Consider the following 144,179-nt stretch of genomic DNA (forward strand, 5'->3'; position numbering starts at 1 on the left):
TATATTGCAAATAATGTCTCACCTCTCATGTCAATTTCAGTAGAGAATATTGTATATGGCAACCAATGTTTGAGGCCCGAACCCAGCAGAGACTGTAGCATTATTTCCAGAAACTTTGGCTTGGTCAGATACCGGAAAAGAAGGATGCTTGGAATGTCTCTCTCTGATAGATTCACAGCTAGGGTTTGGTGTGGCTTGCTTACTCAGTATTTTGTCCTGAGGTTTTTCTCTGTTGTTTTATGATGTGGAATTCACATTCTGAAGTAATGTCCAGGATGATGACAAGGGATGTTAAAGTAATGGTAAATCACCCATTCGGTGTCCATCTACAGATTAGTTTCAAGGATAGACTTCTTGAAACCCATTTATATATTAGTTTATTTGGTAGGGTAGAGTGCTTCATCTCACCTTTTGGTTACTGCAGAATCTTAAAGAGCATGAAAAAGGGTGCATTGATCATGGAGGATGCAGTTAGCGTCTGATCAGCTGAGATGTAAACATTGTTCGATGATCTGTGTTCACTGTCTGTAGTAAGCACAAAGTTCAAATGAGCTCAGTTTTGAAAAGTAAAATTTTCAGGACTTTTCTGAACAAAAAGAAGTCTGAATTGTCTTTCAGCTTTGGGCTCCAAGTATTCCACTGTCTCAACCATGGGCTTACTGGAATCTTCCTCTGTGTTTCAGCTGCTTAAATATTTGTTCATTGATTGTGTACAGTCATTGAGGGTATATTCCTATGAGGTTGAAACTTAAAGTATTCTAAGTTATTGCCAAAGTATGCGCACTTTGAACTTGATCCTTGGGTCCACCATCAGCCCGCTGAGAGCTTAATTTATGTAGTTAAGTGGAATGCTCAGACACACCTTATCAAGTGCAAATCAACAGAGAAGACCATAGGTAGGTGGGGCCTGATCATCAGACCAGCTTCGCCAGAGGACAAATCCAAGATCTTCAGAGTACAGAAGTTAAAATATATGGATAACGTGGTAAAAAAGGAGTTCCTCACATACTACCTACAAGATGAACACCAGATGAAAGCTATGGACCTCCCTAGGAGCGTCTACCACTAAGGTGACAGAAGAGGAACAGTGCATCCAATTTGACATGGCATTTGTTACTTCTACGCCACCCCAGACATGATCACAATCTTTTATTGTCCCTACTCATACTGCTAAAGGTGCCCATTGTTGATCCCACTCCTTACCAAAGAACCATGTTTATTATGTAGCTAAGTACAGAGACTCTAGAGACAGGCACAATGCATAAGACTCACCTAGCTCTATCCTTATTAGACACTAGCAGGGCTCCCATAGAAAAGAGATATACGCTGTGGGGACATGGTATCCTGCAGGCATTGTCTCAGGAATTTACTGTAAACTGAAATTTTCAGCACAGTCACCATCCTATAGTGCAGGAGGACTGTGAGCTCCTGTCAGCAAGTTTATCTAGGTGTCAACTCTAAATTGACCAGCACACAGTCCTGCCCCTCTTATGGATGGAACTAGCCCCAATCAACCACCCATAGGGTAGATAGCCAAACTTTGTCCTAGAAAGGCTCTTCTGAGAACCCCAATCTGTGACAAATCTCCTGTGCCTTAAGCTAGTGGTAACAAAGGGGAGTGAAGAAAGTTCTGTGGATCCAGTGATTTAGTGCTACTGTGAAGTAATACTTACAAGGACATAAGTCAATGGTACGCCTTCATAATACTTGAACCCAAGACCGATGCCGGAGCAAATATTCCTGGGAGTTTTGAGTGTTTTGGATCTCTAGAAAAAAAGTAGCAACACTTAATCTGCAAGTTGGTACTTTGAAAACTATAAATTGTGGAGCAAAAGGTGAATGTACCAAACCTTCCCAAAAAAAAGATACAACCACCTTATTTACATGTTAATACATTGTTCCAAGACCATAACCACTAAAAGGAGTAGCCTACCTTGTGGAGCCCGAATTTAAACTTCCAGTATTGACCTGCTGAGGATTTTCATCTAACAGGGATTTTCTAAGTGCAAAGGTAAACTTTTGGACAAACACAAAACAGCAACCTTTCTTAAGGTATGCTTCATCTTGGTCAGCATCAAACCAAGGGATTCCACACTGACATTTGTAAACCCTGTTATGCATTCTACCAGTCAATGCATGCAACCATTTGATATTGTAGAGTGTCTTTTATCTGTATTCTTTCTAAATATAATCACCATTGGAGCCCTGCATTGTCTGCACTATGATAACTTTTTTTGTTGAGTTTACACTTGATTGGAGTTAAAGCATTACAAGATGCAAACTATATAAATCCTGTGTTTTGTCTTCTTTGTTATTAATTTTGGTCTGATTAATAATTGTGAGCAACCCTGGGTTCCTTCTAGGAAACATAAGAGGGTCTAAAGTTTGAATGAGTCCTGTGGGACGATTATTATATTAATGCACATGTGCCCCATGCATTTTTCTCTGTGAACAACGTGACTGTGTGAAGCTATTAAGAGTAAGCAAGGTATTGCTCATGGAAATCAGGTTACTTAGTCGACACTAGATTGTTTGGGGCAGATTTACAATAACTGGCGCATCCCTGCATATAAGCATGGGATGTGCCAGTTATTGTGCGCCAAGCCTCCGCCACCATGGATGGGCCGCATTTACAATGCGGCGCACCATGGGGCAAAAACGGCACAGATGCGTCATGCATCTGTGCCATAAAAGCATCCCATTACTGGAGTTGCGTCGCAAGCGCGACGCAGCTCCAGCAATGCTCTGGGGGACCCTATTGTTAGAATGCTGTGTCAATCCTTACCCCTGCTTCAAGCAGGCGCAGGGTTTTGACGCAGCATGGGCTCAAAAGTGACTGAGTGAAATCTTGTAGATTTCACTCAGCCACTTTTAGGAGGCGTTCCTGCGCCGGAATGCCGCCCCCTGCGCAGGAACGCCTCCTTCTGGCGCAGGGCTTTACATCGTGACGCATTTCCCAGATGCATCACGATGTAAGTACACCACACCATGGCGCATCTTTTGTGCCGCCACTGCGTCACTAAAGTGAAGCAACTGCAGCGTAAAACCGGCGCAAGGGGCTTGTAAAATTGCCTCTCGGTGTTTTGTGGCAGTGTAATCATGGTTGACTTCGCTTTGTATTAACTGAAAATACATTTTCTGCAAGCCATACCCACAAATATAGGCTTCTAGTACACTGTACGTCTGCAAACCATTGAATAAAGCGAAGCATTAGCACCTCACCAACTATTCCACTGCATTATATGCATGAACATATTTTAAATCATAGCTCATAAATAAAAGATTGAACATTATTTGCAATAATTCACTTCTGCTATAAAGGTTGCTTGGTGATATTTACTCCCATTATCAAAATGTATACATACTAATGTTTGGCATCCTTCTAGCCATATGCATTTTTTACTCTTTGATTTCAAATGTTATGCAGATCTGTTACTTGGATGTTTACTATATGATTCAGTCCAAAAGAATATGTAAAATGTAGGATCAGGACTCAAAGCACCTTCAAGAAGCCAACTAATTGATACCCACAACAACATTCACTGATTGCCAAGTCCCTTGGATGCCCTCTGACACTGACCTCATCCTCAAAGAACACATTGCCCAAAAAAAAGATGGCCTTGTATCAGTTCTCTCCTCTAAAGAAAGTGAAACTTTTTCTTCCAGAGAGAAACTTGCCAGAAGAGCTGTTCAAGCCCTTGTACTCTCTCATTTGTATAGTCATAACGGCTTGCTCCATTGCGTTCCAACCCACACTGGCACCCATCAAGGACATCATATACACTGCGTCCCATCTCATCGAGGGCCTGTAAAAATATGATCACATGATCCCCATCCACATGGAACTCCATTAGCCCAACTTGTATGCCTGCACCATTTTCACAATTTGCAAAAACATCTACTTCTTTTACATGGCAATCATGACCAGCGCTTCAGCATAATTTTCAAACAAGCTCACCATCTGTGGTGGTCCTCTATCACTCATTGACCTCATGCTTCTCTTTAACCCTGTACTGTGCTCCACTGCCTTTTGACTAGGTTCATACCACAGAAATACCGAATACATATATGAGTACAAATAAACATAGAAATATACATACATACACCCAAACAAATTCAAATTACTGGGTCACATGATACGTTGAATATTTGTTTTTTAGTCTATTCCCTTATCAGTAGACAACCAGGCCAGTGGCCACTAGTCTCCTCCTTTATGCTGTAAAGAAGACATACCCAGGAAGTTTCCATCATAAAACACTTTAACACAGCCAACATAGTTATTCAACACCATAAAGGTTAAAAAAAGACATCTGACTATAACATTGATCTAAAATTAATTCCTGAATTCAACATAGGAGGGCGACATACTTTTTGACCCAGAGTTATAGACCTGGGAACAAGCTTGTCAAGTCCCTGTGCTGAGTCCATGTCCCAGTTTTTGCCTTATGCTCAAAATCAGCCCTAAAGAATACTGTTCTGATTCACCTCAACCTACAATTATTTGTTTAGGGTTTCGATCCTCTTCCATTGGTCTCCCGGGTGAGGTAACTCCATTTCCTTGCTCTTCCTGCAGGATGCCATGCATGGCAATGATGGCTTACTTTAAACAGAGAATTCTACGAGCAATTGATCAGGGCCAAGTTGCAATGTGGGTGTTTCCTGTATGGCCAATGAACGAATGACAGAATTTGTGGAGTGCGTAGCTGCTCACAGCGTATCCTGGCAATGATAAAACAGGTAACATATCTAATCATAAGTACAGTGTGACCTAAACAGATGTGTTTTTAACAGTTTACAAAAACATCCTTTGTTCTGTGCGTCCCTGAGATTTAATAAATAAACAGTTCTAAGCTTTTGCAGCGAAAACCGTAAATGAGGAGCCACCTCTCTTTAATCGTTGTAAGAGAGTGGCAACTTTCAGTAGAGCATCGCTAGAGCCTAAGGCACTTGTCGGGCAGTATTGCTGCAACCTGGCAGACAAATACTGGGGACCGGTATTGTAAAATATCTGAAGGGCTAAAACTAGGGGGCATAATATCAAGAAACGCTGTTAAAATTATCGCTGCTTTAGCGGCAGAAAACTGCCGCTAAAGCCGCGATAATGGGCTTGATAATATGCAGTAGAGAATTTCAATAGAGGCCCATGTTGACATCAGAACATGGGCTTCTATTGGAATTCTCAAGGGCATATCATCAAGCCCATTATCGCCGCTTGAGCAGCAGTTTTCTGTCGCTAAAGCTGCAATAACTTTAACAGCATTTCTTGATAATATGCCCCTACGTTTTCAAACAGGATTCACTTTTTAACAAGCAACCAATGTAGCTCTATTAAATAAAAAGAAATGGTAGTCCAACATGAAAGCTTAAATAAAAGGTGACTGCTGGAATCTGCATGACTTGCAAGCGCTGAAGAAGGTAATCAGTAAGGCCCAGGTAAAGCTCATTGGTGTAAATCAGTTGCGAAATGATCAATGGTTGAACAACCAATCTCTTAGCTTCTTTAAGGCTCTCATGATCCCAAAGCAAGATCTTACCACCAAAAAGACCTGGGCCTTAAAAGAAAGATGACAGTCAAATTGAATACCAAGGTTTCTGGCCACTGCTGCTGGGGAGAGTGTGGATGAAATCACTCTTGGCCAACTTCCAAACCACCCAGGAACGGGATCGGAAGTAAATAGCAGCACTTCTGCTTTATCTGTATTACACTGAAGAGTGTTACTTTACATCCAGCTCATCACTGCCCCATATATGCTGAGAATGCCTCCTTTGCTTTATCATAGTCCCCCTTGAGTGATAATAGGAGCTGTGTGTCATCTGCGTATGATATGATCTTAATGCTGAATGATTCCACTAAAATGGCCAGCGGAGACATGCAAATATCAATCAAAATCAAACTCTTTATGGACCCTTGAGGTACTCCCTGTATACGTGTCTTAGTACTTGAGGTGTAAGGGTGCATTCCAAACTGCCTGCTCTCTATGAATGGATATCATGGGAAAAAGTGATAAATGCCCCCAAGAGATCTAATAGAATCAAGGTGCCATTGTGGCCTTGATCCAAGATCACCCCAATAGAGTCTGCTATTTCCATCAGCGCTGCCTCAGTACTGGGTTCTGGATGATAGCCAGATTGAGAAAGGTATAGCAACTTATTTGACTCCAGAAACATTAAATTGTACATGAATAATTTTCTCCATAATTTCTGCCACAGAAGGTAGAGGTGAGATAGGTTTGAAATTAGATAGCACTGACCTATCTGCTGTCTGTTTTTACAATGAAGAAACCCCTTTTGCCTGTTTCCAAATCTTGGGGACTAGACCCATCTGTAATGGAGTATTTAACAATTTGGCATATAATGGGCTTATGATACCAACAACCTGTTTCAGAATGTGAGTCAGACATGAATCTAAAAGTCAGCCTGATCTACAATTCAGGATACCTGTTTTTACTTCCTCCTGATCAATCAGCTTACATTGCAAACATTTGCATTCAGGTGCTGTCTTTGGATTTGGCCATCACTGTGGTAGACGATTCTGAACTGAATGTTATCAATTTTGTTTTTGAAAATATCTCCCAACTTAGAACATAAGTCATAGCTAACTATCAGGGCATGGGCCGCTGGTTTAGGGAGCAAAAATTAGAGACAATCTTCGATTTCTCTCTAAGCTTGTTATTGGCCCCATTCACCTTCGTGGCATAGTAGTTACTCTGAGCAGGTCCATGTGATGTTTGTTTAATGCCCCCTTATACATTGTTTTATCTACTATGGAGCAATGTCTCCTCCCCATCCTTGCCAAAGTTTACAGTATTTGCTCTTCTCTGTGAGACTGGCTGAGAACCAAGGGTAGAAGGCAATTGCCTTTGCTTAGTGCAGATGTATTCTGGGACCAGCTTATTTTCAGCCATTGGGTGCCTGCCATGGCATCCTTATTTACTTCCCCAGTCATAGTGGGAGCTGTTGTTTTAAGAGCATCCCTCAGCTTCGGGATTTTAACTTTTTCCCAGGTTTTAAGCAGATTTGGTGTCACCTGGGGTTCCTTAAAATTTGGAGGCCTTGAAAAAAAGGTCATACAATGATCTGACCATAAAACCTCCAATGGACTTTCCACTAACAAATTGGAGTTAGAAAAGATCAGGTCAATGGAATGTCCCATGATGTGAGTTGGAGAGTGGAAGCTCAAAGTCAGATTAAGAAAATCTAAGACCTCAACTAGTGATCTATTGAGAGGATCACCAGCATTTTCCCCATCAACGTTTAGATTTCCTTGCACCCTAAAATGTACATATTCCAATATCATAGAAGCCAGTGGCTCACCTAAGGAACGGATAAACTTGCCCACATAACCGGGCGGCCAATAGATTAACATGCCAGAGAAGGAAGACTGCGAAGAAGCCCAGTACTTCTGCCCCTTTAAGATTCTCCCACTGGAAGGTGGAGCAATTAAGTATCTTCTTAAAAGCAGTAGCCAGGCACCCACCCCATTTACCATCCCTATCTTAATGTAGCAGACAGAGTTCTCCAGAAACACTAGCTGTAAACTGGAGCAGAGTATGCCATCATCTTCATTTCCATCATAAATACAGTATCAAACTGAAACCCCTCTAAAAGATTTTGAATATGTAATGCATGTTTATGAAGTGAAATAATCTTTATTAAGGCCACAATAAAGTAATTCATCTGCTCCCCATCGCTGAGGCCCCCACCAGCATCACTACTTCTTTTCATCAGTGTGTCCTAAAATGACAGAACTGCCTTACACCTGCTGCAAGCTACAGGACCCAAATAATTAGGCAAAGCAGTTACACTATCACCAACAATCTGCTTCCTAATTTCAACTAACTCAACAGCAGTGCAGTCTCAAGGGATCGGCAGCATCCCTGGTGCTGCCCAGAAACCTCTACTGCACACTGCTTATTCTCCAGACTAACAAAATCAATAAAAACAAGATCCAGTTACAGATGATTCAGATGAAGGAAGAATTCATATTCGAGTTTTAAAACAATTAAAACTAACTGCTAACACAAAGGGTTTTCCCCACACTAGTTAAACCTGTTTGATTGAGCAATTTGGAGCACCCTTCTACAGTTTAGTCTATGGGCATCCACCAATGCTGAAACATGGTGGACATCCTATAACCCATTCAAAGAAGGGAGAAACTTATGCTGTTTTCAAAGGATGTATGATGTTACAACGCATACTTTTACTCCGCATACCATTACAACGCGGTATTCACAACGCATACCGTTACAACGCATAGCGCTTTGGGGTGCTGGATAGTGGTAAGTATAATTTACTATTCTAACTCCAGTCCCCGTGGACCCTAGGGAAGGTGTTGGATAGTAAATTAAACTTACCTCTTATCCTAGAGCGCCCCCCAGCGCAATGCGTTGTAATGGTATGCGTTGTAATGCCTGCGTTGTAGTGGTAGTGCGTTGTAAAAATTGCGTTGTAACAGGTGAATACCGTATTCAAAGATAGTCACAATTTAAGGTTTTCAAGAATGGATTACCAGAAGATCCTGTAAAGTAGGGATCCCAGCAGTTTGGTTTCAAATTTAGTGGGGATAGTAAGTAGGAAGGAACCAGGTAATAGCTCAGCTGGGCTCCAATTATTGCGGGAGACGCATTTCTGAATGGAAATGGTGAGCACCACAATGTCCCCTTTGGATACCAAATGTCAGGCCACTTATAGTAGAACTGGCTGGCCATGTTAAGGTTTTTGAATGGTGTGGCCATCATGGAACCCTGGACATTTATTGAACCCACAGTCCTGAACACTGAAACAATGATTTGAAATTTAGAGTCTGGGTCAAACCACAATGTAAAATGTATCTAACTAAAAAATGGTGAAATGAGACAGTAATAGTAATAGTAATAATTTTATATTGCATAGTTACTTAATACCATTGCAATACAAGAATAGGTTAAGAACAGGGAATAATAAAAGTACAATTCTAATAAAAGAGAATAAAACATTCACATTTCCTTAGTTCGAATGTGCACACAGCAACTTCGTAAGCAGTACGTTTTTTTGTTTTTTTTTAAAATTCAGCTTTATAATTATAAAATATTTCCACTTTCCTGATATCCCCATAAACTCTTTGGCATTGTCATTCGACAAAGCGGTAATAGATCAATAGTACAGGGACCATTATAGATTTATTTCAGGCATCTTTTTTCCACCGCCTTCATACATTTTATGAAGCTACAGCTCAAGCGAGAGTCATGGGGAGAAAAGCAAGCCAGAACTGACTTCCTTCGTGTGCGGATTCCTTGCCGATTGAAGTGTTGTTTCAACAAGTATTTCCGTTCATCGTGTAATTTCTCGCAAGAGCATATCAAGTGCAGCATGTCCTCAAGCCACATATCCGACAAAGGGGATCAGCTTTTATTTTGATCCAGCGCGGGAGATTTTGAATACAGGGTAGCAAGCCCAGCCTATGCTTTAAGAAACGCATTTTGATGGATTTGGAGTATCCCTCGCCAAGGTAGCTCTGTGGTGCCTTAGTAGTGTACGAGTTTAGGGTCATCCAACCATGCGTTCTTTTGGAGAGGGCTGCCTTATCTTGGACCCATGATAGCTGTTTGATCGATTTCTTGATCATTTTTTTAAAAGTTGTATGTCTTACTGGGGTATCCCAGGGCTGCTCTAGTCCCGTGTTCGTATAGCTGTCCAGTAGGAACTTAGCTGCTACTGAGGATGGATGTTGTGCTAACTCACTCCTCAAATATTCATTTAATGTTCCCTGTTTTGACTTCCTCACTTTGTCCCAGGCTATCATGTAGGCTCCCTGCCTTGCTAGGAGCTGTTGCTGGATGCCAAATTCTAGCCTGATTTGAGCTGGTGAGGTTTGTTTGGGTAGGCTGAAGATGATTCTGTAGGCGGCTGTTATTGTATTATCAAGAATCTTGGCATCCCTTCCTCTAAGTACCTCACTCCCATAGGTAATTGTTGGGAGAAGTTTAGCGTGGATTACTTGCATCAGGGGTAGAATAGAGGGGCCAGAAAGTTTGAGGTTTAGAGACTTCAGCGAAATTGCCAGAGATAGCCCTTTCCCTCGTTTACTCGTTCTCTGGGTGGAGAACTGCCCACCGTTATCAATCTTCACTCCTAAGTATTTATATGTTGGGGTATCTCCAATTCTTGTCTTGTTCCAGTACATTGATGTTGGTTTCCTTTTTTTCCTGCTGATGGTCATTGTCTGTGTTTTCTCAAGGTTTATTGTAAGCTCATTTTTATCTGAGTAGCATTGTGTTGCAGTCAGGAGGTGTTGAAGTCCTACCTTGGTATAACTTATAAGGACGATGTCATCAGCATATAGTAGACAAGGTAAATGCAGTCCCCCTAGCTTCGGAGCGTGGGAGTTGCAACCGTTTAAAATGGGGCCAGGTCGCTTAGGAACAAGTTAAATAGGGTGGGGGCCAGGACGCAGCCCTGTTTCAGGCCCTTGTTGGTCTGTATGAGCCTGGACAGAACGGAGCCATTCCCCACCTTTTTCTGTACCCAGGTCTCTGTGTGGAGGTTGATTAGCAGGTCCAAAAGTGGTCTCGAAATCCCCCAGTTGTTCAGTTTAGACCATAAGAGGTTCCGGTTTATATGGTCGAAAGCGGCCTTATAGTCAATGAAGCAGAAATGAATGGGCATTTTGTTTAATTCTGCCTTATCTATGAGCATGCCAATGCTCAAAATGTTAGTCAATGTGCCTACTGATTTGGCAAAGCCTGTCTGGTTGGCCGGGATTAAGGATCTCTCTGTTGCCCAGGCCATCAACTCTTCTAGAAGGATGCCTGAAAAATATTTTGCCTCATTGTCGATTAAACCCACCAATCGATAGTTTTGAGGGGAAGCCTTGTCTCCTGCCTTGTAAATTGGAGAGATAATTGAGCCCTTCCAGGAGCTTGGCAGGATGTTGAAATGTCTTATCTTTAAAAAAAGGGGTCCCAGGGCTGCTGCCCAGCCTGCCGCATCTTGTTTGTAAAGAATTGGCGGGATTCCATTCGGCCCTGGAGCTCCCTCTCTTCTCCCTTCTTGATTTGGTGCTGAACTATGTTTTTTAAGTTTGTCAAATTCCCTGTTTCGCTCGGAGAGTGCCATTCTGAGGAGCTTAAGCCATTGCTCGCAGTTTTTTGTAAGTAGCAAGCTCCTGGTCCTGGTTATATACCTCAGCCTGGTTGAAATGGGTACCAAGATAGTTTGCCCATGTGTCCTCTGAGATGTTAGATAAGATCCCATGGTACATTGGTCTTATGAATAAGTTTATTGATTTCCAGAACCTTGCCCCATCGTTCCGTTTAATGTCAGCATGAAGTCTCGCCCATAAGTTATCCTCAGCAGATCTGTTTGCTTCCCATTTTGTTTTTTTCAAAGTTGATTTTAATTTCCGTATTTGGTCGTGCTTTGCTTTGTCTTTGGGTTCTTGTTGGAGCTCTCTCATTGTGCGATAGATTCTAGTTTTTATGCCTCTAATTTTACTTTTATGTTCTTGAGAGAATTTGCCCAATCTTTCATTGCCTGTTTGTGACTGTGGCTTAGGTCTTGTTGCATATGTAGACATGATGTTTGTAAATTGTTCCCATTTCGTGGTTTCGCTGGATCCAGAGCAGCTCCCAAGATGGTGTTTTGCTCATTCCACTAGAGTTTCGTCTATAGCTGCTGAATATTTAATTTTTTTGAAATTGACGGTGTGGATTGACTCTTTCAGTTCTTTAGATAGCTCAAAGTTGGGCTTTTCGATCTTAAAGCTGGTTTCTTGGGGGCAGTGATCGCTGTCTCCGCTGCCGCCTATCTGGTATGATTTTAAGAACTGGAATAATGGTAATGAAATAAAGGTATAGTCTAGGATGCTGCTTGTTCTTGTTGAGTGAAAAGTTGCGGCTGGGGGGTTGTCTCCAGAGGTCCTTCCATTTAACGCCCTGATGTTGAAGTATTCCAGATCTTTTAAAGTCTTATTGCCTAGCTTTGTTTGCTTGGAGGGTTGTGGAGTCACTTGTGATGGAATGTCCCAGATTGCATTTTGAATTAGTGGTTTGTCTTCTTGCGTGGTGCCCATGAGGTTAAGGTTGAAGTCCCCAGTGAGAACGACATTTGTTATGGGTCTATCCCTTATGCAAGTCTCCATAAAGCTGCAAAGGTCATTGGCTGCTTTTCTTTTCCTTCTAGGATGGATATAGACGTTGATTAAAGTAAAGTCGGTGTCAACGGTACTTGTTTTAAGTTGTGACAGGTAAATATTTACAGCCAGCGAGGTTGTAGATGTTGGTCCGACTTCTTTAGCCGTCAAGGTACATGTGACCGATATATAAGTTACTAGGCCGCCTTGAAGGTGCCCATATTTAGCTATCCTTTTTGCAGCAGAGAAAAAGCGTAAGTAGCCATGGAGGTGCAGGGGATCTGCGAGCCATGTTTCTTGAAATGCCACGACATCAAAGTTTCTAATGTAGGTCATAAACTCTGGGTCTGTTATTTTAGGCGCCAAGCCATTAATGTTCCAAGAGCATATTCTCAATAAGTCATGAGCGCTCTCCATTGGCTTGGGGCTAATTTGTCATTCATTATTATTTAAAGTTCTGGCTGTCCATCTTGGGTCGGGCAGTCCAGGTAGTTGTGTGTATTCATCTGCAGTATGTCGGGTGATCTTGTTATGTTGCTCGGCATTATTACCCCCTGGCCCTACCGCTCCTCTCAGGACTGAGTTTCTGAGACTTTTCGTGATAGCTTGTTCTGCCTCATTTTTCGCCGGGACAAGAATATCAGGATATCTTGGCTTTGCATGTGGTTTTATTGTGATCCCCCAGTTTTTAAAGGTTTGCGCTTCGGCATATATTTTTTGTGAAATTGCCAAGGATGTCCAAGTTGCTTTTGTTTTTTCTCTGCCTGTAACCTCATCGGCTATAAATTAAATGGATACTAATTCTGAGCTTTTTACTTCTGCCAAAGAGGGAATATGGGATAGCAGCCGTAAGATGTTGCCTCTGTTCAGTGTGTCGTGTCTTCCTTGCGAGGTGTAGTCCGGATTGGAACGACACCTATTGCGTTTCTTTGTTCACTTGTCAGCCCACTCTCTATTTTGTGTTGGCTAGATCGCATTTCCTCTACTAGTCTTATGGCAGTCGTTTTCGTTTGATTGAGAGTAGGTGCAGTGACTCTTAGCTCTCGGCCAGGTATTTGTTGATTTCATGCAGGCGCTTCAACGTTTCTTTGTTCATTTGACAACCCTCCCTCTATTTTGGGAGGACTGGGTCGCAGGTCCTCTACTAGTCGTGTTGCAGTTGCTTTAGGCTGGTTTGTATTGAATGCGGTTACTCATAGATCTCGGCCGATGGTGTGCTGATTCCATGCTGGCTGCCCGGCCGGGTGATAATTATCTCCAGGCCTGGAGATAAAGCATGTAAGATCCGCTGTCCCTGTAATAGGTGGTTCTTCTTCTCTCTTTGTGGTCGATGTTCCTTGGGTAATTATAGGTAGATAGCTTTCTGGCAGCCCTTTGCCCATCTCTGCATTATCTAGTTCCGGATTATTCTCAGGCTTCGCACCCCGAGTGTGTTCTTGGTTTTTTATTTGCGGGAAGTTGGGGCCGGGCTGCCTGCTGCTTTTTTGTGCCTGTTCAGCGCTTGGTTTAAGGGTTATGTTGCTGAATTCACCGATTGGGAGGCATACATTTTGTGTTCCTGTTTTAGGCGCTTTTTGTGTACAAATCCCATATTTTTCCGAGGTTTTTGTTTCGTTTTTACTGTTGCACCCCATCCCAATAATGGTTGTTACCTCGGTAGGAGTCTTAGATATATTAATGACTTCCTCGCATTCCGATAGACATGTGGCACCCTCGAGTTGAGCTGTGCTTTGTTCTATAATTGGAATATTACCAAAGAGGTGCAAAAAGCCTTTCCGTTGAGAGTCAATTTTGTATTTCCTGCCTTTGCGTTTTTTTGCTCGTCTTTGCTTGGCGTTCATTTTTAAGTTTGCTTTATCTTCCTCCACGTTTTCAAAGAGTGGAGGATCTATAGTTCCGGTTTCGCTCACCCCTATGCTTGTTGGTATTATAGGTGGTGAGGCCTTTGATTTAGAGTTGCCTTGTCTTTTACCCACTGGCCCTTCTTTGGACCTTGAGTTGTCTGTGTCCGCCTCGAAGGAGCTATTGCAGGGATTGCTTTGTTTGCACTTAGATGGCCTTCTGAGCTGTGTACACAGGTCGCTCAATATTGTTGGTAATGTTGCCAATTTATCGATGATTGGGCCACATCCACATCCCTCTCTATACTTCCCAAAGCCTTGATTCGGCTGAGCCAGTTTGTTTTGAAGAAGCGTATTTAGCGTGCCCAACTTCCCATCAATGGCGACCACAAATACAGCCAGTGTGTCAAGTAGCGTCAGTTGAATGTCCATTTCATCCGACTGATAGTTGAGGGCTTCTACCAGGAGTTGTGTTGTTTTGAGTAAACTGCACCAGGCACTTTCGTGCTTTGTGTGCTTTGGGGTTTCGTCGTGATTTTCTGCAGTTGTAGGGCTTTTTTGGCCTGTCTCTGAAGCCCCCATATCCTTCCTTGGGTGATCATGAGTAACATCGCTTATTATAATAGGCGTATTCGGCACTTTTGTATTTGTCTCACTTTTACTGTTGTCTTGCATGTATTCAGCTAATAGATCTTCCCACTCTTCCTTACCCAGATATGAGGATATTTCTATTACCTCTGGCGGCGAGGTTGGTGATCTGTCAGTGTGGGCCGTTTCCTTCCCAGGCCTCGACGTACTATTATGGTCAATTGCTTGTTCGATATGGGTTAAAGTTTGGTTTCCCAGAATTGAGTCGTTCTGTTCCCAGCGCTCCTTTTCAATGTTTACATTTGCTTCTTTGTTATCGCTGAGATACTTTGTTTGTTCTTGGCTTGTTGCAGTGCAGTTCGATGCTCCGTGGGCTTCGCCTCCCTTGCTGGGTATGTTGCCCTCACTAGAATTTTCGTTAGCAGTAGTGCCAGGGCCTATGGAGCTTTTGTGGGGTGTGTTTATAGGCAGGTTTTTTGTATTATCATTTGCCCTGTGCACTTGAATAAGGTTTGCTTCTAAGACAAATTTAATTCCTGGCTTTATCTCTTTGGTTGTAACGGACCTTGAGATGAAGCTTTTGTCACGCTGAGGGGTTGATATCACTTGTAGTGGCCCCCTAGCCGTAGGGCTGGAGCTTCCCTTGCTGTTGGTTGCTGGCAATAAGCCAGTGTGCTGCACAGGCTGAGAGAGCTGGGATGGTTCAATGGGTTGCTGTAAGCCTGAAGATTCATTAATGTTTGAAAGTAGTGTGTCCCCTGCATTTCTTAAAAAATGAAACTTTGTATACATTTTTGGTTGAAGCATTACAAGGCTAGTTTTTGTTTTGCTGCTCTTTCCTGCTTTTGTCGGTTGTTCGCTTCTCAGGTTGTTATAGTCGGATTTGTCGCTTGTTATATCGATTAGCGAGCCTTCGCCCTGAGTTGTTTGCCTGGTTTTGGTCGGTGGCTCTTCTCTTGCGAGAGCTTTCGGCGATCTTTTGCGTTTATTTGTGCGTTTGTTTGCCCCCCCTTTATTCGTGGGGCATCCACGAACGCGTCCTGGTCTCATATCACCAGGGCAGTCTGGGCGTCTAGATCGCGTCCGTTGGCACTCAATGACCAGTGGCCTTGAAAATGTGGTTTAGAATAATGTCTTCCTGCACAGCCTCAGGGGGTCAGGCGATCTGACTGGTGCTTGGCAATTAACAGGTCTAATGAGGCTTTTAACAGCCGACGTTCCTGCTACGAGCCTCTGGCTGCTGCTGCCTGATGCCTGTCAATGGGTTCTCAGCCTGTCTCAGTCTGTCGCGACTCTTCCACCACCGAGCCTTCCACCACCGAGCCTTCTCTGCAGACCCTGCCTCAGTCCCTCAGCGCCTCCGCTCCTTTGGCGTGCGGTGGCTTTCCTTGGGACCGCGCTTCACCAACTGGCAAAAGTGCTCACATGGTACTGGGATATCCAAGCTTACTCCCAGTCCTCCACAGTAATAACGCCTTGCTGTGATCAGAGCTGCTGTCACATTTATTCTCTGCTCCTCCTGCTCTCATTCGTCACCTTCACCAATCCCTTTCATACTCCTTTTCTCACTTCATGTGTCTAAGAGCGAGAGCAAAGGAACGGGAGGGTGCAAATCAGCTGAAGCAGGTGGCGGCTTATCTCACACTTCACCGCTTTACTATTCAAATTAAAAAGATTACACTGCGCTGCCCCCTTTGCGCTCACCGTATATGCAGTTCCACTGCTATGCCTCCTCTCCGGCTCCGACACACAGTCACGGATGGGGTGCAGGGCAAAGACCCCTGGCGGAGGGGGGTGTGGAGGGAGTGCCACCGTTTAGCGGAGCGTCCCTGCTGCTGCCGAGTCTGCAATGGCTGGTAAAAATGCCTCCCTCTGCTCCCTCGCCTTACCACAGCCGCCTGCAGCTTTCACGGCCCCCAGCTCCCACGAGCAAAATGAGCTTGGAGCCGGTGCCGGTGCCGGTACCGGTGCTGATGCGGGTGCCGATGCAGGGAGCCCTCCAAAGACAGTTCCTGAAGCCCGGGGTTTGTGGCTGGGCTTGGCTTGTCTCGTACAACACGCAATTCACCGACAGCGTTCTGGCGATCGCAAGAAACTGCTAAATGGTTCTGGAATCAGGACGGACAAAGGCAGGCAACTGCCTACTACCACAAAGTTTGGGATGATGAGAGAAGATATGCCCTGCTGGGAATAGACATGAGGAGATGTGAGTGTATCTGGTTGGCTGCTTAAATACTCGCTCGTATGGTTCTTAGATAACACAAACCCTGCAAAGGTGGGAGATCTGTGGGACATTGGGCATCTTAGTTCCTGGAACACTCCTCCACATTGGCTTCAGTCAGGTGTGCATTTTTGCCAAACATTCAAGTCAGGTGTCAGTTACTTCCCACACAAGGCAGCATGTTTCCTGTTCTCTGTGTCACAAAAGAAAGATCTTTCCAAAGTACAGTTTATGCCCAACTCCAAAAGGAGCACAATAGCAGGAGGCCCCCATTCCTCGTAAATCTTTTTCTGGACTTGTGCAAAATGTCTTCCGAACCCCCAGACAAATTACAAATTACTGACTCAAGCTGGTGAACATTGTCCTGTAGCCAAGAGACAAAGTAAGAACATGTCATTAGTTATAGGCGACTGCACAGAGTTTACATGGGGGAGACCAGTAGTTTTTTTCCCCTTCAATGATATTGGTGAAAATGGTTCTATGCTTGCAAAAATAATAAGGTACCACACTGCATTTATTCCCCTTTGTTATAGCTACCCTCAACCTTTAGTTTTGGTAACCTTAGGGTGCACCCCCTGCTAGCAGAGCTTACTGACTCTAGTATCAAACCACACCAAAAGAACAAAGGACCTGGAGCAAATTTACGGATAGTTGTTCCTACTGTGAAAAACAAAAGGTATCTCAAAAATGTGTTTAAGCGGACAAAGCATCAAAGCATCTCAAAACCATGGGAGGACTTTCTTTCTTATTGTCAAATATGCACGGTCGCTAAAGGAATAGTGCTGCAATTGCATGCTAGATTGTGGACGATATACTTTTCAGGATATTTTTGTATCTCATGAAGACAGGTGAAGAGATTAGTTTGCAGGTTTGTTCTCTTTGTAATTATTCCCTGCTTTTTTTGAGCAGGTCCATGTGCTTGGTCACTTGATCGGTCATAAAAGCGTGCACACAAAACTGGTAAGTTTTCAAAAAAGATTTTTGAAGACAGGTTTTTATTACAGATTTGAGCAGATGAGAAACATTATTGTTAACCTACCTTAGTTCTCCTGAAAAATTAACTTTGTTGATACATGTAGCCTCTGGCGGAAAATACGTTGTATCCTACCTTATGATGACGTGAACAAGCCCTGATGTATTTTACAGTTTGTTCATTAGATGTTAGCCATCTCCCAAGACACATACCCTATAGAAGTGAGATATGTGCAATGAATCAATGGTTGCGCTGGCACCTAAATTCTTGAATGATGGCATTAAGTCTACCTGACCACTTATATGTTAATATCTTAAGAGCTTTAAGCCCGAACTCTACCATTTCAAATGAACTAAAAGCTAGCCATGAGCTGCGGAAGAATGTTACGTCTCACAACAAAGTAAGACTGGTCCTTGAAGCTGCAGTATGATACCCCTCAGTACCTTCTCACTAGAGGTCCCTTTAATAGTAGTGTCTCACGAACAAGTGTTATGAATAAATAGCACATCCTAAAAAATATAAAGTTATATCAGTCAGTTGAATGTTCAAAAACTACAATACATGTAATTTTAAAAATAACTTTAAAAACATATAGTTATAAAATGTAAATTGTAAATTAAAATACTTTAATGTAATATTAAAAAATATAAAATAAAATGTATTATCGTTTGAAAATCTTTTCCAAACTATATAACTATTCAACCATTGAAAATAAAATCGATTAATCAGTTAAAAAAAATAATAATAAGTTACAGTCAGAAATAGTAACATTGTGTTACTAAAGTTCAGCAAAGGGAGTGTAAACCATGAGGGAAGTTATACCTAGATATCCAAGATGGCCACCGCCATAGCCAATCTATGCTAGAGTGTATGGCCTGCTGGAAAATGTTGTTTTTTGTTGGGGCACCGGATATACAAAGCTTCAAACAGACAAAGCTGACACTCTGTGAGGACTGACAGACAGCCCTCTCCTCACTAAGATGGACTCAGAATGACCTGGCTGCTGATTTGCTCAACTGTCCTATCAAGACTTAAGGGGTACGCCATTGACATGCTTCATGACAGCCCCTTAAGACCCTTAGGACCTCCGACCCTCTGTTGAAATCCACTCTCACCCCGCAGCTCTGCTGTGTCATCTCTTGCCTCCAGACCCCGACCTCCTCCTTGGGAGGTTGGAGGCTGCTGTCTCCTCCTGTGTCTGCTGCCTGCTCCAACTGGGACCAGACTGCCTGCAACCACCGTAACTTTTCTCAGGTTTTTTTTCCCTTAATTTTTCCCTGATGTGCCACTGGTATTGTGCTCATCTGTGTCTTGCTCTAATTCCACCACTACTTTTTATTTTCTCGTGCCTGCCTATTCCTTTCGCCTTTAGCCGCTGGTCCCCCCACAATTCCTCCCAGGAATTCCCCCCCAGAATTTCCCTCCAGAATTTCCCTGCTCCCTCCTCCCAGCTTTTCCTCCCTCCCACCTACCCTACTGAATGGTGGCCACTGCACTGTTGCCCAGCAGGCGCGTGCAGCTGGTGCACCGCTGGCGCGCCGCTGGCATGCAGAAGGCTCGTCAAAGGCAAGCCCGTCAGCACCCATTCACGACCCGACCGTGGCCAGCGACAGGAACCCTAGACCCCTCACTACCCATCACTACGACACCACCACCCTCCTCGCACTCAACCCTGGAAGACTTAGAGAATGCCATCAGGCCTCGCCGAACACGACCCACGGCCAGTTCTCCTGCCTCCACTCCTGCCAGACCCTTACCACCACCCTGGCCTCCAACACTGCTGACTCCAGCACCGGTGACACCATAAAATGCATCCTCCTCAACGTACGCTCAGGACACAAACACACCATGGAAATTTGGAACCTAAGCGACTCTCTCTTGCCAACATCGCCTTCCTCACAGAGACCTGGACCAACGCATCCTCCACCCCTGACATCAGCACCGCCATCCCAGACGGATACAAGATCCAGAGGGAAGACCACCCCATCCACCCATTGCTCACAAGAGCACCCTCTGCCTCACTACATCCAGCGAAACCTCCTCCACCGAACACCTGCACTTCCCGATCCAGACCACCCCCAAAGCCACACTCTGAGGAACCTTCGTCTACAGACCCCCCTGGCCCCCAAACATCCTTCGCCACCACCGTCACCAACTTCATTGCTCCCCACGCCACTGCCTCAACAAATTACATACTCATTGGAGACCAGAACTTCCTCCTTGGTGACCCCAGTGACCCCCAACACCAATATTCTTTGTGACAACCTCACCAGCATTGGACTTTAACAACTCATCAACACACAGACCCACAGAGCATGTCACACCCTCAACCACATCTTTGCGGCAGGAAACAGCGTCATATTAAGGCACACAACGTGGCCGCCACGGACTGACCACCACTGCGTACACTTTGCCATCAACAAACGCAAAAACAACAGTTGATGGATAGAATGCAGAACAATGTCATACATTCACCCCAGTACAGAGATCTGGGCCTAAATCCATCGTTTTTTTGCACTCCACACCACCCCAGTTCAGACATAGCCATATGCAAATCAGCCTTGACCCTGTGCCTCATGGGAACAGTCCAGCCCGAACTGCCAAGCCATGTCTTTCCTGGACCAGAATCAAGCATCCTAGGACCGGTTTCTGGCTATTAGCCATCTTCAGCCAGGATAGCTTACAACAAACCCAAGGCACCCAAACCAGCGCCACACCCACCATGAAGGAACTGGAGCAAGGTTACCAACGAGCAACTTAACTCCACCCTCACCCGAGACAACCACACCTTGTCATCCGACGCAAACGACACAGCCAGTGAACTCCACACCTGGATCTCCGACTGTGCAGACGGGCTCGCTCGCTACGCAACCGCGACAGACAATGCCCCAGGAAAGCCGCCTGGTTCACCTCCGCTCTCCAAGAAGCCAGACTCACCTGCAGATACCTGGAGAAAAACTGGAGAGACACAAAGACAACCAAAAACCACACCACCTACAAGGACGCCATGATGGACTACCACAACCAGATCAGAGCCACCAAGAGGAACTTCATCCACAACAAAATCCTGGCAAACTCCACCAACTCCAAGGAACTATTCAGTGTCATTCAAAAATTCACCAACCCATGCAGCAAAGCCACAGACATCACCCCATCCCGAGACCTCTGCGACAAGTTTGGAACCTATTTCCACCTCAAGATCAAAAACCTCTATGACAACTCCATCGACCATCCACCAGGCGCCACAGACGGCCCCCGCCCCCCAGAAACACCAGCCAGCCCACCATCTCCAACTGGACAGCAATTACGGCAGAAGACACTGCCTCGACCATGAAAAGCATGCATTCTGGGTCCCCCACCAACCCCTGCCCTCCTCACATCTACCACAGAGCCGCAAGAGCCATATCACCCAAACTATAACGCACCATCAACACCACCTTCAAAACAGGCACTTTCCCAGATGACTGGAAGCGCGCAGAACTCAGACCTCTGCTCAAGAAGCCCACAGCTGACCCCACCGACCTCAAGAACTATCGGCCCATCTCGCTCCTCCCCTTCGCAGCCAAAGTTGCAGAGAAAACAGTAAACATGATACTGACACAATTTATTGAAGAGACCCGTACCAATCCGGATTCTGAAGCAACCACAGCACAGAGAACACCCTACTCGCTGCCACAGACGACATCCGCACCCTCCTGGACCAAGGCCACTCCGCAGCCCTCATCCTACTCGACCTATTAGCGGCCTTTGACACAGTCTCCCGCCGCACACTAATCACCAGACCACATGACACAGGCATACAAGGAAGAGCCCTGGACTGGAGCTGATCATTCCTCACCGGAAGAAGCCAAAGGATGTGATTCCCACCCTTCCTCAGCGACCCACAAAAATCACCTGCGGAGTCCCATAGGGTTCATCCCAGAGCCCCATCCTCTTCAACATTTACATGCCCCCCCTCGCAGCCCTCGTCCGACAACACGGCCTCAACATCGTATCCTATGCCGATGACACCCAGCTCATCCTCGCCCCCACCAAAGACCCCACCACTGCCAAACTCAACTTCCAGAAAAGAATGCAAGACGTCACAGTCTGGATGACCAACAGCTGCCTGAAGCTCAACACCAAGAAGACAGAAGTCCTCGTCCTTAGTACCATCCCTTCTCCATGGGACAGCACCTGGTGGCCGACCGCTATCAGAGGCCAACCTACGCCCTCAGACTATGCCAAGAAACTCAGCATCGCACTCGACTCATCACTCATCATGTACCAGCAGGTCAGCGCCGTCACCTCCAGCTGCTTCAACACTCTCTGCATCCTCCGCAAGACCTTCAAGTGGATTCCCCCTGAGTCAAGGAAGACAGTCACCCACGCACTCATCACCAGCAGACTTGAAAATGCACTCTAAGCCTGCATCAACAAGTCCCTACTCAGCAAACTCCAGACAATAGAGAACACTGCCGCTATACTCGTCCTCATCATCCCCCGACACGAACACATCAGTCAATACCTATGAAGCCTCCACTGGCTCCCCGTGGAGAAAAACATCACTTTCAAAATTCTCACTCACGCTTGCAAATGCCCACACAACAACGGACCCAGATACCTCAATGACAGAATCAACTTCCACGTACCCAAAAGAAACCTCCGATCTTCCAACCTCGCACTGGCAGAAACCCTACGCATGCAGAGAGCCGGAGCAGGCGGAAGATCCTTCTCTAACATTGCTGCCAAGACCTGGAACGAGCTACTGGCAGACATCAGAGACGCCCCCTCTCTGAACACCTTCCGGAAGACCCTCAAGACCTGGCTCTTCAGCTAAACAGAACTGATGACCCCCCCCCCCCTCCTCGACCCTCATGTGTGAATAGGCCACTTACAATTCCCTGATTCATTGATTTCTGTTATTTGTTTCCTTTTCGGAAATCAGCTTCTTTGTGACATCTGATTCCTATTCCAAGACCATCCCCTTCTTCTCAGGCAGTCCCTGTTCTGCTCCTGGACCTCTAATCAGTGTACCTGTGCTCTAGTGTGCCACAGCTTGCCTGGCTTGCTCCTGCTGCTGGATTTCTCGCTCCTATTTCTGTCCTCCTGCTCTACTCCATTCCTGCCAGATCCAGCTCTACTCCAAAGAGCGTGGCTCTCAGAAGGTGTGTAATGAACATAAATAAGTCCATTCTTTGTGATTAAAATGATGTATTTATTTAAGTTGTATTCAAGATGAAGGAGAGCCCCGCCAGGAGCAGTCTGTGCTCTGCTCAGCCCATTCAGCAACTGCTCTTAACATCCCAACATTCTGACATTCAACGTTCCACCATCACCACACATTCTGGCTGAGCAGTACACTACATCTTTTCCCTTCTTGCAATGAGAAGGAAGAACTTAAAGATGTACAAAAAGTTACAAGCACAATTTTAAAAATTAAACATCTTGAAGGGAAGGAATGATGATAACCTTTTTAAGGTGAAGACTTTCAAAACATGTAAATGAAAGAATGAGCATGAATTAAGAAATAAACCAACACTTCTTCCCCCTTATGGAGAGAAAACAGATGAGAATAAGATGCAAGTGTTGCATGGAAAATGAAAGAGAGATGTAAGGAAAAGCAAGAAGAAAGATGAGATTTGCGCAACAATGGTGACACAAAGACATGAATAATAAAGAATAGACATAGTAATCACCACCAGAGCACACTGGTTGGCCAGACCAGTGTGGAGGTGGCGAGAAAATGAAAAGTGAATGCAGGAGAAAATGAAAAGAAAACATGTAGACAGGTGTGTGAGATACACGCATCACCACACATTCTGGCTGAGCAGTACACTACAAGGTGTTATCCTTTTCTCATATACTTAAGCAAAGACGTACTGATCCAACCACTACATCCAGCTCTTGACACCCTGTTAAGAGGCTTCCAGAACACAAGGCATCATTGCTTTGTCCGAGAAGGCATTTGATCAGTGGCATTCTGTTTTTGATAAATCTATGTTTAACAGGAGGCCTCTGAAGCTCAGGAATTCTTATTGTCGTAGGAGAGTTTTAGATCTGTAGTCCACCTCTGCAAACCGCTCCTGCATTGGGTGGGAGGAGAAAGAGTAAATGATTACTTCTTAGCTGCAATAAGCCTAGCTAGGCCAGCAGATGATATTCATCACGTTTAACATGGTTATTTGAAAGCAGGAATATAGCGCTCACTCCAGTCAAATGTACAGTATGAGGCAAGACTGTCTAATGATGGTTGTATTTTCTAATTCGGTATATATTGCAGGAATGGCCTTTCCTTCTTCACCTAAGCCACAGTTTGAGGAAATAGACATTTTACAAATATGGAATTGTGTGCAATCCTGCTCTTTCGGCACATTACCCCTTTCAACTTGCAAGTGTGAACAGTTTACATATTTTACATTTTACCACAATGCAGCTTGACATTACTATTACAAGGGACAAGGGGGCATATTACCAACAACTAGCGATAATTATCGCTATGTTGGCTTAGCGGCAATATTTTTATCGCCGAGCTGCAGCGATTTTTATCGCTTAGGAACCTTGCTATTATCAAGGTTTATCTCCTAAGCAATAAAAATCGTCCGAAATGCATGAATATCGCTGAAAAGTCTGCGATATTCATGCATTACAGAGCTAATGCTCTTAGCCATGTTATCCACCTACCATTGGATAACATGGCTAAGAACTGCTCAGGGGCAGGTGTTAGCTTTTGGAGATATTCGCGCTTAGCGCGAATATCTCCAAAAGTTGGTAATAGGAGATAGCGAAGTTAGCGACTGTTTCCAGTCGCTAACATCTTGGCACGCCCACTTTGCATGTCATTAGTGATAAATTTCACTGACATGCAAAGCGGGGCCCAAGATGGTCGCTATCTCCTACTACCTGTCGCTAACTGGTGTTAGCGACAGCTAGGTAATAGGGAGATCATTTTATCTCCGCTTTCTTGGCTTTTAAATCCAAAAAAGCAGAGATAAACCCCCTTGATAATATGCCCCAAGGACTCTTGACATGCATCATATGAAATTCACTGTAGTCCCCAAAAATGTGCTTATTTTGTATTTCAAGACTCGGCCCTTGTGGTTGAATTTTGTATCCTTGTGTAAGATGAGAAAGCTTTTATGCCGATTAAATGTTTTGTACAGTAACAGCTGACTTACAGTACAGTTGGCTATACCAAGTAATGCTGTCAAACTGGTGATTTGTCTTCGGAAATTACTACGCAGTGCAAAACAGGTTTGCAGTCCCTCAGAATGCAGATGTCAGAAACAGCAGCAATACAGGCTCAGAAGATGAACATTTAAAAAACTTCAGGGACATAGATGAATTATATGGCTTTCCTTCAGTGGCCCTCAGACAAATAGATCACATAGATGTACATAATTCTTCATTACAAATGTACTCAGCACAGAGCTACCAGCATGTATTGGCCAGAAAGTCAAAAATAATCTGGAGGACATAGATGTTGCTTATCTAAAATTGTATTCTCTTTTCCCAATCTCCCTGTTGCTGCAAAAGGGTCTCCAAGGACCTTGGCAAGGCCCAGATCGTACTACAATTTTTGCATTTTTTCCTTTTTTTAAATTTTTTTATTTTTTTATTATCAGCACATAATGAAAAGTTAAACACAAACAGTACAAATATACCATCATAATCTATACATAGAGCTATACAGAAAGGCTTAAAATAGAAGCTAAGAAGGAAATAAATTAAAAAGTATACAAGAAAATTCATACAATAGGAAGAAGAGAAGATAATGTCCCTGCAAAGAAATTTTAAATAAAGTTGCCCCAAGTTTTCTCAAATTTAAGTAAAGATCTGGTGCCCCTTATTCGAGCTAACCCAGCTTCCACGTTGTGGATTTCATTAACCAGAAACCACCATTGCATAATCTGTGGTGGCTGTGGCGAGATCCAAGCCCGAGCTACAATGAGTTTAGCACAGGATAGCAAAATAGTAACTAAAGCTTTTTGAGGTAAGGTAATACTGTGTATATCTAAATGTATAGCAGAAGCTGACAGTACCGGGGGTCTTACCAATTTAAATTTCAAAACTTTATCCAGATTAAACCAAAAGTCTTTCAATTGAGGGCAAGAAAATAGCATACGTTCTATATTTGCACCCACAGTATCACATTTAGGGCATTTGGTATGATCAGTATATAATGGATTTGAAGACCATTTAAGAATCACTTCCGGGGTATGATATCATTAACAAGAGGTTTTGAACTGTTGCAAACGAAGGCTAGCTGAATGAACCAAACTGTTTATATTAGAGAGGGAGTGTGAGATCTGATCCGGTAAGATTGTAGTTCCAAGTTTAGAACTCCATTTCTCCGCTAGTTTGGAGCAATCTTGTTTTACATAAGAAATTAGACAGTTATAGCCAATGCTTATTACTGATTTAATTTTAGATGAATAGAGGCAATCCCAAATATCAGATTCTGAGACAGTTAAGATTTTCATCCGAGGTATCAGAAATTCATGAATCTGAATATATTTAAACCTCATAGACTCTGTCAGATGGTACAGATGTTTTAATGTCTCAAAATGTAAAAAGCCATTAGTGCCATACATATCCCCTAAGGTTGATATACCATGGGTTGCCCAAACATTAGCCCTGCTATCATTAAATATCCCTGGAAGTCCTGGGTTGTCCCATAGCCTCAATTTTGAGTGATAGAAGGAAGTTTTACAAAAAAGCATCATACCAAACCAGATCTTAGCAATGTCTTGAGCTGTTTTAAATTTAACTCTTTTGTAAAAATTTGGGTCGTTCAATCTGAGCAGAAACATTCTTGCATCTAAATTCAGCATTATAGTATGAAAGAAAAAATTATTAAGGTCAGGATTAAGTAAGGAACGAAGGCGCCCTATAAAAGTTGCCCAAAAGTAAAGTTTAAAGTCTAGGAAGCAAAGACCTCTCATATCAATAGATCCTTTTAGTGAGGACAAGCTTTTTCGAGCTTTCCTATAACCCCAGATAAAGCTGCTAAACATTCCGTCTAGGTTTTTAAAAAAAAATATTGCTCAGTGCCAAAGGAATAGAACGGAACAGATAAAGACATTTCGGCAGGATTTTCATCTTAATTAAGTTTATTCTACTTATAATATTTAGTGGTAGTTTATGCCATTTTTAAAAAAGTTGCTTAGTCGATTTGACCAGCACATCATAGTTAATGGGAATTATATTACTAATCTTGGATGAAATTTTAACCCCCAAATAATTAGCTGCCCTACAGACCCCCATAGTTCCCTCCGATAATTTATAGTTAACCACTATCTGAGTTTTATTTGCAATTAGTTTGTAGCCAGAGACATCGCCAAATTTTTCCACTTCAACCATGATACCCTCTAGTGTTGTTGTAACATTTGATGAATATACCGCAATGTCGTCCGCGTATGCGGTAATTTTCAAACAATGGGGTCCGGAGCTAAATGGGATTATCTTGGGCTGAGCTAGGAGCGCAGATAGAAATGGCTCCATAGAGATGGAGAAAAGCAAAGGAGATAACGGGCACCCCTGGCGGGTGCCACGTGCAATCGAAAAAGCAGAGGATAACAGACCTGAGTAACTGATTTTAGCCATGGGTTGGTCATATAAGGCCCGGATCCAGCTGGCTATGATGCCCCTGAGACCAATGAAAGACAGCACAGTCCACAGATAATCCCACCCCACCCAGTCAAAAGCCTTTTCGTCGTCTAATAAGATCATGCCGAGTGGGGAGTCTTCAGTTTCTGCAATGTCAAAGGCTGTGATAGCTGTATTGATATGAGTTGTTGTAACTCTGCCCAATACGAAGCCATGCTGTTGTTCACTAACAATCCCAGGGATAATCAGGGCCAATCTATTTGCCAGCACTTTGGCGAAAACCTTCGTGTCAGAGTTAATCAAAGATATTGGCCTGTACGACCCACATTCCTCTGCCGGCTTATCTTTTTTTAAAAAGAAGATAATTTTCGTTATATTCCAAGAGTTTAGGGCATTCCCAGTTAACCCAATATGCTGTGTTACAAGGAGAAAAAGAGAGATTATTTCCTCAATACAGATTTTATATACTTCCAAAGGAATTGAGTCCTCCCATGAAGCTTTCCCTGTTGGCAGAGATATAATTGCGTGTCTCAATTCCAGCTCGGTAATATTATCCGAGAGATCTTCCAAGCCTGGTAAATTAGATTTTCCATTAATATTACTTTTTAGGTATTTTAATATATCAGATGTAAGGGGTTGATTCTTCGGAGTGTAGTGAGTATTATAGTAATCTCTGAATTGAATCTATACCGGTTGATTATATATAATTTGATTTGGACCTTTAATACATTTGATACAAGTCTGGGCTCTGTCATCTGCTAATTTATAGGCCAGTAACCTACCGATCTTATCCTCTCCTTCATAGCACTGAATTTTGGTCTTGAGCATTTTGGCACAGTTTTTTTCCATTAAAGTAGTTTTAAGATTAGATTTTAGTGATCCTTGTTTTAGTTCTATTTCTAGAATATTGGTAGATCGTAAACAGAGTGCCTTAACCAATAAAATGTCATATTCCCTAATATTTGCATTCTTTCCTAACGTTAACTCAGATTTCCTTGGCAACTTTTGGCATTGAACTGTGTGTAGGCCAGACATGTTATTGTGATGGAATTGCAAGGGATTTTTGCAGGGATTTTTCTTTCTCGCTGTAGTGTCACAGCTGTCTGTCCTGCATGATATACGGAGCAGCCGAGACACTGGTACAGGGCTTTAGGGGGCAGCCGACAGGAGGGAGGTCTGCTCTCCGGGAAGATTCGGAGAGTGGTGCAGTCCAGGTGTCTGCCATTTTGTGTTTAATTTGGGCTACATATATGTAGCCCATTAAAAGCCCAATGGCTATATAGGAAAAGGGGTCTTGGGCACCCTGCCACCATTTTAGGTTCTGGTAACCTGGTAGCAGAGAGCGTGTGAACAAAATATTTTGCTAAATATTTTCTATATTTTGCTGGATAGTTACTTTGGTTTGTGCGAAAGTTTGAGATTAGCAAGAGTCGGCAGTGAATAGATAGGTTACCGGTCGATATTAAGGCTTAGCTATAATGGAGGAGGAGAGGGTTTGTGAAGCTATACTCCTCCTACGTGAGGTGGGCCGCAAGGACCTGGTCATAGCAGAAGAAGCAGGGCCGGGGATACCCAGCGCGGAGGGCATCAGAAATAGTGGCCGCTGCAGTGGCAGGATGCTCCCCGCGGAAGAAAGTGAGAGCGGCGAGCGGGCATCTTGATGCAGGGGTAAGTGGGAGGGACCGCTTGCATGGGAATAGAGCGGCCCCTCGGGACATGAGGTGGTGGGGGGCTGGGTAACGTCCTGCGGCTCTGGCCCTGCATCAGGAATGGCAGCTTTTGGCCGCGCCTATGGAGGAATACACAATGTGCCCCCAGGCTGCAGTATGCGTGGTGTGGGGCCGCACGAAGGAAAGAGAAAGCAGTCAGAGCGGTATCATCTGCTATAACACTGACCCACTCTGCCTTAGTGTATGGGTGGGGCCAACCACTGTGAGCCCCCCTGCACAAGGAACCTTGTAAAGAAGCAGGGAAGATGAAGAGAGGGTGGGGGAGAGGGCTCAGGGGCAGCAGGAGCATCCAAACCGGAATGGATTGGCTGGCTGCTTAGGGAGGTGGCCAGCTCCATGTGTGGGATACAGAGAGGGGTTGAAGGGTGGGGTATGGGTTGGAGAGTGAAGCAGAAGTGGAGCAGGTCAGCTAGTGGCAAATTATGGCAGTTTTGAGGAACAGGAAGGGGAGGTAGAGGAAGAAGATGAAGTGCCTGAGAGTGTTAGAACCAGCTGGAGATCCCAGAGCGTGGGAGGGTCTCAATATTTTTTAATGCTGGGGTGAGGAGGTTCGGGGAGGGGAAAGGGTGGTGCAGCTTGATGCATACTCAGCAAATGGGGGTCTCGTCTATGGGATGTGGGGCCCCAAATCAGAAAGAGTTTTTTAGGATGGGGGGTTGGGAGTGGAGTTTTGGTCAGGCAGATAGGGGACAGGGCAGCAGTGATTCAGGGTACAGCATCAGCTTTTATTGCAGCCATGTTAGATTGTAGCGGGGAAGAAGAAGGTGAGAAAGAAGAAGGTGGGCAAGGATTAGAAGCAAGAGAAGTTGAGGGAAGGTAATCAAGAAGGGTGGGGAAAACAAGAAGTGGAAGGGGGAGTGGTCAGGCCTGCGGCAGTCCAGGTGTTTGTCTTGCTGGGTGACGTATGGCGCTGTGAAGCCTGCTCGGCAGAGCTGGGGGCAGTTCACTGTCACCGAGGTGAAGAGAGGGCTGGGACCAGAATGGCATGCCCAACACTGACGAGGGAGCCCAGAACAAGAAGGCCAAGAATGTCCTTGCTGGCCATCAACATATGGCAGGTCTTGCACCACCTCCAGAGAGAAGGTGAAAGACAGATGGAGCAAAGGGGTGCTGGAGAGGCACGGAAGGGTACATCTTTCTCCCTGGATCCACAGCAAAGGGTTAAGAGTGGGGTGACCAAAAAGGCAGCACTCATAGAGGTATATGGGGGCCTGGAATGGCCACAAGAGGTGATGCATAGAGATGGAGTATTAGATAGAGCCGGGAAGAAGGCGAGCTGCTGGAGGACCATGAGAAAGGGGATGGGGACCTCTAATGTTGTACCTAGTGTGTTGCAGGGGCAAACGGAGAGGCTAGCAAGGGCATTTTGGCCTGCGGCGAGGCCAACACATGCTCTGGAAGTGTCAGGGTCCCTGGTGAGGCGGATTGCAACTTTACAGACACGTTCCTTGGAGCATGAAAGGTCAAAGGCATGAAGGGGACACGTGTGATGGTCTTCATTACAGTAGACAGATGGAGCTGCCGGGGGAAGAAGGGAGAGGTTACTTAAAGATAGGTATGTGTCAGATGCGGGAGTGGGTATCAGCGAGGCAGGGGGATTGGGGGGCACTAAGGAGGAAGGTAGTTTGGGTAAAGGGAAAGATATAGGCGATGAGAGCAATAAAAGTGAGAAGAAAGATGGCCCAGCGAGTAAGGAACATCGTATCCTATGCCGATGACACCCAGCTCATCCTCGCCCCCACCAAAGACCCCACCACTGCCAAACTCAACTTCCAGAAAAGAATGCAAGACGTCACAGTCTGGATGACCAACAGCTGCCTGAAGCTCAACACCAAGAAGACAGAAGTCCTCGTCCTTAGTACCATCCCTTCTCCATGGGACAGCACCTGGTGGCCGACCGCTATCAGAGGCCAACCTACGCCCTCAGACTATGCCAAGAAACTCAGCATCGCACTCGACTCATCACTCATCATGTACCAGCAGGTCAGCGCCGTCACCTCCAGCTGCTTCAACACTCTCTGCATCCTCCGCAAGACCTTCAAGTGGATTCCCCCTGAGTCAAGGAAGACAGTCACCCACGCACTCATCACCAGCAGACTTGAAAATGCACTCTAAGCCTGCATCAACAAGTCCCTACTCAGCAAACTCCAGACAATAGAGAACACTGCCGCTATACTCGTCCTCATCATCCCCCGACACGAACACATCAGTCAATACCTATGAAGCCTCCACTGGCTCCCCGTGGAGAAAAACATCACTTTCAAAATTCTCACTCACGCTTGCAAATGCCCACACAACAACGGACCCAGATACCTCAATGACAGAATCAACTTCCACGTACCCAAAAGAAACCTCCGATCTTCCAACCTCGCACTGGCAGAAACCCTACGCATGCAGAGAGCCGGAGCAGGCGGAAGATCCTTCTCTAACATTGCTGCCAAGACCTGGAACGAGCTACTGGCAGACATCAGAGACGCCCCCTCTCTGAACACCTTCCGGAAGACCCTCAAGACCTGGCTCTTCAGCTAAACAGAACTGATGACCCCCCCCCCCCCCTCCTCGACCCTCATGTGTGAATAGGCCACTTACAATTCCCTGATTCATTGATTTCTGTTATTTGTTTCCTTTTCGGAAATCAGCTTCTTTGTGACATCTGATTCCTATTCCAAGACCATCCCCTTCTTCTCAGGCAGTCCCTGTTCTGCTCCTGGACCTCTAATCAGTGTACCTGTGCTCTAGTGTGCCACAGCTTGCCTGGCTTGCTCCTGCTGCTGGATTTCTCGCTCCTATTTCTGTCCTCCTGCTCTACTCCATTCCTGCCAGATCCAGCTCTACTCCAAAGAGCGTGGCTCTCAGAAGGTGTGTAATGAACATAAATAAGTCCATTCTTTGTGATTAAAATGATGTATTTATTTAAGTTGTATTCAAGATGAAGGAGAGCCCCGCCAGGAGCAGTCTGTGCTCTGCTCAGCCCATTCAGCAACTGCTCTTAACATCCCAACATTCTGACATTCAACGTTCCACCATCACCACACATTCTGGCTGAGCAGTACACTACATCTTTTCCCTTCTTGCAATGAGAAGGAAGAACTTAAAGATGTACAAAAAGTTACAAGCAAAATTTTAAAAATTAAACATCTTGAAGGGAAGGAATGATGATAACCTTTTTAAGGTGAAGACTTTCAAAACATGTAAATGAAAGAATGAGCATGAATTAAGAAATAAACCAACACTTCTTCCCCCTTATGGAGAGAAAACAGATGAGAATAAGATGCAAGTGTTGCATGGAAAATGAAAGAGAGATGTAAGGAAAAGCAAGAAGAAAGATGAGATTTGCGCAACAATGGTGACACAAAGACATGAATAATAAAGAATAGACATAGTAATCACCACCAGAGCACACTGGTTGGCCAGACCAGTGTGGAGGTGGCGAGAAAATGAAAAGTGAATGCAGGAGAAAATGAAAAGAAAACATGTAGACAGGTGTGTGAGATACACGCATCACCACACATTCTGGCTGAGCAGTACACTACAAGGTGTTATCCTTTTCTCATATACTTAAGCAAAGACGTACTGATCCAACCACTACATCCAGCTCTTGACACCCTGTTAAGAGGCTTCCAGAACACAAGGCATCATTGCTTTGTCCGAGAAGGCATTTGATCAGTGGCATTCTGTTTTTGATAAATCTATGTTTAACAGGAGGCCTCTGAAGCTCAGGAATTCTTATTGTCGTAGGAGAGTTTTAGATCTGTAGTCCACCTCTGCAAACCGCTCCTGCATTGGGTGGGAGGAGAAAGAGTAAATGATTACTTCTTAGCTGCAATAAGCCTAGCTAGGCCAGCAGATGATATTCATCACGTTTAACATGGTTATTTGAAAGCAGGAATATAGCGCTCACTCCAGTCAAATGTACAGTATGAGGCAAGACTGTCTAATGATGGTTGTATTTTCTAATTCGGTATATATTGCAGGAATGGCCTTTCCTTCTTCACCTAAGCCACAGTTTGAGGAAATAGACATTTTACAAATATGGAATTGTGTGCAATCCTGCTCTTTCGGCACATTACCCCTTTCAACTTGCAAGTGTGAACAGTTTACATATTTTACATTTTACCACAATGCAGCTTGACATTACTATTACAAGGGACAAGGGGGCATATTACCAACAACTAGCGATAATTATCGCTATGTTGGCTTAGCGGCAATATTTTTATCGCCGAGCTGCAGCGATTTTTATCGCTTAGGAACCTTGCTATTATCAAGGTTTATCTCCTAAGCAATAAAAATCGTCCGAAATGCATGAATATCGCTGAAAAGTCTGCGATATTCATGCATTACAGAGCTAATGCTCTTAGCCATGTTATCCACCTACCATTGGATAACATGGCTAAGAACTGCTCAGGGGCAGGTGTTAGCTTTTGGAGATATTCGCGCTTAGCGCGAATATCTCCAAAAGTTGGTAATAGGAGATAGCGAAGTTAGCGACTGTTTCCAGTCGCTAACATCTTGGCACGCCCACTTTGCATGTCATTAGTGATAAATTTCACTGACATGCAAAGCGGGGCCCAAGATGGTCGCTATCTCCTACTACCTGTCGCTAACTGGTGTTAGCGACAGCTAGGTAATAGGGAGATCATTTTATCTCCGCTTTCTTGGCTTTTAAATCCAAAAAAGCAGAGATAAACCCCCTTGATAATATGCCCCAAGGACTCTTGACATGCATCATATGAAATTCACTGTAGTCCCCAAAAATGTGCTTATTTTGTATTTCAAGACTCGGCCCTTGTGGTTGAATTTTGTATCCTTGTGTAAGATGAGAAAGCTTTTATGCCGATTAAATGTTTTGTACAGTAACAGCTGACTTACAGTACAGTTGGCTATACCAAGTAATGCTGTCAAACTGGTGATTTGTCTTCGGAAATTACTACGCAGTGCAAAACAGGTTTGCAGTCCCTCAGAATGCAGATGTCAGAAACAGCAGCAATACAGGCTCAGAAGATGAACATTTAAAAAACTTCAGGGACATAGATGAATTATATGGCTTTCCTTCAGTGGCCCTCAGACAAATAGATCACATAGATGTACATAATTCTTCATTACAAATGTACTCAGCACAGAGCTACCAGCATGTATTGGCCAGAAAGTCAAAAATAATCTGGAGGACATAGATGTTGCTTATCTAAAATTGTATTCTCTTTTCCCAATCTCCCTGTTGCTGCAAAAGGGTCTCCAAGGACCTTGGCAAGGCCCAGATCGTACTACAATTTTTGCATTTTTTCCTTTTTTTAAATTTTTTTATTTTTTTATTATCAGCACATAATGAAAAGTTAAACACAAACAGTACAAATATACCATCATAATCTATACATAGAGCTATACAGAAAGGCTTAAAATAGAAGCTAAGAAGGAAATAAATTAAAAAGTATACAAGAAAATTCATACAATAGGAAGAAGAGAAGATAATGTCCCTGCAAAGAAATTTTAAATAAAGTTGCCCCAAGTTTTCTCAAATTTAAGTAAAGATCTGGTGCCCCTTATTCGAGCTAACCCAGCTTCCACGTTGTGGATTTCATTAACCAGAAACCACCATTGCATAATCTGTGGTGGCTGTGGCGAGATCCAAGCCCGAGCTACAATGAGTTTAGCACAGGATAGCAAAATAGTAACTAAAGCTTTTTGAGGTAAGGTAATACTGTGTATATCTAAATGTATAGCAGAAGCTGACAGTACCGGGGGTCTTACCAATTTAAATTTCAAAACTTTATCCAGATTAAACCAAAAGTCTTTCAATTGAGGGCAAGAAAATAGCATACGTTCTATATTTGCACCCACAGTATCACATTTAGGGCATTTGGTATGATCAGTATATAATGGATTTGAAGACCATTTAAGAATCACTTCCGGGGTATGATATCATTAACAAGAGGTTTTGAACTGTTGCAAACGAAGGCTAGCTGAATGAACCAAACTGTTTATATTAGAGAGGGAGTGTGAGATCTGATCCGGTAAGATTGTAGTTCCAAGTTTAGAACTCCATTTCTCCGCTAGTTTGGAGCAATCTTGTTTTACATAAGAAATTAGACAGTTATAGCCAATGCTTATTACTGATTTAATTTTAGATGAATAGAGGCAATCCCAAATATCAGATTCTGAGACAGTTAAGATTTTCATCCGAGGTATCAGAAATTCATGAATCTGAATATATTTAAACCTCATAGACTCTGTCAGATGGTACAGATGTTTTAATGTCTCAAAATGTAAAAAGCCATTAGTGCCATACATATCCCCTAAGGTTGATATACCATGGGTTGCCCAAACATTAGCCCTGCTATCATTAAATATCCCTGGAAGTCCTGGGTTGTCCCATAGCCTCAATTTTGAGTGATAGAAGGAAGTTTTACAAAAAAGCATCATACCAAACCAGATCTTAGCAATGTCTTGAGCTGTTTTAAATTTAACTCTTTTGTAAAAATTTGGGTCGTTCAATCTGAGCAGAAACATTCTTGCATCTAAATTCAGCATTATAGTATGAAAGAAAAAATTATTAAGGTCAGGATTAAGTAAGGAACGAAGGCGCCCTATAAAAGTTGCCCAAAAGTAAAGTTTAAAGTCTAGGAAGCAAAGACCTCTCATATCAATAGATCCTTTTAGTGAGGACAAGCTTTTTCGAGCTTTCCTATAACCCCAGATAAAGCTGCTAAACATTCCGTCTAGGTTTTTAAAAAAAAATATTGCTCAGTGCCAAAGGAATAGAACGGAACAGATAAAGACATTTCGGCAGGATTTTCATCTTAATTAAGTTTATTCTACTTATAATATTTAGTGGTAGTTTATGCCATTTTTAAAAAAGTTGCTTAGTCGATTTGACCAGCACATCATAGTTAATGGGAATTATATTACTAATCTTGGATGAAATTTTAACCCCCAAATAATTAGCTGCCCTACAGACCCCCATAGTTCCCTCCGATAATTTATAGTTAACCACTATCTGAGTTTTATTTGCAATTAGTTTGTAGCCAGAGACAACGCCAAATTTTTCCACTTCAACCATGATACCCTCTAGTGTTGTTGTAACATTTGATGAATATACCGCAATGTCGTCCGCGTATGCGGTAATTTTCAAACAATGGGGTCCGGAGCTAAATGGGATTATCTTGGGCTGAGCTAGGAGCGCAGATAGAAATGGCTCCATAGAGATGGAGAAAAGCAAAGGAGATAACGGGCACCCCTGGCGGGTGCCACGTGCAATCGAAAAAGCAGAGGATAACAGACCTGAGTAACTGATTTTAGCCATGGGTTGGTCATATAAGGCCCGGATCCAGCTGGCTATGATGCCCCTGAGACCAATGAAAGACAGCACAGTCCACAGATAATCCCACCCCACTCAGTCAAAAGCCTTTTCGTCGTCTAATAAGATCATGCCGAGTGGGGAGTCTTCAGTTTCTGCAATGTCAAAGGCTGTGATAGCTGTATTGATATGAGTTGTTGTAACTCTGCCCAATACGAAGCCATGCTGTTGTTCACTAACAATCCCAGGGATAATCAGGGCCAATCTATTTGCCAGCACTTTGGCGAAAACCTTCGTGTCAGAGTTAATCAAAGATATTGGCCTGTACGACCCACATTCCTCTGCCGGCTTATCTTTTTTTAAAAAGAAGATAATTTTCGTTATATTCCAAGAGTTTAGGGCATTCCCAGTTAACCCAATATGCTGTGTTACAAGGAGAAAAAGAGAGATTATTTCCTCAATACAGATTTTATATACTTCCAAAGGAATTGAGTCCTCCCATGAAGCTTTCCCTGTTGGCAGAGATATAATTGCGTGTCTCAATTCCAGCTCGGTAATATTATCCGAGAGATCTTCCAAGCCTGGTAAATTAGATTTTCCATTAATATTACTTTTTAGGTATTTTAATATATCAGATGTAAGGGGTTGATTCTCCGGAGTGTAGTGAGTATTATAGTAATCTCTGAATTGAATCTATACCGGTTGATTATATATAATTTGATTTGGACCTTTAATACATTTGATACAAGTCTGGGCTCTGTCATCTGCTAATTTATAGGCCAGTAACCTACCGATCTTATCCTCTCCTTCATAGCACTGAATTTTGGTCTTGAGCATTTTGGCACAGTTTTTTTCCATTAAAGTAGTTTTAAGATTAGATTTTAGTGATCCTTGTTTTAGTTCTATTTCTAGAATATTGGTAGATCGTAAACAGAGTGCCTTAACCAATAAAATGTCATATTCCCTAATATTTGCATTCTTTCCTAACGTTAACTCAGATTTCCTTGGCAACTTTTGGCGTTGAACTGTGTGTAGGCCAGACATGTTATTGTGATGGAATTGCAAGGGATTTTTGCAGGGATTTTTCTTTCTCGCTGTAGTGTCACAGCTGTCTGTCCTGCATGATATACGGAGCAGCCGAGACACTGGTACAGGGCTTTAGGGGGCAGCCGACAGGAGGGAGGTCTGCTCTCCGGGAAGATTCGGAGAGTGGTGCAGTCCAGGTGTCTGCCATTTTGTGTTTAATTTGGGCTACATATATGTAGCCCATTAAAAGCCCAATGGCTATATAGGAAAAGGGGTCTTGGGCACCCTGCCACCATTTTAGGTTCTGGTAACCTGGTAGCAGAGAGCGTGTGAACAAAATATTTTGCTAAATATTTTCTATATTTTGCTGGATAGTTACTTTGGTTTGTGCGAAAGTTTGAGATTAGCAAGAGTCGGCAGTGAATAGATAGGTTACCGGTCGATATTAAGGCTTAGCTATAATGGAGGAGGAGAGGGTTTGTGAAGCTATACTCCTCCTACGTGAGGTGGGCCGCAAGGACCTGGTCATAGCAGAAGAAGCAGGGCCGGGGATACCCAGCGCGGAGGGCATCAGAAATAGTGGCCGCTGCAGTGGCAGGATGCTCCCCGCGGAAGAAAGTGAGAGCGGCGAGCGGGCATCTTGATGCAGGGGTAAGTGGGAGGGACCGCTTGCATGGGAATAGAGCGGCCCCTCGGGACATGAGGTGGTGGGGGCTGGGTAACGTCCTGCGGCTCTGGCCCTGCATCAGGAATGGCAGCTTTTGGCCGCGCCTATGGAGGAATACACAATGTGCCCCCAGGCTGCAGTATGCGTGGTGTGGGGCCGCACGAAGGAAAGAGAAAGCAGTCAGAGCGGTATCATCTGCTATAACACTGACCCACTCTGCCTTAGTGTATGGGTGGGGCCAACCACTGTGAGCCCCCCTGCACAAGGAACCTTGTAAAGAAGCAGGGAAGATGAAGAGAGGGTGGGGGAGAGGGCTCAGGGGCAGCAGGAGCATCCAAACCGGAATGGATTGGCTGGCTGCTTAGGGAGGTGGCCAGCTCCATGTGTGGGATACAGAGAGGGGTTGAAGGGTGGGGTATGGGTTGGAGAGTGAAGCAGAAGTGGAGCAGGTCAGCTAGTGGCAAATTATGGCAGTTTTGAGGAACAGGAAGGGGAGGTAGAGGAAGAAGATGAAGTGCCTGAGAGTGTTAGAACCAGCTGGAGATCCCAGAGCGTGGGAGGGTCTCAATATTTTTTAATGCTGGGGTGAGGAGGTTCGGGGAGGGGAAAGGGTGGTGCAGCTTGATGCATACTCAGCAAATGGGGGTCTCGTCTATGGGATGTGGGGCCCCAAATCAGAAAGAGTTTTTTAGGATGGGGGGTTGGGAGTGGAGTTTTGGTCAGGCAGATAGGGGACAGGGCAGCAGTGATTCAGGGTACAGCATCAGCTTTTATTGCAGCCATGTTAGATTGTAGCGGGGAAGAAGAAGGTGAGAAAGAAGAAGGTGGGCAAGGATTAGAAGCAAGAGAAGTTGAGGGAAGGTAATCAAGAAGGGTGGGGAAAACAAGAAGTGGAAGGGGGAGTGGTCAGGCCTGCGGCAGTCCAGGTGTTTGTCTTGCTGGGTGACGTATGGCGCTGTGAAGCCTGCTCGGCAGAGCTGGGGGCAGTTCACTGTCACCGAGGTGAAGAGAGGGCTGGGACCAGAATGGCATGCCCAACACTGACGAGGGAGCCCAGAACAAGAAGGCCAAGAATGTCCTTGCTGGCCATCAACATATGGCAGGTCTTGCACCACCTCCAGAGAGAAGGTGAAAGACAGATGGAGCAAAGGGGTGCTGGAGAGGCACGGAAGGGTACATCTTTCTCCCTGGATCCACAGCAAAGGGTTAAGAGTGGGGTGACCAAAAAGGCAGCACTCATAGAGGTATATGGGGGCCTGGAATGGCCACAAGAGGTGATGCATAGAGATGGAGTATTAGATAGAGCCGGGAAGAAGGCGAGCTGCTGGAGGACCATGAGAAAGGGGATGGGGACCTCTAATGTTGTACCTAGTGTGTTGCAGGGGCAAACGGAGAGGCTAGCAAGGGCATTTTGGCCTGCGGCGAGGCCAACACATGCTCTGGAAGTGTCAGGGTCCCTGGTGAGGCGGATTGCAACTTTACAGACACGTTCCTTGGAGCATGAAAGGTCAAAGGCATGAAGGGGACACGTGTGATGGTCTTCATTACAGTAGACAGATGGAGCTGCCGGGGGAAGAAGGGAGAGGTTACTTAAAGATAGGTATGTGTCAGATGCGGGAGTGGGTATCAGCGAGGCAGGGGGATTGGGGGGCACTAAGGAGGAAGGTAGTTTGGGTAAAGGGAAAGATATAGGCGATGAGAGCAATAAAAGTGAGAAGAAAGATGGCCCAGCGAGTAAGGAACTGAGGTTCAAGAAGTTACCTTATATGGGGTGACAAAACCTCTAGGAACGCAACATATGCTAGCCACCAAAGCACGCATATGGAAATGGGAGTAAGTAGAGATAGTTAAATTACTGCATCTAGAGGTGAGGTATAAAGAAGGATCCAAAGAGGAGGAATAAGAGTTGGCCTAAAATTGCCTCTTACAATGGAAAATTGGACGTTAGCATTTCTGATATATTGCAAAAAATACCCAGACCGGTGTGTTGCCCTGTTCAAATATATGGACATTATTAGGAAGGCTTAAATCTCGGGGGTAGATTTGCATGGGCCCAATACAATGAAGAGTTAAGGGTGCAGCTGATGTGGAATCCCAAGGCAAATGGAATTCAGGGTGGCACCAGCAGCAGTTCACACGTGCTTAGATGGTAAAGGATCGCAAGGGGTTGGGCCTTAGGGCTCTTACTCCGGTTAAGCTAGACAGGTTGCAGTTCTGGCTAGAGCGCTATGAGTGTCGCGAAGAAGCAATTGTTCTTCTGGAGGGGTTTCAGGAAAGGCTTTGTTGGGTTACACACGGCCACGGGTCAGGAGATGGGCAAACAATTTGCGCTCAGCTCAAGCAGGCAGAGCAAGAAAAACTGGGGTAAGGAGAACTTTAGACCGCTGATTGAGGAATTTCTGTTTGCCCCCCATGGTCAAAGACTCCAAAAGATTCATGGAAACCTGTGCAATATTTGCTCAAGGTAAAGTAGTACACACAGCTCCTACAGGGTTACTGTTAGACCTGTTATCCTTGGGTTGGTCTTCCCCCACCTTCTTGCTTGCTTACCTGCGTGTTTTGATGGATCTTTTTGTTGGCCTTAGGACTCTGAGCACTTCACCACTGCTAATTTTTGCTAAAGTGCATGCACTTCTCCACTAAACATGTTGACTTTGGAGTAAGCTTGATTGGCATATTTTGCTTACCTGTAAGTTCATGGTAAAGCGGTACACCATCTACTCAGGACCATAAGTCTAAATACTACTAATAGGCCTTAAGCACTAGTTTTGCCACCCACACAAGTAGTCATTCAAAACTTTCTCAGGCCTCCCATTGAGTTGCCTGTGTGTGCAGTTCACTGCCTCTTCAACTTGGTAATTAAAACCTTTTGCGAAGCCTTAAACTACCCGTTTATTACATATAAGTCAACCCTGAGGTAGGCCCTAAGTGAACCTAAGGGCAGAGTGCTATGTACCTTAAGGCACAACATGCTTTTGTACGTTTTTGCATTTCCTGGCAGTGACAAACAGCTAAACTTGCTTTTCACTGCTGTGAGGCCTGCTCCTTCCATAGCCTAGCAGTGGGGATTTCTTAAAACACATTTAAGCTGAATCCCTGATTGAAATTGAGTAGCTACTTTGTGTTTAATATCTTTGGAATGGTGGCCCTAAATCCTCTTTAACAGAAAGGTTGGAATTTACATTACTATGTTAGAAATGGCACTTTTAGAAAGTGGACATTTCTCTACTCTTAACTTTGCTCCATGTTCCTGCAACCTGTCTCCAAACACACATCTGGGATGGGTGACAGCTAAACTTTGTGCATCCCCTCTTGACATTGACAGTCATAACACAAGAAGGGCTGGGTGTGACAGTGGATTCAACTGCATTCATCTGAATACTGATAGCCTTCCTGGGCAGGAAGGGGGAGAGATGGCTCACACTTACACCTGAATAGGTTGTTTCCTTCTGTCACACAAAGGGCTTATATCCCCTGTACTGGTAACCTAAAGCAAGGGCTGGGCTGATCATCCTGCACTGCTGAGAGTTCCTTTGAAATCACCCCTATTTCAAAGCCACTTTTGGGTTTAAGTACTGAGGCTCCTGCCCTACCAAACCAGTACACTACTAGACCGGGGAAGAACTCTGCTGCAGTAAAGGCTGCTGTGCAGTAAGGATTGCCACTGTACTGTGACTGACTGTTCTGAGGAACTGCTTCTCTGCTTTGCGAGCTGCCCAGATGCCTGCTGATCTTTGCCCTGCTGAGGAAAAGGACTGGACCCATCTCACTTGAACCCAGAGTGACTCCAAGGACTTTTTGGCTTGCCTCTTGTTTCTGAAGTGTCAGGGACACAGAGGGTTTCCTGAAAATCTGCTGGTGCTGCTGAACTCTGCCATCTGTGAGTACTATCCATGCCTGAGATGCCCCTCCAGTCCAGGGCTTTAGAAGTGGGGTTTTGCAGCCTTGTCTTACCTCAGTGTTGGTGCAGTGGTGCCTTCAGATGGCCCTGGAGAGGAAGGGCTATCGGAGAAATGACTACATGTTCGCCCACCCAATTTGGATGGGCAAACATGTAGTCATAATTTACAGCTCCTTACCCACACAAAAAGAGGCACTAAGGAACAGTAAAACCATTTTAATGCTTTCCCCACCCTGGGAAAAGCCTCCCATGGTGATGGAAGCATTACTTTCCTTCTTTATGAAAAGCCCTTATCAGGATTTTCTTTTCAAGGAGAAAAAAAGATTACTAATCCATCCAATGTAGACCAGTAGCAAACAGTAAAATGCATTGACAGGAACCAATGTGACAGCAGTTCATGCCAATGCTTTTATAAACTACCTTCTGCTAGGTGTAGATTTATAAATATGGCGGCTGGAGTAGCCAGAGGCTGGCAGACGTAATGTACTCTGCCAGGCCAATGGTGACTACTCTGTATGCCAAAAATTAAATCACATAAACATTAAAACATTTAAAAAATAAAAACTAATACATATACATTTAATATAAATTAAAAGCTCTACATATAAATTAATATATATATATATATATACGTACTCCACATATTGCATCATTAGGGAAAGCGTTGGACAGCGTAGGGGTTAAAATTACTATTCCCACTCCAGAGGGTGCAACAGTAGGGAAAGTGCTGGATAGCGTAGGGGTAAAATTTACTATTCCCACTCCAGAGGGTGCAGCAGTAGGGAAAGCGCTAGATAGCGTAGAGGTAAAAATTACTATTCCCACTCCAGAGGGTGCAACAGTAGGGAAAGCGTTGGATAGAGTGGGGGTAAAAATTACTATTCCCACTCCAGAGGGTGCAACAGTAGGAAAAGCGTTGGATAGCGTAATGGTAAAAATTACTATTCCCACTGCAGAGGGTGCAACAGTAGGGAAAGCGCAGGATATCGTAGGCATTATATTATCATACTTATCAATTACATATTAAAAAAACCAAAAAATGTACTATTTTATTTACAAAAATATATTACTAAATTCCAAATATTTATAAATATTTACTTAAATAACAAAATATTACTTCCCATGCTACTCCCCCTTTAACACACAACCCACTACACATACAAATAAACACAATTAATCTAAATATCAATTAATCAATTAATAACACTTAATAATATTAAATTGATATATTTATAAATTAACAAATTAACAAATATTAATGACCAATTAATAATTAATGACCATTTATTAATTAATTCACAAATAATGTACTATAAGAGTAAACAATATTTATTAATAAATTATTTATTATTAATATTATAAAAGAATTAAAAAATACTAATTACCAATTAATTAATTAACAATTAATTAATAATAAATACCAATAAATAAATACAATCTATTTAATTATTTAATTTTATTTAATTATTTCACACCCTATTCCCCTATAAACACACAACCCACTACACATAAATAAATCACATCAGAAATGTAATTATCATTTAATCACTTAATAATAATTAATTACCAAATAATTATTGATTAACAATAACAAAAAATAAAAAATAATAAGACATGAACTCTAATTAATTTAATTAACTGTTTATTAATAATTAATTACCAATTAATTATTAATTAACAATTAATGATTGATCAATAATATTTTTTTTAAATAATTAATTAATTATAATTAAATTACTTCACACCCTATTCCCCTATAAACCCACAACCTGCTCTGATACTAAAACACAAAATGTAAACAAAATTCATAATTTCTAAACAAACATTAAAAACATGTTTAACAAACATATAAACTACATATTAAAATACATAACACTAAACAAAATTTCGATATTAGTAACATCAATATATTTGATATCGATTTTAATAACTTCGATATTACTTACCTTAAAGGTGATATTTTGTTCATCGATATTATTGCACATCGATATTCTGTGCCATCGAAATTAAAACATCGATATTGTTGTATATCGATATTTTAATTTCGATATTTTGGCTACTCACCGCAGGGAGGGGTCATTATAATGATTTTACTGTTCCATCCTGCCAGGTTTTACCCTGTTTAAGGAGCAATAAAATATGACTGTCTGCCTGCCCGTCTAAATTGGGTAGGCAGACATGTAGCTATTTCTGTGACACCCCTTACTCCCAGGGCAGTTGAAGGAGATTGGCCACTGCAGACACAGAGTAGTCTCTGCCATTGCAAAACTTAAGGTCTGGCCTCAATTAAATTTGGTGATCAGATCACTATATTGGCAGGCAGGTAACTCCGCCACTGTTGAGGTGGAGTTCCCTCTCCAGCAATTTAGAAATGAGGCCCTTTGTTCTTTAGAAGAAATATGTATATCTGATGTAATCTTTTTCAGGTAACATGACATTGGGCGTGCTCTTGGGTCTAATGGAAATTGCCTCAGTTTCTCCAAGCCTGATAAAGGTTTCTAGGAGTGAAACTTGAAGCACCACCAATGGAAAGAGAGCAAAAGAAAGCTTCAAGAAAGTCCGTTTATAATACTCATGGTGAGAAAGAGGAACTTGTCAAATTCATGTGGAAAGTTCCACTAGAGAAGTGGCAGTCAGCTTTATTCAGTCTGCAGTAGTACTTACCATTAGCTTACCTTTTTAAATGTAAGCCCACAGGCTGCATGTGGCATCCATCAGTAACCTGCAGCTGGCAAAAGTAAAAGAATGTTAAGGTCACTGCAATATACTCAGGGACACCATCAGACATGATTTCAATTAAGGTGTGGTAACTTGGTGTATTGGGATTACCTTTTTGGTAGCATAGTCCAAAAAATAACAACTATCATGGTTGTTTCCTGCAAGAAAATTCTGTACATCCAACACCATAGACCTGTTTTTTATACAAGAAAAAACTAGCAAACATGTTAACTCTTGAACTCCTTGAAATTCTGTTGAACATTTGTCTTAAATGGAAGATTACAAGCTGAACTTATTTTTTAAATGCTGCTGTGATATAGCAGCACAGGGAAATATTAGGATTGGTTGTTGAATCACTGATGAAGACTCTTATACAAATATATACCATTACATCGCATGCGTTGTTACATCACAGTACATTACAATACAACTTGTTACAACGACTTGATGTAGAGGGTGCGCTGGACTTAGGAATAGCATAATTTACTATTCCATCTCCAGAAATTGCACTATTCCTTAGTTTAGAGCGCCATCTTGAGCAAGTCCTTGTAGCAACTTGCGTTGCAATGTACTGCGATGTAACAATGCGGTCCTTGTAACAACAGTGTTGTAAAGGTAATGCGATGTAATGACCGCGTTGTTAAGATGTTTCCCTTGTTATACACATCACACAATACAAATGTGAAAAAGTGGTCAAGCTATAAACTATAAGTCCTTCACTGCACATTGGGAGACTTTCAAGGGGATTGTCAAGAGGTTGTTTGCCATCTCTTATGCTTTAACCCCTTCGCTGCGGATGACAAAGCCAGCTCGTCATGGGCGTTACCTGCGCTGCGCGGATGACGAGCTGGCTTTGTCACGAACCGCGCGATTTTCAAATGTCAGCGCACAGCGGGAAAACCCGTAGCGCGCATGCGGTTAAGGATGCAGAAAAGTGTAAGGATGTTGCAAATATGTTAACTGCATGTGCATTTACTGCTGGCTAAAATATTACTTCTCAAATTAAGTTGTTCACTTTGACTGATGGCAAGAAAGCTATTCACCTAGAGGGAGGAAGCCTTCTTGATACATTGTCCCAGACAAACTCGTAGCAGTTTCTTCTGAGCCCAGTGAGAATGGCTCTTGCAATACAAGGCTCCATTTGGAGGCAATGGAGAAGGACCAGTCCCCCAGGCTTAGGGACTGACTTATCAAGGTGTCATACAATGCAACACAGCAAGACACCTTGCTGTGCTGTGCTGAGCTGCAATATGTGAAAGGGAACAAAAGTGCCATATTTAACATTATATAGCTCATTCCTGTCCTCTCCTTGCGCTGTCGCACAATGTGCTGCCTTGTTCCATTGCAGGCACCCTTGCACTGTGGTGCTAAAGTGCCTGTGTTGTAGGCAGGATTGTTTTTGTGCAGGAAGCTACACCTTGCAGCACAAAAACAATCCTCAGAGGCATTTTCCTCTTACTATGTGTGGTAATGAATGAAGCACATTTATCAAGAGGAAACAACAAGAAGATATACAAGTATTTGTCCTTGTTGCGCTTGTGGTGGGAAGATGTACAATTCTGACACATTACCAGGTCTACCAGTGTTGGTAAATCTGGGATTGCATAAGAAAGCATGGGTGAATACATGGGAACATGCACACTCCACCAATGTAGCGCTCCCACTATGCAGTGTAACACAAGGTAGCAACTTGTGTAACGCCACATTTACCAAGCAGTGCAGAGAGAGCTTGTATGGCTTAATAAAACAGAATCTAGGTTTGGCGTTGCCCTAAATCACCTTGTGTAGCACAAGGGTGACCCAAACTTTGATAAATGCGTCCCTTAGTTTCTCCATAGAAATCAATATGGCCACATCAAATCAGCTGAAATAGAAGAACACTAGTATTGACAAACCCGAAAAATTAGGCATCTTCAGTTAAGACACATTGTAAAAAGCATGGTATTTCACAGTACTGCACTAAAAATGTTAAGCCATGGGGTGGGGGTTCAAAGAAAACAGCTGAGAATGCCCATAAACCACAATCAATGCACTCAGCTAAGGTACTGAGTGAAAATAAGAAAACTCTTCACAATAGTGCGTACCCAAATAAATCCACATGAAGGAGATGTTTTTGAAATTTCTACAAGATATTCAGATTATTCTTTAGAGCACGGATATAAAGGTTTGTAATTTGCCCCCTAAAACACCATGGACACTTTGACATTCACTGAATCCATGTTCGCAAAAAACAGGGTATATTTCAGATGCTGCCATCTCAGACTCTCAAGAGCAAGAATTACTGCTTAGAAGTGGAAGGGGAAACTAGACACATTTTGTTGTCGAAGAGTTTGGGATCACAACGTTGGATGTACAGCACAAAAAAGGGGGCAAAAGAAGGGCAACCTAAGGGCATATTCAATAGAGGTTTGAGTCATGCTTGCACAATGCAACATGGGACATGTAAGAAGAATACCTCAAAGTCAGATTTGCAACCTTACCACTTTGTGTGGCTTTGAATGGCTTCAAAAATTGGGAGTAATGCAACACAGTGCAAATCACTGTGTTGCATTACTCTGCGCAAGGGAGGTGTTCCATGGGCACCACGTGGGGGGGAGTAGTTTTTTTAATGCATTTCCAGATTTGCCAATCTGGTAAACCTGAGAATGCGCCAAAAAGATACGTCTCGCCAGGAGTATTTAATTTGATCATTAATACTCTCAATAGGCCTCGATTAGGGGACTATTCATGGGTGTAAGTGCACTGGATTTCGGGAAGTGTAGTTGATAGCAGACTTACAGGGGTGATGGGTAATTACTGCTTCAGTATTCAATATTTCAATATCAGCTATTATAAACGATGAATACATATTTATAATATTTATGGTCCTAGAAGAGGACTCTTATATTTTTATCAGTTGGGTCTAGAGCTTAATGGCTGGTCACTAGAGATGGCTTTATTTAGCGATATCACTTGCTTACTGGATCAGAGGGTGAGAACTACTGAGCAGAAGGCTAATCTTTGCATGGTTAAAGTTAGGAAAGCTATAAATAGGATCAACAAATAGTTTGGTCTTAGAGATGTGTGGAGTATGTTCAAATCGCATGAACACAGATATTCAGTCCACCGACATTACTCTTGTATAGACCTGGGGCACTTTTTACAGCTGGGACTAATTTTTAGATGCACCATGCGCAAACAGAGAAAGTGAGCCCTGTTATGAAGAATGTGCTGCAGTCAGAGCACCCACAAACTGGTGCTACCCTGGTGAAAGCACATTCAAGTGAAATACGGTGTGGCTGCTTCAAAGGGGAAACAATCAGAACAACGTGGGCAGAACAACACATGTTCCAACTTTGCCAGTGCTACCATGCTTGCCTTAACCACACATAAGCCTTAACCACGCATATGCACCGTTAAGGCAGTATGCAGTCTAGCTGCTGGTTGGCGGAAGCAGGAAGGATCGGGAGAGGACGTAATGCAGTGAGGTAAGTGGGGCTGGGGACGGGTTTTGGGGGCGTAGTTTGTATGTTTTTTGTGTGGTCTGGGAAGTTTTCACGACTGGGGGTTCAGGGTAGTTTTCAGGGCTGAGGGGTCAGGATAGTTTTCAGGGCTGGGGGATTGGGGTAGTTTTTCAGGGCTGGGGGTTGTTTACAGGGCTGGGGAGGGGGTTATTGTTTAGGATGGAGAGGTAGTTTTTTCGGTGTCAAGGCAGTGGTTTGGGGGGCCCTTTTGAAGGGCTCAGGGTGGGGGGCAGAGATCCTAATACTTTTTAGGGCTTAGGGGGGCAGGTTAGTTTTTAGGGATCATGGGGGTCAGGTAGCTTTTAGGGCTTATGGTAGGGCGGGGTCATTTTTGGGGCTCAGGGGTCAGAGTTGTTTTTAGGGTTTAGAGCAGGGCAGGGAAGATTTTAGCTCTGGGGCAGGGAAGTATTTAGGGCTCAGGGGCAGGGAGTTCGTTTTCGGGAGGGAGGGGGTAGTTTTAGGACTCAGGCAGGGGCATGGGTCGGGGGGGGGGGTTGAGACTTAGCTGTCAAGTCTTAACCACAGCTATCTCTTTGCCATACATGCCTTAACAATGAATAATTTATTGTAAAGGAATGCGAAGTAAAGGCATATTCGTGGCTAAGACTTGCGTTGTTGAGACTGCATGGAACCGGCATGCATGGTAAATGCATGTATGGTTCTATCACACAACCCTTCAAAGCCACTCTGTGTTTCACAGTGCAGGTGGCAACCTAGCTACACTTTGAGGAGAGATTTCCTTGCAGGCGGTTGTAGTAAGTGACTGCACCCACCCGGAAGAGGATGTCTGGATCTTCCATAGGACCCCCTTGCTAACATCCACAGGGCTACCATCAGGGGGTGCACTGACAGTGCACCACCTTTTTGTGGTGCACTTTCCGTGCACCTCCTGACAGCTACTTTGCCTTTGCATCCACATGCATTATATGGTGCAGGTGCAGAGGTAGAGCGCTTCCCTTATTTACATGGGGCCATGCTCCCATGGAAATGAGGGAAAGCTGTCTTGAGATAGCACTGGCACAACATGTGCACTAGCGCGATCTGTCGTACAGAAGAAGATGCACAAGCATCTGACAGATACAGAAAAAGGTGCAATTGATTAAATGACACAGTTTTGAAATTCAGCTTGCTATGTTAATTAGACCTTCTGCACAAAAGAAGGAGGATTTTTTTTAGGTAAATGCTAGCTTTTAAGGTATAAATAGGAAGGATCATTAAGGAGATGAATGCATTTGCCTTCACACTGCACAAAGGTAAAAGACAAGAATACGGCGAATCAGTGGGTCAACTGCTCACTTAAAAGATCAAGGCAAAATGCAGTGCCTCTATAATTACAGTGATTAAAGATAATGCAGAAAGTGCCAACTTGAAGATACCACAATATAAAGTGATTAACTGAGTGTATCACCTCCAAATACATTGTTTAAATATAAGATATTAATGCATTCTCAATGTCTTTACATACCCACTGATGACCTACACATTTGCTGCTTGTTCACTTCTTGTTGATTTCTGGACTTGTGTCACTTACAGGATTTCTGTTTAAAAAAAAAAAAAAAATCTGATATGAACTATTCCCTGCGTTATGTTAGGCACAGGTAACATATATCCAGATAATGTGTTGTATTTGTAATTGTGGCTGTAACTATTGCACATCTATGTTTAGCATAGGAACGGATTGAAGGAATGCGCCCCAACTTTGACACCTGCCAGGGTCAACTGTAATACTATTTTGAATTAAAAGTTGATATTTCTAAAGCTATAGGGACAAATGAACAGAAGCAATTTAATAAAATATTGGAACTATGTAATCATCAAAAATGATATTTAACATTCAATTATAGACTGCTCCACTTTAGATTTATTGTACTTTTCCAAGGATAATTGCTGGAACAAGTTCTCTGGCATTCAGTGGCTGCTCCTCCACTAAAGGAGAGGAATGTTGCCCCAGTGCTTCAGCTGTAATCTAAATACAAAAAACAAATTGATAATAACGTTCGTTATTATCATTTTATTTTTGTATTCAGCTTGTAGCTGAAGCCTGGCAGGCAGGGCTGAGCTCCCTGTGTCACAGGGGGAGGAGTGAGGGCAGAACCTAGAATGTGTGTGATGCTTTGGCTGGCTGTCTCGGGCTGGCCAAAGCATCATGCACACTCTGCATGTTCTCCACACAGGCTGTATTACAGCTTGGGTGGAGAACATGCACAGCCTGCCAGTTCTATCTGCGCGCTGAACCACGGCACTCAGACCAATCACAACCATGCAAAGGCAGCGTTGTGATTGGTCAGGGTATTCCGAGAGGCTGGAAGACGGAGAAAGAAGAGGCAGTGGCCGGCGGTAAAGAGGTAAGTGGTTTTCTTTTCTTTTTCCCCCTCCTCCCTTGTTCCCCTTCCCCCCATCCCCGGTGGGTAGCAGCCGCTACTGCTAGAATTATTTTTGCTTGACAGAGAATATAAGATTGCTTTATCATTTCTCTTTCCCCAATAACAATACTATTTAAAAAAAAATGCGGTCTTAGAAAAGCTTGAATCCAGGGGTCTCAGGGCTGGGTTTGTTGCAAAAGGCAATGCTAGCAATATTGTCTACGCCATTTCACATGTGGATAGTTCTGGGTGCTTTGTTTTTCCCACTGCATCAACTTGATGGTGCATGACTTCCTAAAAAGGATAAATCAGTCTGTGACAAACTGGTCATGTGAGTATGAATTTGCACACATGATAGTCATTCCTCAACATCCCAGAAGCAGTTAAATGTACCTCAATGAGCAACGAAAGTCTATGTACATGCCCTTTGGCCCATTTTATCCAAAGATCATTAAGGAGCCAAAATATACAGATGTGCACACCCCGCCCTAAACTAGTACTTGTCTGATGATACCAGATATAGGCAATCTTCCCATTTCAAGGCCTCTACAGCAATAAAACTATTCAATCTTGAAAACAAGGCACTAGAATTGGTCACAAGCTAGTATGTGAGCAGATCAAGAGACACAATGGCCCAGATTCATAAACAGACCCTTTTGTGTAAGTTTACTACTTTTTTGGCATTCACAAATTACGCATTTAATTTTACTAATAATAATGTTAATACTGTGAAGTCTAAGAGCCAGATTGATCAAGGACTTTCATTGCTGTTGCATCAAGCAAGCTGATGCAAGGGCACCATAAGCCCTTAATTGAGAATTGCTATGCTACCCATAGCATAGTATTGTATATCTGGAGTAACTCAAGACAGCGCAAGTCACTGCCTTGTGTTACTCTGCGCTGGGATGGCATTCCATAGGTGGAGCATGCGTGTTCTTATGCTTCCACCCATAGTTTTTGGTGCATTCCTAGATATGTGTCAAAAGCCTATGTATTCTCAGAGGCTACAAAATTAGAATAAATATCTTTATTTCTCAGTGTAGTTTCCTCTTTCGGCATGTGCTGCATTCTGCAGCACACATAAGAAGAAGGAAAAGCATCCTACGATTGTTTTTGTGCAAGAAGGTGCCCTTTCCTCACAAAAACAATTCTAACTCTAAAGCAAGCACCTTTACACCATGGTGCAAGGGTGCCTGCATTGGTACTTGGCAGGCATTAGGGCACTAGCACAGAGGGAGGGCAGAAATGCGCCATATCTTTGTAGATATGGTACAATCTTGCCCTCTCCTTTGGACTCTGCATAGCATCGAAAGTTGTCTTGCATTACGCCAAATATTAATCTGTCCCTAAACACTTGTGGCGCGGATTCCTCACTCAAAAAGGTAGGCACGAATTCTCCACCCAGACTGCGGCGCAGTTGTAAAATTACTATTAGTAAAATTTCACTAGGAGTTGTGAACACCAAAAAAATTGTAAACTTACACAAAAGTATAAGTTTTCCTTTGTGAATCAGGCCCTCTCAACTGGCAATAGAATGTGTAATTGTCAATTATGGAGGTGTTGCTATGTGCCACCCTCTATTTTATTGTGTGAATATATCCTCAAAGGCAGATTGTGGCACTGTTCAAACCAAGCAGAATAGAACTTTTCAGGTTTAAGTATGTTTTCTACGGCTGGCTTCAGTAAGGCTCTACAACATTGTGTTAAATATAGTCCTTGATCTTTCGTTCAATTTTTGAGTATTCATTTAGCAGGAAAACACTAACAATTACTGTTAGAACTGGGATTTCTGGTTGGCTAAGGCTTGCGCCAAAGCCAGGCAGAAACCACAACTCTAGTTAGGGCAAGGGAGTTACACGCCAAAGATAACCCCTGTTCACCCCCTTGGTAGCTTGGCACGAGCAGACAGGCTTATCCCCGAGGCAATGTGTAAAGCATTTGCACACGGACACAGCAACAACATCCCAGGCACACTACAAAAGGAACTCAACACAAGGTTATATAAAAATAACTTTTGTATTCTCCAAAACACATCAGATAGTAATCACACAATATACAACTGCCAACTGGCACGGGCAGTATGCACAAGGGATTAGTTACACAGGACAGGGCCACATGGGCCACTGTCAGGATCAGCACTTAGTAGAAATAGCACAAACTCACAATTATAGAACACAACCAGTAACCACTGGTAAAAGGTAGGTACACACTATACTAATCACCATAGGCATAGATCGCGCAGGGACACATAAACTCACTAGTATAAACTATACTAGGCAAAACAACCTCCTAAGCATTAAAGCACATCTAGCGGTATCACAGGCATAACAGCATTGCACATTACGCATAAATCACATTAGGCCTAACCAGTATAAATACAGTAAGCCATCCCCTCACTAGTCTAAACACATTAGACCCTACCTCCTAAGTATAACTCACATAAGGGGCGAAAATCACAGAGTGAATCATCATCTCACTAGCATAACCACAAGAAATGCAAAATTACCTCATAATCATAATTCACAGTTTAGAGGTATAAAACACAGGGTGCGCACATTCTCTTCAGCGCATAAATCACATTAGGGCCTTGCACCCTATCCATATACCGGCCCCCCTGGCCAACTGGCCATCTTAAGAAGGGGCTCAAATGCCCTGTGTCCAGAATGTCAGGGTGCGCTGCCAATGCAACGCCAGTCAGGGGTGCGCCACCGGCGCAAACCTAAATGTTGCAGCTGCCCACTACTTGCTGGGCAACTGCCAACAAGAACATGGGGCCTAAACGCTGCAGCTGGCACTAGGTGCTGCGCAGCTGTGAAAGGCCAAGGTAGGGCGAAGGGAGTGCGACTCACTCGGATTCACAAAGAACAAGTCCCCAAAAAGAAATACCTAAATGGTGCAGCTGCCCACTACTTGCTGGGCAGCTGAAAAATCTTCAAATGGGGCAGGGGCTCTCCATAGCTCTTCAGACAAAAATGCGGCAACCGTTGGAGCCCTTTAGGCTCTAAAGCTACACATGTCCCCTGGGGGACCACGGGCCTCTAAATAACTTGCCTCATTGTTGGAGCCCTCTGGCTCTGAAAATAAACATGCCCCAGGTGCTGTAGCAGCCCGCAACCTCAGGGCCACTGTGGAGGTCTGCCCCACCTTGGGGGCACCAACAAAATGCTCACGGGCACTTTAAACAAACATGGGCTCCTCTACTAGTACCGACCTTGGGTCTAAGGGCACATAGCCCTCATTGGCCACTATGCCCATAGCATGCTCCCCCCTCCCGGGACAAGGAACACTCACCCAGTCTGCAGGGGGGGGAGATTTCCTTCTGATGCGTCTTCCTTCAATCGCGCTGGGGCTGCCCGCGGGACTCCCTCTTCACTACGGGAGTCCTTCCTTGGGTTGCAGCGGCCCCGCTCCTCACCCGGGCCCCCTCCTGGGACCTGGGGCTCACCACCAGTCCTCGGGGGAGGCTGGGTAGGCTCCCGTCCTTTCCTCAAAGCAGCACAGCTCTCGGCCGCATTTCTCTCTGCTCCGGGACCTCCAGGACATGCGGTGGGGGCAGGCACCGCTAATGTGCCTCGAGTCCCCTCCGCCCTTCGTCACCATATTCGGGCACCTGCGGGGCTCACACTTGGTCACGGGAGCCCCGCCAAGGCAGGCGTCATCCTCTCCTCACCCGGGCAGCTTCACCCGGCGGCGTGCGCTGGACTTCCCCGGCAAACCGGAAGTTCCTCCTCCCACCAGGCGAAATGCTGCTTGACTTCCGTTTTCGGCGCGAGTGATTCTCCTGGTGCAAAATGAGGGGTGGGCACCCTCGGTAGGCAAACAAAACATAGAAGCGGGCTGGGCACCAGCTAAGGCTCCTAAAAACGGGGTGGGCACCCGTAATAAAAAAATAATTAAATAAGCGGGGTGGGCACTCGCAGTGGGACTATTTCGGGGGGACCCCCATGCCGGGGATTTCCCCCAGACCACAGGGCAGCACAGCGCTGCCAATAATAATTTGCAGCAATGAGTGCTAGGCTCCCTCAGTAACAGGGCATTTTTAAATAAAGCGCTTCCCAGGCGCTAGGGCAAGTAAAAGGTCCCTAAAGATAAAGAAGGGATCCCGGGGCAAGGAAAAATCCCCCAGATAAGGCAGAGGGGTCCCCAAGAAATCTTCCAGGCCATCTAGGGGCTGGGAAGGGCCCAGGGAGGCAAGCCTTAGCCTGGGCCCCAGCAGCAGCGCGCCCCTGGTAGATTCAAGTCAAGAAACAAGAACATTTTCCTGGGGTCACAGCCCCCTTTTTATACACCAAAATCCTTTGTCTAGCAGGGTGCAGGCAATGGGAGAACCAGCTACAACTGGTTATGGGGAACTCCTGAGCACTTTACTTTGCTCTGTCCCTCTCCCCCTTTCACTGGCCAGGCTACTGACATCAGACGCACCACAGGGGGTGGAGCCAGCATTGTGGAGGGAAGACCCAGCCCTATTTAGGTCCCAGGCACACTCCTCCCTTCTATCAACATGCAGATCTCTCCATTCACCACTGGGGCAGCCATCCTGACTCATGGAGCCAGGCACACCAGCCTCCAGCCAATCACAAGCCAGACAGTCAATTTACATTCACTGCATAGACATGCCAACTTCTAGAAGTGGCACTTCCACACTAGACATAATACATCTGCGCACATCATCGCGCAGCATGTAATCACACGAGTTCGCACATCCCAAAATCGACCCTGCACTCCCCACACATCAGGAGCTACCATGGTCACACATATTCCCCATGCATTCCTATGGGAGGGCAATCCACTCTCACCACACATACACAGAGAGCGCACGCACGTTACACTGGACCACAGTGAAAAAGTGCGCAGAGGCCTAAAATCACCAACACCAGGTTACAGAAACAGGCTAGGCAAAAGCAAAAAGTCTCGGGGTAAACCTGCCAAAAGGGCCAAGTTCAACAATGACAAATCAGGTAATCTCCTTTCTTTTAAACAATTAGGACGGTCCAACTAGTATTGCAGGTTAATAAATTACCTGTTTCCTATGCACTCTTAACGGACACCTACTCACAAATCCTCAGTTGAACTGGATTACAGGACTTGCATATCCTTGCCTGTGCCTACATCTAATAGATTTACAGCTATACGTCTCGCAATGAGAATGACTCACAGAGTTTTCCCTCTTTAAAGTCAAATAAGTCATCTATGATGTTGTCCAAAGATGCCTGGCTCCAATAATAACCACAGAGTCATATCTTGCAGTTACTGACAGTGTGCCATTATATAAGGCTCAGATTTACAAAGACTTTACATCAGGTCTGCATTACATTTTTAATGCAAATCTGCCTTACAGTGTTGCGTAGGTATTTACAATCCAATGCAAAAGTAACGCAAAGCAGCGAAATGCAATGCTTTGAGTTGCTTTTGGGTCAAGGAGGCATTCCATTGGTGGTACGTGGGCATTCCAGTGCAAGCACCCATGGATTTTGACACAAATCCCTATCCACAAAAAATTCTAGACATGAATTTGCACCAAAATCCAGCACCTCCTCAAGGCAGGAGTAACAAGGGGAAATGTTTTCATTTATTTTTATTTTTTCCTATTTGTATGTGAGCTGCATTCTACGGTACACACACAAAGAATGAAACACCTTACAGCATAGTATTTGTACAGGAGGGCACTCCTTCCTTACAAAAACTATGCTTACCACATTGCAGACACCCTTGTACTACTGTCCAAGGATGTCTGTGTTGGTGCATGGCAGCATAAACTGCGCCAGTGGAGTGGGACAGCCGAACAGTGCCACATCTTAGTAGATATGTAGCTGGTCTACACTATCCAGCAACTTTGTGTAATGTCTTAGTAAAGCTGGCCCTATAAGTGATAGAGCAGTAAATACTGCTAGGGACAATATACCTGTGTTGCATTTATGAAACAGTTCAATGCGCTACTGTTGCAAGAAAAATAGGTTAATACCCATTATTTCATTGAAAGGTATAAATCTTGTGACATATTAGTATGCTGCCACCCTCATGTACCGCGAAAAGAAAGTAGGTGATTTGCCTTCCAGGTACGCTATCTTGTAGAAAAGGTTTGACAGGGAAGTTATGATTATGCTGATACATTTTTATAATTATTGTTCCCGAAACGCTACTGTCTATTCATAGAGCTACCTTCTCCATGTTTTTGGATGTTCTGTTATACGACTATTGAGATCTCAATGCTCTTGCATCTTCATTAATTTGGGCCAAAAAATGTGATCTTAAAAATGGGGCACATTAGTCTGATGTCCTGCACATCTAACCTGGGCTTCCATTAGAATTCTATAACGCATATTAGCAAGCCCATTATCGCCGTTTTAGCGGCGGTTTCCTGCCACTAAAATGGCAATAATTTTAACAGGGTTCTTGAAAATAAGCCCCGTCTGTACTTCTAAGTTCCTTTTGTGATGCTTCTGGACAAGTTTAAATGACTAATAAAGTGCTTTCGAGAGATCCCCATATCTTGTCGTAGGCAAATATTAACAACTACATTGCAGGTTAAAAGTTATACATTTACAAGAATAGATAGACACAACATGTATTAGAAACCCTGGATTCCATAAACAATAATATTTAACTCCATGGCTGCTATGCGTTTTCCCCCTCCTGTGCTGGGAATTGCTATTCTTTATTGTTTTATGACGAGCTGGGCTCGTCATCAGTGTTTGAGGAGGCTACACCATGACGAGCCCAGCTCGTCATGAGTGTGGAAGGGGTTAATATGATGTTGTAGTTGCCTTCCAAGCCACATATGTACATAAGCAGACCTGTTTAAAAATTAGTTTGGAATGTGTGCTCATACAAAAAATCATGGCATCCTTGCAGTGTCTTATTGCGTGAGCAATAAAAAGGGGATGGAGATAATCTCTTCTAGCCTTCACGGTAAAGGTGCAAACCAACATAAAATTAATCTCAGATTCTACCCCCTCAAGCTGGCATCCGCAAATAGATGAACTACTTCCACAGTTTTTTCATGTGCTAGTTTCTCTTTCACTGGCAAATTGCCCAGCCTAAAATGGATACATAGTGATCTTTTAAGAGCTAGATAAAGCATGTGCAGATAATGTTCAAAAGTGGGGCTAGATTTCAAATTCTGAATCTGATCTATATTTTTCCCTGACCGATTGGTGCAAATATAATGCCAAAGGCACAAACTCGTATCCGCAGATAGATGAAGTTGGAGGCAGGTGCAGCATTATCTGGAGGCAGGGGTGGCTACATCAGTGATCATGAGGAGTAGTCTCTTTTGTGTAAGGTAGCCTTCTCCATTCTTCAGCATCACATGAGGTAGATTTGTAGTTGTGCATGATATGATTGGTATTGAGGGGATCTTGGAGTTGAGTGTAGACTGCTTTTTTGAGGATCTTGCTCATGAAGGTTAGATGAGTGAGGAAAGATTAGTTGTCAAGGTAATTTCTGTCCAGTATAGGTTTATTTAGGAGTGGGTGGGGCAGACCTGTCTTCAGAGCTTCTGGGACGATGCATTGGGTGAGGTGTAAACTAGTTTCTCTGTTGATAACTTTGATAAAAGACAAGGGTAAGACATTTTCAGAGAAGGTGACTCTGAGGGAGTTGAGTATGTTGGGAAAATGTGCAAGAGGCATGGCTTTGAAGGATGACTATTATGGAAGTCAAACAGTGTACAAAAAAATGGCAGGTCACTGATACAAGTTGCCTGATTGCATTAATTAATTGTAGTGACTTTAAAAACACTCTTTAACAGCTAATGCCTCAACCTCTAAGTAGCAAGACTATTTGCCACCCAACAATGTTTGTCCAGTGTGTTTGACCTTGATAAATGGGAGTATAAAATGCTGATTTTTCATCACATGGTTTGCCAGTCGCATCTCCAGTGGAACTGTCTCTCTTGAATCAAGTATTCCTTCTATGCCTGCTGTGTATTCCATATCGGTGAAATGTTTACAAATAAAAAGAGTTAGTGCTGCTTCCACCAGTAGAGAAAATGATATATAATGTAGAGAAGAGGCAGCAGGCCTGTCCCAAGCCATTGTAATCCGACCTAGTAAAGAAAAACATTTAAAAAAGTAAAAAGCAAAAGACCAGCAATAGAAACAAATGACAAAAAGTGAAACATATGATAAAAAATAATTATTCGTGTCCATAACAGACTTTCAAGAAGTCTATTAGTTTCCTGGGAAACTAATAGAAAGAGCTACATTCAAACAGATGTCACGATTCATTGAAGATAATTCCATACTTTCAGACTTCCAGACAGGATTCTGTACTGGAAGAGCCACAGAATCTGCCCTTGTTGCCATCTGGGATGACCTTAAGAACACAGTTGGCCAGATCGTGGTTGCTGTACTACTTCTCTTGGACCTCTCAGCTGCCTTTGACACTGCTGACCAAGGCACTCGATTACAAAGATTCTCTGAAGCTGGCATAGAGAGAACTGTTCTAGACTGGATCACATCCTACCTTCAAACCAGAACTAATGTCATACGTACCCCCCTTTGTCATCCAAACCATACTTCACAAAAATCAGCGGTGCATCAACCATGCTTTTCAACATTTACATAAAGTCTTTACCGGCACTGATCAATCAATTTAACCTCACATGCTAAAACTATGAAGATGGCACACAAATAATCCTTAAACTGGAAAGCCCCAAAGACATTAGAACCTCACAAGTTTTCAGTTATCTCAGAGCTGTGGAGCCACAAGGAGGGCATGGAGCCACCGCAAATTGAATGCTTCCAAAACAGAAATACTAATGTGTGGCGATTGGAAAAATTACAACCCAGTCTCCACCTGGCTCCATGATCTGGGCACACTGCCTTTAACTATCTAAGGAAGTAAGGAACCTCAGAATTAGCACGGACTCCAAGCTATCAATGAATGCCCAAGTGGGCAACTAGCAAGATCAAGCTTCATTACTATAAAAACTCTGCGACGCATATTCCCCAACCTGGGATTTCCACACAAGGTCCAGGCTACTATCTCTCTTGTTCTGTCTAAACTTGATTATGACAATAGCCTCTACAATGAACCATCTTTAACAACCATGAAAATACTGCAACAGATTCAGAACTTTGTTGCCAGAGTACTCTAACATATAAAGCCACATGCCCACATCTCCCCTGCCTTGATGGCCCGTCATTGGTTACCAGTTGTCAGAATATCCACATTCAAACTTCTTTGTATCACCCACAAAGCTATACATGGAACAGGACCACTGTTCTTCAGGAATAAACTCACCAAATACATTCAACAAAGGAACCTCTGCTCTATATTGGCACCTCGCCTTAAAATCCCACCATACATGAAAAAAGTGCCACATCCATCTCTGTTAAATCAGCCAACCTATGGAATTCTTTCCCTCAAATATAAGATCCAAAGATAACTACCTTATCTTCAGAAGACTACTCAAGAGTTGACTCTTCCTCACATAACTACCATACTTAAACAGAGATATACAGCATATCACTGTGTATATAAGCATTTATTTGGAGTACAGATGTGTACCTACATATGTGTATTGCTTTGTATAAACATGTATAATAATTATGTTTATAAATATTTAGATATTAGTAAGTTCTGCTTAATAATTCTACATTTTTCTGCTGGTTATATAATTCTATGTTTAACATGTATATAGGTGACTGCAAAATAAGTAAATCTCTCATCATAAATATTTATGGAAAATTGCTGAATTATAAAAAAAGATATGAAAACAAATAAATTAACTCAAGGTACAGCAACACTTGAAAGTATAAGTTTATTGAATACAACATAAATCTACAGATCGTGTAGTTCCTATATTACCCATCCAGGACCTGCGCGTTTGGATAACATAAACTGTAGGATTGGTGGCAGACTAACTCTGAGCAACCCCACCGCATATGCTAGTCTGTTTGCATTAGCTAGCTCACAGTGCCGCAATACTCTCCTCTAATCAGGGAGAGAATAGTTTCGGGCAACCTTAGACCATGACAACCCTGATCCCCCAGGATCATGGAAACAATGTACTACCTTTCGCTCAGTCACCTGTGCTCACTTAGTCTCTCTCAGAGAAGTACACAGAAGAAACAGCTGGGCGTGTTTACAATAAGTATTTATTGCACAGTTGTTCTTCTAGTGTATAATATATGTGCTGCAACAACCGTTAGATAGAAGCAGAGACATATGATCAGCAGTACAGTGAATATAAAAGGATAATACAGTTGTACCATTTTGCAATAGTCATGAACACATACATAGATATAAAATGAATGATAAAGGAAAGTGTGCATACTCCTACGATGCCTATCTAGATATACCTATGTGTACCTAGCATGTGAGTAGGGGTAAAACCAAGGAATTCTTCTAGGTTTAGTCTAACCCCATTACCTCAAGTGAGAGAGTGTGGGACCCCGTCTTGAGTTGAACACACCGCAAGGGATGTGTGGACCGCTGTCAGCTGGAGCGTCTGCATGCAGGAGCTTCAGCCTCTCTGGTCAGTGTGTCCGCCTGGAAGTCTCGGTTCCCTCTAACTAATACTAGCAAGCAGTGCTGTATTTATAGGGAAAAGTATCCAGGGTTCTTTTGTCCCTTGTTTCTTGTATTAGTCATTGTTGGGTTTGAGGATGACACATGGGATGAACCTTGTAAGTAGATATTATGCAGGGGTATGTAGCCCCTGCCTGGTTTCCAAGAACCCTTATCCTTATGAATATTCATTCATACTGTGTCAGTCTGAAGATGAAGTCATAGAACGCTATTGTTCAGAGAAACCCTCCTTAAGCGCTCAGGACTAGAACAAGGTAAAGGTTCTATCCTAAAAGGCTTGTTACTGTTTAGTGTAGGGGAGGTAATGAAGGTGAAAGGGTATGATGTTACCCGGGCCTGTATTAGGGTACCTATATGAAATATAACAATATTGAGTGTGTGGCTTGAGCACGGACTGAGATGGCCGCACTTTGGGGGAGCTCCATTCCAAGCCTGTGTATCCGAAGTTATGCATACCTCTAAATGGCATTTCTCTGCCGGGGAATTTTACCGGATGAAGAGAAGTCTTCCCGACAGCAGGGGCCTGAGTAAACTGTTGATTGATTTGCTTGGGATGAACAAGGGCAACTAACCCAGGCACCCCACGAACCATCGAATACCTGTGCGCTGTAATAAAGGATCTGGGCCTGGGGCGGATCCCTAGTGGGCCTCACGAGGCCCCAAACGGACCGGTGGCAATTCGAGCCTGAATGGAGATGGTGAGGAGGTCCCTTTCAGCAAAGCCCTAGGTGGGGACAAAATCCTGGCAATTGCCACAAGAAAGATGGGAAAGCCCAAAGGCACGGGCCCAGTGAAATCCAATAAAATGGATAACTATGGAGTCCCAAGATCCGCAATGAACATAGATGAAGAGAGCGGAACAGAGGAACCCTCCTTGACCGCAATAATAGCGAAGATTCGGGACGTCAAGGGAACCTCAGATTCAAAAATAGATTCAGTGTCCAAAGAGGTCACTCTGATCAGGGCGGACCTCTCCAAGTTATCTAAAAAGGTGACCATGGTCGAAACTAATATCCCTCCTGAAGAAGAGGTACATACCCTGACACAACAGTCGGCACACATTGCGGCGCACCTGGAGGATCAGGAAGGGAGAGCACGAAGGAACAATATACGGGTGGTGGGGGAACCCAAAGGCACAGAGGTACAAAGCATAGACCTGTTTCTGGAGGATCTCATCATCAATAGGCTGCAACTGGTGCCCTTGTCTAACTTTTTCTCCTTTGAGCGAGCACACAAGGCTCCGATGCCAACTCCAAACCCAGGAGCTCCCCCTCGAACAATTATTGCCAGAATATTTAATCATCATGATAGAGATGTAATATTGCAGGTGACCAGAACAAAAGGGGACTTAAATTATGAAAATACTGTGATCAGATTATTTCCCTATTTCACTCTCTAAGTGCAGCGATAAAAAAGCATTGAACCGGTTAACAAGGAACTGAGGGCCAGAAATGTTAAACACATGATGCTCTTTCTGGCTCGACTGTGGGTGATTGCAGAGGATAAATGTGGCACTTTACTACACCAGAAGAAGCCCGGGACTGGCTGGAGGGATGGCGCACAGTTGGCAGCAGACAAGTCAAAGATTCAAGCCGAAAAAGTGGAGCTTGCAAGGAAGGCACTAAGACTGGAGGGGGGCAAGATCAGGGGGTCCCCTCGTCAGCCCCACCGCTTCCAAGCAGTAAAAGGGTAACAAGTGGTGAGATCAGAACAGAGGTAAGACTGTACAATTTGAGCATGCTTTTAATCAAAGTCCAGTAAGGCGAATAGAAGTACCAAGACTTTGAGACTGCGCCGACCGGAAACTCCGGTAAAGACTATCCAAAAAGGACATTTATAGAGGCTATCAGCCAGTAAAGCAGCTTGGACGGGAGGGGGTAAGACTAGCATGCTTTGATCAACGGGTCCGGCTGGATCACACACCCCCCAATCTTATGGTTTGATTTGTGATGTTAGTTAAGGGGCGACAGGTGCTCTGCAGGCTGGAGAGTTGGGGCTTCCACAACCCTAAAAGCAGGGTGGGGGGTGGGAGTTGGGGGGAATGAGCAAGTTACATGGTACTAAATCATAGAGCTAGGTAAAGGGAGCTAGTATAAGTCTACAATCGAAGTAAATCAACCAACAGTAGGGGATGCAGACAGAACATAAACACTTAAATGGCGACGTACAAACAGACCCAATCAGCGGTGAAGGTTTGGTCCTGGAATGTGAATGGCGTTAATGGCAAACTTACAAGGTCAACGAGGCTACAATTTATTAAACGACATGCACCTGATGTGGTCCTCTTGCAGGAAACACATCTTAAAGGCTACTACTGTAAAGCACTAGACAGGTTTGGGTGTACACTAATAGGGACGCATACTACACCTCTGGTTCCAGGGGAGTGGGGATCCTGATCAGGCACACATTTCCCTTCCTCCAAAGTAAGATATAAACAGACCCCTCCGGCAGGGATGCAGTTGTAAGTCGGATTTCTGAAGGGAAGAGAACCAATCACTGCTTGGTGTGTTCCCCTCCGGGCCTCCAGACGGGTATGTTTAAAACATTGGGCCCCCTGCTACTACAGTTGCCTGGGGATAGATTGGTCCTTGGAGGTGACATGAATGGCATCGTATCAACGGCACAGGACCTAACTGGCAGGTTTCCAATGGGGAGGGGCACCGTTCGAAATGGAGGTCAGCTGAAGGGATTTCTTGAGGCGATGGGCCTGGGCGTTATCTGTAGGTATCAACACCCAAATGCAAGCAATACTCGCATCTATTGGCGTCCTCTGGAAGCCTCTCAAAGATTGACTACATCATTACACAAGGTCAGGGACTAGGGGAATTCAGGGATGCTGTAATTTTAGCACATGGGTTATCCAACCACTCCCCAGTGGAAACAAACTTATCAGGCCCGGGGAGGGACCACACACTGCCGCAGAGGATAGATCCATGGTTCTTCAGAGATGAGGATTTCAGAGACGACATGCAATAGGGGCAGAGCCGTTCTTTGAGGATAACACTGGAACAGGTGATTCCGCAGTGACCCTCTAGGAAGCCTTTAAAACTGTCCTAAGAGGTTGAGCGCAGGCAAAAATAGGGCCCATTAGGAAAGAAAGAGCTCTTAAAAGCCTCACCCTCGAAAAACCAATAATAAGGCTGGAATCCCAAGCAGTAGGGACTGATACCCAAGTAATCAAGGATAGACAACACTTAAGGGTTTAGCAGAAGATAGTGCCAGAGTGCAAGTCGGGCCACACAGTATAGACTGTATGACGTTGGGGACAAGACCAACAAGCTACTGGCCTGGCTAAACAAAAGACAAACGAGAGAAAGCTAGTTTCCAGGGCTACAAAATGAGGCAGGGGACAGATGTGAAACAGGGGCTGAAATAGCAGAAGAGTTCGCCAAATTTTTTGAAGTGATATATGCCTCTCGCTCACAACATACAGAGGAGGACTGCAAAGACTTTCTACAGGATATTTCCCTGACGCGACTCTCAGAGGAGGATAGGGAGTGACTAGAGGGTGATTTGACAGCTGATGAAATCCGATCAGCCATTCGTTACCTCCAATCTGGAAAAGCAGCAGGATCAAATCGAATGCCAGTAGAAATGTACAAAGCAATGTTGGAACACCTACTGAATTTATTTGGCCAGGCGATGACTGAGGACAAACTTTCACCGGATCAGAGGATGGCAGTGATAATGACAATCCCAAAGCCAGGCAAATTACCCTCAAAATGTGGGCCATATGGGCCAATCTCATTGCTCAATTATGAGGTGAAAGTGCCCGCCAAGCACTTATCCACACGTTTGGCTGGGGTGATCACCACTCTAATCCATCCAGATCAATCTGGATTTATGCTGCACAAAAGGACCAGGTTAAATCTACGTAAGTTATTTGGAATCCTCCATATAACAGAGAAATGCCCGAAGGAGAAAGCAGCTCTACTTTCCCTCCATGCCAGTATGGCATTTGACAGTGTGTAGTTGAGCTACCTCTTTGAGGTTTTAGAAAAGTTTGGTAAGGGTCCCAAGTTTATTGGGTGGGTCAGACTCTTATATGTGCAACCACTAGTCAGGGTGTGGGTCAACGCTACTGTATTACAGGCGTTTGTCCTGCTGAGAGGTACCATTCAGGGCTGCCCGATATCTCCAGTTCTATTTGCGTTAGCTCTTGCAGCATGAGTACGACAGGATCCTTTGATCTGGGGGATACCAATAGGGGAAGAGAGGGTGGATCGAATATCTCTGTATGCATATGATATTCTGCTGTCTGTGATGAAACCGAGACACTCTGTGGGTCGCATCCTCCCGATTTTCCGTATTTTGGGGGAATTCTCTGGATACCAAATCAACTGGGATAAATCACTGTTATATCCCCTGGCCGGAGGAACCCCTACTCTGACTTCCAGATGTGTGGTGCCAGTGACTTTAAATATCTCGGGATCTATGTAACACAAGATCCCCAAGAATTCCAATGACAGAATGTAGGCATACAGCTCGATAGACTCATAACAGACATAAAATATTGACAAGCGCTTCCTCTGACAATGATAGGATGCACTGCAATGTTTAAAATGATGGCGCTGCCACGTATTTTGTATGTGTTTCAAAATACGACATATGAGGTGCCCTCCTTCTATTTCCAAAAAGTAAACACAGAGCTTTGGGCATTGCTGTGGAGTGGCACAGCCCCACGTACTGCCCTAAGTAAAGTAAAAAGAGGGGTATATGAAGGAGGACTGGCAGTACTAGATATTCGTGGTTATTATTGGGCTGCCCAGCTGGTGAACGTGAGTGAATGTGTATTCGAGGACAGGAAGGATCCAACGTATAGGGTCGACCGACTGGCTATGGGTGTACATTATACTAGGCAAGTAGGTAAGAACATTCAGCCACACACAACGAGAGGGATTAGGCAATGGGTTGCGACAACAAGGTACTTGGGATGGGAGGGCAAGTTCACAGAAATGTCACCTCTATGGGCAAGCGATGCTCTGATGGAAATATGTAAGAGGGGGGGGTTACCAAATGGGAACTACTGGGGCTGTAGACACTGGGAGACATATGGAGGGGACAGGTATATATCACATTTGCCGACCTGAAAGGGGAACATGATATGGGGAAACCAGTCTTTTCAAACTTACGGAGGCATTTCCCGAGGCAGCGTTTCACCAGCGGACTCTCTCCACTCCTCGCCGCACCCGCTCCGCGGGTGCCGCTTCCAACAGGAGCGTGTGGGGCACTGACAGCGGAAAGCAAGTGACAGCAAGGCGGTTCTGGGCGTGAGGCTCGGTGGGGCTGCGAGTGTGCGGGGACTCCAACAACCAGGAGTCCCTGCAAGACCGGTGACCAGCATCCGGTCCGCTCTCCCTGCTGGCCCGCCCCCCGCCCTACCTGAGGTCAACAAAAAGGCGCCCTCCACCCTGCCTAATTGGGACACCAGTCTTTTCAAACTTACGGAGGCATTTCCCGAGGCAGCGTTTCACCAGCGGACTCTCTCCACTCCTCGCCGCACCCGCTCCGCGGGTGCCGCTTCGAACAGGAGCGTGTGGGGCACTGACAGCGGAAAGCAAGTGACAGCAAGGCGGTTCTTGGCGTGAGGCTCGGCGGGGCTGCGAGTGTGCGGGGACTCCAACAACCAGGAGTCCCTGCAAGACCGGTGACCAGCATCCGGTCCGCTCTCCCTGCTGGCCCGTCCCCCACCCTACACGCCTCCCATATCACAGCGGGACGCAGCTCGGGGCGAACACCGGGCAAAGAGCGGGCCGTTTGAGGCCGTTCGAGGTCTAAGAGGTCTGGGCTGGGCCACTCCCCTTGGTTGGACTGTTAATAATTGCGATATATTTCACTTGTGTCTCACCATTTTGTTAAATATCCATTATATGTACACGGGGTAGTCGCAGCAAAACTGCTAAGGGCCTTAACAAACCCAATGGGACCCTAGATGATTTCCTCACAAAGACCAACCTGGCCATTCATGCGGAAATCAATAAAATGCAACATAAGTTTTCCTTGGAACTAGAAGCCGCGCGAAAACTCTCCCTCAACTTGGCTTCTTCTAAGAAATCATCTTTAGGTAACTTTGCCCTAGCTTTAACCCCTGAGCGTACGTCATGTCCCCGCCCCTTGCTTATATCGGCAGATATCCATCATCCCCCAACCACATCCCTACCCGAGCCTATTATGAAACCCAACTTACCACCCCTTAAGCCCTTGGAGGAGCTTGTACCACCTACCCTTGTGGTCGCTACAAGCTCCCCCTCCAAAATTGTGGCCGCTCAGAAAGGAAAACTAGACATCATTTTTATGCACAAACAAGCTGGGAAAAATGGATTTCAAGAAGAAAATCACAATTATAAAGAAGAAGCCCTCCACTGCATACTAGAGCTACAACCATAGTTCTTACTAAAATGTTACGTACTACACGATGAAAAAAATAAATTAGGCAATTATGGGGTATATATACGAGGAAGTGACGGAGAGTTGTGTTAGCCTTCTTAGCTTAACCCCACACTCCACCACTTCTGAAATGCAGAGCTGCACCGTATTTACAACAATAAAGTGCAGCCTTTAATTTCACCCTGCACTGGCGCTTAATTTAGCTGCCTAGCGCCAACACAGGCACTCTTAAGCCATTGTTCAAGGGGGCCTGCTTTGTATTGTGAGATTGTTTATGTGCAGGAAGGTGTCGCTTCTTACACATAAACAATCAGTAATGGTGTTTAGCAACTTCTATGTGTGCTACAGAATGCAGCACACATAGAAGTTGCAAATGGTCATTTTTTTAATGATTGTTTATGTGTAGGGACGGACACCTTCCTGTACATAAACATTCTGTGGCGTTTTGTTGTTTCTATGTGTGCTTCACAAGGCAGCTCACCTTAAAATAACAAAAACGAGGGGAAATAAGCATTTCACCTGGTTTCGTGAGGATAAGACCAGGTTTTCCCTCGCTTACTTTTGGTGCTGGCCCATATTTACCCCATTCCTTGTAAATATGGGCCAGCGTCAAAATCATTGGGTGTTTCAGCAGAACACCCACCGCAACACCCATTGCCCACCCCTTTCCTGCTAAATATAGCCTGAAAAGGGGTCTTATATACAAGGCAGCTTTAAGCCACTTTAAGGGGCTTAACGCTGACTTGAAATAAGGTGAAGCCCTTATCGCCACCACAACGTCAAAAAAAGTGATGTTATGGTGGCAATAGGGCCTTGTAAATATGCCCCTATGTGTGAGTCTTGTTTCCTTTAGCCTTCAGTAAGAGTTGTGGTAAGCCTACACTTTTACCTTGTATTATAAAACTTTATATGCAGGTAAATTTAAAAAAGAGTCTGTTAATATATAGAGTCCAATTTTTCAAAGATTTGACAATTTTTTTTATTACAGCCTGTAACAAACAGCTCTTGCTGCATGGTTCATTCACCTTTCTCAGCAAAAAGAGGGCATTAACTTACAATAAAAGCCTTTTTCCACCATCTTGAGTCGTCAAATGTCATAATTCTTCATGGCGCCTTTTAACGGGTCAGATGTTCCTGCTGCTGCATAGCCAATCTTAATTTCCTCATTATGATGTAACACCACATCACCTGTCTATGGTGCACATTAACTTTGATTAAAAGCACTGGAAGCAATAGTGATAAACCACTTCTGCAATTAGAGCGCATGTTCTAATATCATTCATAAAAGCACTAGAAGTCACTCGCATTGAGATAAACGCCCTTCTGTCTCTTTGTGTGATCTGAAACTGACGGGCAGACTGTGATGCATAACTTCGAAGGGAGGCAATTATATCATGGTAATGCCCTATAGATAATGCTATATTAAAGTTCAGTTTATTTAATTGTCCGTGTACTTTCTATTTCTTTTTTAATTTGTGTGTAGGTGAACACAGACTTAGCAAAGTATTAAAATTAGCAAGCAAGTATTTGACCAGCTCAGTCTATTGTACAGTAATTGGCAGAAACCTAACATGTTAGTGAGATACTGGTGTAAGGCAATACAGATTCCTATGGAGATTGCTAAGAGAAAAAGAAGATCTTTGATCTTGTTTTAGTAAAAAAAAAAACTGGAAATATCAATATGAAAGCAAGTAACAAATTGTGATACACAGATTTTATTTACGAAGTCACATCACATTTTCTTCAAAAGGAATTAGACCTTTCTGAATATTGTTTTAGGTCAGTGAAAGAAAAGCAACTGCCTCTAAAGTGCAACCGGCATAAGTTCCCAGTGCCCCACGCTGTGAACAATTTATTCTTTTTTCATACTGAGGTGCAATTGCTTCGTGCAGCAATAGAACGAGATTTAGCCAATGATATCCATTACAGGATAACTCCCAAGACAGCGACCGCTTGAGTTTCTGTTCAATCACATCCCCTGAAGTCTATAAGATGTTATTAATTTAATAAAGGCCAAGAGATAGTGGCAGAACCCATGTCCATCTCAGCCGGGGAGAACATCGCCTAAAAAAATCCAATATGCCTCGCCAATATTAAAGTCACACATTTTTAAACATAATTCCTAGATGTTATAAAAAAAAACGCAACAGACTGCTCTAGTCTATAAAACACACATTGGATCATGTTGATTTTTTTACATTTTGAACAAATGTATTTTACTGATGTACTATTTGCTATGTGTGCAGATTTGAGACTCACAGGCTGTTATTTATCCATCACCTACCACCATGTTGTCACGCTAAGTATGTTTAGAAACTGAAATTTACTATTCGCAACTCCACATCTAAATACCTTGAAGGTACATTTATCGTCATTTTACACGGCTGTGGAGTTAAAAGAGTAAATAAATGTGGGAAAGCCGCTGGGTCCTGCACTGTAGGAAAGACAGGGGGGCATATTACGGTTAGCGGGAAAAAATTAACGCTGAGCTGCGGCGATTTTTATCGCAGATACGCAAATGCGATAAAAATCGGCCGCAATGCATGAATATCGCTGAAAAGTCAGCGATATTCATGCACGAGCTAATGCTCTTAGCCATGTTATCCACCTCCCATTGGATAACATGGCTAAGAACTGCTTCGGGCAGGTGTTAGCTTTTGGAGATATTCGCGCTTAGCGCGAATATCTCTAAAAGTTGGTAATAGGAGATAGCGATGTTAGCGACTGTTTTCAGTCGCTAACATCTTGGCACGCCCACTTTGCATGTCATTAGTGATAAATATCACTGACATGCAAAGTGGGGCCCAAGATGGTCGCTATCTCCTACTAGCTGTCGCTAACTGGTGTTAGCGACAGCTAGGTAATAGGGAGATAATTTTATCTCCGCTTTCTTGGCTTTTAAAGCCAAAAAAGCGGAGATAAACCCCCTTGATAATATGCCCCCAAATTATTAAGGGAGCCGTAGCCTATTTTAGGGCCGTATTTACAAGCCCCTTGCGCCCCCGGGCCTCACTTTTTACATGGGAAGACTGTGGGCGCCCTCAGGAGCGGGGTGATGGGGCGGAACCCAGCCTCTTCCCTCGGTCTCCTTGGCAGACACTGACCCCATACCATACAGAAGAAAGGAGAGGATCCCAGATGGAGAGGGTCTGCCCTGGGGCTGCACAGTGGGCATCATGTAATGAAGCTCGGTGATAGAGGCACTGCTAACATTCAAAGGAGACATAGAGCACTAGGGGTAGTGAGTTAGTGGCACTGGAGGGTAACAGGATAAATATAGAGGGTACTGGAGGGCTGGAGATACAAATTCCTTTGTTATCTGAGATTTATTTACCATGACGTATTCCAGGTAGCACTGGTTAATGTCACATCCTGTTGGTGAGGCAGCGATTGCTGATATTTCCTACTGATGAGAAATGTGATGGTAAATCACTCACTCTGGGACAATTCATACTGGTAATCTCACCTGCTTCGATGATTACCGGAAAATCTTACTGCAGTGCAAATGATTACTGACACATCCTGCGGTAGCAGTGACTGCTAGCAAAAAACATTGCTGATCATGCCATTTATTTTTAAATTTAGAAGACAGTGTCAAAGTCTACTAGTGTGCTGATCTGACCCTGACAAAAATGTGGTAAAATACGCTGTTGTTCGTTTAACTTTTGCACATCGTACCGTTAAAGTACCAATTTTTAAGATTTTAGCACCACTAGCGCCGTATTTTAGTCCTACTCACCTGTTGCTGTGACCCCTGACTCCTGCCCTTTTCAGCCGCGGCTGTAGTGCAGTTTGAGCGGAGGGATGGGTTGGGTGTTTTTCCCTCACTTACGCCTCGTTTCTTGGCAGGAAATCAGCAGTCTAGCAGTTAGCTTCCGGCGACTCTCCGCCTACTTAATTCACATGCCAGCAAGGACGCGCAGCAGACGCATGCTGCAGGCGTACCGGCGCGTCATAGGCAATCACGTCTGCGCCCATCTGCAGCCCGCCGGGGCATAGAACCAGAACCCCTGCTAGTTTCAGTAGAGATCAGCAATTGTGGTACTCGAGAGATTAACTCAGAGCATTAGGGCCTTCACTCTCAATCTCAAGTAAGCACTTGCTATCCGTGGAGACAATGCCCATGCGATGCTTACACTGTCCCTTCCAAACAAGTGCACCTAAGGTAGTTCCTGAATGGAAGCATAAACTTAATATTCTACTTATTAACTACTAGCAGCCCGTCCCGACCTTGTCCGGGAGCTTTCAGGCTTCCCCCTACCCCCGCCTGCCCCGACATTGCCCAGCAGCCCGTGCCCCCGCCCGCCCTGTCCCCCGCCTGCCGCTTGTCCCGACCCTCGCGTGGCCTGAGTCAATCCCCGTCCCCGTCCCCCGCCTTCCCCGACCCCCGCCTTCCCCGACATTGCCTTTTGTCCATTCCCCGCCTGCAGCCCGTGCCCTCGCCCGCCCCGTCCCCCGCCTGGCCCGATCCCCACGTGGCCTAAGTCAATCCCAATCCCCGTCCCCCGCCTGCCCCGACATTGCATTTTTGGCCGTTCCCCGCCTGGCCCGACACCTGCCTGCTTACCTTTTCCGCCGCTCCTGAGGTCACAGCTCCTCGCCGCTCTGCTCCTCACCGCTTTTCCGCCGCCGCTCCTCCCCCGCGCCATGTCCGCCTCTCCGTGCTGCTGTTCACGTGACCGCTCCTCCCCGTGCCATGGCCGGAGCTCTGACGCCGCTCTGACGCCGCTCCTCCACGTGAGCACGCACGTCGCGGCCGGCGCTACTTTGGGGGGGACTACTTTTTTTTAAATATTAATTTTTTAAATAAGGTTTATTTTGAAACTTTATATAGCCTATAACCATCTACACACCCTGACGATTTCTACGGTGTATCGGGTGTGTAGATTGGCGCAGTGGTTCCAGAGTTTACCCGCCTCAAAGCCTGAAACTTTCTCCTTTATTATAGTAGTATAGATAGGTCTCTGAATAAGCACAAGATTGAAATTCACGATTGCATTTTAGAAAATCAACCAGAAGCCCTATGTCTTACAGTGACATGGCTTAACGAGGCCATTGCTCCTGCTATACTTCAAGCACTCCCACGGAATACGCTATGCTTAGACAGGACCGCATCAATAAGCGTGGAGGAGGCATAGCGATAATTCATAAATTATCCTTAAACTGCACTTTGCATGCAGTAGACATAGACCAAAGTGAAGCAGCCTCTTTCACAATAAAGGCAGTCGACAACCACACAGTCACTGGTTTTCTGATAAATCGACCACCTGGTGTAGCCTCTGTATTTATTGCAAGGCTGGTGGAACTAGTGGTTCAACCAGCACTACGTCACAGCAATCTGACTATCCTGGGAGACCTAAATCTATATTTTGACAACCACTCTTGTAGTGAAGTCCAGTTTTTACGTCAAGAACTTGCCGGCCTCCAGTTAGTACTTAAATCCATGCACTCGACACATCAACTAGGGCACATATTAGACCCTATTTTCTCCAACTGTTCAGGTTTAGTAGTTAAGCCTCCCACCACAGTCCCTTGGTCCGACCACCACCTTGTAGCATTTCCAATCTGTTATCTAAAGTGCCCCTTATAGTTAGAACAGTATCTAACACCACTCACAGCGGATGGTCTAGATTTAGCTCTGAGAGTTTTACTCAGGCTCTACAGCTAAGCCAACCCTCTTTAGGGAAGGACATTAATGTGGCGAGTAGAGTAATAGATTGGTGGATTACTGAAATGCGTGATGTGGTTGCTCCATGGACTTCTAGTGCCCCTCTCAGATGCACTGAGTCTGAACCTTGGTTTAATGAATCCTTGAGGATGGCTAAGAAATCTTATAAACACTCAGAAAGCAAATGGAGGACAGACTTTTCGGATATCAATAAGTCTGCCTAAAATCTAAACCTAAAGTACTATCACTCCCTTATCAAGAAGACACATGCTGCCTTTTATAATAACAGGATTGAGCAAGAGGATAATTCCTCTTGAGAATTATTTGCTATTCTGAAGATCTTTCCCCTCTAGAGAGAACGATGGTGACTGCTTCCAGTTCCAAGGTGTTGTGTAGCTAAATTGCTGACTTTTTTGCTGCGAAGGTATCGAAAATGTATGCTTTCCCTGATGAGACTTGCAACGGCACTGACTGCCAAACCAAAAGGATTCCCGATTGGGGGTAAACTGCCTTTCAGATTTCTCCCTCCCCTCTTTGGAAGATCTGAAAAAGGTAGCTCTAAGTATCAAATCAGGTTCCCCAACAGATCCAACCGCGCAAAAAGTAATCAGCGTAGGGCTAGATATAATACTACCTTTTGTTCACCAGTTGCTAGAAATCTCCTTTCAAAGAGGGATGGTCCCTGATACATGGAAGCAAGCATTCGTCCTTTCTCTGAAAAAAAAACCTACAGCAGATGTGAATCTATTGGAGAACCTGTGGCATATCTCACTTCTACTCTATTTTCGAAAATAGCAGAAAAGGTACTAAACACACAACTAGTGGCACATATCAAACAGCACAAACTACTCCATCCCTCCCAATCAGGCTTTAGAGCAACGTACTCGACGGAGTCTGCATTGCTCTTTGCCACAGAGATAATACGTATTTGGAGTGGATGAAGGCCTGACTGCTGCACTGGTCCTTGTCGATCTCAGTGCAGCTTTCGATACGGTATCCACAAACTACTCCTACACTGTTTTAGATTAGATGTACTGGACCGAGCCGCTATTAATTGGATGACCTCCTACTTGCACAGTCGCAGTTTTTAAGTTACACAGCAACCACATACCTCCCAAAAAATTGCTCTACCTCAGGGGGTTCTCTTTTCGATCTTTACGTTTCCCCCTTGGTGGAGATTGTGGAAAAACATGGTGCCACCATTGTGTCAAATGCGGATGACACGCAGTTAGTGGTCCCTCTGTCCCCTAATTTGGTGAAGTCAGCCAGCTAGTTTGCGGACTGTCTAAAGGACCTTTCCCTTTGGATCACAAGTAATTGTCTTAGATTGAATGGCAGTAAAACAGAGATCCTGGTAGTGGGGAAGTCTCCCTCCATCTGGTCCTCAGCCTGGTGGCCACCGATTTTGGGCCCTGATCTGAACCCCAAAACAGAGGTTAAAAACTTAGGAGTTTGGCAGGATTCTACCCTGTCCTTAGTGACTCACACCAGTAAGGTTGCAGGCAAGTGCTTTGGTACTCTTAAAATGTTAAGAAAAACTTTGGACATTCTCCCTCCTTCTGCTAGGAAAACTTTGGTCCAAGCTCTTGCAACATCTCAATTGGATTATGGAATTGTCCTCTATCTAGAAGCAATGAAAAAATGTCTCCATAGGTTACAATGTATCCAGAACGCAGCAGCTCGCTTAGTTCTTATCCTACCCAGGAAAGCTTCCTCTAAGAAAGCTCTTAGATCCTTACGTTGGTTACCTATAAATAAAAGGATTTTGTTAAGGCCCTGTGCATTTGCCACCGCTCCTTGCAGGACAAAGGCCTGCTTTACCTTCGATACCTTCTAGTCCCCTATAATACAGGATGGCACCTCAGATCTACCAGAACTTATCTGGTTAAAATTCCCTAGGTCAAAAAAGCACGAATGGGCGCCCGTTCTTTTAGCTACCTAGCAGCAAAAAACTGGAATGCTCTGCCCTTGTCTCTCCGTTCAGAGTCATCAGAGAACCTCTTCCGAAAAAGGTTAAAAACCTGGCTCTTCCAACTTTGAGCTCCTACCTTCCTCTCTCACATGCTTCCTGACCCTTTCTGCCTCCTCCTTTTTCTTGCCCCTTTTTTGTCAAATGATCAGTCTCAGTGCGGGGACACACCGGTTGGTTTAACCAGGCACTCTATAAGCAATATAATAATAATATTATTATTAATAATAATAATAATAATAATAATAATAATTATTATTATTATTATTATTTTTATTATTATTATTATTATTATGTGCAGGTAAGCATGATTGGTAAATGTAGGCAATGACCACATACATTCCTCTTCCCCTCTGTTCCCATCACAGTCTTTTCTGTCACAAATTCCAGGAATGGTAATTCCCTAAAACTCTGGTAGAAAGGTCACTGGAAGAAGTTGCCAATTCTTTGCATGTGCTCTCGTACCATTAGTTTTAGCAGCTGCACTAGACCTCATTAACAATTGGGTACACTGCAAATGGTTTTGAAATGGTTTCCATTTTGTTTCTCAATGACCTTTGACAGCATATTTGATTAGGCCAGGCATAGGAACTGTCATTTAGATCAGTTATCACACATATTCATTTTTATCATGATGCATCCACAAACGTCATTAACGGGGATAAGGGCATTTACATATATGCTCATACTCTGTAATCCAAAATCCCCAATTGAAATTTCCATTTTGTGGACAGACCATAAAAGTTTGGCTTTCATTCCAATTCCCAAGAAAGTTGCCAAAAAGAATAAACCAATCACAAAAGGGGAGAGGGAGCTAATTCCCTGGGAAACCAGTTAACATTTGCACAGATACATTGTGCAAAATGCAGTGCATAATACCACTCCCTTCAGTTTTAAACCGCAGCACTGCCTACGCAAATAAAGGTGACTACTGAAGACTTTCAGCAAGTGTGCGTTATCGTGCACTGTATAGGAAATGTAGCTATTAATTGAGGGGGGTAATAACCCTACTCAAGTAACACACACAATCCTTGTCAGGGTGAATCACAAAAGTCAGTAAATTAACCTGTGCTTAACCATCTGGTAGCTTGGCATAAAAGCAGTCAGGCTTACCTTAGCAGCAAAGTGTAAAGCATTTATGCAGTACAAAGGAAGTGACAAAAGTGAAAACACAGGAAAAATCCCAAAACAATTGATTACATAAGTGAATAAAATGTTACCAGACAGACACAATCAAATCATTAGAACTGGATATATGCAATTTAAAACATTTAAATAAATATTGGGCCTAAAATCACAAAGTGGTACTTGCAGTCATTTAGCCAGTCCAGGTAGGGGGAAAGTCACAAGTTCAGGCAGACTGTGATGGAGCGCAGGGCAGATACAAGGACCATGTTAATCCTGCTTAAAAGATACCTTCTAAAGTCCGGTGAGAAGAGTCCAGTATGCAGTGAAGGAGGTCACAGCATTGCAGATGGTCACTGTACCATGTCGAGCAGGCCTAGCGTTGCGTACGGTCATTGCTGTAGGGTGAAGTTCCGGTTACAGGAGGTCATTGCTGGAGCTTGGTGTTGGAAGTCACTATGTACTTTCATTCCTGTAGCGCATAGTGCCGATCTCCTGTTGGCGGTCATTACTAGTGGTGGCTGTAGCACAAAGAGTCAGATTCACTAGAGCTTTACATTGGTGGTCATCATGGGTGGGAGAATCTCGGCAAGAACAATCTCATTTGTTGTCGCAAAGAGCCCAAAACGTGGGATTTTCTCATTTTCTTGAAGAGGAGTGCACTTTGATGCCAACCAAGGGTCCATGGCCTAAGGAGACAGAAGTTGGGCATCAGGAACTCGCTCTAGCAGAGGCCAGCATGGCTCAGGCAGGTCGAGCTGCAGTTCGAGTTGCAGCAAATCAGCAGGGCAGTTGCAGAGAGACCTCTGTGTTTCTGTAGCTCAGACAGGAGGTCAGCAAACTAACCACTGTAGCCCCTCAGTATTAAAACTGTCAGCCTTAGGGTTATCTTCCCCCAAATCTTTCTTGCCTCACCTCCTACATTTTTGCTGACCTTACCTTTGTTGGTCTTAGTACTCTAGACAAAACACTGCTTGTCAAGTATCTGTTTTCCAGAATCTTCGGCTTCCGTAGGAGCAGATGCTTATTCCTCTATCCCACGCTAAGACACCAAGGTCATATAGATCCTGGAATCAAAGAGGGGGAAAAGGGGTTTGGGAGTAAAAAGAGAAGCACGCCACATTTTCCTTCTGCTGGACTGCACTGCACTATTCTTGTGTCTTCTTCTCTGTGTCTTACTCCTTTAAAAGAGCAACTCTAGCAGTCTTTCCTTTATCACAAATCTACTCTATACTACTACCTAAGCATTATTACTAACCCTGGGCGAAGAACTACGCTCCGTTCGCGGAGTTTGCGGAGTTTCGGCAACTCCGCGCTCCGCGGAGAACGCAAAGTTGTCAAATACTCCGCAAACTGCTGCGTAGCGTAGTTCTTGCGCTCTCAATAGCATTTTCGCGTGCGCGAGGATGCTTGTCGGTAAGATCGAGTTGCCGAACATGCAGAAACTGCAATCTGGCACAGAATAACTCGCGAACATGTTACTAGTGACCGGAAATAAGGGGACGCGAGCGGGCGGGACAAACCTCATGGGTAACTTCGCGCGCTACACATCCTGAGCATGCAGGCAATCAATCAATCAATCAGGATATTTGTATAGCGCTCTACTCACCCAGAGGGTCTCAAGGCGCTTGGGGGAGGGGGGTCCTCTACTGCTCGAACAGCCATGTCTTGAGTTGCTTCCTGAAGCAGAGGTGGTCTTGGGTCAGGCGGAGGTGGATGGGGAGGGAGTTCCAAGTCTTGGCTGCCAGGTAGGAGAAGGATCTTCCTCTCATGGTGGATCTTCGGATGCGTGGCACGGCGGCGAGGGAGTGGCTGGTCGATCGTAGCTGGCGGGTGGGAGTGTAGAAGGTCAGGCGGTTGTTGAGGTACCTGGGGCCCAGGTCTTGGAGGGCCTTGTGTGCGTGGGTGAGGAGTTGGAACGTGATTCTCTTGCTGACGGGGAGCCAGTGAAGGTCTCTCAGGTGTCCGGAGATGTGGCTGTGTCGGGGGATGTCCAAGATGAGTCGTGCGGAGGCATTCTGGATGTGTTAGAGTCTTTACTGGAGTTTGGCTGTGGTTCCGGTATAGAGGGTGTTTCCGTAGTCCAGTCGGCTGGTGACGAGTGCCTGTGTGACCGCCTTCCCGGTTTCGGTGGCGAGCCATCGGAAGATCTTTCGGAGCATGCGTAGGATGTTGAAGCATGATGATGAGACGGCATTGACTTGTTGACTTGTCTGGTCATCGAGAGGGAGGAGTCCAGGATGAAGCCCAGGTTGCGTGCGTGGTCCGTTGGTTTGGGTGCGCTGCCCAGGGCAGGGGGCCACCAGGAGTCGTCCCAGGCGGAGGGTGATGATCCAAGGATGAGGACTTCCGTCTTGTCTGAGTTCAGTTTCAGGCGGCTGTTCCTCATCCACTCGACTACGTCTTTCATCCCTTCGTGTAGGTTGGTTCTGGCGGTTCCTGGGTCGTTGGTGAGGGAGAGGATCAGCTGGGTGTCGTCGGCGTAGGAGATGATGTTGAGGTTGTGTTGGCGTACGATGGCAGTGAGGGGGCTCATGTAGACGTTGAAGAGGGTGGGGCTGAGTGATGATCCTTGTGGTACGCCGCATATGACTTTGGTGGCCTTTGATCTGTACGGGGGGAGGCGGACTCTCTGGGTTCTTCCGGTGAGGAACGAGATGATCCACTCCAGTGCCTTCTCTTGGATTCCGATGTTGCTGAGGCGCTGCACTAGGGTGCGGTGGCAGACCGTATAAAATGCTGCGGAGAGGTCCAGGAGGATGAGGGCCGCTGTTTCCCAGTTGTCGAGCAGGGCTCAGATGTCGTCAGTGGCTGCGATGAGGGCGGTCTCGGTGCTGTGGTTGGCGCGGAAGCCAGACTGCGAGTGGTGGAGGCTGGTTGGGCGAGCGCAATTGGTGATCCACTGTGTGAGGTTGTTGGCTGCTTGGTTGGGGTCCGTTGAGCTGGCGGGAGGGTTCTGGCTCAGTGAAGTGGTGAGCTGGTCGGTGGTGATCTTGTTCCAGTTCCTGCGGGGAACCTGTTGCGGGTGGTGGTGAGTCGTGGTCTTTCTGAAGCTGAAGTGGACGCAGCTGTGGTCTGTCCAGTGGAGTCCGGTGGAGTGGCTGAAGGAGATGTACTTGCTGGAGGAGAAGACTGGGTCAAGCGTGTGTCCGGCGTAGTGGGTGGGGGTGTTCACCAGTTGCATGAGTCCGAGGTTGGCGAGGTTGTCCAGCAGGGTGGTGGTGGTGTTGTCGTTGTTGTTCTCCAGGTGGAAGTTGAGGTCCCCTAGGAGGATGTAGTCAGCGGAGGCGAGAGCGTGCGGGCTGATGAAGTCTGCGATGTCTTCGCTGAATTGTGTGTGAGGTCCTGGGGGTCTGTAGATGAGGCTGCCTCTGAGTGTGGTCTTGGGGTCGGTGTGTATCTGGAAGTGAAGATGTTAAGCGGCTGTGAGGGTGTCGCTGAGTTGGTCGTGATGCGGATGGTGTTCTTGTGGACGATGGCGATGCCTCCTCCTGTCTCGTTGACGCGGTCTCTCCGGGTGATCTTGTATCCGTCCGGGATGGCAACGGCGATGTCGGGCGCTGAGGAGGCATTCATCCATGTTTCCGTGAGGAAGGCGACGTCTGGAGATGTGGTGTTGAGCAGGTTCCAGAGTTCCACGGCGCTCTCGAAGACGAAAAATGGATCGCGAACGGGTCAAGCAAGCTACTACGCATGCTCGCGGAGCTATGCGTAGTTCGCGGAGTGCAAGTGCATCTTCGCGTAGCTCGCGGAGTGCGGCTACGCGAACTACGCCCAGGCTTAGTTATTACCACTCCTAGCAGTGTGGCTAACTGTTCTTTTGCAGTCTTTTCTACAAGGTGTTTGCTGCTATATTCTTCAGGATGAAGCAGTACTATTAAGATACAAATACCAGTTATTATTTAATACCCTTGTCTCTTACTCTCTATATTTCTCTATGTAACCTATATTACTTTATTGCACCTTCTATTAATATTATTTGGCCTCTTATTTCTTGCAGATGAATTGAAGTATTCTTATGTTGAAATTCCACGAAGTACACAAGAGAAATGAGGATAGGTCTTCGCTAAAGGTGGTAAGTATCTTTATTACCTACTGGCGGTCGCCTGTAGGTAGGTATAGTTTGGACCTAGTTTCCATAGGAATCCACAACATTCTATTTGGAATAACTTTGGCGCTGTTGGACGAATCTTCGCAAATTTCTCCAAGAAAATGGCCTGCTCCGCTCCTTCCCTGAAAGTTTGGGGGTGATTCGTCAAGTGGGGGCTGAGAAAAAAGGGGGGTCCCAAAACGTGTTTTCCCCATGCAATTTTCCATAGGGACCTTTAGCCAGGGTTACAGCCCGAACGGCTGAACGGAATTACACCAAATTTGGCAGAGAGGTAGAATTCGGTTTGCAGATTGTGCTTTTTGTTAAATGGTGTAAATCTGTTCAGTAGATCCTGAGAAAATCAAAAGAAAAATCATAGCGATATTTAGAGACGGAGTACAGCACGCGTACCGAAATCCGTACAATTACGAGCACGAGCTGCATGCTGATTGGATGTCAACTGTCTGTCAACACTCCAAACTAGGAAGTGTTGGCAGCCATCTTGTGCCTCGGTAGCACCAAGTCACAAGAAAACAGTAAAACAAAGTTGAAAAATAAGGCAAGGGGGCAGGGTAGAAACATGTTGACCCTCTAGTCCTGCTCAGGGGGTCCCTCATGATTCTTTAGGTGCAAACATTTATTTATTTTAAAAAAAAACGAGTTGTACGTGTATTGTACTCGTACTCGGTTGAAAAGGAAAAAATACCTAGCAGTTTGTTTTATTCTTAATTAGCTCCTGGGGGGGGGCAAATCCTGGGGGCATTTTTTTTCTATAATGGAGGGCTTGGAAGTGTCCAACAGGAACAAAAGAATGAAAAAAAAGTAATGTCGAGGACAGCGATGCTCTTGCTTCCTGCGTTTTATTAGGTCAATAGACTGTTTACCATAAAATAAAATATTATTGCAATAAATGATTAGAATTTTAACTTGAGCAAAATCAGGAAGAATTTGTGGGTGTGGACATGTTTGCTGAAAATGCTGGTGCAGCAGTTGATGTGCTTGGTGCAGCAGCAGGTGGGTTGTCCTTCAACCTCTGTGTTGTAACTCGAGCAAAGTTGTTGGGGTGTAAGTTCTTCACGAGTTGCTCCATATTCGCTGTGCCAAAGGAGTATTTTTCAGATGGATCACCCCTTGAAAGAGTTTGGAAAATTTCACAGGTTACTTTTGGAGCATTAACCTTTTTTTGTAGATCTGGAAAAGTAAAAAACTGCCAAATTAGAGCTTCTTTCCTCTTCTTTGGAGGTTCTTTAGGAATGAAATATTCCTCTGAAGAATGGCTGGAAGATAAGTCCATTGCTGTTATTATGGTAAACTTCGTTCTATTTGACAAGATTCTCCGAAGAGATGCTTCTTCTTAGAAAGTCAAAGTAGAATTTTTAAAATGGGACGGAAGTTTCAACAGTTGTAATAGAAAGAGTTATGAACCAATCAAATCTCTTCTTTTAAAGTCACATGGCTTTGCGTACGCTGACGCTGTGATTACGGTGCTCTTACGATGCGAGTATGCATGACGTTTCACAGTGATTTGCGTAATTGCTTTTAAAAGTAATATAGGATTATTGGAACTTAAAAACATTTTTTTTCATAAGATAATGTCTTCTGTTAGTATGTTCAATAAATACATAAATACATATTTTTAAACAATTAAATACATTTGCATCTTTGCATATGGGGCGCCGTACATGACGTCACATGTGTAACGTGAAAGCGTATTCGTAGCGTATGCTGAGAATGATTAGCAGTACAAACTATGGTGCGATCACTCTCTCACTGTCAAATCAGAGCACAGGGCGGCTATGAGAATGGTTAGAAGTGGTCACTCATTGGAGATCCGATTCAGCTGTGTGGTTTATCCACGGTATCATAGCGTTACTTTTTAGCCTGTTTAAGTTTGAAGTTTGCATGAAATACTATGCTATAGGCAGATATTGATCTTTAGGCAGCGCTTATCTGCATGAAGCTTGGTTATTATCATTTACATATAGGTGCCTGAGGGAGGGAAAAGAAGTCTATGTGAATGTTGAGGATTGCACAATAGCACCAGATCACTCCTTAATTTGTAGACACATACAATTGCATGGCTCTTGTAATCAAGATGCGCCAAATTTGGCCTGAGTTTTGAAAGGCACTCTGACACCTGCTATCATACCAATGTTCACTTTACTGGAAACGTGAGTTATTTATTTTGAAATAATGCAGATTGTTGTGCAATGTTAGCAGGCGTAGGTTACATGATTACGGTAACTGAGCTTGTGGTTTGCTATAAAAAAGTTGTGTTTACTCCTCTGCATGGGAAGCTGGATGTTTCCATCTGGCTGTCGATTCCGACCTTGAAAGAAGAGTCAACCAAATGAGCTGAATAAGAGCGCTATTGTTTCAAAAAGAGGTCGCTCTTACATCTGCTAGAGAAGCATTTGTCCTTCATGTAGCAAACACCCGCACAGAAGTGTATGATTTATTAAATAGAGACGTGCCTCTGTATTTTGGGGAGTTAATTAAGAGTATCTTTAATGCGTCCTTGGCTATGGGGTTACCTTACTTTTTTAAAGTTAGAATCAGTGGCCCTGTGACTTATTTTCAAAGTATATTTGGTGTCCTCTCAGCATTTTTTCATTCAATGTTTTCCAGCATCTTTGGTGAATTCCGTTTAATACTTGCATTAGTTGCCGGTGTGCTTTCATTCATTTGTTTACTTAAATATGGATGCACATCCTGCAGCACACAACAATATGTCCCGGCAGTTGCGGCTCCACAACCAAATGCTTAGTTATTACGGAGCGCTGTCTCTGGCTACAATGAGTGCAGTTTATGGATTATCGTTTCGATTTTCCTTTTTCACATGCGTTCCACCTGTCTTCCATTGCCTGAGCTGCGATTTCGACTGGGCCCTGGATTTGTGTCTCTGCAGTACGGTGTCTCCCAATGCAGATTATGACCAGCTGATGAGCCCCTTAGTGGTGCATGACTTGCTCTTGTTCTGGCGGTGGGATTATGGCCTTAGCAGCAATGCATGGAATAATGGGACGTTGGAATGTTTTTGCAGCGGTGCATGACTTCTTGGCACGCAGTTACATTGAAGATGACCCGAGTTTTCCTCCGATTGTGATGGAGGCTACGGTCGTTGAGGAACATGTATGTTCATTCTCACTATTGAATTGGATGGCTGAAATGTTTTCAGATGAGAGGCTTGGAGGCTGTTGCTACATACTGTGTTTATACGCAGTTGGATTAAGACTCTTTGATTTTTCTACCTATTCATTATTATTTTGTTACTGTTTTCTATCAAACAGCGAATACTTTTTTATGCAAATTTGAACTTGACTCTGCTTTTCAGGCTTGGACTCTGCGTTCCTTGGTCGCCCACGTTTATATCACGTGCTTCGATCGAGGGAGTGTGTCGTGGGCTGAGCCCTGCACTCACACCGTGTTAAGTTAGCATGGGTTTATTAGAAGTTTAAACACCATTTTTACTTTCCTGCACTGCTTTGCTCATGACACGCACTTGTGATATTGTTTAGAGAAGACTGAGTATTTTGTTTCACATGAGAATAATTTGTTATGCTACATTTCTAGACTGCCTCACTAGTTTAGTGTGTACAGTGAGAGCATGGAACATCAAGGTTATCTTGGATACTGTGTCTGTTATTCGGAATGATCCTTCCACGTTCGACCTATAACACATATGCAGCTGTGGTCACGTCTGATACTGGCGCGTTTAATAATATATTGTGGAGGCATAATTACACACAGTTGGAGAACATTCGTATCCTGACAGTTTGTGCTGAACTCAATGTGATCCACTACTGCTGAGTACCAGAGGTAGTACCAGAGGTATGGGGCCGTCCATGTAATCCTATGAGACCTTCTGTAGTTATAAATCAACCTGGTAGGCAGGGAGGGTGAAATGTAGGTATATTTTAAACCTGTTTCCCATTAGCAATATAAGATGCTTTCTCCCTTTGTATTTTATGGAATAGTAACAATGCTGACAACCTTGTTTCTGATAATATGTTTGGTTGTATTACCTAAGGTACTGCGCATGAGATTACGGCGTTAGAAATAAACATTTCAAACTTGCACGTGTCTTTATTTACACCTTGTTTTGGACTGCTGTAAGACTATAACAAAAGAGTGCTCTTTTTATCCACCTTACTTGAGGTAAACCAAATTGCATGTTCTGGGTTGACTAGTATATATATATATATTCAATAAAAAAAACATAGGTTTTACACACGTTATAGTTAGGAATTAGCATTTAAAAAACATTAGAAATTCACTGAAAAATCCATAGGTTTCACTCATGTTATAGTTAGCTGGAAATTTCACTCGTACAAAACCATTGAAATTCCCCGTTACAGTTCGTTCAGCTAACTATAACTTGCGCGCCCGCAATGCACTGCTGATGACATCACATATTACATCACTCATGACATGGTCAGTGATATCACTCATGAGATCACTGATGACATCTCAAATGACATAACTGATGACATCATGCAGTGAATATGTGTCTTTCTGAAAAATAAATATTTTTTATATATGTATATCTAAAGGTTGATGGAAGAATAAATGGGTAAATAAGTGTCTAAATGGATGTTTTTTTTGTGAAATTGATTGTATAACTGGCTTATTAAATGTATCTTATTGAATACATGTCTTAGCGAGTGATGTTTAAATATGTAAATATCTGTATCAGTGTCTCACTTTGTCTATAAGTGGCTGCATGGGTTGGTGAGTAGCACGTGAGTGTCTATATGGATTATTAGTTGTTCGTTTGAGTATCAGAATGAATGTCTGTATGGTTTGTTGGGTATTACTTAGCGCATAGATGCATGAATGACTGACTCACTGTTAGTATGTGTTTTGAAAACAGCATGTGTGCAGGACTGTATGGATGGATGCGTGTGTGTATGGGTGTGTAAGTGAGTGAATGACTGCCTCAATAGTATCTTCATGAGTAACTACATATGTTTTAAACTAGTATATGTGAGTATTGATGTATATAAGTGAGTATATGTGAGAGTGAGAGTGAGAGATTGGAAGAGGTCCTGTATAAATAAGTATGTGTTTCAATAAGTGATTGAAGAGAGTAAGTATGTGTACGTTTCTGTAGAAGTAAGTGTAGTGGTGTGTGTATAGCTGTATATGCTAGTAAATGGATGTTTGATAGTTTATTTGCATGTGTGAGTATGTTTGTGAGTAACTCTATGGAAGAGTATCAGTGTGTAACAGGATGTATAGGTGTATGAGTAGATATGATGAGTGAGTACATGATGATTGACTATATAGAAACTGTTGGTGAATGAGTGGATGTGTATGTAGATGTTGGAATTACTGAATAGGTTGATGTAACTGGTATTGGTATCTCCATTTTTTTGATAATTTTTGTTTCTATTTTTGAATGTGTCTCAAAGGTTATATTAGGGTGAGAGAAGGTCTGCCACTCTTTCACAAGGATTATGTCATCAGTGATAAGACAGACTTAAGCCAGACTTAAGACAAAAATCCTAACTTCTGTGAATACCAAAAGTAGTAAGTTCATTCTGTGAATACCAAAAGTAGTAAGTGCATTCTGTGAATGCCAAAAGTAGTAAGTGCATTCTGTGAATACCAAAATAGTAGTAAGCTTAGGATTGAGTCTTAAATTCATTCTGTGAATCGGGCCCATAGCGCTTAGAGACCTGCCGGTATGAAGCGCTTTATAAATTACAATTAACAATAACAATAACAACAAATTCATTTTTCACAAGTGAGGCCTATCTCTCCCATGGGATAACATTGGACTTGCCTTGGAACGTTTTATAAATGTAATTTCCAAATGGGAGGAGATAAGCAGTTCATTTGTGGTGTCTCTGGAATTTCAAATCCTAGCTTATTGTGAAGTCCAATTTTGAATTACAGCTTAGAAAATGCAACTTTTTGAAAGCTTACCACTTAAGCTAGGAGTTGGGCCCCTATGGGTCTGTAGGTCCCTGAAAACTCAAACCGTACCAAAATGCCAATACGGATATACTTCTGCACACCTTTGCTTTCCTTCATAATCACCTTTTTTAATAACAGTAATCACAATTTTTTTGTTTGTTTTGTTTGTTTGTTAGATTACATTCCACCCATCCTACATCACTTCACAATTAACTGGGACAAAGGCGATTTGTCTCTTCACACCCCATGTGTCAGAAGCATTTGGTGGCATATGATAATGGTTTTCCCTCAATGTTGGATGAAGAGTTCAACGCGGGAAGAATTTTCACTACTTGTGAGGAGAGTTTTGTTGAATGGGAACTAAAGCCAAATCCACCAAAAAAGTATGCAGTATCGTTATGGTCTGCACTGTACATGAGTCACAAATGCAAATCTAGAATCCTTCCGCTGCTTCCAATGTTAGATTTCTCTAGTTGGCACAGGTAGGTACTTATGACAAGTAGGGACCCTCTTCTCTAGTCAGGACAAGGGGATTACACTCCTAAAATAACCCCTGCTCACCCTCTAGGCTGCGTGGCGCGAGCAGCCAAGGCTTATTACAGAGGCGTTGTAAGTTAAGCAGTTGTGACCACATACAGTAACACCACACAGGTTTTATATAAAAAATAAGTAGACTTTAAAATAGAGTCACCACAAGACCATAAACGACAAAAATTCACACTATGATTACTTTAAGATGGTAGATTTAAGCTTAGTTCAGTTCAGTTCTTAGATGTGACACTCTGCGTCAATGTACCTTAAGTTGCATTGTGCTTCCATGACAAGCAATGTCGCAGCGATGGGAAATGCGGCAAAGTCAGGTGCAAAGAAATAAAGAGGTGAAGTTCTTCCAGATGTGGCGCGCTTCTCGGGGATGCGAGAAACTATCGGTTTGATGCGTGGACTGCAGCAGCGACAACCCTTACGATGAGATGGCAACAGCTCCAGCGGCAACGCTCTTCTCCACGATGTGTAAAGCTTCCGCTCGATGCGACAACTACAGCGGCGACATTCAAGATGTGACGGCAGCAGCTCCGACGGCGGCGCGCTTCTCGGGGATGTGAGGTGCTCTTGGTCGATACATTGCAATGCGACAGTTCCAGCGGCGACACCCTCCGGCTTTGGAGTTGCAACGGCAGGCACAGCGACAAGACACGCTCCGACCTCGTTGCGACATGCTTCTCCTGATGCGGGGCAGTGCAACAACCACAGCGGCAACACCCTCCTTCTTCAAAGTTGCGACGGCAGCAGCAGCGACAGCCACATGCTTCTTCTTTGTTGCGGTACGCTTCTCTCCGATGCCGTGCAGTGCTACAGTTCCAGCGGCGACACCCTCCTTCGGAGTTGCTACGGCAGGCACAGCGACGGTGACGAGCTTCTTCTCGTTGAGTCGCGCTTCCAGCGCCTTGCGACACACAGTTCATCAGAAGCCCCAAAACAACAGCAGGCACTTCCAAAAGAACTCTGGGGAGCTGGGGGCGAAGTCTGTTGTCCCTGAGACTTCAGCAGGAGGCAAGCTCCATTCCAAGCCCTTGGAGATCCTTCACATGTTGAAAGCAAAGTACACAAAGTTCCTTTCTTCTTCCTTTGGTAGTAAGGCAACCACTGCATGCCAATTCCCCAAGCAGCCCTTTAGCTTGGGAATAGTCTCTCCTCAGTTTCTTCAGGTTCCTGTCCTCAATCAAGGTTTCTTCCTGTAGTCCAAAGTGATCTAATTTCATGGGATCAGGTTCCAATATTTATACCCAGAAATCCTTTGTTCTCTGAGGAGAGAGGGGCCTTTGCCCAGTCCAAACCGGTTTTGAAGCACTTTATTTACCAGACTTTTCCTTTCCTTTCACAGTGCAGGGCATGCACATCAGATGCCTACAGGAGGGGGAGCCAGCATTGTGGAAGGCAAGTACAGTCCTGGAGCACTTTGTTTACAGGACTCCTTCTCTTCTTTCAGTGTGGAGGGCAGAGACATCAGCCACTCTACAGGTGGTGGAGCCAGCATTGTGGAAGGCATACACAGCCCTATTCAAGGTTCAGGTGCACTCCTCCCTCCCATCTAGATGCAGATCTCTCTATTCACCACTGGGTGACTCAGCCTGTCTCCTGGAATTCCCCAGCCCTGTCACTCACAAAACCAGACATAGGAATACACAAACTAGCAGAGGCAGGTTTGAATGGTTAGACAAGCAAATACCTACTTTCTAAAAGTGGTATTTGCTAACACAGAATATTAAAATAAACTTTACTAAAAGATGTATTTTATTATTCTAAATTCAGGCATACTAAACTCTAATTTCTACCATGTTCAGACACTTTGCCAGACTGCTGCTCTAACAGAACTGCTGTACTGCTGTGTTAATCTGCTGCCTGCTGCCCTCTTGCCTGAGAAACAATAACTGGGCTGCAACTTTATCTTGGACCCAGGACCTCAGAGTAACTCCAAGGGCTAGTCTGCTGACCTCCTGATCTGAGCCTCAGGGACATGAAAGCCTCCACAAGCAGCTCCTGGACTCAGCTACAGCAAGTTCCTGACCCCAAAGTCGTGCCTCTCAGTTCCTGGACACTTGGTGTGACTCACAGTCTCTTCAAGTCAAGCGTTTGAGCTCTTCGCAACCACAAACGGGCCTGTTAGCACCAGAATCATGCTCCTCACACCAAAACTCAATGTAAGCCATCGCCAGCCTGTCTCTTTGCACAGCAAGCATTGATTGCCAGCAGAGTAACTCCAACGGAAAGCTATAGCATGCCCGTCAAAGATACATGGCCTGCTCCTAGCACCACAACAACTACGCAATGCTGTTCTTGCTAACGTGACCCTCTCTAATCGGAATGAGACTCTTTGCAAAAATTGTGAGAAACTTTAGAAGGACTGTTCTGGGACTGTATCCGACCAGCACTCCAATGCATTTGGCCAGAACTTTGGACTTTGACCCGGTTCAGTGCGACCAGATATCCCCTGTTGGTGCCTTATGCTTTAAAGTGCTAGTTTCACTTTATTCTTTTATAATCATAACTCTGGTTCTAATGATTGGGATCCCTTTTTTGTGGAGTTTTCACTGTTTTACTGTTTGAAGAGGTGCACAAACACTTTACACCTTCCCTCTAAGTTTAGCCCGGCTTCTCTATGGTAAGCTACCAGAGTGTTGAGAACAGGTTAATTGCGAATTTGCATGTGCCTTACCCTGACAGTGACTGTGGTTGCTACTTGACCATGGTTCATACCCCAGTCAGCCAACAACCCAGTTTCTAACACCTCAGATTAGCTTGGGATGAAGGGAGCAGGCCCAATCTTCCTTCTAAGAGAGCACAGTAGGTTTCAAGCAAAAGGGGAGTCCTCTGAGAAAAAGGCAAGCCTCAAACAGTAGGGCAGTCTACTGGTAGGAGCAGGATAGTCCTCTGAAGAATAAGGTAGGTCTCAAGCCATAGGGCAGTCCTCTGGAGAAGATTGCAGTCCTTCTTTAGTCCACTGGTCCAGAAGTATACTGAAGAGATGGTTCTGGATATTTCATTTTTCTACCTAGTGCCACCCTTTGAAGTGGGGATGACATTCTGGCTAAACCTACATCGGGTTCTAAATTTCTTCCCTCCTCCTGCCAAGGCTCCAAGTAGTCTGGGGTGACAGAAATCTGGTGTCAAGTTCTTTGTGTATGTTTATTGGAGGCAGCCCTTTGAAATGTAACCAGGGCAGGGAGCAGGGTCCCTCCTGCAAACACCAAATACCCTTTGTCTCCCTGTCTGGGAGGAATACACAAATGCCAACTGTCAAGATATTCACAGCTATGTATCCCAGGGCACAGAGAGCAGGTGCCAAAAGGGTAGTACAAGAATATGCCAACTTTCTAAAAGTGGCATTTTCAGAATCATGACTTAAAATGCAACTTTAAGATTAAAGAGGATTTTAGATTACAATTCATTTAGGTCAAAACTTGACATTCATATCGGTCCCCAATCAAAAGTTAGCACTTATTAAAAGTAATATGTTAACCCAATATAATCCTATTGGAGCGATAGGCCTTTCCGTAGGGAAAAAATGGATTTGGGATCGGGCCATATAAAACTTTAAAACACATGTCCTACTTTTTAAATACAATGCACCCTTCCCCGTGGCTTACCTTATGGGTGGCATGCTTGCTTTAAAAGGAAAGGTTTAGGTCTGGCAAACAGTTTTATTTGCCTGCATGAACTGGCAGATTCAAAACTACACTAAAGTCTACAGTGACAGGTGTGAAGCATGTTTTAAAGTACTACTTAAGTGAGTGGCACAACCAGTGCTACATGCCCACAAGTAGCATTTAATTTACAGGCCCTGGGTACATGCAGTACCAACTTTACCATGTTTCAAGGAGTGAGCACAATCACTTTAGAACTTGTAAATAGTGGTAAAGTGCACAGAATCCTAATGCCAACAGAAACAAAATTCAGAAAACTGGAGGAGTGAAGGCAAAATGTTTGGGGGTGACCCTGCAGAGAGGGCCCAAACCAACACACTGCACTTATCGCAATGCACCTAGGCAAACTGTGTGTTAGAATGCTAGGCAATCTGCTCCATCCGCTTTTAAAAAAAAGAATAAATCAAGTTAAGATTATTTATTTGTACAGGTCTTTTAAAAATAAAGTTATTTTAATTAACTAGAATAAAATAATGACACTTGTTCATAAGCGTTCTCTAACATTTATACATGCCATTTAGCTCCATCAGCAGGAAGCCTACTTGGTTCCTCCCTCCAAACCTAGTCATTGTTTTGCAGGATTAGACTACTACGGAGTATTTCTGTTTCAGCCATGGAGATTTACAAACAAGATTTTCTTTCCAAGGTTAAACCTATGGCCCTAATTAAAAAAAAAAAAATTGTGCACCTAAAGGATCCCTCGGAAGCACAAATACCATAATCTATTGATGCAAATTCACGTCAGAGATTAACAAACTGTGAATTTGCACCTGTAAATACTTTTGCTCTCTCTAATTAGATTTTGTTGGATGTTTCACTGCAGCAGTGCAATACAGAAATATTGTTATAACAAGGTGAATGCACCAGAGTTATACGTAAGTGCATTCGAACAAGAACATAAAAATGCAATTTGAAGAAAATCAATCAAAGAAATCAGCAAGTCACAATATTACAAATTAACCCGTTTACCGCGGTGCCAATTCTGCAGCAGTGCAGGCGTTCGACGGAGTGGGCGGGGCTGCGTCGGCCAACGGTCGAGCGCAGCACCCAGCAGGTAGTGCTCGGGTCGGCTGTTGGCCGACGCAAGAACGGAAGGGGTTAAGGAAGGATACAAAGCACTAAAGATCAAGGATCAAAAAATAAATACAATTATGTATATACAGCTCCCAGCACTAATATGGGTGCACTTTGCCAGCAGGCTAACAAGTGGTGCTGTAGGCAGTGTGATTGGGCAGGATCTGAACAGTGACAATGTACATGGACAATGATTTGGAAAGAGCCAATTTATGTGTGTCTGTGTTAGCCTAAAGTGTGAATGGTGCTTGATAATCCATGGCTCTTATTCGCTATGGGGCTGACTGACAGGGTAGACTCATGTGCTGGCATAGTACCTTGCTGGCCTAAACAATTAGATTCAAGATTATGTTGAGGCCTGTGCCAGCCTGAGATGGGTCTCCACATAAAAGATGGATAGAATCATCAATCGAGGTTTGGAATGGTCAGCAATAGGCTAGAACTGAGCCATATGAGGACAGTTTCCACCTGCCTCCTCGGTTTCCGTCCTTTTCTGCAGTTAAATCTGGAGATGCAAATTGACTCAGCTGGAACCCAGATCCTCCAGTTTTCTTTTTGAGCAGTAAATGGGTATGACAGTTGAGGTCACCACTTAGGGCTACCAACCCAGGAGTAACAGGACAGGATTGGTACCCAAAACTCATTGTCAGGGGAAGGGCTCCATTCACACCCAAATACTATCCGGTATTAAATGCATGATCACTCGGCAAGTTGTATAGAGTTTTTTTGTTCAATTCATGCTGTTGAAGCTGAAATGAAAAAGGATATTAAAGAGACACAAACAATTCTCTCTCAGCACACAAGTTTGCAAGATTTATTGGGAACCCAAACATAATGCAATCAAAGAAGCAAATAAACGTGCGGGACGGAGACCTCAGCAAAGCTTACTGAGTGCCCAATTGGTATGACAGTGCAGAGACATTTTATAGATACAAGCCCAGGAGGATGGGCATCACAAATACGTAACACAGATCAGACTATGCTCTGCTGGATCAATCAGTGAAGGCTAATCCTGGTGTGATACCTTCTAAGGCCCAAAATACGCCTATGATCTGGTGTTGCTGCCCACGTGTCATCGGCAAAAGCAGATTTGGGGTATTTCCATAGAGGTGAAATATGTGTTTTCTGGTATACGTGGGCAATGGCACGGATGTAACCGGTCAGGTTGCGCTGACACTGATAGGAAATGTAAGATTTTGCAATAGCTAGCTGGAAGCTGGCACGCGTGTTTCTCAGAAAGCCCTGCGTTGCTTTGCACGTTTGCAGCTGGCTGACACAAAATGGAACGTGTGACCATTTTGTGCATTCTCCCGATGTCCTTTTTAAGTAGGTTAAAGAAAACTACCAGCCTTAAATCAAAGGCATTTGGTATCATAAAAAATCTGCCTCATTAATGTTACTACCAAGGACATCAGAGAGTCGTTTCTGTCCACCTGCACATACTTTATTGGTATGCCTCACTGTCTATCATTATTTCAATAGCATGATGTAATACAGGACCCACTAGTAGGCCCTCTTTCGTGGGTAGTCATGCCTCATTTCCAAAAGGCCAAGTGGTAAACCAACATGACGTAAGATCTAGCACATGAAACCCAGAAAAATTGGGTCAGTTACATAATAAACATATTTCTCCTTGTTATGCTCACCTCTGGGGACGTACAGATTTGGCACTTCCCCAGGTTTACATCACTTTGTAAATCTGGGGCAGCATCAATTTCAATGGGTGTTGCATGGGAAAGTACACTGCAACGCCAATGGAATTCCTTCTGGGTGCACAGTAAGGTGATGCAACGGTTTGTGATGCATCGCCTTACTCAGGATTTATGATGCCACTCAGAAGCCATGCAGAGTGGCTTTGCGTGGCTTCATACTTCGAAATTAGAGCCATGCATGACCACCCTTCATGATGCAAAGGTGATACAGGGCTCTCATAAATAAGCCCCTTCATATTCAGTGCTACTATTTGGCCTGCACATGAAGGGGCTTAATTACAAGAGGCCTGCGCCGCTGGAGCATCACTTTTTTGACACTCTGGTGGCATAGGCCTCTCCGAATCCTATCTATGGGGCAATGCAAAGCCACCCTGCATGGCTTTGCATCGCTTCATAGAAATGGAGTATGGCAAGGCACCACAAAGTGCTACACTGCCTTACATTGCGTAAAGGAGGAATTCCATGGGCGCTGAATTGGTGTTCTCACGCAACAACCATGGATTTTGACGCTGCTCCAGATTTACAAAATCACGTAAACCTGGGGCAGCACCAAAACATTATGCCTCCCCAGAACAGGTGTAACAAGGAGAAATATTTTCATTTCTCCTAATGTTTTCCTCTTTCCATGTGCACTGCTTTCTGCAGCACTAATAGAATGAGGCAAACACCTCTCAGGATTGTTTTGTGGAGGAAGGTGTCACTCCCTCCACAAAAACAATCCTGCCTGCAACAAAGGCACCCTTACAACATGGTGCAAGGGTTTCAAGTTGATGCTATGTAGTAAATTGCGCACAAGTGCAGGGGAAATGGACAGGAATGCACTGTATTTCATTAATATATTGCTTCCCTGTCCTTTCAAATTCGAGTAGGGTAGTGTAGCAAGAAGACTTGAGGCACAGCCCTGCACCAATTCCTCGTAAACCAGGCCCACAAATTCCTGCAACTGCATTGTCTGCATTCCATCCCTTGTCCCAAAGAGAGCTAACATGATCCGTCTCCAGTATGGGCTGACGCCAACCCATCCAGTAGTAGGCACTAAAACACAGTGGATGTGGGGAACGGTATAGGGAGTGGTGAGTTTACAAAGTAAGAAAATATATAAGCTACAATTATTAGCACTTATATCTGGAAAAACAGAGCGAAATTTGAGTACTCATTGTTTAGCCCTGGTGAAAAAATGTATACAATATGATCTACACTAATTTTGGAACTAATCTGTTTCCTGCATTGTCTGATGCACTACCATCACGTACGAAAACTTTCCCTACTATGAAGTCCGCTTTGAAATAGGAGAGTTTAAACTAACTGCATACACAGATGTAGAAGCCGCAAGCCAACCATGGTGGTGCTGTAGACAACACTGCTTTCACTGACTTTGGGCCTCTGTCCACACACACTCATATATTAGGGTACAATATGTGTAGCGTACACCTATATTTGGCAGAATCTACCCTGTAAGTCCATAGTAGATAATAGGGCAGGGGGATTAAGCCTACCTTTAATTCGCTAGTATATATTAGGGCATGGCAGTTTTGAGGCTAGCAGCCTTTCTTGCACCTGCATGTGTGTACTGCTTGGAGCCTGAGGTCATTCTAAAAGCAGCCCTGTGTTGCAGCACTACAGCACTGCTTTTCAATATAAGTTGTGCCCAAAATCGACATTGGTGATGGGGGTTCTTAAAACGTAATAGACTGCCATAATTTGGCATTTTAGGTACCCCCCGGATCTCCACTTTGTGTCACATGGGTGGGGTGTCAGGCAATTATAAGTAGGGCCCTTATAAAATATGTTTTATATGCCTGGGGATAGAGAAATTGCACATTTCACTTTCCCTATTGGAGTAAAGTGCCCCCCACAATCAACGTTGGTGCTAGGTGCAGTGTGGAGTGATGATCTACACTATGTTTTCATATTCAGGACCCCTGAAGTCTTCCCTAGGAATCCCGGGGGGGGGGGGGTCATGTAACTATAAGCCAGGCCTTATAAAATATGTTGTGTATGCCCTGATGATGGAGAAATTGCACATTGGAGTTTGACTATTGTAGATGCCTAGTCCTATAGGATTATACTGTCGCGTTTCCCCATTGGATAACGTCCCTTGGGTGCACTGCCTGTGTCCAAAATGGAATCAACTTCAATCAAAGTTCAAAATTCTGATGCAATAAGCTTTTTTTTTAGGTCATCATAATCATCATTGTGATTTCATGAATAATCCAGTTATTCGTGTGGTGACGTGTATTAATGAAGCATCATACGATAAGGTGCAAATCGTCCCCAATGCATTTCAGGCATGGTAAAATGCCCTTCGTCTGGGGATATGCTCCTAAAAAAATCATAAAAGCAGAAATGAAACGAAAGTACCAGGAAGTGGGTTTACCACTTGTCCCCGGTTACCAGTGGAAGTTTCAGTGTAGATGAAACTCTCATGTGGGATAGCATGCAAAATAAAACGAGGTGCAAAGAAACATAGTGAACTAAGTGTATAATTACTACACATATTCTCAAAACAACAAATGTAAAATACTATTGCCATGAAAGAGGCTCACACTAAATGATGCTCATACGAGTCAATGGTGATGTGGAATTGTTTACATGTCAAAGAAAGCTTTCCACTTGAAAATAACCATGCACTTAGTGACTGGTTAATAATAATACAGTCATCGTGTAGAGAATTTAGAACATGCACTAGGTGACAAAGATTTATGCGTGCCATGGTTAACACCTCTGTTAAAGGAGGCAAATGAGGGAAGTGAATATCGCCTGACACCGAAAAACGAAGATAGATGAAGTGCTTGTGCCTGTTTAGGGCAAATGGTGAAATATCACTTGTGCTTAGTCCAATATTATTAGCATATTGAAAGTGAACATGCATTTAATGGAAAAACACTTGGGTGTGCCGTGGTTGTTAAAAGCACTTAAAATACCTTATGCGGTCGAAAATACCTTATGCAGTCCAATATTATTGGCATATCGAAAGTGAACATGCATTTAACGTTAAAATGCTTTAGCGCGCTGTGGTTGTTAAAACAACTAAAAATACCTTAAGCAGTCCCGAGTTCTACATGTCTCTCCTCGTTCATGAACATTCGCTGAGTGTTTCAGTGAAGGATCTACACTATGTTTTCCTATTCAGGACCCCTAAAGTGTCCCCTGGGAATCCCAGGGGTGGGGGGTCATGTAACTATAAGCAAGGGCCTTATAAAAAATGTTGTATATGCCCTGATGATGGAGAAATTGCACATTGCAGTTTCACTATTGTAGAAGCCAAGTCCCATAGGATAACATGACAACAGTTTATAAATGTATAACTATTGCTAGGAATTAAATAGCATACCAATAAAAGACCCAACGAGAATGGTATTGGTAATTCAAACAATATGCAATTGTTGATTCTATCCTAAAGTATATTGGAAGAAGTCATAAGACTTCTTTGATTGGTCAGAATTAACAGGATTAGCCAGACTGCGTTGATGAAGTGATAAGTGGCTCACCTTGGGAGAGACTATCTGTTGGAAAGAGCTCTGCTACACAAGAATGTCAGAGCAAGGGGGAGGGATCATAAAGCATGAAGCTTCAAAGAAAGGATAGGACAGGCAGGGAATGTGTGGTCCATCTACCCCATCCCCATTGACCCAGTCCCAGTCAGATAGCAGGCTTGAGGCAGGAATCTGTAGATGTTAAAGGGAGGGGAGCAATGGAAATGAGCCATGCTGGAGATTGGATTACCTATTTCTTACTCCTCTGCGGAGGTTTCAGCAATACTGAATTTTGGAGGAATAGTGATTTGTGAGAAAAGATTATGCCACACTTTGGAGGAAGTAGTCATGCTCTGGGGCCGGGGTGTTGCCTTGCACCTTACTGGACAGAAGTACTCTCCTGCTTCACTTCAGAGAACACTAAATACATATGTGACAGGTGCAGAGCCGCTCAGATCTGCTACTTAAAACTAAGAAAATGAGAAGGATTGCCAAGCTGGATACTTGATTTGCACCATCTGTCGCTGTATTCTGACTGACTGACTGTGCTTGGGGCATTATCTGGAAATACAGCCCTGTGGCTATACCTTCCTTCAAATGGTTTTAAAAGTGAACTCCCTGCAAGCTAGAGATTAACAGAGCTCACCTGGACCATCATCACCAAGAATCCCCTGCTTGGAGTGCATACAGTGGATTTGTAAGGGTTTTGTCCAGGTTCATTATGGGAATTGTGGTCTCAAACTTTCAAGGACCATCTTGGAGCTTCCAGGCCCTTGGGGATTGTGTTTTGGAGACTTTGTACCCTCAAGAAGAACTTAGGGAAGACGTTCCAGATGTTTGGAGTTACTTTGGAAAAAATCTCCATAAGGGGACCGACTCAACTGCAAAAGCCAAGCCGGCCATGTTCAACCGCGAGCCGGCCTAACCTTCTGGTTCATCACGCTGTGAAGCTCCGGAGATCTGACTTCCAGAGTTTGACCTGGAGCTCCCCGAAAAGCAAGCTGGTGAATACTCACCAAATCTGGCATGGTGAAGAGCATCAAGAGACTCCAGCAGAAAAAGTCCAAAGGTAACATTTTGACCAAGGCCTACTGCTAGGCGATATTCGAGCAGGGCTCCATCGCGATCAGCCTGAAACTTTTACTTTGTCCCAGTCAAGCGCGACCAGATGTCTCAAAGTGGTGCTGTAGGTTTCTAAGTGCTATATAGCGTTACATTTTTAAAAATTCATATCTCTGGTTCCCTACATTGGATTGTTGTTTTCGGGTCACTCTAAATCTAAAAATATTTTCTATTTTTTTTTTGTCCTCATCTCACCTTAGATCAACACAGGCCGTTTATGGTCAACCTGGGCGCCCTTCGACTCACTGCATAGATCTTTACCCCCTGGGCTACCTCTTGTGACTGAGGTCAGGTGTAATCATTGGCCCGGGGAACCAACACTTTTATGCTAGAGATGGATCAAATGTAAGTGCCTGCCCGAGTTCATGAGGGGGGACCATAGGTCTCCCTAACTGGTCTCCCTGATCCCTTTGGGCGATGTTAAATATGGATTTTACCCAGCTTTCTCTATTGGGGGGTATCGAATCTTTCCATTTTAGGCAGATTTCTCTTCTGGCTATGATTATCAGATACAGTAATAAGCCTTTATCCAACTGAGAGAGCACCTCGTCAGTAGAGTCGTTTTTACCAAATATGACCAGGTTAATGTCCATTTCCAGATCTATACTAAATATTGCAACCAGTATTTCCCTCACATTTTTCCAAAATAAAATTAGTTCTGGACAGTCGAAAAACATATGTAGATCGTCAGCCTTGTCGATATTACATCTGGGGCATTTGGGGGTAGGGATTGGGGCAAACTTTGCAATTATGGCCGGTGTAAAAAAAAGCCTATTTAACACAAAAAAGTGATTCCTTTTTAGACTTGCTGGTTTTATATACTTATTCAAAATTTTAAAGGATGATTCAAACCTTTCCTCTACCGGGCAAGCCTAGGAAGGGAATTCCACACAACGTATTGGGGCGGGATCACTCTATTCTCCGCCTCGAGCAGCTTTGCATACCAATAGGCTATTTCTTTTTTCTTTGGATATGGGTCTAAAAAAAACTGTTCGAGCTCCCAGTCTCCTTTGATCTCGCCCTCTTCCGCTTCATACCATGATCTCAATTGTATGTATTTGAATCTTAAAAAGTGTGGGACCAATCTTGGCCGATAGATATTCCCAAGGGAGTAAACCGTCAGCGTCTACCAGTTCTGACCATGTCTGAAAACCCTTCCTCCTCAATGGAGCCTGTAGGCTGTCTTTCAAGCACTCTGGGGTCCCGGGTGAGTCCCAAATTGGGGCTAAGTTGGAAAATACACCTAGCCCCCATACTCCCCTCAGTCTATACCACATTTACAAGGCGGCTTTCAAGACCTTCAAGCATACTCGTTTAAAGAATCTGGGAGCCCCAAATTTAAACAGGAATCGGCCTTGCCCATTATCTCCTTCTGCAATAGTAATTTCCCTCAAAAGACTACCCCACTTAGATTCGGCCGGTGTTGTAAGCAACATTCTAATGTTTTTAAACTGAAATGCCATTAAGTACCTGTTAATATCTGGTAAAGCCAAGCCGCCTTTTAGTAGCTTCCTTCTCAATTTCTTCCATGACAGTCTTGCACTTTTTTGTCCCCATATGAAACTTCCAATCTTCCCCTGGATTTTATTAATAGTTTTGTATGGAAAGGTAAGGGGGATGGTTTTAAACAGGTAAGTAATTTGGGGAGGACTGTCATCTTTACCAGATTGACCGGGCCATAAATAGACAAGGGGAGGTTTTTCCATCTTGCAAAGAGGTACTCTATATCTTTTTCAACCATGGCCAGATTTAACATGGGGATTTTCTTTAGGTCTTTTATGATTTTAATCCCCAAATACCTAAACTCCCCACTTTGTGGGCCACCCCTGTACACTGTGTTCCAACACATGATTTCCGTTTTAGCCGAGTTAGCAAGGTAACCCGACAGTGTCCCAAACTCTCTCAGTAATGTCTCAATCCAAGGAATGGCTATATTGGGATCGCATGTATATATAATGACATCATCTGCGTAGCGAGCTATTTTACACAAGTACTCTTGTGATTTGAATGGACTGATGGTATTGTCCAGCCTGATCATTTGTGCCATGGGCTCGATGTAAATATTAAATAGTAGAGGGGACAGAGGGCATCCCTGCCTTGTTCCCCTCTTTATTTCAAAACTCTGGATCGGGGAAACATTTACCAGGATTTTCGCTGATGCCCCAGAATAGCATTTTATTTAGGTTTGTTAAATATAGGGCCCATTCCCACAGTTTCTAGTACACCCCAAAGGTATCTCCAGCACACTCGGTCAAATGCCTTAGCGGCATCTAAGGCCACTACTGCTAAAGGGTTGTTTCTCCTCTCAGCTAAATCGATGCTACCAATCAAGGTTTGCGTTTGTTCCTGGATTAACCTTCCGACCATAAAACCTTTCTGGTCAGAATTAATTAGATTTGGTACAAGCTTTGCCAGCCTCCCTGCTAAAATACCCATAAAGATTTTATAATCGGCATTCAGCAGGGAGATTGGTCAGTAGGAATCGGCCAACAATGGGTTCTTCCCTGGCTTCAATATTAGAATTATTGTAGCCTCTTTCCAGGATCGTGGAACGGCCCCGGAAGTGGAATAAACTGAGTTGGAGAGAAACTGGAGGATAGGTGATAACTCTTCGCTTAATAGCTTATAGACTTCATTGGGAAGGGAATCAGGTCCCGCTGCTTTCTTGTTTTTAGCTTTCTTGATTTGAGTCTTTATCTCCTCCACCGAGATGGGTCTTTCTAGTGATTCTTTTTCTGTATTATTTACGACAGGCAAGGATTCATCCCTAAGCCATGAGCTAATTGCTTCGGGGGAAGGTGTTATTCTCTCGCTATATAAAGTTGCAAATTGAGACCGAAGACAATTCTGGATATCCTCTGAATTACTAGAATTTGTTCCTACATTGTCTATGATAAGTTCATTTATATCATTTCTTGCTCGGTCTACTCTTGCTTTCCACGCAAGCAATCCTCCAGCTCTCTCCCCATACTCAAAGTTTTCCATATTACGTGTTTGCTATTGGGCCTTAGGTTTCCCATCCAAAAAGTTCCTTAATTTTTGTCTTGCGGTCTCAAGATCTTTTTCTAGTTGCGCCAAGCACCTAGGGCTGTCCTGGATCACTTGATTTCTTTCTCTCTCAAGGTCCGATATTCTTGCCTCAAGAGTCTGCAGCTCTTGTGCATTTTTCTTATTTTTTATTCTTATTTGGGTACATAACACCCCTCTTAAATTAGCTTTATAGGCGTCCCAAAATTGGTCCATTGAACTAGAACCCATATTAAATGTAAAAAATTCAGTTGAGGCCGCTTTTGCTGCCTGGATGATGTTTGTATCACTCAAGTAGGCTCTGTTGAGAGTCCACCTTGACTGTCGACTAGCTCCACTAGTGGTGAAAGTAAAAAGTAAAGGGGAATGGTCCGAAAGATGCCTAGGTACTACAGAGACATTTTGGATCTTGTCATGTCTTCTTTGTTCACTAAGACATAGTCTATCTGTTATATTTAGCCTGTCTCTTTTCTGTCCATGGGATTCCACTGTGACTCACATGATGTCACCACTAGAATGTTTGGTGACACTCCTGGTGGGTCTTCGCTATGTCTTTTGTATTTCTATCTTTATGACTTGACCTGCAACTTGACTTGAATAAAGTAACCTGATAATATACCTGACTCAAGGACATCTATTTACAACACTATCCTTGCAAGATGGTGGTATTTTTTACTGTGGAAAGTAAAGCCTTGTGTGTCTCCCATCTTCGCTCTCCAGACATCTACCATATTGATATTGAGGAGAAGATTCTTTAGAACCCTTTTTGATCTTGGAGAACAAATCACTCCACTGCGATTGGACCTGTCCATTACTGGGTCTAGGCGAATGTTAAAGTCGCCCCCAACAATCATTGGAGGTGATGCTAAAATAAGATTATCTTGCAGTTTAATCAAAGAAGAGGGGCCGTCCACATTCGGACCATGAAAAGAACTACAAGTAATTCTTTCACCTTCCACTTCTAACTGGGCAATAATCCATCTTCCTGATTGGTCTGTGAGGACCGATGTTCTCTCATATTTTAGACCCCTCTTAACCCCTTCCACGCTCATGACGGAACGGTTCCGTCATGAGCGTCGGTTGAGCTGTGCTCATGACGGAACCGTTCCGTCATGAGCCCGTTGGCTCATTAGAACCTTCAGCACAGCGTGAAAATCCGCGCTGAAGGGGTTAAACGAATATTGCGACCCCTCGACAATGCACCATTTGTTGGGAGTGGCAGAAACACTGTAACCACGATAGTTTAACAAAGATGTTCTCAGACTCTGTTTGGGTTAAATCCGTTTCTTGTAGTAGGCAAACCTGTATTGGCAACATCTCTATATATTAAGGATTAGTCTTTGTCATCTTAGGCTTCTTAGACCGTTCACATTCCAAGAAATACATTGTATATTAAGACCTTTCATCTTGTTTTTCCATCTTGTCTCCCCTATTTAACAAACAACCGTCAACATACTGCATAAATAGCCTGTGAGATGAGAAATTGTTTTCCTTTTTTTTTCCTGCCACCCTGGGCTCCCCCCCTAACTGACCTTCCCACCCTACCACCCCGTGCCTCCCTAACCCATTAATCCCTTGAGGAACCCTACCTACCAGAAAAAGGCTAACTGCCTATTCAGGCATTTCCCCCCTCCTGGTATTTAAAAAAAAAACTCTTTTTATTATATGCTTGAACTGGTGGCTTGGCTTGAGGCTTTGTTTAAACTTCTATTTCACCCTTTTCCTACCCCTCCCTGTTTTTCAAGCTTTATGTCCGCAATTAGGGTATTGGCTTCTTGTGGAGAGCGAATCATGTGCATGTGATTGTTCGACATTACACGCAAAGTTGCTGGGAATCTCAGTTGGGCCCTTGCCCCAACACCATTCAACTCTGGCAATCTCTTTCCCAGTTCCCAATGCCTCTCGGCTGTTATATGGGAAACATCTGATCTAATAAAAAATGAAAATGAAGATTGTTCTGCAAATGGAGACGAGGTGGCACCTTCCTTCAGAGCTGCAGACAGAATTTGTTATTTTACTGTGTAGGATAAAAAATTAACCAAGATCTTCCGGGGCTCTAACCGGCCAGGGTTCCTTTTGAATGAGTCTCTTTGGACTCTCTGTATTTCATGATTTAAGTCAATTCCCGAGTGGTCCTTAAGCACTGTTCGTTTCAAGAGCGAGATTAAAAAGCCCTTGATATCATCTCCTTCTATTGCCTCGGGTACATTCATAACCTTCAAGTTGTTCTTCCTCGCATGATTCTCCAGCCTTTCAAGGTAATCACGTCTGATGCGGTGGAGGAACATGGCGGTCACCGACTGAAACGGCTCCCCCTCTGGGCTCTAATAGCGGCATGAATTGAGCAAAAACTGAACACCCCCCCCTTGGAGAGCATCCAACAGTGATCTGGACGTACCTGCGCCCAGGGAATTGGTGTCTGCTTTGTTAGCGTCCATGTCTTCGCTGGTGTCTGTTTCGGCGCGCTTAGGGACGTCCTGGGTCACACTCGCGGATCTGGCGTCTGTAGAGGAGGCGATGGAGAGTGCGGGAGTAGCGGCTCGCTGCTCGTCTTCCGGTCTGAGCTGCACGAAGGGAACCCGGCTGGAGGCACCCGACGAACGGATTACGAGTGATTTGACAGCAGAGCGGGCGATCTCAATGACGACAGCGGGCTGAAGGTGGGAGTGAGCAGCCACAGAATTGAGAAGGTCTGGGCAGAGGCAAAGGCTAAGTTCATGGAAAACCGGCATTCTAAGGTCAGAATACCCGGGAGAAGGAGGCAGATTGGAGGTTGAGGCGGAGAAGGAACGGGCAAGTTCTTTTGTGGAGGAGGCTCTGGGTAAAATGTGTGACACGCTTGGGGGGTTAAAGACAGCTGCTTCTTGGGGGGCAGCTGTGGTGATCTTCGACTCTCCCACTCTGTTGGAAAAAGAAAAGGTAAATCAAAGTTTAAAATTTTTGATGTAGATGTGATTGTGGAGAAAGACATAATAGGTAGGGTGTTCACTGACTGCATGGAGAGTGGAGCATCTGCACAAGAGGGTATTTTTGCCCTCCAACCTACTAGATACTCACTAAGGGCTAGAGCAGCACACATCTGTTCAAACAAATTGATTGCACATTCAATTATCCCGCAGCGTGCGAACCCCCCTGTCGCAGAAGTTAATACTGTGACCAGGAAAGGCAAAAAAGATTAAACAGGAGGGGCTCCAAGGATCACAAGTAACCCCAGGCCTTTTTAAAGCATATAAGATCAAGTCAAAATTAAGAGAGAAGAAAATTGTAGAGACCAAAGTAAGAATAACACCATCTCTGAAATCCTGCTATCAAGTTATGTCCCTTACTTCCTCTAAAAACCCTCAGTCTCAGCTAAACCAACAGACCCCAGCGCAAATCAAATCCCTCCATGAGCCTCAAGCAGACACTAGAGCACAAAATACGCTTGTTGAGATTGGTCTGAATGAAAAAGAGAAAACACTACCTAAATCTAGCGTTATGGTCAGTAGGGAGACCACCAAGAAAGCAGTAGCAGAACCAACATCATTACCTTCGTCTAATCAGGTTCAGGTTCAGGCCCAAGAAGTACATCCAGACATTCCTCTTAACAATAGATTTGCTATATTTGATCAGCAGAAGGAAGTTACCCAAGGGCAAGAAATAGATCTGAGAAATACGCCAGATTTATCAACAGCAAATTTAGCAAAGGGGGGAATGAAGAAGTGATAAAGGAAGACTCCATCGGTCCTGTGGTAGTAAAATAAGTACCACCTTCTATCTCTCACTCACTGGCAGATATTCTACTGGCCCTGAAAGAAGAGATGACCAATAGGTTCACAGTCTCCGTGGCAAACCAAGCAGATATGGCTGAAGCCAATCAAGCTGCAATTCGGTCCTCTTGTGAGTTATTGGCTCAGAAATTGGAAGTTGTCACTGCACGCACGGATGCAATCAAGGAAGAGATTCCTAAGATCAAAACTGCTATAGAGGCTACAACATCACAGCTGGGGAAACTGTCTGCACAAAACAAGGAGCACAAAGATGACCATATTTTCTATTTTGATAAATTGGGATTAGATTTTTATTGTGTGCTGTGTCTTAAATATTGACTGAATTGGTGTTTTGAAAATGCTCTACATACCTGTCTCCTATGCCTGCTAGCTTGCAGTCAAGCTTACAAGGGTTGAGCATTTAGTTAGACATGTACTGAGCCCTTGACTGTGTTAGTGGCCTTATTGCCAGTGATAGATGCTTATTTACCACTAAGTAATAACCCACTTTCCAACAGATAATAACAAGATAAATAGAAGATCAGCACATAGTTCAAAGAATAGCCTTAAATGTTAATTATTCCTTTCTGCAGGACGCTGGCAAGTCTTGAAGCAGAGAGATCCAGGATCGCACTTACAAGCCCATAGCATCACCAAAGGGTCACTTTCTTTGAATATGGACCTCTGCAATGCAGCTTTGTGTGGCAAAGAGGCTCACAATGGGTACTGCTGTGGGCATTACTAGCAACACCCATGGCTTTTTAACACTGCTCCAGATTCACAAGGATCTGTAAATCTGGGACAGTGCCAAAAACTAATGCGTTTCAAAAGGAGGCGTTAATGTGGCGCAACAAGGAGTAATACTTTTATTTCTCCTCATTTTTTGCTCAGTTGGAGAAATACTTTTATTTCTCCTCATTTTCTGCTCATTCTGCAGCTGATGTATGACGTTACAACGCATACTTTTACCACGCATAGCATTACAACGCGGTATTTACAACGCATACCGTTACAACGCATAGCGCTTAGAGGTGCTGGATAGTGGTAAGTATAATTTTATATTCCAACTCCAGTCCCCGTGGACACTAGGGAAGGTGTTGGATATAAAATTATACTTATTCCCTAACCTAGAGCGCCCCCCCAGCGCAATGCGTTGTAATGGTATGCGTGGTAATGCCTGCGTTGTAATGGTAGTGCGTGGTAAAAACTTAGTTGTAACAGTTGTATACCTTCTGCAGCACATATAGAAGGAGCAGAACACCAATAATGATTGTTTGAAGGTATCCCTTCCTGCACAAAACAGAATCATCCCTGTAATGCAGGTACCCGTGCACCTTAGTGCAAGGGAGCCTGCATTGGTGCTAGATAGCTTTTTTGGCCGGTGCAGTGGTAAGCACAGGGATGTGCTGTATTCTTATTAATATGGCGCATCCCTCCATTTTGAAAATGATGCAGCTCAGAGCAGCACTATTGCTTGCTGCATTGCACTGCACCATTTTCATGTAAATGTGCCCCCTATTATTTATGAAAAATGTGGCACATACTTGGTTTACGATTTAGGTATTTTGAAATGAAAATACAGGTCCTTTCAAACAATCCTATATATTTGTGGCTTAAACAAAGAAGCACTGTTTCCATCTTAGAGAAATGAATGCAGAACTCTGTCTCTGACTATTCTAATACAAGTCAGATATGAGCATTAAAAACTGATTTTCCCTAAAATGAAAAGCAGATATTCCTTTTCAGAATGTGTTCTCTGAGAAATTAAAGGAAAATCTTTCAATCCAAGATATGTGAGATGCAGAAAGTCATCTCACATCATCATTTCTGGTGCAAGAACAACTTGTTCTGACACATACACCCTTGGAATGTTTGAGGTACTGCTTGGGTGGTGTCTTTTTAGGAGGCTATTTCAGAGGAAGTCCTCTGAAATTTCATCGCCGAATGAGGTGTGAGACAAAATGAATGAGCGGCTAATTGATGACATACAAGTTGTTAAAACAATTCTGATTCAAGTTTACTCTAATATAAGTTTGTTGGAATCAGCCTTTACACGGACAAGATACTCCAAGGTGCAGAATCAATATGATTTTGAGTGAGGGTTACATGACTCATGTGGCACAATTCCAACGTAAAATCCTTTTTGGCATTTACTAAGCTACATAAAGTCGATTTGCATGGCTTTGCAGTGGTTTAGTAAATACAAAGTAACACAAAGCAGCACAGAGAGCTGTCACATGTCATTTTGCATCGGGGAGGCATTACAAGGTTGGAGCAGGGACATTCCTATGCAACCATTGATGTATTTTGATGTGAACACAGATTTATAAAGACTTGTAAATCAGGGCTTGAAACAAAATGGATTGTCTACCCGACAGAGGCATAATGGGGGGAAATATCTTTATTTCTCCTCATTACTTCCCCATTCCTTGTGACAAAATAATGTCTACAAAAATATTGATACACAGTAATAAGGCACTTGCAGCCCTCCAGCCAGCACCCATCATCTGGCGTGGTTACTGGAGCTGGCCACAATTGTATGTGCTCTCATCCAGTGGAAGACGTCTTTCCACCTTCTCCCTCCCGGGGATGGAAAAATCCAGTGTTCACTGCTGCACATCGCTTGTGTGCCTGTCACTGAAGGAATCCTACCTCTTTGAGTGTCCTGGGTGATGGGGCACTCACCATGGATGTTAATTGGGTGTAGTCAGGGTTTTCAGCTGTGACCTTAAGCTTGCTCCCTGCTGCTCCTGACACTTCCTTTGTGACCCCTAGCCTCTGGGGGGGAGGGAGGTGGGAACATTTGTGATACTACCTATACAGTTTGTTTCTTAAAATGTCCCTGCCAACTGAGATATGTGGGAAGTACCATTCATCCCACGAAGATACTTATCCTTGAGCATCAGAGGGCAATAAGCAATAAAGATAGCCCCTACTCAGTCGTGAGGCACTTTGAGTTGCATCACGAGAGTAACAGAAATATGCTTACGTTTTTCTGTCTGGATCAGGTGCACCCCAATGTTAGGGGTAGAGAGTTGAAATTGCGGAGATTAGACTCTAGATATATATTAGACATGCAAATGAAGACACCTACTGGATTGAATAGTGGCGAGGAGCTAGGGGTACACTTGTAAATGAATACAAAAAGTAGATAAAATCTAATTGTTGAATAATAGTAGGATGCCTGTCGAGTTAGATATCGAGTTTGGTCACTGTAGCCATCTGAAGTTAACATGGAAATTGTGAACGTAGAATCACAAGCCCATACAGGGCAAGATAAACCACAAGACTAAGCTAATAAGCATGAACGTTTTTAACACATAAGATGTTGAGAACTGAGCACATCTGTGGGCAATAATGTGTGTGGCATCACATAATAAATTAGTGACAAATTGAATGAATAATAGCTTTATCTTAATTGAGTTTAACAATTATAATTTGTTTACATTTTACACGTTTAAAGATAGCGCTTAACATGAGGCTGAATATCACTGCAGAAAGTCCATTATTGCAGTCAATGAATATGTAATCGACATAAACTAGGATTAACATGGTGGCCGCTGCCATTGATAAAGGTGCATTGCTGAAATGCGTCTGTGTGTACGAGAGTCCTATCAAATATGATTACCCTCTACTGTGAGTGCAGGTCTTTTTGTTGAAAAAGGAGCATTGTTTTCACTTGAGACCCCAGGTGGGTCAGGTCCTAAGGACGTAAGGGTGTTTTCTAAAAACAAAAAAGGAGTGGAGTGCACTTGGCCTCCCCCCTTGGACTCTTTTTAACCCTACCACCACCTCAGGGCTTTTAAATATTAGTGGAGGGGCCCTTGGACCACCTTCATGTGGCTTTGATATGCCCAAGGAACCACCACCTCCCCAGGACCTAATACATATTCAAAACTGGGAATGGGCCACATGGCTCTCCTTCCAGGCCATATACAGCCCCAGAGGCCACCACCTCACCAGGGCTGACCTGTGCATACTAAAGAAGGGGACGCTTGTGACTCTCCTGGAGCCATTAATGGCCCTGGAGACTGCAAACCCCAACGGTCAGCTACTGCCATCTCCTGAGGTGCCCACCCTCTGGAGATATCAGTTTGCTTTCACTTGGTGAGAGCTGTGACAGCTCCTGCCAAGCAAGAGCAAACACTTACTCTGGTACCAGCAAGTGGAAGCTGTCAAACTGCTCTCGCTTGCTAGGAACAGAGTTTTCATCTGATTTCCTGCCCTCTGTCATGTGGGCAGAGAAATAAAAGAAAGATTGCTCCCACATGCTGGGAGCTAAATATACAGCAGCTGTCTGCATGTGGGAGCACTGTACTCCCTGCATGTGGGTGCAATGCCTGCTCCCTCAGGAGGCGGGAGCCAGGTGTGAACTCAGGGGCATCAAGGCACATGGAGTGCTCTGGGTGGGGCCAGAGCACCCAGATAGACATGGCTAGGCACTGGGGAATGGGGTCCCTGGGGCCCAAATTACTTGCCCTCCCCCACTGAATTTAGGCCAAGCCCTGGGGCCAAGGTCAGCCTAGGGAGGGGGGAAGCACTCCCCTTCTGGTATTGCAGAAAAGGCAAAACATAGGGCTACAAAATGAGCAGTAAGGCAAAACAAAACAAAAGAGGGCAAAACAGAGGGCATAAAAAGAGCCAAACAGACAAAACAGAGGGCAGACAAATCAGCACAAAAAGCAAACCAGAGAGCAGAAAAACAAGCAGAAAAGGCAAAACAGAAGGCAGAAAAACAAGCAGAAAAGGCAAAACAGAGCAGAAGAGGGCAAAACATTGGGCAGAAAAAAGAGTAGTGACGGCAAAATGGAGGGCAGAAAAATGAGCGCAAAAGAGAGGGCATAAAAATTAGCGGAAAAACCAAAATGAGGGCAGCAAAACTAGCAGAAAAAGGCAAACAGAGGGCAAAAAAAATAGCACAAAAGGCAAAACAGAGCAAGAAAGGCGTAGAGGAGGCACTAACAGAGGACAGAAGGTTGACAAGCAGCAGCGGGTAGTAGACTGCGGGAAAGCTAGACAGGAGAACGGTCGCAGGGGGAGCTAGCATTAGAACCTACTTAATATTTACAGAAATTAAGCCTCAATTTGAAACACTTAGTAATATGAACATAGCAAGTTACCCAATTGAAGCTCCACTTCTGTAAAGGACAAATGATCCTGGCCTCCTGGGCATGACAAAGTCAAAGTAAGTATTTTTCTAAGCATTCCACATTGAAAGACAATCTGAAATGCTTTGTGGAGGTGAATTCATCATTGATCTTCCGGAGCACAATGTGTAGTGACTGTGACTAGTAAGTTTGTTCTTGTCCATACCTGGTGAGAGCAGAGTCCATGGTTCTCCCTTTAAATGACTAAGAGGATGCACAAGTGCAAAATCACCTGAGGCTCTGCCCATTTGGCACTGCTCCATCCACCTTAGTAGTATGCAATGGTCTTCCCTGCCATCTACCAGGATGATGGGCAACTTACCAATAACAACCCCAGCGCTTTTCCATCAAATTCTGATGACACAATCTTGGTGCTGAGGAATATGAGGACATTTCTGCAAAAAAAGAAACACTTACTTTATATACTTAAGAGGAAGGACTCTTGTTTGGTTGAGATTTACCTCTTCGTACTTTGTCGTCTTTTCTATAGGAAGATTTTTGTTATCACAAGTTTCTGGATAAAGGCACATGAGGAACAATCACATTGCCAAAACACAAACAAGGTCACTGGTAACATTTCCTGGTGCTCCAGTATGCAGCTGTAGCGTAGAATAAGTATTGGACACTTACCCATGGAGGTAGCACTTAGTAGTTAACCAGTACAAAGTATTCCACATAGGGAGATATTTTGTGCACAAATCAGTAAACTTTCTTTGGCTAAAGGGGCAGGTGCAGTTCCATTGTGGCCCAGTCACTTACACAGCTATTGCCTCACTCACACAGATAGTTAGACACCCTCTCACACAATCAGGCACTCACACACCCACTGATAGACCTACTCAGATCCTCTCATAGTCACTCATAGACCCACTCAGACACACATCCACCCATTCACAGATGCACTCAGACACTCTCACACCCACTGACAAGCCAACTCAGGTATTCATGCGCCCACTCACAGAACTACTCAGGTAATCTCACATCCACTAACATACCCATTCAGACATTCATACATCTACTTGCAGACCCACTCAGACACTCATGCACCCACTTAGAAAACCACTCATATTCTCTCGAACCCACTCCTACATCTACTCAGAAACTCACACATCCACTCATATACTCACACACCCACTCTTATACCCACTCAGATACTCATGCAATCATTCACAGACTGACTCACACACTCATGGAGGTACTGGCAAACCCACTCAGACACTCTCGCGCCCACTCACAGACCCACTCAGACACTCACTCAGACACTCATGCACCTAATCAAAAACAAAAACCCACTAAGACATTAACAGACCATGTTATGGTTTGTAATGTACTCCAGTATAGGCCAGGGTAGTCACCTAAGCTTTCACCTACATTTTCCCTGCCATTGTACTACATAACGGACTTTGGTATTGACCTTTTGCCTAGTTAATGTGCTGCATAAATGTTGTATGGTTTTCCCAGAAAACTAGCCTCATTTATTATGAGGATTCTCTGAATCACAGCAGGATAGCAGGATTACCATCTTCTGCATAATAACTATGTATAAGGGTCATCTCTTCCGTCCTCCTCAGCTGACATGACACAGCAAGGTAGAACTAACCCTGGGTGGGTAACTCCGCTCCACCAGCGGAGTTACCGAAGTTTTGCCTACTCCGTGTTCCGTTGCAAACGTGGAGTTTAGGGAAAACTCTGACTCCATGGCAGAGCGGAGTGAGCCGGCCCCCCAACCCTCCCAAACTAATTATAATGTAAAAAAAAGGCACTTATCTGCTGTGGCTGACTCCTCCTCGCATAAGATGTACAACATAGGGGTAATTGAAAAAGATGGACAGCGAGGACGAGGAAGGAGAGTTGCCATGGCAGGGAAGAGGCAGCCACGGCAGGTAAGTGCTTTTTGTTACATTATAATTACTTTGGAAGGGGGGAGGGAGTGGAGCGGGGTTCCACTGAGTTTTTTCCCAACTCTATGGAATATTGCATAGAGCACTATACCTGCTCTGCCCACCCTTAGGTAGAACCCCTGAGGGTACCTATTGGGTATATATATACCAAATCTTTGTGGGGCAGGCAGAGGAGAAAGACGTCCATGCAGACACACTGACGAGAGACGCTGAGGTTCCTGCACGCAGACACTCTAGCACGCAGTGGTCTGACTTCCTTTGTGGGGTATCCATCTTGAGACCAAGACGGGGTCCTTCATTCTGTCACACCAGATAAATAGGTTGGCTTCATCCTAGGGGGATTCTTGGCTCTACACCTTCATACATGCTAGGTACACTTACGTACATCTAGTTAGGGTTGTATCGTAGAAATACACATTACTGTCATTTATTCATATGCTTCCATATATTCATTGTTTTAGCACCATGGTAGAAACCTACCATCCATTTACTCTGTTGGTGCTTATAATCGTTTATATCTGTTTCTGTCTTACGGCTGTTTCAGCACACCTATTTTACACTAGAATGACGCTGGTTCAAAAAATGCTTATTGAAACAGTCCCCACCTTTTATTCTGTGTATCTCTCTGACACAAAGTGAGCATGAGTGACTGAGCAAAAAGTACTGTACTGTTTCCACGATCCCTGATGGGACAGGGTTGTCATGTTCGATAGTTGCCAGGATCTATTCCCTCCTTGGTAAAAGGATTTTACAGTGTCACTGTGAGCTAGCTGGTATACAGGCGAACATAGTGGGTGTCTGGAATCAGTCTTGACACCAATCCACAGTTTAAGTTGTATAAACGTGCAGATCCTATATAGATTTGTAGGAACTACATGGCATGGCACGGCCAACGGTGGTTTGGTTCTCATTTAATCGTGAAATCTGAGTAGTTCAGTCGTGCTTTTCTCAGAGACCCCTACTCACATCTACCCAGAGATATCTAAATTGGGAAGTGAAAATCCGCCACAGCTGAACAGGCATATCTTATGTATTGGCCATAAGTTTATTCAAGCTTGAAGGATAAATAGTTCCCTATCCTATTGTGCATAAACCTAATCTGAGTTTCCTTGAAACTTTTTCAATGATGACTAAATAAGAAAACACAGCAGCACTACATGCAAATGCAGTGGGGGAAGTGAAACAGGAATGTGCTATAAACATTTCAGAAAATGCCAAAATTGCCCTTACTTTACAATTTGCAGATTTTTGAGTTGCAGCAAGAGGTGGGACTGTAACCTTTGGGATTGAGTCATACAGGACAGAGGTATTCTATTCATGGGTTAAATTCCCACCAGCAGATCCACGCACAAATACATTTCATTCTTACACTGAAGATGAAATACCAAAGGAATATTGTCCATATAAGGACCTTGAAGTTCCGCTCACCTACCAGGAGTACATAATCTGGTTTAAAGGCATCCTCCCACATACAACAGATAAAGTGAGATTTGTTCCTATCGGCAGAGACAGTGCCACTTGGTGGTCCTAGCGGCCTACACACCACATCTAGACATTGACACAATGCCGGTAGCAGACGTATGTCAACTACACAAAGAAATAATAAAACTGTACAGAAATCGGACACAGTTTGTTATCAGAACACTCACACTTCAGCCAACAAGGGCTACAACAGCTGGACAAATTCAGGGGTCTGCAACTAAAATAACTCAAACGCTAAATGCAGTTTTGGGTAAAATGCCCATTGAACATGAACAAATACCAATCTGGATAGCTCAGAAAATTGCACAGAGGCGGTGTTTCCACCAACAGGCCCTTAAGAAAAACACAGAATACTAACAATATTCTTGCCAATGGGTATAGCTCACCAGATAGAGGATCGTACCTCTTGGGGTGCAGTTTTTGCTGCCATCTATACCAGAACTCATGGTATCCCTACAATGGCAGTGATACAGGATGTATTGAGACAGTTACAGAATGAGTATGGAGCAGAACCTGCTCTGGACTTAGGGATGAAATTGTTAGGAAATGTTATCCAGGTATTAACCATTATATTGGCTAACATAAAAGGAGAGGCAGCAGCGGTAGTGATCCGCCAACGCCCGTGAGATTTCACTCCTACACAAGGAGCGTGAATTACCTAAAATGATCGAAGTCACATATGCTGAATTAGGTAGAGATAATTTGGGAGCTAGAGCAACCAAACCTGAAATCATGGGTGGTCCTGAAAAGGATAACACCAAGCAAGCACCCGATTCTTCTAAGAAGAAATGTGATATTAAAAAGCAAAAGAATAGATCACAATCATGGGGTGGGTCTATTCTGCAGGAGTACTCCAAAAGGGGGCACAACCGTAGGAATCGTGATATCATTAACATAACTGACATGCATCAGGATACTGATACACATTCTTCTCGTTCCTTTCAGGGTTCATCAAAAAACTCAGAGAGAGGACAGTCAGAACACAGACAAGAAGAACGAAAAAAGTCCAGAGATACACATGGTACTTCGAACTATAATATCAAAAAAGAAGATAAACCAAAATCAAAACCTCAATTGAAAAAGAAAAAGGTAGCTGGCCTTAAAGTAAGAAATGTCAAGGATACTGAGGACTCAACTTCTGAATGGGAATGGGTTGTGATGATGCTAGACAGCGCAATAGAAGTAACAATAGCTCGCCAGAACCTGATGAAATTTCTGTTGACGGCTGCATTGAATGAACATATCACGGTGGTACACCTGATACTAGGGTTAGTGTCCTACACCCGTTATATGTAATAACACTCCAAATGGAGGGGGACAAACCCAGAAAAATGAAAGGTCTATTTTGGAAGACCATGACTTATGGCTAAGACACCCTTTTGGCTGAAAAAGATTGCCCTTCTGAAATTGTTATGGAGTGCCCAATGGGAGAAACAGTGATTTTACCTGCGGTAGCACTTACTCCCACAGTATATCGAAACCATATAGGGTGGGATACTGAGTCACCTCACCATATAATCCCAGTAAAAACTACTCCAATTCCACAGTGACAGTACCCAATAAAACAAGAAGCAAAAAAACAAATCAGGGAGATCTTAGATCAACTTGAATACCAAGGTGTAATAGGGAATTGCACCTCTTCAATGAATCATTATTTGTTTCCTGTAACGAAACCAGACAATTCATGACGTCTAGTTTTTGACTACTGACATCTGAACACATGCACAATGGCATTTTCAGTACAGAATGCTTACAGTGCCATATTAATGAATAACATTGTGCAGAAAAAATATAAAACAACACAAGATATCTCGTAAGGATTTTTCTGCCAAAATATAGTGCCAAAATATAGCACCTGAAAGCAGATATTTCACAGCATTCTCAGCCCTAGTCTCACACCATCAATTCTGTCCACTGCCACAAAGGTAAAAGAATAGCCCTGGGTTGTTCTCAGCTAGGGTAATAGAGTTGCTTCAAAATTTTGATGAGGAGGTATTGCCCTATGTAGATGGTATTTATCTGGTGGATGATGATTTATTCAATCATTTGACTAGGGTGAGTAACATCATTTTGGGATTCGCCTCTGAGGGCTTCAAATTCAACTTTAAAAAATCAAAAATAGCCCACCTCAATATCCTATTTTTGGGATACGAGTTATCAAGTGAAGGAAAAAGCCTACCAGCTAATTTTTTAGACAAGTGTGCACTGCTCCAACCTAAAAAAACTCAGAAAAATGTACAATCCATATTGGCATTCATAAATTTTGGCAGAACACACATTTTGGATTACGCATAAAACTAAAACCTTTCTACGATTAAATCAGACCTGATTTTTCCATTGGACACGGGAACACACGGATATCCTTTGTTCCTTACAAGCTGACATGATAGCTTTCAAACACCTACACACATGTGTAAATACTACAAATCTGTTTATTCATGTAATCGCGAGTCAATCAGGGTCCACTTACCTAACCTTAAATAAAGGCAAAACAGTACCCAAAGCATACAAATCACACTTGCACGCAAATGCTGAGATGCGCTTGTATCCACTGAAAAGATTCTAACAGCAGTACAGACTGCTGTAGTGAAGGAAAGAGCACTGGCACGGGTGAAACAAATATTTGTCATAGCTCCAGTAGCAGCCTTTTGAGGCTGTTACAAAGGCAAGTGTTCCAAATGCAAAAGCTTTACATCCACGATGAATACAAATGGCTAATTCTCTCACTGCTGCATATGTAGATTAAAATATGATTCCACATTAAAAACTCAAGCATTCCTGCAATACGTACAAGAATATCCTTTACCAAATGAAATAATGTCTCTAGATCAGTATGAATACATTATTTACACTGACAGTTCTGCTCAGCCTGACATTGGAAGTCAATAGCAATACAGCGCAGCTTGTGCAATTGTAAAAGGACGCATGCTGGAAGGCAAGTTCCATCCTAGCAGTACGAAGACGCAGTCTCTGGGAGACTGCACGGCACAGCTGGAAGAATTAAAAACCCCATTACTGGCACAAATACAAATGGATCAGGAATTCCCCACACTTATAGTGTGCGATTCGTTTTATTGTGTCCAGTCTTAAAATGAATATCTTCACTACTTGGGTCAGACTGGGTTTAAAGACTCAAAAGGTTGCACAATAAAGCACAAATTGCTTTGGGAACAAGTGGCAGACCTGAAAAAAGACTTGCCAAGAGCTCACTTGATACACACGCTGAGTCATCAACGTGATGGTGTTCACGTTGATGGGAATTCATTGGGTGATGAAGCCGCCAAGGGGCCAGTGCAAACTGCTGCCGTAGCTGCAATCACTTGTTCTAGCAAGGAATAGACAGACAGATAATGGTAGCTGTCATTGCTTCATGCAAAAACAGCTCAGCCTTGCCCAAAGGCTTTCCACAAAAATACTCCTATTAGATGCAAAAAATATTCTGTATGCAATAGCAGGAGCGTTTGATAGAGTAATACCAAACATAAATCTCGGATTAGGTTTAATTCTAGCTGCAGACATTGCAGTTTTCTGCACATGCAGGGATTACCATGACAGTTTCTCTACTGAAACAGCGCAATTGGTGGGCAGGTTTAAGTAAACAGACAAAATCATTTGTCCTTAAGTGATACATCTGTCAGCAGATGAAAGGTTGCACCGTAGCATGCCTAGTGCAGACACCACTACTAATATCAGACAGACCTCACTCTTGTGTCTATTTGGACCACTGCGGCCCCTTACAATCTGATGGGGCTTACAAGTACATTTTGGTGGCAGCGGCTTCATGCTCTAGATTCCTCTGGGTTTGGCCCAAGCGCTCGTCTGAAGCTCAAACTGAGACATACACAATTGGCACATTATATTGTGACCGTGGCTCTGAGTTTAGCTCTCAGGCTTACAAGTAAGCCATGGGAAGTTTGGGTTTAGCATTGCGGTACTCCTCTCTGTGTCATCCCGAGGGAAATTAGGTAGTAACCCTGGACAAAGCACTATGCTACGCTAGCGTAGTTTGCACTACTTTGCACCACGCGAACTGCACGTAGCAAAGTGCAAACACGTGTAGGGTAGTGCAGCGGTCATTTTTTGCTTGCTCGCGGTCCTCAACGTCAAGTTGTCGACCGCAAGCAAGCAAAATGACATCCCGGTGAGACTTTTTCCTCGTTCGCGATCAGCAACATGAAGTTGCCAATCGCGAGCTTGGAAAGTAAACCTCCGGGCGAGATTCTCAACGCGGGGAGGTCAGGTTTCTCATTGCGAGTGGTCGCGTATGCTTGCAACCGCTCGCGATGAGAAACTACCAGTCTGCATTCAGAAAGCTGCTGCTCGAGTAAAAATCTACTTGAGCGGCAGAAAACTACAGCTCGCACTGTGCAAGATGCGGTTTTCAATGATTGCACCGTGCCGGATGCTTGTCCGCACTGTGCAATCATTGAAAACGGCATCTTGCACAATGCGAACAGGCTACTACTTGTAATGCTACGCGTAGCTCGCGTAGTGCACTTCGCGTAGCTATGCGTAGTGCTATTTCGCGAACTACTCCCAGGGTTGTTCGGTAGTAGAGAAGAAAAACTGGGACTTACCTTAAACCAATCTTTAACAGCAAAGGTATTAGGCTCGGAAAGTAGTTGGGTCAATCACATACATAGGGTCCAGAGGCCCTTAATAACACGCCAAGAAGTTCCCTAGGAGGTATCACCCCTTACAAAGTTCTATTTGGGACAAGAATGTGGGTTACTGACCTCGATTGTGGCAGCACAGTGGCAGATTTGACATCAATAAACGTTTGGCTGTTTTACAGGAACTCAATGAATGCAGGGCACTACAAAGCAACATCCAAGTAAAATGCACTGCCACTGGTGAAGTAAAATCAGTCACAGCAAGACCTGCCTGGATCCCAAAGGTCGGGGATCTGGTTAGAGAAAATATTGTGGACAAGAAAGAATTTGGGCCATCATACAGAAAGCCTGTACCTGTCCTGGTTGTCAAAGGAACAAGAACAGTACCCCTCCATATTTGGTGGCAAGAAAGAAAAGAGATTTGTCTCCATTGATCTTACAAAACCACACTTGTGGCTGATACTGAATAGCAGGCAGCATGGGCTCCTGGGTAGCTGCCGATCTCCTCTTGTGACCCTATAGGAGGTTCAAACAGAAAGACGAATAACATTTGAAGAGTCTTCCATGCGTAGTAATGGAGTTACCAACAATGAAATGGAACTACTTCCTATTGAAATTGAACATCAAAGCACAAATGAAAGAGAGATATCATTCACCCTAACACCAAAATGTACACCAATATGCCTCTACAGGAGACACCTACCAGTTCTACAACACCTGCGGAGTTACCAAAGATAGATCAAACTACATATGAATACTTTATCAATTTCAACACTTTTTCTCTGGATCTAAGTGAACATGAGTCACCACCAGCTTCAGTTTCCAGCAAAAATCAACTTCATGATTTTTAGATTTTTCTGATAAAGAAATATCTAGTCCCACCATGGCTCCAGCTCTTGATAAGAACTGGAATACTGCTCCTACTTTTCTGGACAGGTTTAGTAACTGTCTTTTTCTAACTCATAAATAGACACTATCTTCCAGAACGCTCTATAGTATCAAAAGTGAACTTGATGCTGAAACCTCATATGCCATCTCATCGTGAACACAGAGACATGTCCTATGTGAACATTACAACAATTCCAGTTCCTGACGGAATAGTTTGGTATAGAGTTTCATATGATGTATTTGGTCCCACTGAACTTTTAAAGATACCACATGTATTCAAATTTCTTTAAATGATATCATCACCTTCACCTCCAATACATACTGTGATGATTGGTATTTTTATATTGTTAAAAGTATGTTGTCTGATTTAGAACTGTCTGCAACATTTACGAAAAATGAAATGTTTGATGACTCATCTGATTTTGATGCCATGTACTGTTACCAACATTATGAAACAAGTGTACCACATAATGTTTTCACATATCTCCAATGGGAACATTGCCCAACGAAAGGTAGTTCACAAATGTTTCCACAAAAGTTTGCTTATTTTTCTGGATTTAATACATCAGATCCATGATCATATTATTATAAGCTTGCACCTGCATCTGTAAAGAAAAGCATGCTTATCAACACAAAATATATATACTATGCATCCTTTATTGCCCAACTGTCTGAACAGGGTTTAGACTTATGGAAAGACACTATCGACATAAAATCAGTTTGGGGTACTAAGAAATGGCAGGTTCAGGGAACTGATGCACTATTTAGAGCATGCCTTATACCACAACAGATTATTTCCCTGAATGACACTGTGCAACAAACTTCCTGTCTTTGGTTAGCCAAGATTAAGGACTTAAACACACCTCCTGTACCCTCACTTTCACACTTGGAGGGAAGGCAAAATGATACAGAAAATGGTGAGGGTTCACTAGATGACATCATGCATGGTGTTTCATACAATTCAACAGACCCCAATTGGAAGGGATGGTTGGTTTGGCCTCTCGACACAAATAGGTGTCAGTCAAGATTCAAAGGTACCACCGAAGGGTTTAATATCCATAGGCCTGACTTACTCTATGTAGAACGAGAACATCTGGGGGTGGTGACACCATACAGTGTTGGGAAGTTATGCCTAGACTGGCTAAGAACCTCAACACTACCACAGGAGAAAAAACACTTGTCCTTACTCTCAGACGACATGGATCTTAAGGATTTTTTACTAGGTCCGTGAAAGCCACGTTTGAAACGCTTCCTAGATGCTGTTTATAATGAAATTTGGAAGATCTCCTAACAAGAAGCTGAGGAGAGCTTGCGTGAAATTGACATAATTAACTTAGAAAAGGCTTTGGCTGTGGTTGACAATGGCATGAACACACTAACATCCAGAATGTATTCACTGGGCAACATAGTATCTTCTGTTACAGATATAATGGAACAGGATCTGTCCATCTTACAACTCGACAATCACAGTTACGTTCTATGCTGTCATTAAGCTGGTCGCTACAATCACTGTGCTCTGGTAATGTGCTTTGGCGATATATTAACAGTACGTATCTGTTCTCTGTATATAATTTGACTGAAAAGAAGATGAAAATGGCACAAAGGGAAGTGAAATATACAATACTGTACATCGAAAAATTAGACCAATTACCTTTCACCGTGGCAGAGTCACATTCCACAGAATGGTTGATTCATGGACATATAAAATTGCCAGTAAAACCTTTCCAATTTCAATATTGCCTAGAACACCAACAGGTTGGTAGATATGAAGCAATGGGTAAGGACTTCATCCATGAATCTTGGGAATTGCTGTATAGATTTAGATACAGGAATGGGGGCACTGCTGAAGTGTGTCTCAGTAGTACAGACTTTGAGAATTCATTGAGTGGATCGCTCATTTGTCAGGATGTCATGCTTTACGGGCCCTGTAATGGTTCAGTTGCAAACTTGTCCTCTCATTTGAAAGGGTCCCCAGATGCCGTAATTATTCTGGTGTTCAAGCTGCTCTCAAATGTGAGTTATTAAATGCTGAATGATCAAGGTTGTTGTTGGATGCTTCCAGGCATCACATATCTAGTCATAGTAACATCCATTGTTACTTGTTGCAAGCAAGTATTGTTTCCATCGACCCACACAGTCAGGGAGGCACCCTTATGGCCTTCGATAAATGCTTCCTTTACACGGTTTGATTCTCTGAGCTGACTGAAAGCCATGCTTTTACAGAAAGATGTGCCCTTATCCTCAGCCAGAGAGACTTTTGATCTTCAGGGTGCAAGGTACTCAGCTGAGATACAGGTAGCGGTACAAACTAATTGCTCATTCCATTTCAGAGAAATGGTACAGCGTATCTTTAACATGTCTGATATGAAGGGTGTAGAACACATATTTAAGACCATAGGTTCTGGACTGTTAAACACCTTTCAGACAGTTGTTGGAGTGATTCCAGCTTTTATACACTCTGTATTTGGAAGCCTTTTTGGGGACTTCCGCTAATCCTGCTAATGGCAGTGGGAATACTGATTTTAATTAAGGGTGGGCGAGCAGCTACGCTCCATGCACGGAGTGTGCGTAGTGCCGGCTTCTACGCATTTTGCGTAGCAGGCATAGAATTCGGCACTACGCACGCTCCGCAGGCGGAGCGTAGCTGGCCGCTACCCGCCTCCCTCCTGCCCTCCCTAAATACTTTAATTTAAACGTTAGTAATAATTAAAAGGCACTTACCTTGCGCGCTGCTGCCCGCCGCGTCTCCGGGTCTCCCTCACTTCATCTGCGCCGTCTTGGGTACTAATGCGCATGCGCGGGCGGCCACGCATGCGCATTTCTCACGAGAAATGCGCATGCGCGGCGCGCAAGGTAAGTGCCTTTTAATTATTACTAACGTTTAAATGAAAGGATTTAGGGAGGGAGGCCTGCGGTGCGTAGTGGGGCTACACGGAGTGCGGAGGTGGGCGTAGTTTCTCGCCCACTTCACGTAGCTCCGCGAAGCCCCACTACGCCCAGGGTTAATTTTAATTTGTCTGCTATGCAATGGACATCCCAGTCACCAAGGAGATGGAAAAAACGCTCTTGGAGCGACATTACCGTGATCGCATCGTACTCTGTCTGGGCACACATCAACTTCTTGAGCTAAGTAAGTGTGAGCGTGAAATCCGTTACGCTCGCGGATTTTGCGGATTTTCGGGAAATCCGCTATCCGCCAATTTTGCGGATTTCCCGCAAAATCCGCAAAAAAAAATCCGCGAATGTAACGGGTTCAAAAGTTGAACCCACACTCATTTAACTATTTTACAATGGCGCCAGCAAGCTGCCAGCGCCGTTGTAAAATAGTTACAAAGTTAGCTTGCACAGGAACCACTAGATAAAATGAAGCAGGTGCTTCCTGTGCAAGCTAACTTTGTAACTATTTTACAACGGCGCTGGCAGCTTGCTGGCGCCATTGTAAAATAGTTACAGGGCAGCACAGCCTTACAGGTCACTCAAGGGACCCCTGCGCCCTTCAGGGCGATTGCATAGTAACATACACATGGTTGCTCGAACTAGTTAATGCTCAAATTCAGTGACTCATTCATTAGCCCAAAAACAATCATGTGCCTCTTCCCAAATGTACCGCGGAAAATCAGCTGTGATGCTGGATAGAGGCCTTTGCATCCTTGACTTTCACGAGCGCAATACCCGTGCTGTTCCTGTGACCAGGAGCTTCTTTTTCTTCATCTGCTGAACCGATCTTTCTCTGACCTTTTATACATACAAGAGGCATGTGAACTCGCATGGAAGAACCCCCCACCACCACAAAATCCGCAAATCATGGTCGCTCGAACTAGTTAATGCTCAAATTCAGTGACTCATTCATTAGCCCAAAAACAATCATGAGCGTCTTCGAGGCTGGACAGGTGTGCCTCTTCCCAAATCTACCGTGGAAAATCAGCTGTGATGCTGGGTAGAGGCCTTTGCATCCTTGACTTTCATGAGCGCAATCCCCGTGCTGTTCCTGTGACCAGGAGCTTCTTTCTCTTCGTGTTCGCACGGATTGCTGCAAGTTCGCACACGTGAAATTGCGAAATTGTACAAAACCCTCGCGAACTTGCAGAAACCCGTGCGAACATAAAAAAAAAATCCGCAAATTCGCGAGAATTAGCGGATTTTGCGGATTGCGAGTTCGCAAATCCACAAAATCCGCGAACGTGAGATCCGCAAAATTCGCCCATGCTTAGAGCTAAGCGAGTCTTGGTTCCTATCATTTCAACCAGTCTGGATTGACTGTGTTTTGCCTGTTCTTCACTGCTTGTACTGCGGACAAGAATGCATCTCAGTCTAACACTTCCACCAGTTATGCCACCGGACATGGATGCATTGCTGGACCCGTTATTAGCCCACATATTGCTGTGTCCCCAGCGTATTCCCATGCTGATGTTGGCATTCCTAGAGCCATCACGGGACGTTTCAGCTCCTGTTGGATTGGATACCAGCTCTACTACAGGCACAAAGGCTTTGGGTGTTTCAAACGCTTCCTCAGCATCGGCTGTGCGAACTGAAGAAAATCATCTTTGCTGGATTGACCTGATCTGTGAGGTGTTTCAGGGACTGTCGTCTGCGATGTTGTGTCTCCCACACAGGACACATAAACATTTGGCTCTCCGTTTGCTGGGAAGAATTCAACCTTTTCCCAAAACCACCCAAAAAATGTTTTTCTCCTTCTATATCATTACTGAGCACCATGGCTTTCAGACGCTCTCAGTTGCTTTAGCCATATATATGAACATATTTTCAAGGACTTTTAGTACTTTAGTACTTATAACATATATGAAGGCTCTATAGAGTTTTACGGCACTTTTATATACTTTTATAAAGTTTTATTATGAACATTATTTTAAAAAATGTTACGACTGAATAGAAGGATATTCCCTTTTTAGAAGAGCGTGGGTTTTATGTTTTATGTTTTGTAACTTACCCCAATATGGCCAATATGGGCCTTAGTAGTCACCTAACCTTTCACCTACATTTTCCCTGCCATTGTACTACATAACAGATTTTGGTATTGACCATTTGCCTAGTTAAGGTGTTGCCTAATTGTCGTGTGGTTTTCCCAGAATACTAGCCTAATTTATTATGCATGAGGATTCCCAGAATCACAGCAGGATTACCATCTTCTGCATAATAACTATGTATAAGGGTCATCCCTTCTGTCATTCTCGGCCAAAATGATGCAGCAAGGTATAACCCCTGAGGGTACCTTTTGGGTATATATATACCATATCTTTGCTGGGGTAGGCAGAGGAGAACGATTTCCAGGCTGACACACTTAGGAGAAACACTGAGGTTCCTGCGCGCCGATGCTCCAGCATGCAGTGGTCTGACATCCCTTGTGTGGGGTCTATCTCGAGACCAAGATGGGGTCCTTCATTCTCTCACACCAGGTAATAGGTTGGCTTCAACCTAGCGGGATTTTCGGCTCTCCACCTACATACCTGCTAGGTATACTTAGGTGTCTAGTTAGAGTTGCATCATAGCAGTATGCATTATTACTGTCATGTATTTATATGCTTGCACATATTCATTGTTTTAGCACTATGGTAGAAATCTACCATCTATTTACTCTGATGGTGCTTATAATTGTTTATATCTGTTTTCTCTTTTGGTTGCTTCAGCACACCTATTTTACACTAGAATGACAATGGTTCAATGCTTTTTGAAAACGTCTCCACCGTTTAATCTGTGTATCTCTCTAAGACAAAGTGAGCACGAGTGACTGAGCAAAAAATACTGTACTGTTTCCACGATCCCGGATGGGACAGGTTTGTCATGTTTGATAGTTGCCAGGAACTATTCTCTCCTTAATAAGAAGAGTTTACAATGACACTGTGAGCTAGCTGGTATACAGGCGAACATACCAGGTGTGGGTGTCTGGAATCAGTCTGGACACCAATCCCACAGTTTAGGTTGTCTAAACATTGACATCCTATATAGATTTATTGGAACTACATCACAATCCACTCACAGTCCCCACTCAGACACCCACTCACACATCCAGTGAGACAATTAATGAGCCACTCCCAGACCCACTCAGACACTCATTCACACACCAATTGAGATAATCACACACTCTCTCACACATACCTACTGTGACATTTTTGGACTCAGTCACACAATCACTCTCAAAGGTTACAGGTTACAGTTGGGAAAAAAATTACCTTAGGATGATGTAATACAGGACCAAGCAGGAGGGTAGATATGCCCCAGCTCCAAAAGAGGAAGTGGTAAACCAACATGAGGTCAACTTCAGCACATGAAACCCAGACAAATTAGGGCTGTTAAAGCCTGGAGTGTATATGAAGGAGAGAATGGTAATACCAAGAATCAGTGTTGCCTAGCACTCTAGAAGGCCACTGCATTGTTTTAGCCAAGATCTCATTTATTGTGACCCTGGCAAGGATCTCTCCATCAACGACTCATTCATATTACCATACCACACTCCGAAAGTAATGTACTCTACCCTACACTAAACAAAATATAGTATTGGTTTCTAGAGCTCAGTGATGGAATTATGTGCATCTTGGTGGACTTATTTGTGGGATTTTGGCATAGGGCAGTGCAGCAAGGCACCTAGCTGTGCTGCCCTACTCCAAAGCGAAAAGGTAGGAATGCACCGTATTAAGCAATACAGTGCTTTCTTGTCCTCTCTCTCTGTGCTGGTGCCATTTTGGCAGCCCAGCACCAATGTAAACAGTATAAAGTTAGTGATGCTAGAAATGGAATTATTTTCAGTCAAACGACTTACATTGTATGATTCTGTATTGTAATAATTACAGACTCCTATTGATCAAATCAATAACTGCTACAAGTTTTCATTGGTTCAAATAAAAACAACCAAAACATTCAAATCAGATGATTAGAGATTTTTTTAGAGATGGAAAAGACACATGGAAAAATGTTCTTTTGTAAAAGTTGTCTTTATGTTGTATCTTAATTTATAAGGTACATATCAACGAGGCTTGAGGCTACTGCAGATGTGGTGCACTGAGTCAATACAGAATCATACACTGAAAGTCATTTGACTGAAAAGAAGTCCCTTGCTGGCATCACTAACTTAATACTGTTTATATTTGCCCAAGCTCGCAAGGGTTTATTGGGTTTTACCACCCCTTTGACTTCTAGCACCAATGTGGGCACCCTTGCACCATGGTGCACAAGTGCCTTCGCTGCACATATGATTGTTTTTGTGTAGGGAGGAGAACTTTTCTGCATGAAAGCAATCCTAAGAGGCATATTCCTCTTTCTATGTATTCTGTAGAAAGGAACACACATACAAAGAGGAAAAAACAAGAAGAAATAAACATATTTCTCCTCATTACGCCTCACCTCTGGTGGTGTACGAATTTGGCACTTCCCCAGGTTTATATCACTTTGTAAATCTGGGGCATTGTCAATTCCCATGGGTGTTGCATGGTAAAACCCAACGCAACACTAATGGAATGCGTCCTGGGCGCACCGTAAAGCGACACATCGGTTTGCACTTCGTCGCCTTTCTCATGATTTATGATGCCACTCAAAGCCATGCAGGGTAGGTTTGCATGGCTTTATAAATTGAAATTAGTGCCCAGTGTCATGCATGTACCACTTTATGTGGTGCAAACGTTGTACAGGACTCTTATAAATAAGTCTCTACTTTGGCCTGTACATGAAGGGGCTAATTTACAAGAGGCCTGCGATGCCGAAGCATCACTTTTTTTGATGCTCAGGTGGCTCAGGCCTCTCAATCATATTGATGAGGCATCGCAAAGCCACCTTGCATGGCTTTCCAGGCTTCATAGATATGGAGTACTGCAAGGCAGAGCAAAGCAATGCATTTCCTTACTCTGCGTAAAGGAGGCATTTCATGGGAGCTGCAGTCGTTATTCCCATGCAACACCCATGAATTTTGACGCTGCCCCAGATTTACAAAATCACCTAAACCTGGGGCAGCACCAAAACCTTACGCCTCCCCAGGACCGGATAAATGAGAATTTTTTTTTCATTTTTCATTTTTATTTCCTCTTTGCATGTGTGCTGCAGAACAAGGCAGACAATCCTGCCTGCAGCAAAGGCACTCTTGCACCATTGTACAAGGGTGCCAAGTTGGTGCTATACAGCAAATTGTGCGCCAGCGCAGGGGAAAAGGACAGGCATGCACCGATTTTCATAAATACTGTGCTTTTGTGTCCTTTTCACGTTGGTGCAGAGAAATGCAGCAAGAATTCTTGTGGCACCGCCCTATGCCAATTCCTCATATACAAAGCACGAAAATTCCAGCACCTGCATTGCCTGCATTCCATCCCTTGTCCCAAAGTGAGCTAACCTGACCCCTCTCCTGTACAGGCTGACTCCAATGCATCCACCAGTAGGCACCAAAAGACAGTGGATGTGGGGAAGGGCATAGGGAGTGGTGTATTAACAAAGAATGTATGTGCTACAATTCTTAGCACTTGTATCTGCAACAACAGTGCAAAGTTAGTGTACTATCTGTTTAGCCCTGGTGTGCAAACGGATACAATCTGATCCATATTAATTTTGGAGCTTTTTGTTTCCTCCATTACCTGGCACACAAGCATCAATTGAGAAAAGAGTCAGTACTATGGAGTCTGCTTTGAAATATGTGAGTTTAAACTCTAACTGCATGCACACATGTAGAGGCTGCAAGGCAACCAAAGTTGTGTTGTAGACAAATGTAAATGTAAATGTATTGGCATTTATATAGCGCACTACTTACCCGTAGGGTCCCAAGGCGCTTCGACCGCTGCGAAACCCTTCCTGGCTTCCCTTAGAGATGGTCCCTTAATGGGTATCTCCAGGGTGAGACCAGGCATCCCCGGCGGTCTGGTGGGGCCGTTAGTGAAGATGAGGCAAGCTAATGCCCAGAGTTGCCGAGTGTGATCGCTGATCAGAGTGGGCACCGAGGCGAGAGAATTATCGAGTCCGCTGACCCTGTTCCAGAAACATGCCGCGCCGGGAATCGAACCCTGGTCCCGGGCCGTCCTCTGCTCTCGGGTCTGCAGCCTCTAACCAGTGAGCCACACTACTCACTGCTCTCACTGACTTTGAGCTCAATTGCATAATAACAAGAGAAATAGGAGATCAGCACCTGTTTCAAATATTAGCCTTGAATGTTAATTATTCCTTTTTGCAGGACACTGGTAAGTCTTGAAGTAGAGAGATCCAGGGGCATATTTACAAGCCCCTAGCGCCATGGGAGTATCACTTTTATTTTTAATATGACCCTCTGCAACACCATTTTTTGTGGCAAAGGGGTGTGTAATGGGTGTTGCTGTGGGCGTCCCTACCAAACCCCATGGGTTTTTGACACTGCTCCAGATTTGCAAGGATCAGTAAATCTAAGGCAGTGCTTTCAATAGGAGGGGTTAATGTGATGCAATGAGTAGTACTAGTTTTTTTCTTTATTAGTTTATAGTTTTATTTCACCTAATTGTTTGCTCTATCTATGTAGGCTGCATTCTGCAGCACACATATAAGGAGCAAAACGCCATTAATGATTGTGTTTGCGCAGGAAGGTGTTCCTTCCTGCACAAACAAAATAATCCCTGTAATGCAGGCACCCTTGCATCATGGTGTAAGGGTGCTTGCATTGCTTCTAGTCAGCTTTTTAGTGCAGTTGCAGGGGTGAGCACAGGGATGCACCATACTCTATCTAAAAATGTTGAAAATGACGCAGCTCGGCGCAGCAAAATTGCTTGAGGCACTGAGCTGTGCCATTTCCATGTAAATATGCCACCTAGTATTTAAGAAAAAGGTGCCACATACTTGGATTATAGTTTAGTTACTTAAAAACAAAAACATGGGTCCTTATACACATTGCTAGAGAGTTGAGGGTTCAACAACACAGCACTGTTTCTATCTTAGAGAAATGAACGCAGAACATGAAACTCTGCCACTGACGATTCTTAAACAGGTCAAATATGAGCATCAAAAACTGATTTCCTCTAACATAAAGAGCAGATATTTCTTTTCAGAATGTGTTCTCTGAGACACTGAATGAGAACCTTTCAATCCAAGATACATGAGATGCAGAGAGTCTGCTCATGTCGACACGTCTCCTGCAAGAACAACTTGTTCTGGCACGTCCACCCTTGGAGTGTTTGAGGTGCTGCTTGGGTGGTGTCTTTTTAGGATGCTATTACAGAGGAAGTCCTCTGAGATTTCATCGCTGCGTGAGGTGTGAGACCAAATTAAGGAGCAGCTAATTGGTGACATACATGTTAAAACAGTCCTGATTCAAGTCTACTAGTATAAGTTGGCAGGAAACAGACAAGATACTCCAATGCGCAGATACAGTAAGATTTTGAGTCAAGTTTGCATGGTGTAGTAAACACTATCTTCACTGTTCCTCTCTGGCTAGACAATACTACAATACCTATGACATCATAGAATGCCAGAGTATCTCTCTAGCTGGTTGTACCTCTCTATTGCCTGGTTGTGGCAGTTGGTCACCTGAGGCTGAGCTACCAACAGCGAGCTCCTGGTGGGGTTTCCTATCTACCTACATTATAAAGTAATCTATCTGTCTAACCTGGAAGGAACCTGAATAAAGGATCTTAACCTATCAAGTGGACTCTTGATCTTCCTTTACTACAGTTTGGCGACGTTTTCAAGAGGATGAACCTACCTGTGCTCTAAGGAACTTACTTCAAGCAAAGGAACTAAAGGAAGGAACTAAAGACTTTGTGAAAATTATTCATAAGGCACAAGATAACGCCCAGCTGACCCCACCAGTGTCCTATCACACCTGGACAGCCTTCTCCCTGGGTATGTGTCTTTATTTTCTTGTCTCTGTGCGTCTGTGCAGCCTGCAACCTGCGCCTTTTATGCTCTAAGTGACTTGCCCACGGCATCTGCTTACTCTGCCTACTTTGCCTGTGTCTTTCCCTGCACCTCGAAGGAAGGCACCAAGTCTTGTGAGGGCGACAGTGTTCAGTTCTTCTTTCTGTTTTGCTGCATTCCCAGTGTCCTGCTTCCTGAACTCTTATAAGTACTGGCAGGTCAGTTTACTTGCTTCGCTTTTGTATCTTCAGCGCGCAGAAATTTAGCGAGAGACTATATAGGTCACTTTACCTCATCTGGTTCGTCTCTCCACTGTCTCAGTCAAATTGACAGTTGACCGGCAGCGATCTGTTCTCCTCTCCTGCCTCCGTCCGACTGATGACGTGCATGGAACGTACTTGGGAGTCAGCGAACCTACGCTCATTCAACGACATTCTTGTGACGTGTTGCTCATCCTGTGACATTTCTGTGACGTCTTGTGTAGCCCTTGGGACGTTTTTTCTGCATCTCCCACACGTCGTTCTGCCTTTCACGCTACCACGTCATTACGCCCGGTGAAGCGGCCATCTTTAATTTGTTTGTTCTTTGTTGCCATAACAACAGCTGCCACTCGTTGCGCTTGCAGTCAACGCCTGAGACTCGGCGCGTTTGCATTTCCTCATGTTTGAAGCATTTTTATGGGGTTTCTTTTGGTGTGACTACAACCTTTTGTGTACGCTTCTGTGCTGCCGAGTCAATCTGTTTTGGCACACGTTTTGAATCAGCTCTACTCCGGCACTTTGGACTATTTTCTGTAGTTTTTTTTTTTTTCTTCGTGAAGGTGTGCAGCTACGGAGTTGAAGGGACTTTCCACATGGTTTGGATATTTTCCTCTTTTCATGGCGATATTCAACGACGATTGGGAGGATCTCAGCGGCGTCTGCAGGGAGCAGTGTACACAGACCCCGGGTGAGAGATCGCTCACCGGAGATAATATCATTATTTATTAATATATTTGTGTTACAGATATTTCATGAATGCATTAGAATTAACACTGTTTTTTTTTCAGGAATGTGGTGTGTTTTTAATATAGCAAATCTGTTGTGCTCATATGAAAACTCTATATTCTACGTTTGAGATATAGTAAGGTGTCTTTAGGTAGTAAATGCTATGAGTTGTCTGTATTCTAAGTTAGGGATGTAATTTGGTGTTTTTGGGTAGTTCATGCCCATCCATATTATCTGAATTAGTACCCTGACGTTTTTGTGTGGGTAGTCCATGCCCATGTTATAGTGCATGTTCATCTATGAGGTCAGACCCTACATAAAGGTGGTGATCCCATCCTCGTCGCCAAACTGTAGTAAAGGAAGATCACGAGTCCACTTGATAGGTTAAGATCCTTTATTCAGGTTCCTTCCAGGTTAGACAGATAGATTACTTTATAATGTAGGTAGATAGGAAACCCCACCAGGAGCTCGCTGTTGGTAGCTCAGCCTCAGGTGACCAACTGCCACAACAGGGAATAGAGAGGTACAATCAACTAGAGAGGCACCCTGGCATTCTATGATGTCATAAGTATAGTAGTATTGTCTAGCCAGAGAGGAACAGTGAAGATAGTGTTTACTACACATGGCTTATGGGGCACAGTCCCAACGTAAAATCCTCATTAGCATTTACTGAGCTACATAAAGTTGATGTATGTGGCTTTACAGTGGTTTAGTAAATACAAAGTGACACAAAGCAGGACAGAGAGTGGTCCTGTGTAATTTTGCATCAGGGAGGCATTACATGGTTGGAGCAGGGACATTACCATGATTTCACCCTAGTATTTTGATGTCAACCCAGGGTTATAAAGACTTGTAAATCAGGGTTTGATCCACAAAGGCATGCCTACCCAATAGAGGCATAATGAGGGGAAATACATGTATTTCTCCTCATCATTTACTCTTTCCATGTGACAAAATATTGGGTCCAAAAATATTGCTACACAGTAACAAGGCACTTGCGGACGTCCAACCAGCCCCCATTGCCTGGAACGGATGCTGGAACTGGCCACAGTTGCATGTGCTCCTACCCAGTGGAAGAAGATTTTCTCCCTTCTCTCTCTCGTGGTGGGAGGACTCCAGTCGTGCCTGCTGCAGTTCCCTGTGGCCATGCCACTGAAGGAAGTCTGTCTCCTATATTGTCCTGAGTGATGGGGCCCAAATCATGGCCTTCATTTGGGAGTAGTCAGGATTCTCAATTGTGACCTCTAGCTTGCTCCCTGCTACTCCTGGCATTTCCTTTGTGACCCCAGGCCTCATAGGGGGCAAAACTGTTGCCTCTTCTGAGGCCAGGGGTTGCAAAGGAAGTGCCAGGAGTAGCAGGGAGCAAGCTAGAGGTGACAGCTGCAACGCCTGAACATTCCCAAATAACATCCATGTCCCCACAACACTAAAATTGCATCCGGTCCTATGGGATGGGGTCTCTTGGGTCTTTGTTCAGGGAGAGGAGAACCACACCCCCAAACCATTCACAATACATTTACTTTAGAAAAAAAGCAAAACTTACATCGGGCATCAGTGGGTGGGATCTCTAGTGCCAAATGTTGGCTCAGAGTGGGGTGCAGATGCATGCCCCAGTCCCCACTCCCCACATTCACAAAAAAAAGAAAATGACTGACAGCCAATCCCTGATCCACCACCAGGCATTTTAAATAAAAAGGACTCCACGCCTTTTAAAAAAAAGAAACATTGGCAGTCCTGCATCACTGCCACGGACTGGTGCCAAACCTATTAGCAAAAAAGATTTTCTTCCTATGGAAACTCTCATTTAACTATAACTACACAGTGATGCCAGTCACTATGGACCTAATTACGACGGCTCCTCGGTTGCAGTCCGACCGGCATCTACTGCTGCCGTCCAAACTGACACATTACGATACATGAGGTCAGAAGTAGCAGTCAGAGTTACCAACCAACACTTTCCGACGGGCTCATGGGGTGAGAAACTCACCATAATCCCTTATTGACGGCGTTGTGACATAATGGGTCCCTAGCAGGTCTCTCTTCCTTCTGCGGCCTCCGCATTTGGGCTGGAGGCATATGTGGTGCCCCCAGAACATCCCTGCTCCATGTGGCAGGCACTGTGAAGAGATGTTCACAAACTTCCATTTCTCAAGCTTGTGCTGTGGCAATTTCCGCCCGCCACAAAAGTTCCCATGGAGAAATGGAAGGTTTTCGGAACCACTTGCTTATGGTCTGGCAGCTTCCACATCGAAATGGTGTCGGTCAGAGGAAAATCCAACCGAAATCATAATGAGGTCCTAAGTGTAAATATATATATATATATATATATATATATATATATATATATATATATATATATATATATATATATATATATATATATATATATATATATATATATATATATATATATATATATATATATATATATATATTTATATATATATATTAGTGATAATAATTTTATGTGGCATTTAAGCTATCACTAGAGTTGAGCCCTCATGTTCCATCAGTTGTTGGAACCCAAATTGCATATTGCATTTGTGCAGATATAATCATACCAAGAGCACTTCTTTATCAACTTTGGGCAGTTCATCAACAGTCAACAGATTGGCAACACCAAAGATTTTCAGTGTACAATAGTGTTTATCTACCAAAGGAAATTAATCTACAAGTACCTATACTGTGGGTCTAAGAGCTGGAATAGACACTTAATCTTGGATTGTTTAATTCCTAACTGTGATCGACATTGTATAGCACGTTTTGTCATGCAATGAATTGTGGATTATTTTGTATGTATACATTTATAAATATATTTTTTTTGTTTCAAATGTATATTGTATTTGTACTAAATCAATTGTGCATAGGTGCTTCCAAGTGAGCCTTTTTTCAGTAGTTTTTTATACATATAGTATTTCTTCACTTTCCATTGATTTTGTAGTCACTGCATCACATGATCATTGCACTGTGTTATTTAAACTTCACAACCATGCAACGCTGTTATGTGAGCAAGGCCATCCCATTGGCCGAAACGCGTCATTTGTCAGGAACTTTGCAGTTTACATATGGATAAATAAATACGTTACTGCGGCCGGCAGTAGCAGAAATCAATCAAGTGTGCAAGTGGTGTTAGTAGGCCTTTATACTATACAGGGAGTGGGAAGCAAACTACTGACCCCTACCATGCGTTTATAGAATACTGGATGTTGGAAGCGAAGTACTCACGCCTACCGATGTGAAGACTCGAGGATCTAACCGAGCTGATTGCTGTAAAGTGATGGGCTCTGGAGGGTGTAGCATACTGGCCACTGTAGTATAACTGTGTAAGTAGTGTTAGTATGCGTTTATACTATAGAGAGAGTGGGAAGCGAATTACTCACCCCTACTGGTCTGAAGACTCGGGGATTACACAGTGAGCCTAAACCGTGAGCTCATTGCTGTAAAGTGATGTGCTCTGGGCGCTGTAGCATACCTGTGGAAGTAGTGTTAGTTTGTGTTTATACAATACAGGGAGTGGGAAGCGAACTACTCACCCCTACCAGTCTCAAGACTTGAGGATGAAACCATGAACTCATTGTTGTAAAGTCATGTGCTCTGTGTAGTATTGCAATGTAAGTCATAGTAGAATGTTAGTATGTTATGCTACTAGAATGTAAATATGTAATGTTAGAATGTAGGGCTGTCATGAGGGGAAACTTGGGGAGTTTGTACACAGTGCTGGAGGAGACGGTTGACTTGCTGTCTGCTCCTGTTGGTGGCTCTTTAAGCTGTCTTGTTTTCCTGCAATAAATCTACTTATCGGATTCACTTCTGTCTTTCTCTTCGCTACATAAGTTTGGCGACGAGTGGGAGAAGGTAAAAAGAAGGCAGCACTCACCAACATTTCGATCTTCCTTGTGTTCTGCTGAAGACGCGTTTTCTTTGTGAAGATGTTTCTACTCATCCCAGGGTCGATGGCTCATCGAACTATGTCATCCGACCTCTGGTAGGATTTATATTTTTAGATTTTTGGCTTCCTCTGCCTCTTCACTACACTCTGGTCGCTGTACTACGTGTGTGCAAGTAGTGTTAGTATGCGTTTATACTAACTCTGTAGTTATGCAGTAACCAATGCATAATGGCCCTATGGAGCACCACCTCCCAGGCGCAGCTCATACAATGTCCCGGGGTGTGCATCCGTGGGACATTTATGTTTTCTATTACAGGGTGGGAGCATGGCTTCCACCCTGTGATAGTAAATCATTGTTTACCTCTTTGAAGTGAGAAGAGGAAAACCTTGTATCTCTTCAATAAAGCAGATGGTAAAAATGGAGAAAAAAAATGAAGCGTTCGATTAAATGAGCCCCCTGGTGGGTAATGTTCCAGGGCCAATCATATTATTATATTGCGGGGTCTCTGCAACACTCAGGTTCTTAATCTTACATGTAAATTAGGCGCAGGAGGGCACAGACACTTTTCGCAGCCTAGGGGATCGCCATGTCCCTGGGTATTGTTTACTAATTGTTCGGGGGGCTTCAAGGTCAACTCGAGTCCGGGGATCACCACCCTCCGGGGCTTTATTTGAATATGCAGGGTGGGTCTCGCTAGTCCCTGAAGCCTCGGTGGCCCTAGGCAGTGCCTTATTGGTTCTGTAATCACACGGGCAGTACTCATGGTGTTATAAAGTGATAAACTCAGAGAACCCTTGCAGTTGTAAATTTACCCAGGCTTCATTTATGTAATAGCCTGTTGGTTTATATTTGGTAGGTGCACCGCAAAATTACAAATGTTTTCCCTCATAACCTCCTATCAACTGCCGAGTTTCACAATAAACTACAGACAAGTGTTGTCAGGAAAAGAAGACTGATAAACTCATTTATTGGTAAAAAATTTAACTTTATTAAAAGAACACAAATAAATGGTAACACATCTTTAATCAAACAAACAACAGTATAACATGAAATAAGTGGGTGGGACTCCTCCGGAAGCAGCGTACAAAGCCTGCAATACAAAAAAGAAACATAAGTATGTGTGCCATGTGCAAGAAAAAAAGAAAGGAAGTCCGAATGAAAGGAAGAAAGTGAGAATGGGATAGAGAGCAAGTGGGTGGAAGGGAGGAAGGGAGGGAGAGTCAAAAGAACAGAGGGAGGAGGAGACAGAGTGTCGGCCTACTGCACCTAGCCCTCACTCTTCACCTCCTGTCACCAGTGTGTGTGGGGTGCTGGGGTCCGCGACAAAGAGTGTGGTCCAGCAAGTCCTTAAAATGAAACAGAGGTATGAATGAGGCCAGAGATTACATTATTATCTCTGGCAACATCGCTTGCTTTCACCTGTGCACCAAGGCTGTTGTACCCCAGCCCCTTCCCCCACTCAATTACAGCTCCTTCGCACCGAGGCTTCACTGCTCACCTGCCACCACTGGTGTGTCCAACGATGTGCCAGTGCGAGCTCCGACTCTGGGGCGCCTCTCTGCATGGTGGCACAGCAGGTCTTCTCAGGGAAGGTGTCTTGATACCACAATGGAAGGCGTCAGAATGCACAGGGCATAATCAAGGCCTGAGCACCCGCTCCGCCCATTTTGGCGCAACCAACTCAGTGTCTGAAAAGGGAGAAATAATATAATGCTGGAAATATCTTGAGGTAAATGAAGTTTATTTTAAGCTTAATAGAGAACACAAGTTAAGTGCATCCTTCCTTCTTGAAGTATGATCTACCAACTGTTAGTGGTAATCGTGGTCCAAAGAGGAGTTGGAGTGCATGAGAAAACTCAAGGCTAAATAATAATATGTTATGCCAACGTTCACATACAAAGGAACAGAGCGCATTCAAGAAGCATAATGTGCGCATGCAATGCAGTAGCGCAAGCCTGTGTGCATGTACACTTAGTAATCAGCTCACTACAGTGCCCCAAAAGCCAACGCCACATGTCTGTAGGGTACCGCTGCCCGCTGGCTCAGGCCTACAGTACGGTCCAGCAGGTCCATAAAATGAGACAGAGATGTGACTGAATGAGGTCAGAGATCACATCATTTAGCACAGCAACATCGCTTGTTCGCACATGCGCAACCAGGCTGATGCACCCCACCCCTTTCGCCACATTGCGCTCAATTGCAGCCCCTGTGCACTCAAGCCCCACTGCTCACCTGCTGTCTTTGTTGTGTGTCCAAGCACGACGGCAAGCAGAGTTCACAATTCAAATCGAGCTTTGATTGCCAGGATGGTGTACACCTCATCGATCCCTTTTTTTTTATTGCGCATTGTGATATGCAAGGTGGATGCGGCCATATCACCTGAGGCAGTGTGGAAGAACAGGGACATATGGAGTATCGTTATCGTATTTATACGTACGTAAAAAGTCGGCTGGGCCTGCGTACGTCAGGCCAGCGTAGGGGTGTGAATAATTATGCCGGGGTCCTGGGCGCTGTTCAGTTCCTGCCTGGCCAGGAAGTGTACTTATGTGTGTGTCCTTGTTGTAGTTCTGACGTCGCACACTCCGCAATTAACATTAATGTAGCATGTACCAGGAGGCCGGCAACTATCGCTAATGAGATGCTGTTGGAAAACATTGAATGGCTAACATCACATGTCATTGTCAAGCTTGTGGATATGCGCAGACACGCATGTCAATGGTGTTATTATTGAAAGTGCTGCTATCGCGAAGCGTGCACATGTGAATGTGCTCTGATGGAGGGAGGATCAGCATTGAGGCTACGTCATACACAGTGATAACGCTCATTACAGTTAAGCAATGCATGTCAAACGTGAATATGAAAGTCTCACATATGACACACTACTATACTGGTAAAGCCTGACACCAGAGCATACTGCAACACATATCTGCACATTACTCTTTATTGTTTGTCACATGTGATCTAGGATGTGCACTCTGGCCGTGGCTGATGATACCCCTTCGAGCTACCAATACCCAGGCCGAAAGGCAGCACAATAATGCGTATACACACACACTATGGGCATCGTGTAAAACACACATTCGTTTTTTGGTGCAACGTTTCAGATGCATGGCCATCACAATGGAAGGCTTCTGTACAGACCATGAATATTGATCAAGATGGTCGTTGCATGTTGTGTGTAGTATAATATATGTATACACAGCAAAAAACTTTTCAAAAAGGCTCTCTAAGCAGAAGAGGTGTCTCTCATCAAACGCTGTAGAGAGAATGACAAAAATGGGTGGGGTCCTCCAACTGTTACAATGGGAAATGTTATGAGCCAAACAAATGCTTTTTTTAAGGTCACATGGCAGTCACGCACCGAGCCCGCAAGGAGGCCGCACCTGATGCGATTTTGAGAAAATATATTTACCATAATATAAGTTTAATACAGTTAGGAATTTATAAATGTTTAAAATATTTTAGAATATCGCTTGCTCTCACATACACTTCAAACCTATTTATATATAGTTTTGAGACATAAAAAAAGAAGGAATGGCATAACCGGCGCGACGCCATACGTCTATGACGTAACATAGGGCCTGGCACACGAGTTATGTTATAGTTAGCTCAATTAACTATAACGGGCAAATTTCTCGGGTTTTATGAGTCAAATGTCCAACTAACTATAATGTCCCTGAGACCTATATTATTTTAGTGAATATATATATATATATATATATATCTATATATATATAGATTACCTACTGGCGGTCGCCAGTAGGTAGTTAAAGTTAGGAATGTTTTCCATAGGAAATCCGCAACATTCTATTGGGAATAACTTTGGCGCCGGTTGAGGAATCTGCCTGTAATTTTCCTTAAATTTGCCTCGCTGCGCTTCACTCCTTCCCTGAAAGTTTGGGGTGGATTCGTCAAGCGGGGGCCGAGATAAAAGGGGGGTTCCAAAACGTTTTTTCCCCATGTTAATTTCCATAGGGCGGTTGGACTCACTTTTAGCCCGAAAGGCTGAATGGATTTCCACCATACTTGGCAAAATTGTAGGGACTGGTAGCCCGATGTGCCTTTGCTATGTCTCAAGATATGTGCTCCAGTGGATTTTGAGTAATTTAGGTAAAAAAAATATGTATATATATATAAGCGTGCCCCGGTACGCGCACCGGGGAGCATACCATCGCGCTACGTGGGTTTGCGAGTGGAGAGCTGATTGGCTCTCGGGTGTCTGTCAACATTCCAAACAGTCCGGAGTCCTGACCCCTAGGTTTGATGTGGAGGCCATAAAAGGGCCCCGCGGCGGGAGCGCCCGGTACGTGCACCGGGGAGCGTACCGGGGAGCATACCATGGGGAAAAAAGAATGACAGATTTTTAAAAAAAATTGGCATTTTTTTATAAATTGGAGGTAGTTCTAAAAACTTTTTTAAATTCTTTTTGTTATTTTATATTTTTTTATTGTTTTTTGGAATTTTTTTTACTTTTTTTGGCTTTTATGAACAATTTTATATTTTTTTGTTATTTTTATGGGGACAAACAAAAAACAGGGAATTGTAAATGGCTCAACTGGAGCAAAAAAAATCAGGAAAAAAATAAGGTTTTTTTGGGCACTTGTGGTTGTCATCAGCACGGTTGATGAGTTTAATGCTTTGCTCACCATAGCAAATTGTCCTTCCACAAAATGTGCAAACTATTTTGAAATGTCCAAACTGGGTTTGGATGTTTGGGATCATCTCCCTTGTCTCTAGACGCGATGGAGTGTGTTGCTTACTTTGGGAGGTGCTGGGAGAAGATTGGGGAGGGTTTCTGGTCAGTTCTCTGACCTCTGCCGCAGCATAGTTGTTTGGATGCCGGCGTTGCATGTGGCGAATCATGGTGTTGTTGCCAAAAGAATATTTTTTGGCAGGGTTTCCCCTGGAAAGTACAGTGCCACAGATCATACAAGTAATCTTTGGCGCATTAACTTTTTTGAGGCCCCTTGGGATTTTAAAAAACTCCCAGACAATGTGCTCCTTTGGCTTATAGGTGGTAGTATCTTCAGGCAGGTACCGCCTCTGCTCCTTCTCCTCCTCCTCCTCCTCCTCCTCCTCCTCCTCCTCCTCCTCCTCCTCCTCCTCCTCCTCCTCCTCCTCCTCTTCTTCTCCTCCACCACTGTGGTGTTGTGGTGGTCCTTGTGGTGGTGGTGGTGGTGGTTGAGATGCTCCTGCTGCTGCTGCTACTGTAGCCATTTCTCAGTACAAATAAGTACAAATAGGTCTGCAAACATGTCTTCCTCACTCAAAGTACAAAGTGAGAATGAGGAAAAAAGGTGGGGGCTTTAATCATTTGGAAAACAAAACTGTCCTGAACCAATGAAAAGTGTTATTTTCAGGTCACATGACCCGGGCTTTCATCATATGGGAACCAAAACTGTCTTGAACCAATGAAAAGTGTTATTTTCAGGTCACATGACCCGACGCGCTTACGATACGTGCTCGGGGGCGCGCCTCGGGGCATGCCCCGAGCACTTACGTAGCGTGATCGTATGCGCTCGAGTGCTTCCGAGTGCGCTTACGCTGTGTGTATCACGCGGACGCGGCTAAGCGATACGTCACGAGGATGTTTTCGTTCGCGGAAATAGCGCAAAAACGGGACGCTCACCGGTACACGCACCGGGGCGCGCCGCAAGACTGCGCTTACCGGTGCGCTCACCGGTACGCGCACCGGGAGCGCTCCAGGGCAAAAAAAAAAAACACATGAACAATATACATAGCAAAAATAGAATTACATACATATACAATATAGGATTAATTATAAAAGATATTATATTTCATAGCTATAGAAATTTGCTATTAAAAAACCTTTGAAATTCACTGAAAAAACATAGGTTTGAGGCCCTATATATAGTTAGGAATTAGCATTTAAAAAACCTATGAAATTCACTGAAAAAACCATAGGTTTCACACCAGTTATAGTTAGGAATTAGCATTTAAAAAACCTATTAAATTCACTGAAAAAACCATAGGTTTCACACTAGTTATAGTTAGGAATTAGCATCTAAAAAACCTATTAAATTCACTGAAAAAAACATAGGTTTCACACCAGTTATAGTTAGCTGGAAATTTTACTGACACAAAACCATTGAAATTCCCACGTTATAGTTAGTTGGACTCACTATAACTTGCGCGCCTGCAATGCACTGCTGATGATGTCACATATTACATCACTCATGACATGGTCAGTGACATCACTCATGACATCACTGATGACACCATCCTTCTGACAGAGTGACAGACCTCCTTTCAGTGTAATGTAACCCTTGAAACACATATTTAAAAATAGAAATTAACATTTTTAAAAAATGGAGATACCCTTACCAGTTACAACAACCAATTCAGTAATTCCACCATCTATATACACATCCACTCATTCACCAACAGTTCTATATAGTCACTCATACATATACTCACTCATCATATGTAGTGATACACCTATACATCCTGTTACACACCGACAGTCATCCAAAAGTTACTCACACATGCAAATAAACTATTGAACATCCATTTATTTGCGTATACAACTATATACACACTACCACCTTACTTCTAAGGAAACTTACACATACTTACTCTCTTAAACAATCACTTATAGAAACACATACTTATTTAACACCTTGGCTGCTAGAGGTTTTCCCCTCCTGTGCTGTTACTTCAGATTTCCCATTGTTCATGACGAGCTCAGCTCGTCATAAGCACAGCTCCAGTGTGACTCATGACGAGCTGAGCTCGTCATGAGCAGCGAAGGGGTTAAACAGGAACTCTTACAATCTCTCACTCTCACATATACTCACTTATATACTTCAATACTCACATATACTAGATTAAAACATATGTTGTTACTGATAAACACACTAGTGAGACAGTCATTCACTCACTAACACACACATATACACACTCATCCACCCATACAGTCCTGCACATATGCTGTCTTCAAAACACATACAAACAGTGAGTCAGTCATTGATGCATCTATGTGCTAAGTAATACCCCCACCAAACCATACAGACACTCATACTGATACTAAAAAAAATCTAATAACCCATATTCACACACATGTAGCTACTCACCAACCCATGCAGCCACTTATACACAAAGTGAAACACTGATACATATATTTAAATATTTAAAAATTACTCGCTAATATATGTATTCACTAAGATACACTTAATAAGCCAGTTAACCAATCAATTTTTTTTAATAAAAAGATCCATTTACACACTTATTAAAACATTTATTGTTCCATCGACCTTTACATATACATATATAAAACATATTTATTTCTCAGAAAGACACACATTCACTTGATGGTGTCATCAGTGATGTCATGAGTGATGTCACTGACCATGTCATGAGTGATGTAATATGTGACGTTATCAGCAGTGCATTGCAGGCGCGCAAGTTATAGTGAGTCCAACTAGCTATAACGTGGGAATTTCAATGGTTTTATGGCCGTAAAATTTCCAGCTAACTATAACTGGTGTGAAACCTATGGTTTTTAGGTCTCGCCTGTCGATGCGCATGCGCATCGAGCTTGCGAGACTATGGGGGCTTAACCACTCTTTAACTAACTTGCAAGGAATCGTGGCGATTCCTTGCAGTGCCCGTGACTTTTAAGCTCAATGCGCATGCGCATTGAGCTTAAAAGCGCGTGCACATCAGTTCCCTCAGCCGCACTCCAGGCCCCTGCTGCTTTCACACCCTCTCCCCGCTGCTCCGCCCCCTCCCCTGCCCGCCGTGTCGCATTTGTCCTCCCCCCTCCCCTTATCTCTCTTCCCTCCGTCTTGTTTTACCCGCTCCGCCCCCTCCCCTGCCCGCCGTGTCGCATTTCTCCTCCCCCCTCCCCTTCTCTCTCTTCCCTCCGTCTTGTTTGTTTATTTTTTTACCCGCTCCGCCCCCTCCCCTGCCCGCCGTGTCGCATTTCTCCTCAACCCTCCCCTTCTCTCTCTTCCCTCCGTCCCCATCCCTGCAATGCCGAGAGCTTGTTACATTTATCAACCAGCAACTAGTGCCTTTTAGTGCTCTGTGCCTCTATTGCGGGTGCCTTGTGCGGTTTTGGATTTTCAGTCCGTTTCTACTATTGCATGTACCAGCCCGCATTATTTGTGCTTTTAGTTACAATGTAACACCAAAAAAATTCTATGGTAAAAAACTACATTTGCAACGATACTTACTACACTTTTAATTATCTTATTATTATTATTACCTTTCACATGGATACTTGCATTGTTTTCGTGTTGCTGTTAGTTTTCGCGACGCCATTTTTAAACCCGGATTATCAAGTTTTTTACCTTGATAAGACCACAACTCGTGCCTTTTAGTGCTCCGTGCCTCTATTGCAGGTGTCATGTGCGGTCTTTTTTGTTACTAAGTACAAAATAATCTGCTTTTGGCGTGTTTTGGCATCACTTTTCCCTACGCCATTTCACATTTATTGGCCCGCATCTCGTGCCATAGTACTGCTGCATGCCTCTTTTGCAAGTGACTTGTGCGATTTTACTTTTGATTTGGTTTTTACTATCGCATTTACCAGCTCGCATTAATACTGCTTTTAATTACAATGTACAAGCAGATTTGCTTTAGGCATGGTTTTGCATCAGTTTTCGCTACAACATTTCTCAAGCCGCATTAGTAGTTTTTTGTTATTTCGCAGTACGCATTATTAGTATTCTTTGTTACAAAGTACCAAATGCTTGGCTCTTAGCGTCTTTTGCCTTCTATTTTCGCTGCGCCATTTCTCAACCCACATTACTACGGTTTTCACATTTCACAGCCTCCATTTTTTGTGATATCTGCGCCGCTGTAGCAACTAATTTAAACTTTTGCTTCTTTGTGCATTCCGTTTGAGCTACGTTCTTTCGCAAACAACATTTTTGGGATTTTCACATTTAGTACTCTGCATCTTTGCTGCTTTGCTTAGTATTACAGCCGCACCAAAGGACTTCAGAGGTCTTTATTATATTTGCAGTGAAGCGTGGCATCCGTCTTCTTGAAGCTCAAAGTAACGACTTCCCAAGTTTAAAACATGTTAGGTATATGTTAACAAGGCTGTATTGGGCCTTTCAACTACGAAGCTTGCTTTTCCGCTGTCTGCGGTTTTAATTTTCGCTCCTGTTTGTACTATCACATGTACCAGCCTGCATTATTAGTGCTTTTTGTTACAATCTCCAAACTGCTTTGCTTTACGTGTGCTTTTGCTGCCGTTTACGATAAATATTTATCAAGCCACAGTACTAGTGAATTGTCATTTATGAGCCCGCATTATTAGTATTTTTTGATACAATGTACCAAATACTTTGCTTTTCACGTTTATTTTTGCTTTGATCAGCCAGCAACTCGTGCCTTTTTAGTGCTCCGAGCCTTTAGTGCGGGTGTCTTGTGCGGTTTGGGATTTTCAGTCAGTTTCTACTATTACACGTACCAGCCTTCATTATTTGTGCTTTTAGTACAAACTGCTTTGCTTTATATGTGATTTTGCCTTTGGTGTTCGCGCCGCCATTTATTTTTAAATCAGCATTATCACGGTTTTTACATTTATCAGCCCGCAAATCATGCCTTTTAGTGGTCTGTGCCTCTATTGCAGGTGTCTTGTGCGGTTTTGGATTTTCAGTCCGTTTGCAGGTTGACATCTGGATTACAAACAAAATTGTACTTCACAAAACAATCCTCATACTCTTTCTTTTCTTTCTTTCGCGCACTTTTTCTTAACTTTTGATTTTACTACCCATCCACTTACCTAACCATTCCATTTTATTAGACAGCTACCAAATAACCCACCCACCCATCCATCTATCAACTCATCCATGCATGCATCCACCCATAACTCTCTCTCTTTCATGCTTTCAATCTGCATTATCCCGG

Source organism: Lissotriton vulgaris, chromosome 4_1 (assembly GCF_964263255.1).
Source record: "Lissotriton vulgaris chromosome 4_1, aLisVul1.2, whole genome shotgun sequence".
Lineage (NCBI taxonomy): Eukaryota > Metazoa > Chordata > Amphibia > Caudata > Salamandridae > Lissotriton > Lissotriton vulgaris.